At 37.9% G+C, this 112742-nt stretch overlaps 7 protein-coding genes and 1 long non-coding RNA gene across 14 annotated transcripts; 4 read left to right on the forward strand and 4 right to left on the reverse strand.

Annotated features, from left to right (window-relative positions):
• Window positions 1–12764: 12764 nt before the first annotated feature.
• On the forward strand, window positions 12765–18170 carry LOC130998995 (BTB/POZ and MATH domain-containing protein 2-like). The gene is made up of 4 exons (XM_057924463.1): window positions 12765–14469; window positions 15409–15757; window positions 16582–16858; window positions 17641–18170. Exons 1-4 carry the CDS (start codon window positions 14063–14065, stop codon window positions 17817–17819), a joined length of 1212 nt encoding a protein of 403 aa, XP_057780446.1. The 5' UTR covers window positions 12765–14062; the 3' UTR covers window positions 17820–18170.
• Window positions 18171–20608: 2438 nt separating this feature from the next.
• LOC130999005 (protein HUA2-LIKE 3-like) lies at window positions 20609–32582 on the forward strand. Of its 3 annotated transcripts, none has more exons than XM_057924476.1 (12): window positions 20609–21115; window positions 24166–24242; window positions 25554–27536; window positions 27634–28042; window positions 29193–29301; window positions 29405–29514; window positions 29621–29805; window positions 29885–30377; window positions 30489–30930; window positions 31019–31195; window positions 31986–32038; window positions 32125–32582. In XM_057924476.1, the coding sequence occupies exons 1-11, from the start codon at window positions 20996–20998 to the stop codon at window positions 32009–32011; spliced, it is 4131 nt and encodes a 1376-aa protein (XP_057780459.1). In that variant the 5' UTR covers window positions 20609–20995; the 3' UTR covers window positions 32012–32038; window positions 32125–32582. The 3 variants fall into 3 exon arrangements, with proteins under 3 accessions (XP_057780459.1, XP_057780468.1, XP_057780454.1); XM_057924485.1 differs by having other exon boundaries at window positions 20624–21115; window positions 32120–32582; XM_057924471.1 differs by having other exon boundaries at window positions 20625–21115; window positions 31986–32582.
• An 8716-nt stretch (window positions 32583–41298) lies between these two features.
• Window positions 41299–41775, reverse strand: LOC131010764 (uncharacterized). The gene has a single exon (XM_057938433.1). The coding sequence runs from the start codon at window positions 41773–41775 to the stop codon at window positions 41299–41301; it is 477 nt and encodes a 158-aa protein (XP_057794416.1).
• Window positions 41776–45181: 3406 nt separating this feature from the next.
• LOC130999022 (uncharacterized) lies at window positions 45182–50929 on the forward strand. The gene is made up of 9 exons (XM_057924497.1): window positions 45182–45534; window positions 45972–46041; window positions 46181–46340; window positions 46484–47265; window positions 47515–47688; window positions 47800–47916; window positions 49062–49241; window positions 50019–50065; window positions 50515–50929. The coding sequence occupies exons 2-9, from the start codon at window positions 45994–45996 to the stop codon at window positions 50798–50800; spliced, it is 1794 nt and encodes a 597-aa protein (XP_057780480.1). The 5' UTR covers window positions 45182–45534; window positions 45972–45993; the 3' UTR covers window positions 50801–50929.
• An 8010-nt stretch (window positions 50930–58939) lies between these two features.
• LOC130999032 (probable calcium-binding protein CML36) lies at window positions 58940–59836 on the forward strand. The gene has a single exon (XM_057924502.1). It carries the CDS (start codon window positions 59005–59007, stop codon window positions 59620–59622), a length of 618 nt encoding a protein of 205 aa, XP_057780485.1. The 5' UTR covers window positions 58940–59004; the 3' UTR covers window positions 59623–59836.
• A 10256-nt stretch (window positions 59837–70092) lies between these two features.
• On the reverse strand, window positions 70093–83398 carry LOC130999041 (uncharacterized). 3 transcript variants are annotated; one of them, XR_009093385.1, is made up of 6 exons: window positions 83108–83398; window positions 82292–82423; window positions 81801–81901; window positions 81195–81282; window positions 80883–80971; window positions 70093–76321 (listed from the first exon to the last, which is right to left on the reverse strand). It is a non-coding gene; the product is annotated as an uncharacterized LOC130999041 (long non-coding RNA). The 3 variants fall into 3 exon arrangements; XR_009093392.1 differs by having other exon boundaries at window positions 70093–70301; window positions 83108–83397; XR_009093384.1 differs by having other exon boundaries at window positions 70093–70658; window positions 83108–83396.
• Window positions 83399–97843: 14445 nt separating this feature from the next.
• LOC130999055 (probable glutathione peroxidase 5) lies at window positions 97844–99047 on the reverse strand. Of its 2 annotated transcripts, XM_057924528.1 has the most exons (6): window positions 98882–99047; window positions 98709–98785; window positions 98558–98619; window positions 98357–98475; window positions 98105–98272; window positions 97844–98022 (listed from the first exon to the last, which is right to left on the reverse strand). In XM_057924528.1, the coding sequence occupies exons 1-6, from the start codon at window positions 98936–98938 to the stop codon at window positions 97984–97986; spliced, it is 522 nt and encodes a 173-aa protein (XP_057780511.1). In that variant the 5' UTR covers window positions 98939–99047; the 3' UTR covers window positions 97844–97983. The 2 variants fall into 2 exon arrangements, with proteins under 2 accessions (XP_057780511.1, XP_057780502.1); XM_057924519.1 differs by having other exon boundaries at window positions 97844–98272.
• A 517-nt stretch (window positions 99048–99564) lies between these two features.
• LOC130999066 (DNA-directed RNA polymerases IV and V subunit 2-like) lies at window positions 99565–106789 on the reverse strand. Of its 2 annotated transcripts, none has more exons than XM_057924548.1 (8): window positions 106590–106789; window positions 105469–105990; window positions 105069–105296; window positions 103832–104712; window positions 103315–103612; window positions 101792–102739; window positions 100780–101051; window positions 99565–100214 (listed from the first exon to the last, which is right to left on the reverse strand). In XM_057924548.1, exons 2-8 carry the CDS (start codon window positions 105988–105990, stop codon window positions 99713–99715), a joined length of 3651 nt encoding a protein of 1216 aa, XP_057780531.1. In that variant the 5' UTR covers window positions 106590–106789; the 3' UTR covers window positions 99565–99712. The 2 variants fall into 2 exon arrangements, with proteins under 2 accessions (XP_057780531.1, XP_057780524.1); XM_057924541.1 differs by having other exon boundaries at window positions 106619–106774.
• Between the last annotated feature and the right edge of the window lie 5953 nt (window positions 106790–112742).

The following is a 112742-nucleotide window of genomic DNA, read 5'->3' on the forward strand; positions in this document are numbered from 1 at the left end:
GCGGGCTACTGGGCGTATTGCGCAGGCCGCTCGTTTTGCTCCGTTCTCCCTCGTCCGGACTCGGATTTGGTCGCCGTTTGCGCTCACGGATTCCTCTCGAGACGTACTTCAATCTCATATCTTCAAAATCCTCCAATTAATCATTGATGGTTCCTGAAATTACTCCAAAACTACACCAAGATATCAAATCTTCATAAAACTAAATATTCGGGCACAAACAAGCATTCACAAGCAAAACATGAAGGGAAATGACAACAAAACATGTGGAATTGAGGTACGAAAACCATGTTTGTCAGAGAGCCGTTTCCACACAGACAAGGAACCTCGAAGATTGAAGCCTCGGCCCAAATTCGAATTGCTCTCCAAAGGAAGAAATCTTGAGGACGATTTACGCCAACGGATCTATTCAAGAGTTCTCCTACAAATAGCGCTCGAGGATCACTTCAATCTTCACCGATTCAACGACATAAGCTGAAGCTCTGCCGAAATAGCTACTCAGCCTAAAGCTTAAACCGCCCAAAGCTTGAATCGAAGAAGAGAATTCCAAAGCCAAAATCAGTCACTGCTGATTACATACATTCTCTTAGACCCTAGGCATATATTCTGTGTACCCAGAAGCCAAAGGTCAAACTTGCTTCAAAGAACTCGTTATTTGTAAGTATAGTTGGCACTCGTTTAAACCTCTCCCCCATAAGAGTGTTTGAGTGACTCGGAGTTTCAGAAGGTGTTCTGAACTCTGATAGGGAAGTCTGAGCACGAGGTGTGCTTAGCAAGGAAATCCTGCGCGAGCTGTGTAGGTGCTGAAATCCTGCGCGAGGTGTGTAGGTAGGGAAACCCTACGCGAGGTGTGTAGGTGCTGAAGAGAGAGTTTATCTTCAGTTCACGGTTTGCAGTGCACCAGGGAAGCACTTGCGGAGTGGATTGTTGGTCTGATCAACCAGCCGTGGATGTAGGAAAGAGTTTTTCCGAACCACGTAAAAGTCTCTATGTTATTTACAGCTTTCAGTTTTACATTCATAACTGTGTTATTTCAATTGATAAAACTGAATGCTGACTAACTGAAAAGAGAAACCTTAATCCAACTATCTGCTCCACCGAGGCTATTCGAAACTAAGTTTAATTTCCGCTGCGTATGATATCAATCTGACTCACTATCCTCTGATAGTAAGGAAGAGAGATATCATCTTCATCTTTGCAAACACGACTGAAGCCCTTACGTGGATCAGTTAAGTTCCAGTGACTTAACTGATAACTCTTTACTGAAGAGCTTTCAGTATCAGTCTTCAACCCTGTTGGTCAACACTTATTTCGGTTAAACAGGTGTCTTGTTTGCGTGTAAAGTTTCGCTTCTATCTCTGACTGAGATCCCTCTGATTGAGGTTTGTAGATAGTCACAAAAATAGCCTATAGGTGTATTCCCCCCTCCCCCATACACCTATTCGAGACCCCCCGGACCTAACAATTGGTATCAGAGCAGGTTGTTCGCAAGAACTATCTGTCTCTGACTAGTTCTACTTGAACTAGATCCTTATTAAAGGTCTCGAAAAAGTTTTACTCTTTCTTATTGTTTTGTGCTTGCTACTTGCTTTATCTGCTGTTACCTGTTCTCTCTTTTTTGATGGAGACTAACCACAGCAGATTATCTTCTCTACCTATGTTTTGTATTGAAAAATACGACATATGGAAGTTTCGGCTTGAAAACTTCCTCATTGCCCAACATTGTAGAATGTGGGAAGTCATCACCAGCGGTCCAATCATTATCACCGAAACTGTAAAAAGGTTTCCTACTGACATCCGTCAGGAACCTTACGATGAGGACCAACCCAAGTCAAAGGCAGACTTCACCACAGAAGAAAGGAAGCAAGATGAGCTAGACAACCTCGCCAAAAGCATCATCTCCGGCACCGTTCCTGACAAGTATGTCATGAAGATCATCAAGTGCAGGACAGCAAAGGAGATGTGGGATATTCTGGAAAGAATGTGCGTAGGTTCTGAGGAGATCAAGGAGAATAAGCTTTCCATAGCTTGTCAGAAATTCGACTCCTTCTTCATGCTCAAGAATGAATCTGTCGAGGAAATGGAACAAAGATTCAATCTCATATTGAATGAAGTTCAATCCATTTCCAAAGACAAATACACTCAACGAGAAATCAACTTGAAGATTCTTCGAGCACTGCCACGAGGAGAATGGCAGATCTACTCAGTCGCTCATCAGCATAAGCCAGGATTCAGTCAGCTCCCGACAAACAAGCTTTTCTCCGATCTCATGGCAAATGAGTTCGATCTTCTGAGAAATCTTGGTAACAAGAAGGCTGGAGGATCAGACGAAGATGGTCCATCAACCTCAAGAGGAGTTGCACTGAAGGCCTCAACCAGAGAAGGCAAGAAGCAGCTCAAGGAGCCAACGGAACTCAACCCTGAGGACTTCTTCAGTCAATATGCCTTGTTGACTGACAGATTCAACAAGATGGAGTCCAAGTTCCGGAAGTACAGAAGGTTCCACAAGCAGCACTACAAGGGAAAAGAAAGAGAAAGGGACTCCAGACATTCCACAGATCGAAGCGGAGAAAGGAAGTCAGCCGCTTACGACATCAAAGAATTGGAATGTTATGGATGTAGAAAGAAATGACACTTTAAGCATGAATGTCCTGATCTGACTCCAGCTGAGCGCAGGGAACTGAAAGCAAAGAAAGATCGCAGATCTTTGAAGAAGAAAGCGATGGTTGCTGATGATGCTGACTCTTCCAAAGACACATCAGAATCATCCGACTTCGACAGTTCCAGCTCAGATGATGAGAGCCGAGCCCTGATGGCCAACGAATCAGAAAGTGTAGCTGACAACAGCTACGACAATGGAATGAATGGCCCAGAGGTAAAATCTCTCACGAAAACTCCATATACTGATAACTTCCTGATGCTTTCAGGAGACCACTCAGAATCTGGAGATAGCTCATCCGTTGAAACTGACGAGTTTGATCAGCTCCTGACTGATCACTGTCAGCTGAGGAAAATGTTCGAAGATCTCCTCAAGCAGAATCAGAAAAAGGACAAGGAGATCGATGATGAACGAGCTAAACATCAGACAATCATCTACTTTCCGGATGAAACATGTCTTGATCAGCTAATCATAGAGAACAGCCGACTGGAAGAAGAGCTTAGAATCTCCAACTCAGAATGTGAAAGAGCTTCTCATGAAATCAAAAGGCTTAATCACAAGCTGGAAGAAACAGTCAAGAACTGCATGATGCAGTCTCCCATGATGAGCAACTTTCCATCGAAAGGACTGGTCAACAGCACCGGAGGAAAGGTTGCAGCTGCCAAAGGAAAGGATATCATGATCATCTCTAAGAATGATCCTTCTGAAATCACAACCTCAGAAGAATCAAGAGATCATGATATGGATGAAGTTCACAAGCGCAGACTGATGGCCAGATCCAATGTTCCACCTCCACGAAGCTACAGACGAGCTAAGGAGGCTCCCAACCAGATCATCATATTGAAAAGGCTGGAAAGCAGATTTCAGTCAAAGATCCGGGAAGGAACATCAGGAGCCAAGAAGAATCTTTCTCATCAACCCAGGGGGAAGAAAGGCCACATCAGTCAGAAACTGACATCCTCAGTTCAGTTTCAGAAAGAACAACATCCATGGAGATCAAGCAATGCTGAGTCCAGTCGAGCCATGCCACTTCCTCGACGACAAGCCACTGGACGTCAGACAAATCTCCATAAGTCTGCAAAGACCAAAGTATCTCACGGAAGATACTTCAGCAAGCAAAGAAGACCTCAATCACTCACCAGACAGAACTGCTACAAGAGTGAGGCCTTCAAAATGATTTCTCAACGGAAAAATGCTCATATGCCACCTGAAGCGCCAACGACACCGATCAGACATCCAACAATGCGCAAGAAATCAGCCAGACCAATTCTGAAGCAGATTTGGGTTCCAAAGGGAACTCGAACTAACATTGAAGGACCCAAAGCTTGATTGGGTGCCTGAAGCAACTCTTTCTTGCAGGTCAATGTCAGGAAACATAAAAAGAAGGAAGATGCCAAAGCTTCAATCAGAACGTGGTATCTGGACAGTGGCTGCTCAAAGCATATGACGGGCTACAAAGAATATCTATCCTAGTATGTTGAGAAAGCTGGATCCAAAGTTGCATTCGGAGACAACTCGATTGGAGAAACAAAAGGCTATGGTGTGCTCAACATGGGTAACGCCAGTATCAGTAATGTTAGCTTTGTTTCTGGTCTTTAACATAATCTGTTGTCTGTGAGTCAATTTTGTGACAGTGGTTTCACAGTGAAAATCAAAAAGGATGAATTCACTGTTAGAAACAATCAGAAGAAGGTGGTTCTGAAGGGATTCAGACAAGGAAGTCTCTACGTCGTTTCTTGGGAAGACAGCCCACCAGAAACGTGCCTCATCAGTAAAAGCAGCTCAGAGCTCAATTGGCTATGGCACAAGAGACTCAACCATCTCAACTTCAAGACGATCAACAAACTTGCTAAACATCAACTGGTAGAAGGACTCCCTTCTATTGTATTCCAGAAGAAGCAAGAATGTGAAGCATGCCTCAGAGGAAAGCAGACGCGGACATCATTCAAGTCAAAGACAGGACACTCCTCTGAAAGGATTCTGCATCTACTTCACATGGATCTGTTTGGCCCGATCACTCCAAGAAGCTACAACGGTAGGAAGTACACCTTGGTAGTTGTGGATGATTATTCACGATATACCTGGGTTATCTTTCTTTTCAAAAAGAAGGAGACACTGGAGGAACTGCCAAAGCTGTTGAAGAGACTGAGCGTTGAAAAGGAAGTCAACATCATCAGCATCAGATCAGATCGTGGGACTGAGTTCCTCAATACTGTCATTCGTGAGTATTGTGATAAACAAGGAATCAGTCATCAAACTTCTGCAGCAAGAACTCCACAGCAGAATGGAGTTGCAGAGAGAAGAAACCGGTCTCTAAAGGAAGCAGCAAGGATAATGCTAGCCGAGTCAAAACTCCCCTTGAAGTTTTGGGCCGAAGCAGTCAACAACGCATGCTACATGCAGAATCGCTCATTCCTCACTCAGAAACATGGAAGAACTCCATACGAGTTATGGAAGAACATAAAGCCATCGATTGCCCATTTTCATGCTTTCGGTTCTAAGTGTTTCATACACAACAACGATAAGAAGAGGTTGAACACCTTCGATTGCAAGGCTGATCCAGGAGTCTTCCTTGGATACTCCGGAACAGAACGTTCAAGCAAAGCCTATCGAGTGTTCAATACTCAAACTCTATGTGTAGAAGAAACACCTCATGTGATCCTTGATGAGTCTACAGATGGTTTCAGGGAACAAGATGCTGAAAAGAATGTTCAGATCACTGAAGGTTCCAAAGCTGAAATCCATACTGACGAGCCCTCTACTGTCTTGGTATGGGGACCTGGTAAGGATGAAGATACTGAGATGATTCAGTATCAGAAGATCAACCAACGGTCTGAAGTTCAAACTGGAGCCAATACAGATGGCAATAGTCAAGGGGGAACTCCAGTTGCTGAAGTTCAAGTTGAACGCGCAGAAGCCGCCCCAGCTCAACTCTCCCCTGCTCCAGAAAGTGCTCAACATCCCAGAGCTATTCTAACTGAAGAAGCTCCACCATCTCCTGAAGAAATCAAGAAATATCGAAGATGGTTCGAACTCCACTCTAAGGAGAACATCATTGGAGAACCATCAGATGGCGTCAAGACTCGGAGATCTATGTGCAACCTCATCTTCGACATCAATCAGAACTGCATCAACGAAGATAAGAATTTCAGCTGTTTCTTATCAACTACAGAGCCGAAGGATATTGAAGAAGCTCTGAAGTCCACAGAATGGGTCATCGCAATGCTAGAAGAACTCAATGAATTCAACCGGAATTCTGTTTGGGAGCTTGTGGATCGACCAGACGATGCAAAGGTGATTGGCTTGAAATGGATTTTCAAGAACAAGAAAGACGAAGAAGGAAACGTTGTGAGAAACAAAGCAAGGCTTGTGGCTAAAGGATATAGTCAAGAAGAAGGAATCGACTACGACGAGACATTTGCCCCAGTTGCCAGATTGGAAGCAGTCAGACTCTTCTTAGCTTTTGCAGCTCACAAAGGTTTCAAGGTACACCAAATGGATGTCAAGTGTGCATTTCTCAATGGAGTGCTCACAGATGAAGTCTATGTAGAACAACCTCCAGGATTTGAGGCTGCTGGACCAGAAAAGGTGTACAAGCTGAAGAAAGCGCTCTATGGGTTGAAGCAAGCACCAAGAGCGTGGTATGATACTCTCTCGGAGTATCTAGTTGAACAAGGCTTCAAAAAGGGATCTGTGGACAGAACGTTGTTCACTCTCAAAGAAGGAGAAGATCTCTTGCTTGTTCAAATTTATGTCGATAACATAATCTTCGGATCCAAATCCGAACACATGTGCAATAAGTTTGCTGACATCATGAAGAACAAATTCCAAATGTCCATGATGGGAGAAATGAATTTCTTTCTCGGATTGCAAGTCAAGCAGACCAAAGAAGGAATACTGATCAGCCAGTCCAAGTATGCCAAGGAGCTGATAGCTAAGTTCGGTATTCAGCACATGAAGTCAGTCAAGATCCCAATGAACACAAACTGGAAAGTTGATCCAGGTTCAGAAGGAAGCTCTGTCTCTTCGAAGAAGTACAGAGAAATCATTGGATCTTTGCTGTATTTGACTGCGAGCAGACCAGATATCGCATTTGCAGTCGGGGTTTGTGCAAGATATCAATCAGATCCTAAGGAAGCTCATTTAGATGCAGCTAAGCGGATTCTGAGATATCTCAAGGGCACACCCAATTTAGGATTGTGGTACCCAGCAGAGGACGACATCAAGCTCACCGGATTTTCAGACTCCGACTTCGGTGGATGCAAGCTTGATCGCAAATCAACCTCCGGAACATGTCAATTCCTAGGCAACAAGCTCATCTCTTGGTTTTCTAAGAAACAGACTTCAGTCGCCACCTCTACAACTGAAGCTGAATGTGTTGCTGCCGGAAGCTGCTGCTCACAAATCCTGTGGTTAGTCCATCAACTAAAGGACTATGGGATCGAGGAAAAGGAAGTTCCTATCTATTGCGACAGCTCCAGTGCTATTGCAATCTCCCAGAATCTAGTTCATCACACCAGAGTCAAACATATTGAGATTCGACATCACTTCATTCGTGATCATGTCGAAAAGAAGAATGTCTCTGTGGAATGGATTTCCACTGCTATTCAGAGAGCGGACCTGCTGACCAAGGCTCTTCCAGAAGAGAGGTTCAACGATCTTTGTGCAAAGATTGGCCTCATCAACCCTGAAGAGTGATGCTGTGTTTGAAGATTTTCTCAAACAGTCATGCTGACTGGTGGTCAACCAACTGCTGCTTCTACGATCGTCGACGTAAAAAGCAATGAAGTCCAAGTGCTCATCTGAAGAGGAAGTCATCCTGATGAATCATCCAGGATCACGTGGTATCAACTGACTACTATGTTCAGTTGATCAGTAAGTATTTTAAAATGCTTACCTTTTCAAAATCAGTTATTTCAGTTTAGAGCTTTAAGTTTTTAGTTCAAAATCTTTTCTCTAACTGATCAGTTTCTTTCAAAAACTTTAACTGATTATTGGAATTGTAGGAATTGGAATATCCGAAATAGGACAAGATTTTTATAAAGTGAAAATCTATTTTGATTGAACTTGTCCTGATCTTTTTGCCAAAAATCCTTCCAACCTTTTTGCCTCTGCAATAAAATTTCTTGAAATGCTCATTGACATGACATATGTAATGATGCCTTTTGAAGTCCCTCGCAGTGACGGCGGACGCGAATTTTTTTTCTTCAATTGCATTTAAGGCACAGTTTTCGAAAAACCTTTTCATCTTCTACATGGTTCACATCTTGTCTATTTATACCATGTTGTCTTCATAGTATTTCTGCATCAACTAACAACTCTCCACAGCTTTCACTGTGAGAAAAAGTTTCAATTGTTTCCAAAGTTGCAGAAAAATTATTCCGACTAAAGGAGAAATCTATGACTGCAAAGTCATGGATTGGAAGAATGACGCTCATAGTCTTGGTCTTCACCGGACCCTTCCACTGGATCACAACGTCTCTCCGGCGTCAAAGTTTGCTCTACCCTCACTTGTATCCAGCGAAGCGAGCGTCTTCGATCCTCATGCCCGGCACATGGATTGGAAGTTCCTGTCTAGAATATGGACAGACTTCACCTGTTTCTCAGGAAACTTCTTTCCTTTTGGTGAAGACTCCATGTGGTGCAACAGCAATGCGCAAAAGCTCATTGCCATCCGGCGCAAAATCGACAGTGCTAGTCCTCACGACTGTCACTGATTCGATTCTCCATCTTCACATCTTCTTCTCCCCCATGTATGACGAAAGCATGTTCTGATCCAATTCTTTCATGAACGCCTCGTCATATATTTCCTTCGTTTCTCCTTCCCTCCTCTGGCACTTCTAATTCATCTCTTCTCGTCTGTCTCCTCGCTCTTCGGATAGTATGTATAGTTGCATCTCATGATTATCTCTAACGATACTATGCATACTTTCCTTTCCTTCACACTGCTTTCCATCATTCATCTGTCTCCCCGCCTTCTCCGTCATTCTTTTTCTTTCTTCTCCACCCACTCCTGACGTCCTTCTCCTTCTGCATTCTCGGGACCTCTCCTCTTCTCAAGACGTTTTCACAACTTGAGAATTGGAGTTGTTGTCTCATTTGATTTTCAGCTTCCATGGTCATCTCTCTCTTTTTAATGTTGCCAAAAAGGGGGAAAGTTGGGAAAGTAAGAGTCAGTGAGTAATCTGTTTGAGAAGATTACTCCTGTCCCTATTTCTTGACTGTAGATGGGATAGCTATGGATCACCAGAAGGATGACGTTTCAGAAGAGACCACAATTCAACGGAAAACAAGTGAGAGTGGAACAAGCTTAGGAACATTGAAGACACGAAGACAGAAGATGAAGATCAAGAAGTTCAAGGCGCAGCCAAGCAGACTGCTGGAGTCCATGGTTTATCCATGATGTTTTTGTTTTACTTTTTACTCCAATGTAAGTCTTGCTCTGTACCTAGACTGATGGCTTATCAGTCCGTTTAATGAAATGAACTTCTTATTGATCTCACCCTGAAGACAATGACTCTTTGTCCAGGCTCTGATTTATGGTTATTTTTCTGTCTTCTTGTTGTTCTGTGTTTAGAACTGTTTTCGTTCTTGCTCTGAGTACAAGTTATTTAGGTTCTGTTGTTAAGGGGGAACAGCTTTCACCCCTTGTCTAGAACTTGTACTGTGAGCTCAGTCTTTTTGCTGTCTAGAACTGCTGTGTGGTTTTGGCATCATCAAAAAGGGGGAAATTGTTGGGAACCTTGTGGAATATCCTAACCCTTGTTTTGATGATACCAAAATTCATAGGACTTAAATGTAATAGACTAGAATCGTTTTTGAACTCAAGTGTTAGAGTTCGTTTCTAGTTTAGTTGCGGTGTCAAAGACTGAAGACTGAAGACTGAAGAACGAAGGCTGAAGACCGAAGACTGAAGACTGCAGTTACCAACTGAAGTATCAGTTGAAGACTGATTATTTAATGCGCGCCATGGACTGATACTAAAGTCAAGTATCAGTTGAACATTCCTCCTAGGACTGATCTTCCAACGTTCAGAGGAAGCCACGTACGCTCAAGTACAGCCGCATTAAATACAGAGATATCTCAATATCTTATCTCTGCAGAGGTCATTCCTATCTGGTGGTTACTTTTCAGAGATGTCACATCTCCTGTCCATCAAAGAGAGCCGTTTCCACACAGACAAGGAACCTCGAAGATTGAAGCCTCAGCCCAAATTCGAATTGCTCTCCAACGGAAGAAATCTTGAGGACGATTTACGCCAACGGATCTATTCAAGAGTTCTCCTACAAATAGCGCTCGAGGATCACTTCAATCTTCACCGATTCAACGACATAAGCTGAAGCTCTGCCGAAATAGCTACTCAGCCTAAAGCTTAAACCGCCCAAAGCTTGAATCGAAGAAGAGAATTCCAAAGCCAAAATCAGTCACTGCTGATTACATACATTCTCTTAGATCCTAGGCATATATTCTGTGTACCCAGAAGCCAAAGGTCAAACTTGCTTCAAAGAACTCGTTCTTTGTAAGTATAGTTGGCACTCGTTTAAACCTCTCCCCCATAAGAGTGTTTGAGTGACTCGGAGTTTCAGAAGGTGTTCTGAACTCTGATAGGGAAGTCTGAGCACGAGGTGTGCTTAGCAAGGAAATCCTGCGCGAGCTGTGTAGGTGCTGAAATCCTGCGCGAGGTGTGTAGGTAGGGAAACCCTACGCGAGGTGTGTAGGTGCTGAAGAGAGAGTTTATCTCCAGTTCACGGTTTGCAGTGCACCAGGGAAGCACTTGCGGAGTGGATTGTTGGTCTGATCAACCAGCCGTGGATGTAGGAAAGAGTTTTTCCGAACCACGTAAAAGTCTCTGTGTTATTTACAGCTTTCAGTTTTACATTCATAACTGTGTTATTTCAATTGATAAAACTGAATGCTGACTAACTGAAAAGAGAAACCTTAATCCAACTATCTGCTCCACCGAGGCTATTCGAAACTGAGTTTAATTTCCGCTGCGTATGATATCAATCTGACTCACTATCCTCTGATAGTAAGGAAGAGAGATATCATCTTCATCTTTGCAAACACGACTGAAGCCCTTACGTGGATCAGTTAAGTTCCAGTGACTTAACTGATAACTCTTTACTGAAGAGCTTTCAGTATCAGTCGTCAACCCTGTTGGTCAACACTTATTTCGGTTAAACAGGTGTCTTGTTTGCGTGTAAAGTTTCGCTTCTATCTCTGACTGAGATCCCTCTGATTGAGGTTTGTAGATAGTCACAAAAATAGCCTATAGGTGTATTCCCCTCCCCCATACACCTATTCGAGACCCCCCGGACCTAACACATGATTTTACCGGTCGGACACATGATCTAGCCACTCACCAATCATATGTACTATTGATTGAGAGTTGTGCCCAAAAGAAATGGAACACTACTAATGAAACGGAGAGAGTACATTTTTAGCATATGCACGTTTCAATCAAATTTTAATAAAATATCACAAAGTCTATACTCCCTTCGACACAGATTTGTATAATCTATTTCGACACAGATTGTAATGATAAGTTATTTAAAATATTGATAATGAAAAAATAATTTTATATTAAAGGTATTATTAAGTAAATTATGGATAAATAATACTCCCTTCGTCCTCATAAAATATATTCAATTTATTATTTTTGTTCGTTTTCATAAAATGTACTCAGTTTATTTTTGGTAAACTCCCCACTCATAATAAAATGTAACCTTAATCCATCCATAACACATTCAATCATTTTATTAAAATATGTATTATTTAAAAATAGATATATTTTTTAAGAAAGGAGAAAATATAATTTATAAAGATAAAATTATAAAAATTATGAATAAATAATATTAATAAAATATGCATAAATTTAAGAAAGGTGCCAAAAAGTAAATACTAGTATATGCATATTAGGGGAATCTATATAGTACTCCATCCGTCCACGAATTAAAGCCCCATTTGAGGGTGGGCACGGAGACTAAGAAAGCTGAAAAAGGTGTTGTGGATGAAATATAAGGGTAGTTGACTAAAGTGATAAAGTAGTTGACTAAAGTGTTAAAGGTGTTGTGTGGTGGGTCCACTAGTGATAAAGTGTAATAAATATAGAATATAAAAATGATAAAGTTGTTGTAAGGTGGGTCCATTAGTGGCAAATGGTAGTAAATATAGGAAAAGAAGAAGAGTAAAAAGATACATAAAGCACAATATGACTTTAATTGGTGGACAAAAATTTAAGTGCAAGTAGGGCTTTAATTCGTGGACGGAGGGAGTAGTATATAAACAAGGTGACGTTTATAGCAAAAGGTTAAGACTGAAAGTACTTCCATTCAGTGGCGGATCCGCGGGGGGGGGGGGGGGGGGGGGGGGGGCTAGGGGGGGCTTCAGCCCCCTCCCAATTTTTAAGTTTTTTTATTTATTTATTTATTTATTTTATTTTTATTTTTAATATAGATATATATATATATATATATATATATATATTCTTATTATTTTGTTTTATATCTATATATGTGTATATAAATAGAAAAATACAAGAAAAAATATAGTAATACATTATTTATAGTATCCAACTATCCATATTAATTGCTCAACACATTGAGTTATTTATAGTATCCAACTATCCATATTATTTTTATCATTTTTTCTTTCTTAGTTAATTTTTAATGTTAAATTTGAGTCAATTCTAAAGATAAAAGTAAAATTACTAATTACTAACAATGAAAATTAGTTTATTTGTTTAGAAGATGAAACAATTTTTTTTTAAGAAAAATGAATAAAAGTACGTCTTTATATGCTTTCAATCTACTTGATGTTGAATTAATTGAATTGCGAACAATTATCTTATTATATTAAGTGATTGTTGAAAAAATGCATGAAAATGAAGTGTACGGAATGCTCAAAAAAATTTGCTTCGGGGGCTCCCGCCCCCAAACCCCCGTGTAAATATTTTCAAGCACCGTAGTCCAATAGATTCAGCCCCCCCTAACATTGAATCCTGGATCCGCCCCTGCTTCCATTGTCCCATATTATTCATGGTATGTAGTCTTTTTGGCATGTATTCTTAATTAAATTCTATTTAAACTTAAATCCTATTTATTCTTATTTTCACACACACACACACTCTCTCAATTGCCTCGCCTCCACCATCCACCGCCTCTCCTCCACCCTCCAGCCGCCGCTCGTATATTAAGGGGTGGCGCGGCCCCTCCCCTGACCTTCTCTCTCTACCGGAAGCCCTAGGTCCTCAATTTACAGCCTCCTCCTCGACGATTCCCGGCGACTGCACTGCCGGAAGGCCGCCGCCACCAAGCTCAGCTCTAGGTTCTCTTCCGACGCCAATCCTCTCTCTGTCCAAATCGCCACCGCACCTATTCCGCCTTCCACCGCGCCTCCTCCGCCGTTGATACTCACGGCTATGCTTCGGTCTCGCCGCCCCCTCCATCTCAACACCTTCGCGCTGCCTACACCGCCTCATCCTAGAGCCGCCTCCACCCTCTCAGTGAAATCCTAGCTTTTTTGTTTCTGATTTTTTTGGGGTCGGCTTTAACTTGAAGCATTTTTACTTTCCCAGAATTGTGATTTGTTTTGGGATTTTACTTGGTTTTGGGATTGTTACTTGAGATTTTTTTTGAAATTTTACTTGAAGGATTTTTACTTTCCCAGAATTACTAATTTTTTTGGGGACTTTTACTTGAAATTTGTTTAGGGATTTTACTTGAAGGATTCTTACTATCCCAGAATTGCGATTTTTTTTTGGGAATCTTGGAATTTTAATTATTTTGAGGAGTTAGTCTTCTTCGCTGAGCAGGCTACTTCATTTCGCCGGACTTGGTTGGGTGTGTAAAGGTGGAGGGAAATGACGGAGCAGACTTGGCAAAAGTTTTGAGGAAGAAATGATTATTCAGTTAATAAACATGTGGATCATTTACATTAGAAGTCAGTAATGGCAACCCATTCAGCTTGCGCCAAGTGGACAATCAAGATTCTCATTTCACAGCCGAGCACGTTAGCATTTCTCAGTTTAATTACTTGCGACAGCGCAACTATATATACTTCGGCGTGAGCTCATGCTACCGCTCTGATAAATCTTCTCTCTCTCTCTCTAACAAAGCTCCCCTTTAATTTCCCCCGAAAGGCCGAAATCCTATCCGACCTGTCTCAAGTGTCAAATTCCAATTCAATTCAAACGAAAAAGACGCTAGATTCACTCGCAATTGCTTTCCCCTCAGAAACCCTTATCCATATCCACCAATTCTGTATAAATCCTCTGATTTTTTCTCCCAGATCTGTCCTCAATTCCCTAAATTGCTTATTCGTTTTTTCTTTGACAATTTTTATTCAACCCAAAAGTTCCCCGATTAGTTCATTCTTCTTGCGTATATTCAAGCGTGTGCGGTTGGAATGGGAAGGTTTAATCGGGAGATATCGAAACGGTCGTCTTCGTCAGAGCCGGCGGTGACGACGTCAACGTCGAGAACTGAAACCGTTAACGGTTCCCACGAGTTCAAGATCGCGGGGTACTCGTTGTCGAAGGGAATTGGGATTGGGAAGTACATAGCGTCGGATACGTTTATGGTTGGCGGGTACGATTGGGCGATTTATTTCTACCCTGATGGGAAAAGCACGGAGGACAATTCCACCTACATCTCGCTTTTCATTGCATTGGCGAGTGAGGGAACAGATGTTAGGGCGCTTTTTGAGCTAACTCTGCTCGATCAGAGTGGAAGAGAGAGACACAAGGTGCATAGCCATTTTAGCAGGGCTTTGGAGAGCGGGCCTTACACACTTAAATATCGAGGCAGCATGTGGTGGGTTTTCTTTCTTGTCTTTTGTGACTTCTCGTGTTGAGTTTATATGCATTGCCTTAATCATGTTTTTCACGCTGGGAGGAGGTTTGGGTGTTGTAGTCCTACTGATGTTAGTTTAGGCTGTTAGAAATGAAAAACATCAGTTCTCTGCAGGTCAATTTGGTTTGCTTGTGCTAATATTAATGGTCCACTGACAATAGCAATAGGTGTTCGATGTTACTTCTTCGTTTATACCCTGATGTTAATGTTATGATGGTTGTTGGTTTATTTTCAAATGTTTCTATTTCTGGGTGTCAATTTGTTTTCTTGTAAAAGGTCTTGCCTTGGAGGAAAATGTCAAACACGTGTCCCCTCGTTGATGGTGGGGCGGGCAGCAACATGTTAAGGTTTTTCTTTTAAGGCCTTTTACTGAAATATTAATCTTTATGGTGCAAGTTGCATTGAGATAGATTCAGGAGGCTGTTTTAATCTAGCAGTTAGCACTTGGCACTTAAGAGTTCTGGGCAGAATATACCTTAGACACAGTTGCTTAGTGTATGGTTCTGTCTGAATTATTTGTGAAATGGTAATTGAGGGATGCAAGGTTCAATATTTGAGCTTCAACATTCTTTGCTGTTATGTCTTTGCTTTCAATCTTAGTGAAGATAAAATAGTCACCTATGTTTCTGTTGTTGGTTTATTTTAGCATAGTCTTACTTGTTTAGTTCATTTTATTTTGTATTTACTTTGCTCAAGCTGTTGGTCGCAGCTATGGGGCATTCCTGGAGAAGAGTCCTAAGTTGTCTGATTTGGTTTTCTCTCAGACAAGCATCTTCTAGTGAAGTATCTTATGCGAAGCTGTAATTGACTTCCCTTCTCTTGCATATTTTCTTTGGTATATATATAATCTTTTTTGTTCTAAAATCCCACATTGAATTGTAATGAGTTAGATGGCTGCAGGGGTTACAAGCGTTTTTTCAAAAGAACTGCTCTGGAAACCTCCGACTACCTAAAAGATGATTGTCTTCAAGTTCGTTGCTGTGTTGGTGTTGTCAAGTCTCACACAGAGGGACCTAAGATCTACTCTATACCGTTACCCCCATCCGACATTGGTCAGCAATTCGGGAAGCTGCTTAAAAGTGGAAAAGGAACTGATGTAAATTTTGAAGTTGATGGAGAAACTTTTTCTGCTCATAAATTGGTACTTGCAGGTCGGTCTCCAGTATTCAGGGCTCAATTATATGGTCCAATGAAGGATCATAACACAAGATGTATAAAAGTTGAGGATATGGAGACACCAGTGTTTAAGGTAGTTTGCATATTTTTTGTGTTTACATATGTTTGTCTTTGTGTTAATGTGTTTACATATTTGTTTATACGTTTGTTTAAGGATCATAACACAAGATGTTTGTCTACTTATTTTCTAAAGTCTTCAAATACTAATTCTACGTTGTAGCTATTAACTAGAGTTATCTATTTGTTTATACGTTTGTACTCATCTTGATTTGAGGTACTGCAGAGTCTGCAGTTCTTCTACTTAAATGCACTCCCCCCCCCCCAAAAAAAAAAAAAATTCCTTGGGCAGATTTATGTGTGTTCTAATATTATTTATTCTGGTTAGAAATTTGTTTGAGTACCTTAATAATTTTATTTTGGAAACAATGTACTCTTAAATTATTTGATTGAGTAAGAAGGAAATATGACACCCATATGGAGTTTCCATTATGCAGTTTATAGCTGTTAACTTTATAGATTTGCAGAATCTGTGACATTAACTTATCTTTCTTTTCACACCTATGAAACTCTTTCATATGCAAATTGCATCAATATGCTTTTGCGAGGCAGTTGCTGACTTGCTGTAATGGGTAAATTATTTCATTGGCTTCTGTTTGACCTAAAAGAATTGTTAACTTATGAAGCAAGTAAGTAAAAAAGTTTGAACGTCAAAGGATGCTTGTGGATGGTGTGTCTGATTAACATGATTTTCTTGGGTATTTCCCCTCGTATTTCCCACGTGTGCTTGAAAATGAACTTTATTAATTGTCATTTGAGCTGGGTGATTTCATTTTGCATTTCTCATCCATATTGTTAATTTTCCTTACATTTTAACTCCAATGTTTTTCTACCTTGCAGGCGTTACTTCATTTTATATACTGGGATTCACTACCTGATATGGAAGAGCTTACTGGAATGAACTCGAAATGGGCTTCAACCTTGATGTCTCAGCACCTGCTTGCTGCTGCTGATCGGTATGGTTTAGATAGGCTCAGGGTGCTCTGCGAGGCTAACCTCTGTGATGACGTAGCTATTAATACTGTTGCAACAACATTGGCACTGGCAGAACAGCACCATTGTTTCCAGCTAAAAGCTGTCTGTCTCAAATTTGTAGCATTGCCTGAAAATCTTAGAGGTATATATCTCTCATGCCTTTGCTTTTAGTTTTATACTTGAGTAAAAATGATTATTTGTACTAGTTTGTGTGGAGTCTAAAGAAGTGCATGCTAGTTTCCTAGATGAACTAATGCAAGAAGATTGCTAATATGATATAATGGCACCAATTGCTGACGATCGTCTTCTTCTGGAATTCTGGCATCAATTTTTAATTGCTTTACCTTATTGTTGTACTCTGAACATGCGAGTCTTTGATTATGAAGCAAATTTAGCTGTATGATTATTTTGAGTCAGGAACAGTTATTATTTTGAGGTCTTGGCCCTTGTGAATATCCTATATTTGTGGTTACACTACAAGTGCTTGTAGGAAAGAAAGGGTTGGAACTTGTGGAATGGAGAGAGAAGATATTATTCCTTTTTGGCTAAGTTCTATAATCATTTGTCACTACATAGTTTCAGGGGAAAAAAAGTTAAGATCCGCTGTTTATCAACACATTGGGAAGTCATAATAGAGAACTTAATATAGAAGTTATTTGAAAATGCAAATGTTCCTCCTCATGAAAACTTAATAGAGAAGTCTTCAGGTTCCACTTCCTTATTCACCTAAACATAAATAGTCTTCGAAGCAATTGAGATTGGATATGGTGTGCACAAAATGACATGCCTCATTTTGTTGGGTGGTTAAAGCTCTTATATGCATAGTTATTTATGAAGATATTTAAATTATTACTGCTGTGTGCTTTAGTTGAGTTTGGCTATTCCATATCATGTAACTAATGGGTTGAAGTTCCTTCAATGCAGCCGTAATGCAGACTGATGGGTTTGAATACCTGAAAGAAAGCTGTCCTAATGTTCTGACTGAATTATTGGAGTATGTTGCAAGGATCAACGAACACTCTATAGCCACCGGCAAGCAAGGAATTGAAGGTATCCTGGACGGCAGCGATGCCAATGGCAGACGCGTGAAGCAAAGACTATAACATAAGTTGCTATTGACTGGTACCTTCAAATAGCTCAGATGAGAGAGAAATTAATTAGCATAGGTTCATTAGGGTTAAGTAGCATCTGTCTTCATGCTGAATCTAGTTTGATGCAAGCTGTAAATGTTGCTGTGATCTGATCTCTTCTCCCTTCTGTCATTCTTGTGGTTATAGGGTCTTGTATCTGTTTGTAGTTTGTGCATTGTTCCATTTAATTAAAGAAGGTGAGGCATTAACTAATTGTGTTTGTAATTGAGCAGCAAGAAACTTTGTCACCTTTTGTATGTAATTCATCATTGTGTTGTGTATAAAGAATTGTAGGCTAGGATATGCTGACTTCTTTCTTTCAAATATATTTCTTAGAAAATATGTGATTGTCCAAAATTTGCCTTGCACGATCTTTGAGTTTGTTTGCGCTGATTAAATTGGTATTGGCCTTTGAAACATAGTTTAGGTGCATTTTTTCTTTCCAAACCACAAATTCAAAATGAATACTCAACAAACAAAACATATTTCATGTTCCAAATCTGTAACATTTGAATTCATTCATCATGCATACTTTTATTGCACTATTTGACAAAATGAATTACACAAAAGAGTGTTTACTATTGAGTATTGGATAAAAATAGTAAGGTTAATCCCTTGTTTATTAAGATAGATTAAAACTTATGCGATCATTGTAGCTCAATGATATTGTTGGGGTATCGCCTCACCATCGATTCACCGTTCATGCGCAAGAGTCTATTTTTAATATGTTCCCGATGCTCAGTCACACACCGAGCTTTTGTGTAGACATGCTCTTTGATTTCAAACTTCAAGCTTTTGCACAAAGAAAAAACTAAGTAGAAGGAGTTAGTGTGTGTAGCTATTGAAGGGAGAGAGAGAGAGAGAGCAAAAATGGGGGCAGCAAGGTGGCTGCCTGGAGACGACGCGGAAGCACAACTTCATCAACTGTGGTTTAGAGGCAACGGAGTTGCAACAACTTCTCGGCTCAAATCTCGGTCTCTCACAAATCCAAGGGTAGTCCACCTCTGGCAACTCCACTGTCAAGTTCATCATCAACCTCGCTCTAGCTAACCACGAATAGATAGCAAAGATCGGACCAAGAAGACACACAAGCACTAAGCTTGTTCACGCTACGACCAAGACGGAGAAGACAAGAGTGAGGTGAAGATACGAGCACAACTTCTCTCTTTCACTCAGGAACATAGAGAAAAATGATAAGGATCAAGAAGGAAGGTGGCAATAAGGGTTCCAAATTCGTCTCAAGGAATGCATAAACTGGGACTTCAATTTAAGCTAATAGATGGACTGTCACAACTCACAAGTGAAGGAGGATAATGGGCCTTAGTTTGGGCCAACATTTCAACATGTATTCCTCTCTTTTATAAGGATGAGTGGTCGGGATATAGATCTCAATACCCTATTCTTCAACTTAAAGAAAATGGATTGAAACTTTGAAGACAAACAAATTAGTGTTTTTTCTTTTTTCAAGAATGCATATGTAAAAAAATTACGTGTAAAAAACAAAATACAAGACTAAAGAATTGGTATTAGACAAATCTACGTGGTACGCCGAATATAATGGGAGGACAAATAATGTTAGGAATAGTGACATTGTTAAAAGTTATGTCACATTGGCAATAAATAGTCATTTTGTTTAGACAAAGATAAATAGCAGCCACAATTTCAAAATATATAAACCAATAATTATGAAAAACGATTTTACAAATGGGTTAGTTGCCTATAAAATACTGAACTTTCGTCCAATTCTGATTTTGCACACAAACTTTAAAATGTAGCGTGAAAATTACTAAACTTTAGATTTTGTCTAATTTTGCTACTAATCCAAATTCCGGCCAAATACCAAACTAATATGACGTGACGTATCTATTGTTAATTTCTTATTAATAAAAAAAGAACACAAAGCAAATAACCCAAATTGTCAATAACTTAATATATCAAATCAAATAATAGTATTTTTTTTTTAAATTCTCAAGTTTACATCAATTTTTTTTCTAGTTCACTATTACACAACTGATTACTCCAATATATAAAATAGAAGTCATTCAAATAGTATAAATATATATAGTTTATAAAAAAAATCTTTAGATAATGAAAATTTAATAAACTTTATTACTTAGTTAAATAAATTTTTTATATATTAAGTTATTGATAATTAAAATGTTCTTTGGTTGACACACCTAAATTCGAATAATCCCCATACTATTATTGAATTTATTCAATTAATTAATTCAACTAAAAAAAATACTATTATTTGATTTGATATATTAAATTATTGACAATTTGAGTTATTTGCTCTGAGTTCTTTTTTATTGATAAGAAATTAAATAAAAAATATTATTTTGTCAACTAATTGTCACGCAAGAATAAATACGCCACGTCAAAATTGGCACACCATATTATATATTAGCTTGGTATTTGGTCGGAATTTGGATTAGTAGCAAAATCAGATAAAATCAAAAGTTTAGTAATTATCACACCACAGTTCAAAGTTTATGTGCAAAACCAGAATTGAATGAAAGTTCAGTATTTTATGGACAATTAACCTTTACAAGTCAATGATATCAAATATTTTAGAACACATTCATTCCACACAACAATTCGTTTACCAGTTTTTGTGGAATCATAGGTTCGGTTTAGGTTTTCATTTTCGCGTGAAATGTTGGAATCACTACGATAGGCCTACAAATCACTTTTTGCAGTTTCCATCGTATATCAAAATAGGCCCATATTACGGCCTACTCTTGAAACGGGCCCTTTGGAGAAACTAATGCGGGCCACGTGCTGCCCGCGCTCATGTCCTCTCTTTCTATCCTGCACCCCACCTGCGCCGTTTAGCAATACGCGCCGCTCCCTTCCAGAAACAAACCAAATTCTGATTTTCTCCATTTCTTTTGCCAAACTCTTTCCTACCACAGCAGTCACTCACTCCCACCATTTCCCCCCACCCGCAAATTTCGATTTTCAATAAGGTTTAGGATTAGGGTTTTGTCCCCACTCTCAATCGAACTTATATGCAGTTCGCGTAATCGAGTATCTGTTTCTGGGGGTGTGTTGTGCTGATAATTTTGGGAAATTAGGGTTATTCTTTGTGATATTCTCCTGACTTGATTCTCCAATGCTTTGGCGTAGCTAGTTTGTGTAGCATTTATATGGCTCCGAGCCGGAGAAAAGGTGCGAGTAAGGCGGCGGCAGCGGCGGCTCGGCGGAAGTGGGAAGTCGGCGATCTCGTGCTCGCTAAAGTCAAGGGCTTTCCGGCCTGGCCTGCCACTGTATGTTTGTTAGTTTTTTATTGTGTTCTCTGGGAACCTTTTTTTTTTGTTTTTCGAGGAGAGTTAGGGTTTCGTGTTGCATGCTAGTTTTGTTGCGTCTACTGTTTGGTTTCTTAATATGTGCCTTTTATAGTTTGTTAACTTTGGATCTGGGTGAGCGCTGTAGTTTGGGTTGGATTTTGCCTGTTGAAGCTGTATATGTGGGTGCTGTTTAAGTTGAGTTTAAATGAAATAGTATTATGCTTCCAACGAACATCAGTGCAGGTGTTATTTTGTTGGTTACAGTGTGTAGATTCTATGAATGGATATAACTATGCTTGTAGATACTTTTGAGTATAGCTAGCTGAAGTAAGGGCAATCAAGGAATATATAGCGATGACATTGCTGCTGTAGTGTCTTATATGAATTGGTAAATATCACTGATTTGGTATTTGTGTTGATGTCTATACTCTGGTTTATCTGTGTAGCTTGCCATGAGCCTTGTTGAAATTTGGGTGCTCTTTTTCTTTAGGAAGTCATAAGAAGTACAAAAACTGTGCTATTTGTAAGTGGAAGTAATCTGTAGATGAGATACTGATGAGCAATATTGATTAGTTCGTTGTTGTCAAAAGCACTTGTCTGTTTGTCCTGGTGCACCAGGTGCAGTTCTGAAGAGCTTCTGCACATGCATGTATTTCTCTGCAGCTTAATTGATAGAAGAACTGGTCCTTTGGGCTTTTCGGTTTAAGACAAATAATGATAATGATTAAGCTTATTCATGGGTTTGTCATAAATCCTATTCGTAGAGCACACCATTGGTTAAAAGATATCTGATGAATCGGATTTTACTATCACGCTTTTTCTGTTTTCCAGAAGCACTGTTTATTCTTGGGTATAATAGAAAAAACCATCTATTAAACTTTTAGATGTTAATACCTCTTACAATGGAAGATTTTTGTTAAATTCCAGATCCTTGATGGCACTTACAACTTACTAATCTTCCATCATCCAGAATTTGATTTATTTCACCAGAATACCGAATCTATAGAAAATTCTTTAAGAATGGTGCACACGGCTTCCCTCAATTGCTCACTTTTTTTGCACCTTGAGCATCAGGTGACCTGGGGGCGTTTGTGGTATATATTTTCAGTTAAGTAGAAATTTGATTCTTGGGTAACAGTTTCTCGTAAATCCATGTAAATTTTTGCTATTCCTTGGTGGTGTAGGAGCTTTTTTCTCCACATATGGATGTCTAGAGAATGCAGATATGCATCTGCATTGTCATTGTTACTAGAATAGATTGATTCTGCTTAGACATGCAAAATGTGTATCAGTTTTTTCCTGTATCCATTTGCTTGTTTCTTATATATTGATCTCTGTCTTGCAAGTAGCTTTATGCATTAAGTGGTGAAGAGATCTGAAAGTAAATGTGAGGTATTATAATCATTTTTGTAATTTTACATCACTGGATTGCTCATCAGTTATTGTATGATGCTAGTGTTTCTGTGGTGGAATCAATTTTAAATTTATCCTCTTGCAACAAAATTTGTTTGGAGGGTCTTTAGATTATGCGAAAGAGACCATTAGTTGAGCAAATCTCAGTGCACCTAAAAGTCGTTCATTTTGTTTTTGGAAAAAGTGCTCCAAGTGTTGTAAGATCAGTGCACATGTAGAATGTGGTATTGGAGGTCTACCTACATGAATTAAGTTTGTGGAAATCAGGAAAAGTATGATTAAATGGGGAAATACAAGAAATTATTCATGAATACCCGTTAAGCTCTGCGGTGTTGTAAAATTATGGTTTGATGATGAGCTAGTCTGGAAAAAGATGTTTGGAATGACCAATTGCATGTTCGATAAAGTTGTTGCATGATCTATTACTTTTCAGGGTAAGGAACTTTTTCTAGAACTGTTTAAACATCATGCTTTGAGGAACTGGAGCTGGTTGAATAGACAAATATTATCGGAATATGATATCATCATATACTCTTGCATATGATGTAAAACTAGGGTGTTCACAATTTAGCTGGCTGAGGTGAACTGAAGTTTTGGCTTGGCTTTCAAGTTTTTTGCATGATTTTACAGAAGTTTGATTCACTCTTTGGTTTTCGTAATCGGTCTCAGTATGTGAACCAAACTGAACTGAATACTGTGATTTTTGTTTTGCTCATTTTTTATTATTATAAGGTGTCAAATGGTAAAGGTATGTTGTTGGTCCATTTCCTAATTTTATGGCAGTGAAATCTTGGAATAAGCATACCAACAAGCAACTCCGGAAAATCTGAAAGATAGTAAACTTCATAGAAGCTGTCATACTGTCCATTGAAGTAAAGAGTTGAGGCTCACAGCCATGACCATCTCACCATACTTCATTTCATAGATAGCTGTTCAATTCCAATCCAGTAATGATAAAACTCAATTTCACTATTCTTGTCGAGTTTGAATTAAGGAGACAATAATGAGGGAGAAGGAGTTCTGAACTTCTTTATTATTAATTTTATTCTACTTTGGGTTCAGTCTATGAAAATCAATTTTTAGAATTTCATGAGTTCGACCTGTCACTAATAAGCAAGGTCTGATATGTCACAAAATTCCCAGTTAAGTATTTTGTTAAGCTGAAAAATAAATTGAGATTTGGTCCTAATTGGATTGATTTTTGACTAAGAATTCTGATTTGCATTGATTAGCTGTAACTGAATGAACTATGCTTAACAAGTGAAGTTTTGGGATTCTTGGTGTTTGCAACATCTTTCTTTGTTTTTTGAGTTAAGTTATTTTTCAAAGAATTAAGTGACTGCCAGGAATGTGCAGAAAGATGTCTGCAAGCACACATAATTATTTTTTGGGCACTGACTGCATTAGTGATGTGTCATAGTTGCAAACACTTATATGGTTGTGTATTTGATTGATTAAGGTGTTGGTGGGTTTATGTGGATTTGTAGGCATTAGTTGGATGTATGACATTCCTTTATAGGTTGTTTTCCTGCTTTAGTAGCCTTTTCCCATAACTGTTCTGTTCCCTTCTCATTGAAGTGGCTGTTTTGACTATTGTTTCTTTATTTTCATGGCAGGTGAGCGAGCCACAGAAGTGGGGTTACCCTACTGATCTGAAGAAAGTACTTGTTCACTTTTTTGGGACTCAACAAATGTAAGTTCTATTTTATTTTTTCCACACATAATTTATGCTTAGATTTTATTGGTTGTCCAATTGGTTTGCTTTGGAAAAGTAAATGAGGTTGCCTTTCGAGCTGAAGTTCTTATTTTCACTGATATGTCTCGAGTGTCCTTATTAGTTTGTTGATGCTAGATTAAGTTGAGAACCTGTTAAACTGGCTTTATCGACTGCAAAGTTTCATTGTGCTTGATTAACTGCTCACTCTAAGTCAATGATGTTACTGGTATATTATCTGATGCGTACTTGGTATATTTGTGCTTATAGATGAGCTTTTACTCTTACTTTTGTTGCAGTTAGAGATCTTATTCTTATTTCCTTGCCAATCTTTTGATAATCCAAAGCTATCCTATCTATGGCTGATGCAAGTTACTTGTGAATTAGTTTTAGTGTTTTGTTTAGATTAGGAGTTATTTGTCAAATATTTGATTAGAATTATGGTATAAGTTTCTTTGCTTTTAACATAACTTATTTAGTCGATTTGCAATATCTTTGACTCTACTAAAAATAATAAGGTGAACATACTATTCCCTCCGTCCATGATAAGTGTGGTCTTTTTACCATTTTCGTCCGTTCACAATAAGTGTGGTCTTTCCATTTTAGGACATATACCTTTATACTTTTACCCCATTCACACACAATATTTACAAAAAACTCATCTCACATACCATTTATTAATTAACTAACAATTCAACTTTGGTGTGTCCCCATTCTCTACTTTATACACATCTCCCACTATTTTCTTAAAACTCGTGCCCTCCCATCCACACCACACTTATCGTGGATGGAGGGAGTAATATTTATTCAAAGGTTTTCTTCTTATTTTTGCATGTTGTTAGCTTTCCTGTGAATCAACATCAACATAACAATCACAAGTTCCATTTGAAGGATATTTTTAGTGAACTGGTGTAAATTAAACTCTACCTAGTTATAAAACCAGCTTAAGGAAACAACTCAGAATAATAGACAAAAAGTAAAAACATGGATTAATCATTCAACTAATTTTTCATCTCCATCACACTTCAGATAAAAAATTTAGGGCTTTAAAACCTTCTGCCAGCGCATTCTGTCTTCTGAACCAACATTTTTGTTTGAGTTATTATATTGTTGGCACACTTGGGTTGCATCAGTATGTTGACAACTGAGGAGCTGGAACTTGATGGTAATGTACACACTGCATTATGTTTTCATGTAAAAAAGTGTATCCATATAATTGGTAGTATTATTAAAAAACGTTTATTGTAGTCTTGATTTCTGAATTCTACTAAGATTTGTTCTCTTGTACAGTGCTTTCTGTAATCATGCTGATGTTGAAGAGTTCACGGAAGAGAAAAAAGTATCTCTGCTAGGTAAACGCCATGGCAAAGGTTCTGATTTTGCTCGTGCATTAAGAGAGATAGTTGATTGCTTTGAGAAGCTGAAGAAACAGGACCTGGTTAGTGATAATCTCACTGAGGAAACTGTTACCACCAATGAAAACAACTCAGATGAGTCCTTGACTAGATCTGTGAACGATGAAGCTGCCGTGACTACAGTTAAAGAACTTTTTGGTGGATCTACTAATGATTTGAACTCGCTAACTGAAGCTGCTGTAGCTGCAGCAGCTGAAGATGCTCTGCATGATGAGGAGATGCGACTGGAGGAGGCACATTCAAATTCTGGGTTTACTGAAATACATGTGTATTCAACAAGAAGCAAAACAGATGCCTCTCATTCACGAAGTATTGGTAAGCAGAGGAGGTTATCTGCTAGAAAATTGAGAAGTTTTTCAAGGGTGGATGTGGGTAGACTGCAGAAGCTAACATTGCCTCCTACCGACAACCATAGGAGCTCTAGGCGGTTGGGTGCTAATGCCCAGGATAGATCTCTCAGAAGAAGTAGAAGGATCATTAAATCATCTGATGATTATGAGGGGAACAATGCCAACTCACCTCCTTTTCCGTCTAATGGTAGCGTGGAAGAGAATGATTCTGAGATTATGACAGCCGACTCCGATTCAGATAGTCTCAATGATGGCAGCTCTGTAGACTCAGGATGTAAACCTGTAGAGGAGGAGCCTTTCACCGAAAGGAGCGAAGGAGCAACAGAGTTGAGTGACAGGCTCGACTTTCAAACTAATGCTAATATTATCAAGAAGAAAAGGAAGCCTAATCGAAAAAGACATAGAAGTGATATGGTGGCTAAATTGGATGAGGTTGTTTCAGAGACTGAAATTCTCAAGACTGACTGCCTTTCACCTAGTAATAATGAAAAAGTGGCTGAAAAATGTCTGAAAGAAGACGGGGATGAGCATCTACCCTTAAGCAAAAGGGCTAGAGTTCGTTTGGGTAAATCATCACCTGTTGGGGATGAAGATTCCAAATTAGCTCATGAAGCAGTAAAAACTCTGAAAGTTCCTGAAACTTCTATACAGTCTGATGGGGTCTTGAATATTAAGGTGCATGTTCCTCCTGATACGGAAGCAATCCCCATCAAAGAAGATTCAGATATTTCACCTATATCGCATGACAGTGCTGATAGAAAGCCTCAGTATTGGGAAACTAGAAAGAATCTTGTGGATGGTGAAGCTGCTTTACCTCCATCAAAGCGTCTACATCGTGCTTTGGAGGCAATGTCTGCTAATGAAGCTGAGCTTAGTCAGAGAACTTCTAGTTGTTCACCGAAGGTGGATACTCCTAATGAAGGCTGTTCTTCTGTGAAATGCTTTGAGCTGTCCACAGAAGAAAAAGCTGTTGGTGAATTGGGATTAGGATCGGTGGGGGATCTTAGTACTGGAGCTCCTCTGTCAAGTGCTTCTGGGTCCTGTCCTGGGTTAAATGTGGAAGTCCAAGAAAATAATGGGAAAACCGTTGAGGTGGTGTTAGATTGTTGTAAATCTTCTGGTGTTGGTAGCTCAAATCTAGAATCATGCAAGGATTCATTTCGACATGCTGAAGGTGTTGAGTGCTCGAATGAGTGCCCTGATTCTGTGCATCAACATTTGAATCCGGATTTACAGAACACTCTCAGTTTGTCTCATTTAGACTGCAGCAGGCCATGCTCGATTTCATCTCCCTATGGTTGCAAAACCGAACCTTTAGGGTTTAAGGAGACAGATAAGAGAACTGATGCCAAGATTTCCCCAATGGACTCAGATTCTCTCTTGGTGGAAGAGATTACTGATGTTTCACTTGATATTGAGAAATGTAAACATATAGATAGTGCAGATTGTGGTGATGAACTACAAAAGACAACAAGCCTTTCTTTATCTGAGAACCAAGATAGCCAGAGGTAAAATTCTGGTTTTCTGTACTTTACTCTCTTTTTCTTAGTCCCATTTAATCCGTCTGCCTACAACTTACTCTCTTTGGGCTTAATGTATTTCTAGGTCTGGATTTATCAGAGAAGCAAGACTATCATGTGCAGATTCTAATGTTGTGCCTTCAGTTAGTCCCTTGAAAGTTTTGAGTAGCAGTCATCTAGAAGATGGAGTTGTCTCAGTTGCTCAGTCTTCTACACATGTAACCGATCGGACAGAATCTGTTACAAAATCATCTCCTCCCAGTTCTTCCTTATGCTACATTTCATCATCTGATAGTTATGTTGAAAAGAGAGGCTCTTGCGGTAATGCTCAATTGCATCCTGAAAAAGCTAAACTTGGGGTCAAGTCAAGCAATAAGGTGGAGCTTTTGTCATCACTTGAAGCTGTCATCAGATCTTTGACGAGGACAAAGGAGAGCATTGGTCGGGCAACACGGATTGCTATTGACTGTGCTAAACTTGGTTTTGCATCTAAGGTAGCCTTCTCCAGTGTAAACCATTGGTTTATATAATCTTTCTTCTATGTGGTAAAATATTATGTACTCCCTCCGTCCCACTATTGTTGTCCCAAAACTTTTGGGCGCAGTTATTGAAAAGGTGTAAATTGGTAAAAAGTGATAGGACCCACACTTTTTGAAGGGTTAATTATTTCCTTTTATGGAAATGGGACAATAATAGGACAACCCAAACTGGTAAGTGGGACAACAATAGTGGGACGGAGGGATTATTTTTGTGTCCATTACTTGCTTGAAAGTCAACTATCATTTTCATGATTTTTTATAATTATCTGGCAGTAGATGTTTTATTTATTCAAATATGTCAATGATCATATAAATAGCTTTCCGGGCTTGCTGATTGCCCAGGGGAAAAGTAAATGGTGCATCTAGGGGTGGGAATTAGGGGATCGGTATACCCGATACCCGATCGGGTATAGGGTTATTGTTGTGACAAGATTTTTTTTTAAAGCAATGGTTTTTTGTGCACTAACCTGTACGTTTCCAAAGTTTTGAGTTTTGATTCAAAACCACTTGTGAAAAGATGATGCTCTTTGATTTGATTTGAATCAAAGTTTGTTCAATTCATTTTTAATACAGGGACGAACATAGAGAATAATTTTGATCGGGTAATTTCGGGTACCCGAATACCCGAGTCGGGTATTAGGGTACCCGATTCTAAAATTGGGTTCGGGATTGGGTATAATTTTTATGAAATTTCGGATTTCGGGTACCCGATTTTTTTCGGGTAGGGTACCTGAACCCGACCCGATTCCCACCCCTAGCCAGGTGCATCTATTGTGCATCTCAATTTCTGATGTGAGTATTTCATTACTACTGATTAAAATACTTGGAAACTCTTGCTCCTGTGGGTTCTGTTTGTTATTGGTCCTCTCTTTTGTGTCCTCTATTCTAGAGAATGTTAATGGCAATGAAGATGTTTAGAATCATATATAGTGGTGTAAATGACCTGGAACTTCTCTGACTTGAAACATTTATGAGCATTGGAGATTGATTTCTACTGACTAGTTAAACCCACATCAATTCTTACTTTAGTTTATTTTATCTTCTTTCATTCCCTTTCTTGTTTCTGCATGATCTCTTCAATGCACTGACATTTTATTTTCCTTAGGTGGTTGAATTACTGGCCCATAATTTGGAAAGTGAATCAAGTCCACACAAAAAGGTTGACTTGTTTTTCCTTGTTGACTCAATCGCGCAGTGCTCTGGCAGCATGAAAGGTAGGTTCTATGCTTGTTCTGTTATATATACCTATGCTATTGCATACTTTGTTAATTGTATTGGATTCTTTTCTATGTTGACTTATATAATTTACCTGTTCAGGTGATGCTGGTGTATATCCCTCAGCAATTCAGGCAGTCTTGTCACGTTTACTATTGGCTGCTGCTCCTTCTGGTACTGGTTATTGTGACAATCATAGGCAGTGCTTAAAAGTGAGTTAAGCCTCTCTTCTAATGTATTCTTATTGGTTCCTCTCACATTTATTGCATATTTTGCAGTAACATGTTGGTTATGTTCTATTTACTATCTGCTGGATAGGTTTTGAGAGTGTGGCTAGAGAGGAAGATCCTTCCAGAGACCTTAGTTCGTCACCACATTCGAGAACTTGATGCTCTTTATCGTTCACATGTTAGTGGTGGCTCTCGGAGATCTTGTAGATTTGAAAGGCCTTTTGATGATCCCATCAGAGAAATGGAAGGCATGTTGGTTGATGAGTATGGAAGGTAATTTTCTCTCCATGTTTCCTTAGGTTTAAGCATGTTTTTTATACTGTGACTAACAAGCTTTATATTATCAATTTAGCAACTCAAGCATCCAGCTTCCTGGTTTCCGTATGCCTCCTATGTTGAGGGATTCTGATGGAGGAAGTGATTCTGATGGAGAGAACTTTGAGGCTGTCACTCCTGAGCATAATATGGAAAATGTACATGTTGATGGAGAATCAACTGTGACTGCTGCAGTTGAAAAGCGTAGCCATATCTTGGAAGATGTTGATGGTGAGCTTGAAATGGAAGATGTGGCTCCAAGCTGTGACGCTGAAGTTACTTCTACCAGTAATATTGCTGATAGCCATTATGGAGCGCCATTTGCTGCTCAACAACACGAGGATGCGCATCTGATATCTACACGTTTTGCGGGGTCTGCCCCACCTCCCCCTCTGCCTCCACCTCATTCTCCCCTTCCGCCACCACCACCTCCACCTCCACCTGCGCCTCCAGCTCATCCACTACCCCGATCGGGTTTTCCTCCTGCTTTGCTTGATTCTGTTCCCAAGTTTTCTCATTCAAATTCTCAGGTTTTTATCTGCCCCGTCTTTCTTACATTCTTATTCCTTTGATCATTGCCTGATGGATATCTTCTATTTTCTTTGTCCATGTGCCCTCATAATTGAAAATTTTCTGTTCAGGAACCCAATGCAAGGCGATCTCCTTCACCAAGAATCAAGCCAAGAACCTTGGACATGGTGCATCATCGTCATTACGACAACAGAGACTCTGAAGCCCAATTGCCAAGACAGATGCCTTACTGCAGTAATAATCGTCCTTGCAATGACCAGCCTACCCCCCATTTCTCTGGTAGATCATCAAATGGCTTCCATCCAGCAGATGGGGCTTTCAGCAAGGGTTTTCATCTGCCCCCACCTCACCCTGCTCCTTCAGATCATTTTTCATATGTCCAAGAGCCACGAGTCCAATCACGAAGGGATATTCCACCCCCTTCTCATCCCAACAGATTCCCATCGCGTAGCGCAGAAAATGGAAACTTTTACAGGGATCGAGACAGATATAAGTCTGGTCAACGGGATAATATTGGAGAGCACTGGAGGCCACGGTTGCCGTCCGTCTCTGGTGACTAAAGCGTTCTCTGTTTACTTTTTTCTTTGGCTAACATTCATTTTTTGTTCTGATCATGTGAATAATGTCATCTGTTTCTCAGGTCCATACCATTGTGATGGTTCCAGAATGGCTCATGCACCAATGCCATACTCTGGCCCAGTCCGTGAGACAGAATTTTCCAATAATAGGTGGAATTACCCTCCACGTTCCATGAACCACAGACAATTGAATCCTTATGGACCACCTTCTGACGGCCCTATTCCGGTGGCAAATAAAGGTTTGTCATCTCTCTATCTTATGAAAGAAGTAATTATCTTGCCTCTGTTTCTGTCGAAGTGCTCAAAAGGTCATTTGATTTGTAACTATTGAAGGAAAAGCAGGTGGCTGGGTTTTGATTAGTTTTTAACTTCCCTGTAGGAATTTCTGTTCCTTTTGGGGTTCTCTAACGTCTTAAGTTGATAGTTTTTAACTTCAAACTAAGTTGTGGAAAATTGGCTTTGAATCTTTAGCAATCCTATACGATATATGACCACTTGAAGATCTGTACTGTTCATCTCCTGGATATGCTTATTTCAGCAATTCTGTTTACAAAACTGGTTGAAACTTGAACATTTGCAATATTTATGCAATCCAGCCTAATACAGACCTAGCTTCTTGAGGAAAGCTGAATGATTGATCTAATCTTGCCTATTGAAGATAAGGGTATTAGCTAGGACTGAATATAACTCGGCATGTGGCTAACAATATTTTCTTTAAGAGAATTGGTATTATAGCATGTGCAAGAAGGTTGAATGAATATCGTAATGTCTAATATTTGATACCATCCATCTCGAGTATTGGAAGATTCCTCAGTTTCTTCATCATCAACTCAAGTATAACCTGACAATTTGATACATTGCGAGTTTATTAGTGTTAAACTTATGCTTATTTTCTGTTCTAACACAATGATTTCCATGAGGTGCATATTCTCATTATGACAGATATTGATTAGTAATAGATGGGACCCCAAATTCTGTTTTTGAATTACTTAGCTGCTAAATATTTATATTCTCCTTTTTGTTTCTCAGGTCCTAACTTTTGGAAACCGAGATAACTTGTTTGCATCAGCTACATCAAACTGGTAATTTGACACGTGACCACATCCTACGAAAATGTTCTTGCATGTATTCCTGTTTGCTGATTCTGCAATCTATATGGTTAGCTCAGTCTTTCAACGGAGAGATAACTCTTCCGGGACTGTAGAGGGATACTGATTTCACCATCAAAGAAGAAATGATGTGCTCCTCTGGTGGTTGTACATACATATGTTGTGAATCTGTCCGTGGCTGCCCTGTGAACAGAGAATGAGAGGCTGTTTGGTAAGTGGGAGATGTAATATTATCCCTAGGCCGCTAAATTATGATTGCATATGTTGAATCTATAAGATTTTGGAGCAACAATATAGGATCTGCCTTCAACATCAAGATGATGATTTGTATCGTCTGCCCCATTCTCTTTGTTTCTAATTAGGTGGCTGTCGTTGTATAATTATTACGGTTACCCTGTACATTTTGAGTTGTTCGACTTCCTCAGCCGATCACAATTATTCTAGCTCAAGGTTACATGTCATTAACCAAATTTTCCTCTATAATGGCAATATATTGCGTATTGCATCTTGGCTCTAATTGCTCACATTTTGCGCTCTACACTTTTTATTCATGATATGACTTCAGTAAGTAGGTTTTCTATCAATGTAGTTAACTAGAATTCTGTCTTACCAATCTGCCTAGCTTTATTTCTATTCTACGCTTAGTAGGTGGGAGGACCGGAAATTGTCAAAAAAAATGTCAAATTTTGTTGTCTAGTTTTCATATGGTTATTTTCTGCTGATGAGACATCAAATTGTCTGTTTCATTCGGTCTTAACAATTGATATCAATGTCTATACAAAAAAAAACAATTGATATCAATGAATTTTGTTTCATGTTATTTCTAAGGGTGTTATAGTTTTTCGTTTTGTTAGGTATACCTTTGAGGGTGTGTTTACTTTGAAGGAAAAGGAGAGAAAAAATATATTTTCATTTATTTTTGATAATTTTCACATATTTATTATGATGAAAAATTTTCTTCGGGCATGTGGAAAATTTTCTCGGGCAGCTTTTTTTCACTCATTTTCTCTCAAATGTTGAATAATACTCATTTCGTCTACTAATTTGTGTCCTAATTTGTCATTTTGACTCGTCCACCATTGTGTCATTGTTTTTAGTAATTATTTCTTTAATTACTACTCTTATATTTTACACTTATTTATACATATGTCAATGAGGGATTCGCCATCTTAAAAAATATCATTAATCAAGTATACTTACTAATTGTGGGTTGCCTTCTCCACTCAACAAATAAATAATACCCCATTCGTTCCGCCCAAGGTGTTACATATTCCTTTTTGGGCCGTTCCAATGAAGATGATATATTTTTATATTTGGCAAAAATAAGAAATTTTAAACAATTAATTAAAACTAATTAAGTATTTCTTTATTACCTTCTCTCTTCTACTTTATCACTTTATTACCTTCTCTTTCTTATTTTATCACTTTATTACTTTCTCTTTCTTACTTTATCACTTTATTATTACACACTTACATTACTAATCTACAACTCCTTAAATCTCGTGCTGAAAAACAAATGTATCGTCTTGGTCGGGACGGAGGGAGTATATTTTTTAAAAAATTCGTGCCCCCCCCTCCTAGGACGCGAATTGGTGGACGAAGGGAGTATTATTCTAAGGTAGGGGTGTGAAAATATTTTCTAACATTTTTTCATTTTTTCATCTCTAATAAATATATAATAAAAATGAGTAAAAAATTATAGCCCCTCCGTCCCAAACGAAATGTCATGTTTTCCTTTTTGGGTTGTCCCAAACGAAATGTCTTGTTTCCTTTTTTGGCAATACACTATCTCTCTATACTTAATATTTAAATAATTTCCACCAACCCACTTTATAAACTTTATACACATTTCTTAATCTCCGTGCCGAAAAAAAATAGAACATTTCGTTTGGGACGGAGGGAATAATTTTTTATTTTTTCATCCATCATTTTTCAATAAAAATTTACAATCAAAGTAAAGGCACCTTAAATTAAGAAAGTGTATGAACCTAAGTTTATTTGAGTTATGTGAAACGCTTGAATCTATTATTTAAATATTGTAGTATTTCCTTTTCTTGATTTTTTTTTCCCAAAATTATGGAGTAGTTGGGATTAGTTAATTTTGTTTCTATAGTATGAACCTAGGTTTATTTGAGTTAAGTGAAACGCTTGAATCTATTATTTAAATATTGTATTTCCTTTTCTTGATTTTTTTTTCTTCTAAAATTATGGAGTAGTTGGGATTAGTTAATTTTGTTTCTTAAGTTTATATTTAGAATTTTACTGACTAGATCAAGACTGTTTGGGACTGTCTATTTGTTTTTAGCATAAGACTGACTCTATTTAGTGTACAACAAAATGGTATTCATCCGAAAACTATTTTCTTCATTAATATATAATCAAATTAAATATTAAATAACATTATATTCTTTTATAATCTCCATTATTTGGGGTATTAGCTTGTAAATACACATTTTTTTTCACTTTCTGAAATTTAATGATTTTTATTTTATGTTCACAAATATATGAACTTAGCGACTTTTATGATTCTTGATACCGACAAGGAAAAACTCTAATCTACTGTTGACGTGGAGGCCGAAAATACATGACGTGGACTAATCGGCCAATAGAATAAACGATGTTATTTTGCACAAAACTAAACGACGTCATTTCAATCTTAAATTGAAATTAAAATTTAAGACATACAAATTTTCGCAGAAATCATTCTCTTCTCCAAGTTTAGGGTTATTCTCTATCTCTCTCATTTCGAACGTTGGTGTTGTCCTTTCCTTGCTGCTCTTATGGCCCAACGTTTGTGCAGGTGCGGTTTGCAAGCTGAGTTGAGGACATCTCGAATGGACAACAATTCTACAATGCGTTTCTTTCATTGTTTGAAAGATGTTAATGTTGTAGTTGTTTCTTGTTCTGTTTCGATGTTGGTTTCCTAATTTATACTTAATTTTTGAAGAATAAAGAATCAAGAAGAGGGACCTATTTGTTTCCCGTTATAATAGCAGAAATTTAGACCACCATGAGCTTTAAACGATGCGCCATACAATAAAGCTCTACTTCCAATTAACAAATTAGCATGCTTTTCTCACGTGCGATAACACGGTGACTTAACCACTGGAAGAATGCTTGAGAAAGAAAACACAATTAGTTTGTTGGAACGAATGTTTGAGGAAGAAAACAACACCTAATTTTTTGATTTTTCTTCAAACATCGTCGTACATGGTTTTGTAAATGACGTCGTTTCGGATTTAAACAAACTAATTTAAAAAATGCAAGCAAGTTTGTCATATCAGCAAAATAAATAGACATACACGTCGTATGTAAGTCCTCGAATTCTTTATCGATGTTAAAAAAAAAAATATTTATTTACATGCGAATACCCCCATTGCTTTGATTGGGGAGCTTTGAATACTGGAATTGCATTCTCTGCCGTTACATTGTTATGTCATGTTTTATGAGTGTGTGTGTTGTTGGTTATTTTGGTTTTATTTGTTTATGGTAAGGCCTTTCAAGTTATGTTCGTTTGAAGCGCTAGATTGTTAGGAAATTAGACGCAACTAATTCCGCCCGGGATCAAGTGTGACTCAATATTGTGGATATCGACCGATATGAAACGAGAAGAAAAAAAAAATTACACCGATATTTTTAACGTGGTTCGGCCAAACTGCCTACGTCCACGGACCCACACCAATATATTAGAGAATCTCAAAAGGAGGAGTACAACAAAAATACCACACTGTATTTTGTATATGCCTACGCAGAGGCTATCTCTCAACTCACTTTTATCACTCGTGTATAACTTCCACACTGAAGTTTTCTCTCACAAGATTTTTCTCTCTCTATTTCTCTCTCTATCTTTCTTAGCTGAAAGCTTTGTTTGATAGTTGTTTGGTGTGTTGTGTTGCTGCTGCGAGGAAGGATTTTATAGGGGATGAGAGGTGGTAGGTGGCAGATGGTGGTAGGTGGCAAAGAGTGGGAGGTGGTAGGTGGCTTACCTACTTCCATTTTTTACTAACAATCTCCCACTTGAAGACTGATTTCAATCTGTCTTCACACCTCGATCAACGCAACAGCCTTTCTGTCTTTGTCATTCTAGCAAACCAATTGAAGCTGAGCACAACTTCAATTTATCAATGGTTACTGCCTTTGTAAGCATGTCGGCTGGATTTTGAGCTCCTTGGATCTTTTCAAGTATTAACACCTCATCCTCCAACAGAGATCTGATGAAATGATAACGAAGTCCAATATGCTTCGTTCTAGAATGAAATGTTGAATTCTTTGCCAGATGTATCGCACTCTGACTATCGCTGTGCAAGACATTCTTCGTCTGATCAAAACCCAATTCTGCCAACAACCCTTGTAACCAGATCATTTCTTTGCTAGCCTCGGTGATTGCCACGTACTCTGCTTCTGTAGTGGATAAAGCAACAATCTTTTGTATCTGCGAGATCCAACTAACAGCAGTCGTGCCAACAGTAAAGACATAACCGGTAGTGCTTCTCCTGCGATCTACCTCACCGGCAAAATCTGCATCTACAAAACCTTGTAGTGCTACATCACCTCGTCGAAAGCATAAGCATCTATCAGTAGATCCACGTAGATATCTCAATATCCATTTTACTGCTTCCCAATGCTGCTTTCCTGGATTTGCCATAAATCTGCTCACAACTCCCACTGCATGAGCGATATCTGGTCTAGTACAGACCATGGCATACATCAGACTTCCAATGGCTGAGGCGTAAGGAATTTTAGCCATGAAGTCTCTTTCCTCCTTAGTCTTTGGAGAGTGCTCTTTGGATAGGCGGAAATGGTTAGCTAATGCTGAGCTAACCGGCTTAGCACTGCTCATGTTGAATCTTTGCAAGATTCGATTGACGTAGTTGGCTTGAGACAACTGCAAAACACCTTTTTGCTTGTCTCTGTAAATTCTCATCCCGAGAATTTGCTTTGCTTCTCCTAAGTCCTTCATCTCGAACTCCGCTGAAAGCTGTCTTTTCAACTTCTTGATTTCGTTCAAGTCTGAGCCGGCTACTAACATGTCATCAACATAAAGTAGCAAGATGATATAGCTGGACTCGAACCTCTTGAAGTAACAACAATGGTCAGCATTGCACTTCATGTAGCCATTTTTCTGCATGAATCCATCAAACTTCTTGTACCATTGCTTTGGAGCTTGCTTCAAGCCATACAGGCTCTTTTTCAACTTGCACACCAGCTTCTCCTTTCATTTGACAGAGAATCCATCTGGTTGTTGCATGTATATTTCCTCCTCTAAGTCACCATTGAGGAAAGCAGTTTTCACATCTAACTGCTCTAGATGCAAGTCCTCCGTTGCGACAATACTCAGGACCGACCGGATTGTTGTCAACTTTACAACCGGAGCAAAGATATCTGTGTAGTCAATTCCTTCTTCCTGTTGGAAACCTTTGACTACCAATCTTGCCTTATATCGCTTTGAACCATCATGCTCTTCTTTGATTCTGTACACCCATTTGTTGTGTAGAGCTTTCTTTCCTTTGGGCAACTCAACTAGTTCCCACGTCATATTAGAGATAAGAGATTTTATCTCTTCTTTCATTGCAAGCTCCCACTTGACAGAATCTCCGACTTGACATGCTTCTTCATAGAATTCAGGTTCACCAGCATCGGTCAGTAACATTTGATTCATGTACTTCCTGTTTGGAACATGAGGTCGAGATGACCTCCTGGGTATAGGAGTTGGAGCTGGAACTGGAGACTGTGGTGGATCAGCCTCAGAGTTGGGCTCCTCCGTCTGCAAACCTTCACCTGTTTGCTTTGATGTACTGCACTCTGCAGTATCATCTGGATCAACGTATGTTGGATCGTCACTTGTTGTGTCGGTGGACTGCACTGCATTCCTGTCCTTGTACATCACATTCTCATTGAATATGACATTCCTGCTTCGAATGACCTTCCTGTTTTTGTCATCCCAAAAACGGTACCCGAACTCATCTCCACCATATCCAATGAAAGTACATTTTAGTGATTTGGAGTCGAGCTTACTCCTGGCATTATCACTAATGTGTACATACGCGACACAACCAAATACTTTCAAGTGAGAAAGTTTAATTTCTTTGCCGCTCCAAACTTCCTCAGGTATTCTGTACTCCAATGGTACAGATGGCCCATGGTTAACGAGATATGCCGCTGTGTTGACAGCTTCTGCCCAAAATTGTGTTGGCAGTCCTGCATGTATCCTCATGCTCCTAGCTCTTTCTGTCAACGTCCGGTTCATGCGTTCTGCAACTCCATTTTGTTGTGGTGTCCCTGGCAACGTCCTTTCTAACTTGATGCCATCCTGGTAACAAAATTTCTTGAACGCCATATCTTCGTATTCTCCACCATTATCGGATCTCAACTTCTTTATCCGTAAGCCAGTTTCATTTTCCACCATGGCCTTCCACTTCTTGAACGCCTCGAACACCTCTGACTTGTGTCTCAAGAAGTAAACCCACACCTTTCTCGAGTGGTCATCGATGAAAGTCACAAAGTAAGACTTTCCGCCATTGGATGAAACTGCTGCTGGGCCCCAAACATCTGTGTGGACTAACTCAAGCTTTACTTGCTTCGGAGTTCTACCACTGGTATTGAAACTCACCCTCTTCTGCTTCCCGTAGATACAACTTTCGCAAAAGTCTATATCAACAGACTGAAGCTCTGGTAGTTTCCCTTTCGAATGCATATACTTGAGCCCTTTCTGGCTCATGTGCCCAAGTCTTTGGTGCCACAAATTTGCATTCTTCTTGCTATCAGCAACTGCAATTGTCACACACGCATTCATCGTTGTGTATAGGCTTCCAGTATCCTTGCCACGTGCAAGAATCATTGCGCCCTTAGTGATTTTCCAATAATCACCTGAGAAGTGTGTATCACATCCTTCTCTTGACAATTGCTTGACGGAGATCAAGTTCTTCCTCAACTCTGGAATGTGTCTCACGTCTTTCAATTTCCATACAGATCCATTGAGTTTGATCTGTACTTCTCCTATGCCCACCACGCTGCATGGGTGATCATCTCCGAGATATACTTCTCCGAAATTTCCCGACATGTAATTTATGAAGGAATTTCGATTCGAGGTGGCATGGAAAGATGCTCCAGAGTCTATGACCCAATACTCGGCCCTTTTCTCCATGGAACATATCAAGGCATCGCCTTCTTCTTCAGCCACAACATTGGCTTCGGTCTTTGTCTCGTTTCCCTTTGAAGGTACTTTACACTGCGTTCTGTAGTGTCCGACCTGACCACAGTTCCAACATTCAACAGACTTTGATTTGTTGGAATTCTTGTGGATCCTGGAGCTCTGCCTGCCATTCCTTGACTTGCTCCGTCCACGCCCTTGACTTCTGTTTGAGTTTCTGCCTCTGCTTTCTGCATTTAAAGCGGCACCTGAAGTGGAGACTACATCTGACTGCCTCCGGATCTCCTCGGTTAAGATCATGCTCACGACATCATCGAACTTCATTTTGGACTTACCGGCAGAGCTGCTAATGGCCGTGACTGTGCCATTCCAGCTCTCAGGTAACTGCCCAAGAATTAACAAAGCCCGGACCTCATCATCGAATTTGATGTCCACCGTGGTAAGTTGGTCCGTCACTTCGTTGAACTCGTTCAAATGTTCTCCAAATCTTCCGCTCTCCGTCATTTTCATATTGAACAATTTCTTGATCAAATGAACTTTATTTGCTGCAGACGGCTGCTCGTACATGCTGGATAAAGCTTTCATGAGAGACGCTGTTGTCTTCTCATGCTTTATGTTGAAGGCGACTGACTTTGACAAGGTCAGTCTGATTGCGCCGAGTGCTTTTCGATCAAGCACCTCCCACTCGTCGTCCTTCATATCCACTGGCTTTTCCTTCAAGGGCTTATACAGGTCCTTCTGGTACAAGTAATCCTCCATTTGCATTTTCCAAAATCCAAAATTCACACCATTGAATTTCTCTATTTTGGAAATTTTATCGTCTGTCGACATTGCTCCCACTCGATCAAAAAACACGATAATTTTCTCAAAAAATTCGTTTCTGATGTGGAGGTTCAGTTTACACTGCAACCACAGAGCATACTAAGAATTTTAAAAGAATAATTACCGTTGCGCACGAAACACTGTTCGCAAAAATTTACTATTCACGAATTCACTATTCACGTGAATAGTACCAGCGCAAGAAAAAAAAATTTCGCCACCAACGTGGCTCTGATACCAGTTGTTAGGAAATTAGACGCAACTAATTCCGCCCGGGATCAAGTGTGACTCAATATTGTGGATATCGACCGATATGAAACGAGAAGAAAAAAAAAATTACACCGATATTTTTAACGTGGTTCGGCCAAACTGCCTACGTCCACGGACCCACACCAATATATTAGAGAATCTCAAAAGGAGGAGTACAACAAAAATACCACACTGTATTTTGTATATGCCTACGCAGAGGCTATCTCTCAACTCACTTTTATCACTCGTGTATAACTTCCACACTGAAGTTTTCTCTCACAAGATTTTTCTCTCTCTATTTCTCTCTCTATCTTTCTTAGCTGAAAGCTTTGTTTGATAGTTGTTTGGTGTGTTGTGTTGCTGCTGCGAGGAAGGATTTTATAGGGGATGAGAGGTGGTAGGTGGCAGATGGTGGTAGGTGGCAAAGAGTGGGAGGTGGTAGGTGGCTTACCTACTTCCATTTTTTACTAACATAGATGTAGGCAAGGATTATCATATGTAAATTTTGATTTTGAACTCACTGTTAATTATATATGATTAGATTTGATTTATTATATGTATTTTTATTTTTATTTTCATGATAAATGTGAGTATTAAAATATCAAATTTAATTGTGAAACATAAAAATTTGGGACATAGACTCCTAGTTAATATGCTGTTTTATCTTTGAACAATATTATTATGTGCATGTTGAATGTATGTCATCAAATAAACGAGACATTTATAGACGATACGAAATAAGAGACACGATGCGATCTAAAATAGGGAACATTTCATGTCCTAAGAGGCTAAGACACACTATATTGCAACATGGCACGAGACGAGACACGCAACATTACATACTCCTATTAAATACTTAAAAACATTACATCCATATATAGTATTAAAACAACAAACCCTTTCCTTCAACACACCACACGTGCAATGCAACTCAATAAATTATTATTAAAAAAAAAAAAAAAACATGCATGCAAGAAACTCTGCAGACGCTCATATCTTCCCCAACGCCGGCGGGTCAGAACTTGACCAACCTGGAGGCGCAGCCGAAGCTGACCTCACAGCTGTCGTCGACGACCACCTTGTACTCGTGGACCGGCCTCGTCATAAACGGCGGCAGATGCACCAGCAGATCACACACACACACGGTGTCCACCTCCTTCAGCCACCGGCAGCACTCCTCCTCCGCCGCCGTCTCCACGTACCCTTCCCTCCGCGCCGCGTGGTGGTGGTGGTGGCCGCCTTCGCCGGCGGGAGGCGACGGCGGGGACGGTGGGGACGGTGGAGGGACTCGTGCATACGGCAGACGTCCGCACGCGCGGTTCACCAATGCGAGCTGGGATACGCAGAGTGGCCTTGGAGAATCCGGCAGCGGTAGCGGCAGTGGCAGCGGATGCGGCGGCGGCAGGTGGGGGAGCCATTGGGCTTGTGGGGTGGTGGGGTAGAGCCAGAGGGTGAGGATCAGAATGGCGGCTGCTTCTAATTTGAGGGCCATTTTTTTTGCAAGTGTTTGTTGAAATAATTGGTGTTATCTTTGTGTGTATTTATAGGGAGATGTGGTGATTGAATGTTGGTTCACAAGGATCTCATGGTTCTTGAATCATGATTAATTATATTAAAGATCAAGAAAATATGGTTCTTGGTTATAGTTAAAGATCAAGAAAATGAGGGTTGAATGAGGATTTTAATATATTTTTAGTGATGATCATTTTAATTAGGGTACGTTTATGAAATTACTTTTGAGATGTGAGTTTCTTTTACTTGTTATAAGTAGTCAGTTTGGTATGGAGAATCAATGCATCGACGCATTTGAATTGAAATTAAATCCGCGAAAACAGTTTAATTAATTAAATTACTTTTATAAGTTAATGTTATTATGAAAACTAGATCATTTTAATATTGATTTCGATGCATTTGAGATCTTAGCATAATTTGATATTTAATTTCATGCAAACTATGATTTCATAGTCCACAACTTATCCAATCAAACAAAAAAGGAAGAAAAAAAAAAAACATGCTCCCTCCGTCCCAACGAAGATGCTACATATTCCTTTTTGGATCGTCCCAACGAAAATGCTATATTTCTAAATATGGAAAAAAATAAGGGATTTTAATTACATAATTATAATTAATTAATCACTCCCTTATTACTTTTTCTCTCATACTTTATTAAGTACTTTATTAGCTTCTCTCTCCTATTTTATCACTTTTATATTACACACTTAAAAACACAAATCTACAACTTCTTAAATTTCGTGTCGAAAAAAAAATGTATCATCTTAGCTAGGATGGAGGGAGTAGTACAATTAAATCTTAAAGTAACAAGAAATTTGAGTTAGCTAGGATTGTATCCCTATCTATGCTGATCCAATTTTGACGACCTCGTATTTTAGCTAGGTGTCTAGACTTTAAAAAATATTTTTGTAGCTAATCTAATATTAATCCAAATGAATAGTGTATTAGCTTAATTAATCCGATTCACTAAAAACTAAGATATACAACGGTCTGAATTTCCAATTGTGCATCTCGTATCTCGTTATTATCAATATATGCGATTAATGATATTATGTAATTAAAGTTATTTTGTACACATTATATATATAGTATAGGGGAGTATATAGGTCAAAGTTCAATTAAGAAGGCCTATATGTAATTGAAAAAAGAGAAGTAATCTTGGCCCTCCATCTAACTTAATCTAACTGCTTCTAATTTATTTAGTAGATTCTCTATAATTAAACTAAACCAAATATATATATAGATGAATTTGATCAGTAACAGAGAATCTTGTGGCCATTGACGATCGAGGAACCAATCCACAAAGCAAGAATTTTTGTTCAACCCTGGCAAATAAATATATATGGGAGGAATATAATTTACATTTGAGCTAATAATAATAATAATAATAATAATAATAATAATAATAATAATAATAATAATAATAATAATAATAATAATAATAATAATAATAATAAATCGGCAAAAAACAAAAAACATGATACAATTAATCATGGTCGATGAATAAAAAAGAAATTAATTAAAAATATCTTGAGAAATGAAAAGATCATCAGTCAAACTACAGTCCAACTATACACACACTCGTGTATATGGTGCATCCATTCTAATTAAATTTTAAGTGAAAATTAATAAGTTTTGATTAAATTAACTAAATTAATTAATGATGCCGCACATGAGTTTCACACCCCCCGTTTTCTTTCCTTACAAATAATCTTAATAACTTCGGTTAAGAGCCTTCAGAGTGCAATGACTTGATAGCTTACTTGATAGAAATGAGGGATCCCAATGAATAAGGAGGCCCCAATGGGATAACTTGATCTCTTATTTGATTTTTTTAATTTTTTTTATTTAAATTTAATTGTACAAATTTAAATAATACCATTATATCAAATTAAAGTTGCATTAATTAAAAAAAACCTACAAATTGCATTAAAAAAAATTATACTTAGCTTAATGAGAAAATGAGTGGGCCGGCAGCCCAATAAATCCATTTCCATCACTTACGAAATTTAATAATTTTTATCAATTTTATACTTTATTAACTACACACTTTAAAACACTAATTTATAATTTATTAATTCTCGTGCCGAAATCAAACGTGTCAAGATTCGTGGGACGGAGGGAGTATAAGAAAAAGAAAAAATGTACATCCAAATGAAAATATGGAAAAATTAACATTTTTTAATGTAAATGTACAATTATACCCTTAATACAATTACATATTTTTTCGCAGAAATGTGTAATAACGTAAAAGCGTGTAACAATGTAAAATACACTGTCTCATATTTTTCAAAAATCGTATAATAATCGCAAAAATAGTATAATAGGAGTAGTATATTTTACACTGTTACACATTTTTTTCACAAAAATGTGTAATAATGTAAAAATGTGTGATTGCGAAAAAGTATGTGACAGTGTAAAAATACACTGTCACATACTTTTTCGCTTATAAAAAATATGTAATACTAATATATTTTATACTGTTACACATTAAAAGAGTATTTTAATCAAAAATATTATTATTTATATATTTTTATTTGTATGTCTAGAATTTCCTATTGTCCCAAATCAACTACACAGATTCTCAACATGAGAGGAAAAGAAAAGGAATTACTGGATATGACTAAAAGCATAACCGATCACCTACCCACCGTGGGCAAGCATAATGTGCCCACCATTGATGTGGCAATTTTAATTAGGAAAGATAACTAATAAATCTTACTCTAATTAAAATTATCTTACTATAATTACAATTGTCACATCATGGTGGGACACATTATGCATGCCCACGGTGGGTAGGTGATCGGTTCTGTGACTAAAAGTACGGAGTACTAACCTAAAAAAACTACTCCAGTTTTATATTATCATTGGCGCATAAGTTACCGTGTCCGTGATTATCTAAGCATGTGAGATATTTTCATATAAATTTAGGCTAAATCCGTAATTTTTTACAACTATTTTGCTGACTATTTGATTTTTCGTTTTCCTTTCTCTATTTTCTATCCCAATATTTGTATATCTCACTTTCCACTATTAAATTCGTAAATTTAATAATATTTAATATATTAAATTCTAATTAATATTGATTAACATTTAAAAATTGATGCTTAGAAAGTTATATCCGTAATCATGAAATAATCAATCGTTATAATCAATTACACTACTAACTAAAAATTTGGAATTAAGTTTTTCAAAAAATATTTGTATAATCGACCCTATTTAACAATGACAATACTAAAGTAAAACACAAAAAATAATTAGATTACAGAAGTATGTGGAAAAAAAAATTAGACACCAAAAGATAAGATAGAGATTCTAAACGATTTTTCTTAGTTTCCTCTTTATTCTCTTATTTATTCAAACCACCAAACTTGCATCCACAGTTTTCACGCGAAATGACTAAAATATCCAATTTCTTAGCGCCATAACTTCTCCCTCATGCCAAGTTGCCGACTCTAAAATCAGCTTACCCAATCCTCCTCTTCATCATGTTGTACCGTCAAGTTAAAACTATGACTATTAAGATCGCAGTCAACTTATACTAAATGTACAATCATCTCAAGCCCAAAATTGAAATTGATAAAATAAATCGAAAAACCATTTTCAATGATGATCACTACGTACAAGTTTCCATCCTGTTTCGCCGTTTACCTTACATATATGTGTGTGTATATACTGTAAAAGCAAACTCACAATATCGAACTCACTTTGCTCCGGCGAAGAAATTGGGCGCAATTTTGTAAGATTTCAGCTTCTAATTTTGTTCAGTCTTGGGGTTTTGTATTTGATTTCCCCTCTTTGTTTGCTTCTGTTTCTCTGCATTGATTTCTGTGTTCAATTTAGCGCTCGTGCTGACTACGAGTAGAAACTAGAAATTCTCTCTCTCTCTCTCTCTCTCTCTCACACACACACACACACACACACGCACACACAAAGGCTGAAAGAAGACGAAAGTTGTTTTTGTTGTTGTGATTACGGGAATTACTTTTTTCGCTTTTTGAGTTTTTGGGTTAACTGTCGTTTTTCATGTAAAGGTGGTTGGGTGTTAGGGTTCTAAAAGTTATTTACACGTTTCCTGTATTTTGGTTCGACTGCATGCCGTAGTGAATTGATGAGCTTATGGAGTTTGAATATCTCAGTATGATCGTGTAAATTGAAGTTTTTGGTTATTTGCAGAGTTGATTTCTAGAATTCGGTGATGGGATTCAATAAAGTTTACAAGTCATTGCAGGAAATTTTCCCACAGGTAAGTTTAGGCGTTTTCAATTTTAAAATTGTTTGTTAGTCTGATTGTTTCCGGGTGGTGCTTTTAGGGTATTTTAAATTGAGTTCTTTTTCTAAGAAAAAAATGTGACTTTTGCGGCTACTTCATTTTTTGGCAACAGATTGATGCTCGAGCTCTTAGAGCTGTAGCTATTGAGCATAGCAAGGATGCTGATGCAGCTGTTGAAGCTGTGCTTGTGGAGATTATACCTTTCTTTTCTGAACGGTCTAGACCAAGTACCCCTTCGACTGGGAGCATTGCTGTTGGAGAACCATCAGGAGGTATCAAGCTGTCAACTTTATCTGATTATGATACTCAAACTGTCATTTGGTCGTTTTTATTAATATGCTTACTTGCCTATTGAGTTCTAGTGGATGAGCCCTGTTCCGGTGGTTCTATTTCTTGATCCCAACTGCTCTTGCAGGTGCTATTGCCACAGTTCAAACTGCGGATTGCACATCTATGAATGGTGCAGCAGGCTCAACTAATGCCCAAAACGGTTATATTGCGAATGTTGGGTATCAACAGTCCTTTAGAGATGTTAATGATGGCCATATGGAAAACTTATCTGATACAAATGTTGGACATCGTGAAGGAGAGGGCGTTCTGGCTGAATTGACATTGTCTGGAAGCATACATGATAACAACATTCAATTGAAGACTGATATTTTCTCTCATGATGAAGTTGTTCATTTGACTAATAAGGATGGGGCAAATGCTCTTCAAATCGAAGCGTCAGTAGAACCCAAAACAGATAACACAACTTCAGATAGCAGCATCAAACTTGCATCTGATGATGCATGTCATACAGTGGGAACCTCGCAAGGAAAGGATGCGGGAAGCATTCAAGATGTGAATATCTTAGGAGATGGGTCAAACTCGAGGTGCTTGGAGACTGAGTTCGATAAACCTACCAATAACGAATGTGATCAGGGAAAGCCTTATGGAGATGACAAGATTTGTGCGATTGGACCTGTTTCATTTATTGTTCATGATCTAACAGTAAGCCTTCCAGAAAAGCCTGGAAATAATTCTGAGGTATTAGATGTGAAGTTGCCTTGTAATAGTGATACCAAGATGGAATCTGCTAGCAACATTGTAGACTCTGATTATGAGTCTACCTTGAATGGCTCCATGTCTCAATCTAGCCAAATCCATATGATTGATGCTCTTGCAAATATTATAGCTGATGCAAGAAATAATAAGGTATCAGTAGTGTCTCATTCTTTTTAGTTTTATCTCGCAAAGAATCTAATGTTTGAAATGGTTATCGTTTCTTTTTGGATCGATTTACCCTACGATGTTGTATCATTATGCCCTCAAAATCATGTTACATTTAGACATATATTTTCAGCTTCCAAGTGTTATCATTTTAATCTGTGATGTCCTGATTTACCAATGTCCCAATTCTCCAGATTTCTACTCAATTGATCAGATGTCTGATAAATGTTGCAGAAAATGTTGTTCTCAGCAATGGACTCTGCTATAAGTTTGATGAGGGAAGTTGAGCTTAAAGAGAAAGCTGCAGAACAAGCCAAAGTGGAAGCTGCTATGGGCAGAACAGATATACTGATTAAATCTGAAGAGCTCAAACAAATGGTGAAACTGGCAGAGGAAACAAATTCAATGGTTGTATTACTATTACTGATCTTAGCACATTAATGTACAATTATTTAAAGCCCCTTGTCCTGTCCAAATAAGTAAATGAATGTTTGTGGCTTAATATATTTCCTCTTTCAGCATGCTGGGGAAGTGTATGGCGAGAAGGCCATCCTAGCAACTGAGTTGAGAGAGCTTCAGTCTCGGGCACTCTCATTGTCAGTTGAAAGAGACAAATATCTTGCTGTTCTTGATGAGGTGCTTTTAAGCTTTACTTTCCTTTCAGTGCTAACGCTTCAAATATTTATTGCATATAGTATCTGTAGTCCTCGTGGTTGTAGGTCTACATGTTCAAATGTTGCAGATTTGTCACATTGTTATTCTTCATTGATCTAGCTCAATTGTTTGAAAATAGAGACTTCTTTTGACGTTTTCAAGCTACTTGGCACCTTCCTTCCTTAATAATATATGTTTTGCAAACTAATTAATATAGGGAGATGTGATAGTAGGTGTAAAGACAGTTTTTCTCTAAAAGAAAGAAACTCTTTTGCTTGGATTGGAATACTTCTATTTGGTTCTCTGATAATCTTACTGGAGTTTTTCTTGGGTAACATTGTGGCCTCATTCATCTTGCAGTGTTATGCACCATGTAGTCTTTTTTCAAGTGTTACTAATTTGGATTATGTTCAAGTCAAAGTTTCTTCTTTACCTCTTTTGAGTTAAAAATAAAATGAATGGCTACATGAAGTTCTCGAGGATTTTCCTGAGTGACCTCTTGCTCTTACCTCAGGTTATCCTGAACTGAAGTGCTAGTTATTTTAAAATCTTACCACGATACCATCAACACAACTTAAGTCCTGTAATGCTTGAATTCATTTCTGAAGAGGTAGCCGTGTCCTCTAATATGGAACCTTCCTACGTCCACCTTGAAAGTGGATCATTTTTTTTTCTTCTCGTGGTGAAATGCATAATGTAGCAATCATGGCTCATTTGAGGGACTTGTGACTTTTTGAGAACTATTTTGCATATTGCTTGCTTGTTTAGCTCTATTTTGATGAACTTATAAATTATATGATGACATCAGACAATTTATTAATTTTATGTGTGTATATTTGTATCTCAACATCTGTGTCCTAACTTTGGTTCCTTTTTAGCTGTATTCATCCATGTAGCTTAGGCTTTAAAACTGAAATTAGACTCTAGATATATACATGTACCATATACCCATACTTTTTTCCTACGTATATATTAGCTTAGATCTGATCCAGCTAGCCAACAAGCTGAAGAGAAGTTGCGCCTGTATAAATATAATCATATAAATAACCACATCGAGAATCATATAGGTTTATCCAAATGGTTGAGCATTGTCAGTTTGTCACAGTTGTTTATGTTTTCTACTGCAGATGCAACAAACCTTGGAGGTGCGATTAACTGAGGCTCAGAATGTAATAAAATCTGCCGAGCTAGAAAAAACAGAAAAGGAAAATGCTGCAATGAAAGCCCTTACTGAGCAAGAATTGATTATGGAGAAAGTGTTGCAAGAGTCAAAGATCCTAAACCAACAGGCAGAAAATAATGCCAAGGTAAAGTGCTTCATCTCGTATTCGTTACTTAAAAGGTGATTGGTATGTTCATTCATGTTCCTAATTTCCTATTGATTGAAATGTCTTGAGATTGGTAATTAGTAATTACCTTTTCCCTATTGAATCACCATTCTTATTGAGTCAAAACAACTAAATTTATGATACTTTTACCTAAAATCATGTTATATAATAGTAGTAGTATTTTAACATATTTGGAAAAATAGTTTGACAACTAGTTTAAATAATTTATTACTATTGGTATTAGTGTTATATATTACTCATTACTTTTTACTGAATAATAATAAAATATATATTTTAATTAATTTTTTTTGTTTTATTGAAGAAACATGAAAGTATTACCAAAGTAAATATAAAGTATACATATATATGCCTATTATTAAAATCTAACCAAACGAAAAACTAAAACCATAATTAACTTTTTATAGTAAAAAGAATTATTAAGTTAAAAATTATTATATAGTTTTTTATTAATTTAAATTTTTTATCGGCGTTCATAGTAGGAAAAAACTATAATTTGCTAAAACAAAATTAGGAAAAAACTGTTATTCATTTATTTATCTTTCTAAAAGTAGTGATATTTATTTGATTCCAATGTAAATTGATTTTGATATAGGATCAAATCCATTGTTTAATGATTTTTTTATAAACTGTATAAAATTTACGGAAATAACCTTCCAGACATATCTAATTTCATTCCTTCATACCAATCACTCCACTGTTTCTTGAACTACATATCTTGTTTATGTTTTGTTACAGTTGCGGGAATTTCTTGTGGACCGTGGCCGTGCCGTAGATACGTTGCAGTAAGTTCATATGCTCTTGACAAATCTTCTTTCCCTTATCTGCTAGAACTATACCAGGTTGCTTGACCACCCTTATTTCCTCTGGAAATGTTATCCTGCTGCTGGATATTCGATCGTGGTATTATTGAGTATTTTTCTGTTTATCGAAACATTAACTTAATAAGGAATTGTAATTTTGCGAGCCCAAAAAAAGTGGTCTTTTTTTCTTTTTCTTTTTGAGAGAGAAAATAGGTGGTAATTGTGATTGTTGGAGTTGGAGTGAGTTGTCTGTTTTGTTGATGTAGCATGATCCCACCAGAGGGGAATTTGATATTCTTGGTGGGCATGGTTGTTGGCAATGCCCTAGTAGTTTCAGAATGTTTCGCAATTGAAGTTGCTCGATTTCTTTTGGATGTGCGTAGCGTTTAATATTGCCACCCTCTTGTTTTTTGTTGCTTCCTTTGTTCCAGAGGAGAAATATCTGTTATATGTCATGATGTTCGGATGCTAAAGGAAACGTTGGATGAGCATATTCCATTTAGCAAGTCGCTCTCATCGAGCCAGACGAGTTGCATCTTAGCTTCGTCTGCTTCATCTTCAAAAAGTTCGACTCCGGAGCAGATGGAAGGAGCTGATCCACTGGACAAGAAAGGTACGACTTCTGAAAGCACATCTCAAGATGAAGCTGCTGGGAATGATCACAAGGCACTTTCAGACGACGAGTGGGAAATGTTTGATCCTGATATGCTTTCTTGAGTTTGCATATCTTCTTGTTAATTAGCTTTTAAGATTATGTGGAACCTTAAACGCCGGGAAATTAGGCGATTGTGCCTACACTTTGTTCGTATATAATATATGATGATAAAACGAAAATGTTATGTCAAAGGCTAGATGGGCTCTAATCAATTGCATATTTTGATGCTGGGTAATTTTAAACACAACCCCCAATTTTCTCCATATAACCCCCTTATTTAAAAATAATTATGATTGTACTATTTTACCCTTATAGGCCTTAGATTAAATTTTTAATATATAATAATTATCAGAACAGCCTCTAAATCTGAAAGAAGAACGCAGAGGAAATAGAGTTTGCAAGAAAAGAATAAAGAGAAGAAAAATTCATAGAATTAACTTCTTTTGTTGAACAATCATCAAGTTCAAAGAAGATAAAACATATTCTAGATGGGAAATTCAAATGCACATCTCCTCGAAATTAAAGGAAATCAATCCAAGGCATGAATATGATTATAATTTGTATGCTTCAAAAGGGTAAACCAATAGCATATTACATGAAATAACCATATTTCAAAACCAGGATGACTATAAATGTAAAGGCATAAATGAAAGCTTTGGAAGAGACACTTGTAGCTTGCAACGGAGAAGCTCTACAAAAATGCCAAGATTTTCTTCATATTCCAGCTCATTAACTCTGACAAGTCCTTGAGCACAGATAATGAAGGAACAATGCTGTTCTCCATAAGAGATTATCTGCAACATACAAGACCATGCCTATTTTTGAGGATTTTCTGCAACTAAGCCATCCAAATTCTAATTCAAAATCTCCCTTTTTGGAATGAATTTTGATCGTTTAGTTTGCTCCTCTCATTGGCAACACCATTGTGTTCGCTTCATCGAGGAAGACCGTGGATTTCGAGCCCTACAAGGGCGCGAGTTATCGATGTCATCACCATCCTATATATATGCGTCAATTTTTTTATTTTTATTTGAAATACTAGTAATAATTTTTAGGTCTTGCATTTCCATTTCCATTTGAACTAGATCACTGTAATGAAATTAAGTTGTTCTTGTATTTGCGTTGCCACTTTTCGTCAAATTCTTAAATTCCTAATATCTGCAAGTCAGCTCGAGCTATCATGCGACTCAGCTAAGCAAAAGAAAACTACTAAACTGGAAGATATCACTTGGATAGTGAAGACGTTATGTCAAAATTCTAACATATTCAAACAAAATATTCCGAATTCTACTACAAGCCTAGATTTAATCATGTCAAACAAGGCATCAAACTGGTCAAAATAACAGTAGGCAGACATGATAAAATAAAATATCCTGAAAAGCCAAAAGGTTGTTTGTAGATGTAAATAAGCATGATACCCAATAAATCCCTCAAATAACTCATCATCTTAAAATCTGCTTATTGTTCAAAGAGAAGGCCAATTTTCAAGAATTTTTAAAGTTCTCAGCCGTGACTCGTACCTCTTCTCGAAGCTCGCACATGAGTGATCTTGGGATATCAGCAACGCCTGAGTATCAAACTTTGCAGTTGCAAGCAGAGAGCCTCCTTTATCTTCTTCATCTTCCATCAAACCTCAATGGTGCCTTCCAAAACATGCTCAATAAAAACCCCAAATTCGGAGGGCTTGCAACTCGAGCTTCCCACCTCATTGCTCAATATAGCAATAAGATACATGAAAGATTGGAAGCTTGAATTGAGCTTATGCCTTCATAAGGAAACTGCCACAGAGGGCCATCTGAATGCACTCCATAGATATGCCACAGCTCTTCAAGAATTCAACTTTAGGCACCAAGGTTTGTTCCATGGATAAAACGATTAAGGATCTATTTGGACGTTAGATTCCAAGAGATGGATACAATTATAGTAAAACAAATCACAACGGAAACTTATGACTTATTTTCCTTATCACATGAATTCAACAACCTAACCTATTGTAGACAATTAAATTTGTCGTCGAATTAAATCGTGCCACGTGTAAATTCATGAATTAAATATTCAATTATATTTTCTATTTTATGAAATGGGATTTTATTCCTAAATTAAAATAGATATATGATTAATATTTAATAAAATGAATTAATGGGCTTATTGGCCATTTAAGGCCCTAAGGCCCATACATGGAGGCCCAAAGCCCATAAAGCCCATGAAGCCCATCTCTAAAATCTATAAATAGAGGTGTTGGGAGCTCATAACGGACAAACTCGAAGGAGTGGAAGATCGAAGAGCACAAAGAATTCTCTCTAGTATCACAAGTAGAAGAGGCGGAGAATTGGAGAGTTCAAGTATTCTTCCAAGTATTCAAGTATCTTGAAGAATTCTATCTAACGTTCAAGTATCCTTCGAATCTTCAAGTATTTGAGCATTCAAATCTTCAAGTATCCTTCAAAATCTTCAAGTATTCAAGTATCTTCAAGTGATCAAACCTTCAAATCTTCAAGTGATCAAGGCGTTCTTACAAATTCCAAGAACGATCTTCCTCAAATCAAATCAACCAAGTCCCAAAGCTTCAAGGCGTTCTTACAAAATTCTAAGGACGTTCTTCTCAAATCAAATCAACCAAGTCCCAAAGCTTCAAGGCGTTCTTACAAATTCTAAGGACGTTCTTCAAATCAAATCAAATCAAGTTCGAAAGCTTCAAGGCGTTCTTACAAAATTCTAAGGACGTTCTTCTCAAATCAAATCAAGTTCAACGTTCAATCCAAAATCACGACTTAAGTCCCTTGGATTGGCGTCATCAAATCAAGTATTTCAAGAACCTTCGAGCTTGTTCAAGAATCAAATGGAAGAGAAGAATCAGAGGATTAACTAGAGATTGCAACCCGCATAAATCTATCTTCAAATCTATCAAATTATCTTTGTAACGCGTTTTTGTATTTTATCAAATTGAAATACAAAAAATTTGTGTTTACAAATTTTGGCACGCCCAGTGGGACATCTCTACCTCTCATCTCTACTCTTCACCAAAAATCTTGAACAATGTCTATTCAACCAAATGCAACTGCTCAAACTTCATCTAAAGGTTCTTCGGAAGGCATCGGTATGATCACGCGAAGCAAAGCAAAATTGATGCAAGAGGTGTCCAAGTCGACCTCCCGTCTTCCATCTATCCATGAAGAAGATGACAACTTTGAGAGAAGCTTCACATTCCCCACTGAAAATTATCAACTCCATGCAAGTGTCATGATGACAAACACTTCCACCATGGAGGAACAACTCTTGAACTTGACAAAGATGGTTGAATCTCTAACCAAGCACATCCAAGAGCAAGATGCCCAGATTGCAAAGCTCAAAGGAGAAAAGAGAGAAAAAGGAGATTCAAGCCACGCCAACAACGATAGGGAAGACGAAGAAAGCGAAGAAGATGGAGAGAATAACGATGACGAAGCCTCCAAGGACAAATCAAAGAGTGATGGAAAAAGGCCTTCAGGAAAAGACACTCTCTTCTCATCTGGTGGCCTCATTCCCATTGACCAACTCAAAGAGTTCATCGAAGCAACAATGAAGAATAACTCCGGTGGAAGCTCCAAGTCATCGTTAACTTACTCCAAGCCATATACTCGGCGAATTGACAGCATGAGGATGCCTCTTGGTTATCAACCACCAAAATTTCAACAATTTGACGGCAAAGGAAATCCAAGATAACATGTGGCTCACTTCGTTGAAACATGCAACAACGCTGGTACTTATGGAGATCACCTAGCTAAGCAGTTTGTTCGCTCATTGAAAGGTAATGCCTTTGATTGGTACACCGACTTGGAGCCAAACTCGATTGACAGTTGGGAGCAATTGGAATATGAATTCCTCAACCGTTTCTACAGTACTAGAAGAACTGTCAGCATGGTGGAGCTCACAAGTTCGCGTCAATTCAAAGAAGAGCCAGTCATTGACTACATCAACCGATGGAGAAACCTTTGTCTCAACTGCAAGGACCGATTGTCTGAATCATCTGCCATCGAAATGTGTATTCAAGGGATGCATTGGGGTTTGCAATACATCTTGCGAGGAATCCAGCCTAGAACATTCGAAGAACTTGCTACAAGAGCGCATGACATGGAGTTGAGCATGATGGCAAGCGGGATCGAAGGACCACCCATCCGAGAACCTCGCAAATTCAAGCCAGAATTCAAGAAAGGAAGCAAATCATCTGATGAAGCACCAAATAAGGAATCCATGGCGATTAAGGCAACTTCGGTGAAATTCTTAAAGAGAGAAGCTGGACAAGAAGGCAACCAGAACACTCCACGAGACAATCAGAACTCTTCCCGGGACTTGGGGCAAAGAAGATCTACCTTGAAAGAAATGCAACAAAAGCAATACCCTTTCTTAGACTCTGATGTTTCAGGAATTTTTGATGACCTGCTCAAAGAAAAGCTTATCGAGTTGCCAGAAATGAAGCGACCAAATGAAGCAGGGAGGACAGATGATCCAAGTTACTGCAAATACCATCGTCTGGTTGGGCACCCCATACATGATTGCTTCATCTTTAAAGACAGGGTCATGCGTTTAGCTCGAGAAGGGAAAATATCTCTTGAAGAAGACGCTACTGCTGTAAATATGGTCTCCACCGACTTGAATGACATAATAGAAGGTATTGGAGCTCTGTATGATACATCCAATCAAGTAGATGAAGAACCTGAGCTAAATTTGGATGAAGATGATGATGCATTGGCAATCACATTCTCCAATGAAGACTTGCAGCTTGGATCTGAACCTCATAACAAGCCATTGTTCGTGAGTTGTTATACACAGGAACAGAAAGTCAATCGAATTCTCATCGATGGAGGCTTAGCGGTCAATATTTTACCACTAAGGACTTTGAAGCAATTGGGAATCCAAGTAGATGAGCTGTCAAAAAGTCGATTGATGATCCAAGGTTTCAATCATGAAGGGCAAAGAGCTCTTGGAACTATAAGGTTGCGATTGCTGATGCATGACATGGATTCGATGGCGTTGCTTCATGTTATCGATGCCAAGACGACCTACAATATGCTTCTGGGTCGACCATGGCTTCATGAAAATGGTGTTGTTCCTTCTACATTGCACCAATGCTTCAAGTACTATCAAAATGGCGCCGTAAGAAAAGTGGTTGGTGATCAAAAGCCGTTTACGGAAGCAGAATCACATTTTGCTGATGCTAAGTTCTATTTGGAAAGAACCAAAGTCTCAATGGTGAAAGATGATACATCACATGACGAGTTGAGATCTTGCCAGGAGAAAAAGAAGGAAGAATCTTTTCTAAAGATGGAAGGATTCACCATGCCTTTAACGAAGATTGATGCCAAGAAGCCAATTCTCCAACCATTTGAAGGGTTTGTCCGACCAAAGCAAAGTGGCGTCACAGATCATGAAGATCTCTCAAACAAAGAACTCTCAAAGCACTTTGGTCCGAAGGCATATAAACTCCTCGTGAATGCTGGATACAATCCTCAAGAAAGCTCTATGTCAAAGTCTCATTTGGAAAAGACTGATAACGCGGGCCAAAACTCCAAAGCAGGTTTGGGATATACAGCGCAGAGTCCCGTTCGTATCGCCATCAAAAGAGCTGCCACTAACTATGTTAGCACCCAACAAACCCTGGAATCGTCAAACATTCAAAGGGTTCCTGTTTTCAGAATGATGGGTAGAAGAGAAGCTCAACGAGTATCTGTCTTTAAAAGACTTGGCAAAGGCAAATCATGGAAACGAAGCAAGACAAAATGGAGTGATGAACTACACATAACAGAGAAATGGAGAAGTTTGATCCCTCCTCGAATGAAAAGATACACCACTTTGCTTATGCCATGTGGGAAAGAAATGAAAGCTCAAATAAAGACCACCATCTTCACACGAGATGCCATAGATGAAGAAGATAGAGAGAGTATGGCTTCCTCTTACTACACTACTAATAGTGCTAGTAATCCAGTTCCTCATACTACTCAAAGTCAAGAGCCCCGTGAAATTGCAAGTCTCGTTAGAAGTGGCGTTATCACAACAAGCGTTGCAGAGAATATAGCCTTCATACGCCAGAGAAATGAAAGCATAAAGACGTGTTTTGATTGCAAAGATCCTCGCCGAAAAGATGAAGACGTTGTCACAGTAAACCATATCACCTCCTGCGAGAAAATGGTCGTTGGAGAAGAGAATTCACACTTGAGCCCCAATGAACTGAAAACTCCGGATGAAGAGAGATTAGAAGTCCAACAAAACTGGAATACTATCAAGCTCTTCCTTCAAGATCCTTCAACAAAGCAGTGCGAGCGCCCCCTTTTCAAATTGGAGACATGGCCCTCGCTGCAAGGAGGCCAATTGTTATCACTCTCAAAGGAAAGTTCTTGAAGTACTACTATCCTTGAAGGGTGGTAGAAGTTGAAGCATGTACATATGTATATAGTTCATTTAAAAAAAAAAAAAAATAGAAAAGCCAAAAAAAAATGGAAAGCATAAAAAGCAAAAAAAAAAAAAATAGAAAAACAGAAAAGCCAAAAAGATGAGTCAGATGAAAAACCAGAAATGGAGAAAAGCAAACAAAATGGAGTGTATGAAGATAGCTCCTTGACGCACGAGCCTAAACTGCATGTTACTCCTGGCCCGCATGAGTATAAACTGTGCACGGCACCCAATCTCAAACACCCGTTGATCCTATGAACTACGTTTTGACTTGATCCCTTTCAAAAGGGTACGTAGGCAGCTTAGATAATTTCTAGGTTCAGTCATGAATTGTGTTTGACTCTTTTCAATTTATATCATCAAAGTTATGATTTAAGTTGATTATGTGAAGCCGAATATGTCTCAAATTGGGAAGAAAATCAAGCCATCAAAAGAAGCATAAGTATTTGGAGAAGATGTCAAAATATCCATCACAAACCAAATAAGAATCATCAAGAGAGAAATGATAGAAACTGCGGTTTGCACCAATACTAAGCAAATGGGTCTTGATCCTCCAAAGTTATCTGAGCAGAGATCAAAAGTGACTCTGAAGTCTTCAAAATTCCGCAGCATTTCCTCATCAATAGGTGCAGCTTTATATTTGTCAAACTCTCTTTTGAATTCTTGGATTGCACCTCGGACGGTATGAAAGGAGGCACTATCTTGCTTGAAGGACGACAACATCTTCGTCTCCCAACAGCTCTATCATAGCAAGCTCTTCCTTGATCAAAGCAATTCAGACGATGGCTTCATTCTCCTTGGCTTAAGCATCAAGAAGAGAAGACTCAATCTTCTCGAGTCGCTGTGCAGAATTCTCCCAACTTCGTGAGATGCCAAACATAACAACAACCTCACTCTAACCAGATTCAAACAATCCCAGGCCTGAGCGCACCCAAGACCTGTCAAAGAATTGAGTCATCTGGCGTTGAGGTCAGCTATGCATCGCCAGCTTCACTTCTCTCCAAGCTAAGGTTGAAACTATTTGTGGAGTAGGAATACACGTTCACACCTTTGAGTCATCTAGCCTGCTCAAATGCGCGCAAAGAGAAGATGTAACCAGCAATCTTCAAAGGTTGGACTCACAATGGCCCAGATCCGAGCGCACCCGAAATCTGATTAAAAGCCAATTGAACCACCTGAAGTGCAAAGTAAACATCACTCAAATAAGGTCTTAGATGGGCTGCTGCCAGATTTTTTGGATGAACTCTCTGAGGATGGTCTTTAGTCGGGCCGATGGAGATGTCAAGACTGAAAGAAAAATGACAATAGATTCCAAACTTTGCAAATACTCAAAGCATCTCGTTTGGGGCAAAATCTATCATGAAGTTGGTTGATGAGACTACGCCAATCCTGAACATAACCCTCCAAGATTGTATCACCAAGCTTTCGCTGCTGCCAACTGCAAAAAAAAAAAAAAAAAAAAAAAAAAAAAATTCATATTGAGAATTTACTTTTATCAAATTAAAAAAAATGTGAATTTTGAGTTATTGAATTGCAATAAAGGAGACTTAAAAAGGAAATTCTAAAAAAAAAAAAAAAAAAAAGGGAGAAAAACGAAATCAGCTTCTTTGGGCTTTCAGAGAAGAATTCTATGATTTTGGGCCAAGTCTTATTGGTGAATGATAGATTTAAAAAAAAAAAAAAAATCAGCATGCTTCTTTTCTCTCTAAAAAAAAAAAAGGGCCCTTGATCCACAGCCCATCAGCCGCCCATTTCCTCCTCACATCCAAACCCTCTCTCTCCTCTCCCTTCGCTTTTGGGGTGAATTCGCACCTGCTAATTTCACACTCCAAATTCCATCATGAAGCTCGCCAAGATTGTTCCCGCCAAGCTCTTCAGATCGAAGAAATCGCGCTCGGTTTCCAGATCCGAGGCCGAGCCGTCGTCCTTCAGCTCCCATACGACGTCCTCCTCCTCCTCCTCTGAGGACGGCGGCCTCAAGAGACCGGCCGGCCTTTCTACGCCGACCAGCGTCCTCCCATCGACCTCCGCCGGCATGTCGACGGAGGAGTGGACAGAGATATCCGCCGCCGTCTACTTCGAGCTGAAGCAGGCGTTCGAGATGATCGACCGCGATGGCGACGGGAAGATCACCAAGGAGGAGCTCGAGTCGCTCCTGAGCCGGCTCGGCGCCGAACCTCCGAGCAAGGAGGAGCTGCGGCAGATGCTCAGCGAAGTCGACCGCGACGGAGACGGCTGCATCACGCTGGAGGAGTTCCACGCGATCGGATCGGCTTTCGCGCCGTCGACCGACAGCTCGGAGCTGAGGCACACGTTCGATTTCTTTGACTCCGACCGCGACGGGAGGATCACGGCGGAGGAGCTCTTCAGCGTATTCAAGACGATCGGCGACGCGCGGTGCACGTTAGAGGACTGCCGGCGCATGATAAGAGGCGTAGATAGAAACGGGGACGGATAAAAGGAGAGAACAGGCGGCTCCGTTGCTCGCCGAAGAGAAGCAGCACTGCAGCAGTGGTCACAGCCATCTGGAGATGCCGAGGAGCCTAAAATCACCAAGAAACAGAGATCGATTTCCGGCTATTTCCCCGGCCAACTCGAAGAAAAATAGCAAGACTCAAGCCAACAAAACTTTCCCCAGCTGCATCGGTGAAGCAGCTGTATATTTTAAAGATAAGAAAAATAAAAGAAAGAGATGAAGGAAAGGAGTATTTGCTGCTGCTAAAAAGAAGGAAGAGTTACTCTATTTATAAGCAAACTTCTCACCAAATCTCTAAACTTAGCTATTCTTCCAGCGCCGAAGAGTGGAGTTCCAGCTATGAAAGGCCCTTCAAAACAAGCTGTTAAAGCTTAACAGGGACTACATTTAATACAATGAAGGACTTTGTTTGCGTTGGCACGCATAAGATGGCTGAAAAAAAAAAAAAATGCTTTCATGAGGAAAAGAAAATGGCGCAAGTTGGCTAAAAGTAGAACTCCAGCAAATTCTCATATTAAAGCTAATAAAGAGAACACAAGCACATGTATGAGAATGAAGCTAAAAGTGGAACGAGCCAGCCTAAATCAGTCTTGATATCTGAAAAGTGAAAATAAATGCAGCTTCTGGTACATGCAGAAAAGGAGTTCTCAACAAGTTAAAAATGTCGAGCTGTAAGTCTTGGAATTGGATTTGGAATTGGCAGCATACTTTTGATATATGGGTGTCCATATTTTAGGCCCATTTATCTCATTTGATGAACTTATAGTCCACGTTCTTGTCCATTTCATTTTTTTTAATTAGTGGACTTGAGGGACATGGCCCAAGTGGAGCATTAATTTGCAAGCCCAAGTCTAGATTGTATTAGTGCCTCCGGTTGCTTTGAAGAACTCCTAAATACGAGTATAAACTATTTAAAATTTCAAAATCAAATGAAGAACTCCTGAATACGAGTATAAACTATTTACAAGGTCAAAGTGAAATCCAAAGAAATTCAAGAACTCCTAAATACGAGTATAAACTATTTAAAATTCCAAAATCAAATGAAGAACTCCTAAATACGAGTATAAACTATTTATAAATCCAAAGAAATTCAAGAACTCCTCGATAAGAGTTTAAATTATCAAAAAAATAAATTTCGAGACTCGTCTATTACCAAAGGCATTTCGTCCATAAACAAGTCTCGATGGGGCAATTTGTAGACAATTAAATTTGTCGTCGAATTAAATCGTGCCACGTGTAAATTCATGAATTAAATATTCAATTATATTTTCTATTTTATGAAATGGGATTTTATTCCTAAATTAAAATAGATATATGATTAATATTTAATAAAATGAATTAATGGGCTTATTGGCCATTTAAGGCCCTAAGGCCCATACATGGAGGCCCAAAGCCCATAAAGCCCATGAAGCCCATCTCTAAAATCTATAAATAGAGGTGTTGGGAGCTCATAACGGACGAACTCGAAGGAGTGGAAGATCGAAGAGCACAAAGAATTCTCTCTAGTATCACAAGTAGAAGAGGCGGAGAATTGGAGAGTTCAAGTATTCTTCCAAGTATTCAAGTATCTTGAAGAATTCTATCTAACGTTCAAGTATCCTTCGAATCTTCAAGTATTTGAGCATTCAAATCTTCAAGTATCCTTCAAAATCTTCAAGTATTCAAGTATCTTCAAGTGATCAAACCTTCAAATCTTCAAGTGATCAAGGCGTTCTTACAAATTCCAAGAACGATCTTCCTCAAATCAAATCAACCAAGTCCCAAAGCTTCAAGGCGTTCTTACAAAATTCTAAGGACGTTCTTCTCAAATCAAATCAACCAAGTCCCAAAGCTTCAAGGCGTTCTTACAAATTCTAAGGACGTTCTTCAAATCAAATCAAATCAAGTTCGAAAGCTTCAAGGCGTTCTTACAAAATTCTAAGGACGTTCTTCTCAAATCAAATCAAGTTCAACGTTCAATCCAAAATCACGACTTAAGTCCCTTGGATTGGCGTCATCAAATCAAGTATTTCAAGAACCTTCGAGCTTGTTCAAGAATCAAATGGAAGAGAAGAATCAGAGGATTAACTAGAGATTGCAACCCGCATAAATCTATCTTCAAATCTATCAAATTATCTTTGTAACGCGTTTTTGTATTTTATCAAATTGAAATACAAAAAATTTGTGTTTACACCTATGCATAAAACATCTTAGAAATGGTTCATTCAGCAGAAACAACAATAACATACGTGTAGTATAACCATATTTTGAAGCCAGCCTACACCTATCAATATAGATGGAAATGAGCAAAGCAAAAAATCTTTCTTCAGTTGCTTCATCACTAAATGCATCTTGAATTCACACAAAACGACCAACACTCATCCTACTGCTTGATTAAACTTTCATATGTTCCTTGTAAACACCACCAACTTCATTTATATACGGGTGGACAAATCTCTCATAAAACTTGGCCTCCGAGGTAGAGGAGGCCAATTCTCAATGAGGTTCCTACTTTCAAGAATCCTTAAAATTGCTATCCGCAGCTTGTACCTCTTCTCGAAGCTGTACATAAGTCCACAATGCCTGGCAACCAAAACCTCATTTATCTTCTTCATCTTCTCAACGGATACTACAAGCGCTCGAGGCTCCTTCCTAAACATGCTCAATACGTCAATCTCTGAAAACCCCATATCCCGGAAAGCTTGCAACTTGAGCTCCCAGCCCTCCTTCTTCATTGAAGTAACAGTTTGAATGGCATAAATGAAAGGTTTGGAAGCCCCCATTTCTTTGATCTTCTCTACAGACAGCTTGTGGGCATTGACATAAAGCAGCTGGCGCGCTATTGAGGACGATTCGAATTCGTTGCATGGATACGCCACAGCTCTTTAAGAATTGGACATTAGCCAGCACAATTTTTTTCATGTTAATGTCTCACAACTCTGACGACTGCAGTATTGGATTCCAACAAGCCCTTGAGCACAGATAATGAAGTGATTCTTCAAACTCGACTGAGGGGCAACTTGAGATTATCTTGGAAATCTCGGCGGAAGAAAAGCCCTCGTCTTGGAAGAAATTGATTTTGGGTTTAACGTTGCGTTCGAGGCTGTAACGGAGAAATCTAGCCTATATCCGACGATGAGCGGTCGAAAATCCACTCGATTTCAAGAATGAGAGCATCGAATCCACTGTTTGACACAAGGGAAATGGTGTTTACGCACCAAAATGTCAAGAACAATAGGATTGATATCGAGCTGGGTCCGCGTCCGAGTAGAGAAGAAATGGAGCGAAACAGGGGATATAGCCGAATGAACATTCGTATTTGAAGCATGCTTGAAAATCAAAAAGGTCAGCAGCCATTTTTGAAGAGAATGGATAATTGAAGATGGGTTTATTAAGGAACTCACTTCACTTCCAAATCGAAGCCAACGCAGACAAACTTCAGCAGGTACGGTTATTAGGTTAAGCTTGGAAAAAAAAGTCAAAATTCAACTCTTTATGTTTTTTTTTTTTTTTTTTTATCGAACTGAATTTACAAAATATACTTATATCCCAAGCAATTACTCCCCAAATTCCATGCCCATTTTGTAATCTTAGCATTATCACCTAATTTTTTAATTATTAGCCCACCCAATTTTTTAATTGTTAATTTGTTTAATTATATAATTATATATTTTGAAATATAAATAAAAAAATTAAAAATAAATTCATGTTCAAATTTCACTCTTATGGTAGCTTATTAATTGAGAAATTTTAACTTTTGAACTAAATATAAAAAATATTACTCCCTCCGTCCCCAAAACAAGTTCCTCTTTGGGGACGGCACGAGTTTTAAGAAAAAGTGGTAAAGTGTATTGATTGTGGAGAAAAATATGTTATAATTAGTATTGAGAGTGGTGAAAATGTGAAAAAGTGTTATAATTAGTATTGAGAGTGGTGAAAAGTGAAAAGTAAGAATAAATAAAGTATTATTAGTGGTGGGGTAGTTGTCCAAAAATGGAAAGAAAGAAAGATGAACTTATTTGGGGGACGTCCCAAAAAGGAAAAAGATGAACTTATTTTAGGGACGGAGGGAGTATATCTTGAATTGAATGAGGTACGAGTTAATTAAATATGGATATACATACATACATACATACATAGCATGTATTTAAATTATTTATTTTGTGAACTCCTTCATGATATAATGTGTATTACCATTTTTCTATGACTTTGCCATAATTGTTAATTTGTCCCTTTTTGTAATAAACTTTAATTGGTGTAGTATGGAATGAGAAGATATGTTTTACTAATTTTGTAGTTCAAAATGAGTGATTTCCAGATTTGGATATATATTTATTAATTTTGAATTTGCTTAATTTTACAGCAATTAATTCAACTTAAATAATTAACTTATTTTATTTTTCATCATTTTGTAAAATGAAATAGGATTTAAGGAAAAAAAAATCACTGGGTCTGCATGAAGCTGGGATGGGCTTAAGAAATTGCAGCGTGGTTGATTTTCAGGTCGGCCCAACCTGACTCGATATGTTCCAAAAGCCGATAGATTAGGCCGGGCTGGCCTAACCCGCGGCCCACCCATTCTGTCACCTCTACACACAATCACATAAAAGTTGAGATTCTCATTTCACTTTAATCATCAACACTTTCATAAAAGTAAGATCATATTCTACTCATACCATAGTCAATTATTTTATTAAAACTCGTGTCATTCTCAAAAGATGATGAAATTGGAAGAAGAAGAAGAGAGTTTTTTTTTTCTTTTTTTCTTTCTTGTAGGCCCAATTGATTAAAAGTTAACTAGTGTTAATTATAAGTTCGACAAAAATATCCAAAAATAAAAGTTATTTTTAAAGGCTAAAAGCAATAACTTCAAAGAGTATTTACTTGAAAGGAAAGCTATTAACTTAAAATTTAATAATTAAGTTAACTTAAAATTAATAATTTTAATATAGATGGATAAGAGACTAACTTTTTCTAATCTATTATGAGCACTTCTAAATTGTGGTTGAATGTTTTATTTTTTCGTAAATTGTATCAATGCATTGTGCATATTTAAATTTAAATTTAGGTTCAAAAGCAATATCTGAACAAAGTTTATTTATCTTAGTTGATGTTTTTCTATCGGTATTTCAGTTGCCCATATAACCAACCCGTATAATCCCATACCCAACTTGTTCATCGCCCTTACTGAATAGTATTATAAGATTTTTAAAAATTTAAGACTTGTTTTTTTATTAATTGAAAATGATGAAATTCTAATTTAAAAATAAACAAACAAGTTATGAGTTAAATAAATAACTTGATGATAAAATAATCCATAGATCAAAATATAGAGAGAGAGTGATGTATGAAAGATGAGTGTAAAGACTTTGAGGAGTTTAACAATAGGGTTGTGGTTAGCATACTTACAGTACTAATCAACTGAGTTTATTGCCAGCTGCGTCTCCTGCTGCTGACAATCATCTCGGCGTCTCTTGGGCGGCATTCATTTTTTTTTATTTTTTTTCCTAGTATGTGTTGATTTTTGCTGTTGTATTCGTAGTCTAGATATTTGGAGCTTGTACTAAATTGATATTGTTCTCAAACATATTTCATATGGCTTTGCATTTGATGTTTTTTGCTTCATTTGATAGTTGGTAAGATGCCTATGATGATTTATGCGAAAATGTTGATGCCCTATTGTTCTTGATATTTTGAATATAATTTGAGCCGATTTGCATGATTGATGAGTAATTTTTGCCTTGGCTTTTGACATTGAACAAACTTGTGAGGATTTTAGCTATAACTGTCCATTATTCACAGTTTGTTCTTTGTTTTGAGTGTTGTCGTGTATGTAGTGAACTTCTAGAACTTGCCATGATTCTTAGTCGAGATTGTTGTTGTGCCCAGGATTTTGAGATGATTTTAGACCCTCTTTTGTAAGCCACATCATACCACGAACACTGTCCTTTAAACATTATCCTTTGCTATCCATTTTTGAACTTAATTAGCCTTTATTCTCTAGCCGGATTATACGGGGTGATAAAGTTTACAGGGATCCTTGTGTGGTGAATGTTTGTGGGTTGTAGATAGAAGAGATGAAAATGAGTACTATTCACTCTTATAAACTCTAGATAAAGTTATAAAGAAAAGAAAAGAAAAAGGAAAATGAATTGTAAAAGTCGAGTGTTTATTGAAAAAATCATGGAAAATCGACTTTGTGGGTTAGAAAAAAATTTTGCAGAGCATAAAAGATTGTCTAGTCCTGAATTGTTATGACTATATCTGTTGGTTGGTGTTGTTTATGGAGGCATAGTAGGTGGAAGATGAAATTTATTCCATACTCGATTGATGTAGTCATAAGGTTGGTGTTCTTGAGTTACTTGAGTCACTTAACCTAAATTTTCCTACCTTAATCAATGTCCCTACATTATAACTCGATTAAAAGACCTATTTGATCTTAGTCCTGGCACACTGTTAGCAATGGAGATTGTAGACGATTGACAAGCTTATTGTAAGTGATCTGCAGTGCATTGAATTTCGATGAGAGATACACGTCCTATTCCAATTAAATTGAGAGTGGAGTGATACACATTTTCTTGAGAGTCAATTATTAGAATGTCAATGTTTATTTTGTTATTGGTTGTATTTATTGGTGATTGTTGTGTTCACATGTTGAGGATTTGAGGGGATCTTTTGATTTATTTTTCTGAGGCATCGATGATCCAATCTTCTTAACCATTCGTGTTTATTGTCTTGTTCTTCTCGTTATTCGAGAACAAACAACATCTTAAGTTTGGGAGAGTTGATAAACACTCATTTGGCATAATTTTTATGGCCTATATTCTATGAATTATGTCAAAATTGTGCTCATTGTGTTATCGTTTAGAGTTTATTTCACATCATTTCATGATTTCATGTTTGGGTATAGTTTTAACTAATTTGATGCATGAATGAGTGTTTCTTGGAGTATTATGAATGAGGAATGTGTCTAAGGGAAGAGATGGAAGAGAAGCGGGCTCGAATATCGAGAAAAGACGAAGAAAATAAGAGAATTCCGTCTGATAAGCCAAAACGGCGACCTAGGGCTTCAATCGCCGAGTTCGGGCATTTTTAAGAGAGAAATCGCCGAGCAAAACGACAGGCGTCGTTCCGCCCGGTGAAGTCCCTTTTTGGTTTTAACGCTTTGAGCTTGAAGAACGGTGACCGCCGTTTTCAAAGGTCTTGGAGAAGGATTTCGGCGACTTGATCGGTGGTCGCCGATCGAGCTGCCGTTATCCCCGCATTTTTCAGTTTTCACGATTTTATCAATTACTTTTTATTTTTGTACTGGGTTTTTCCCTAAAACTATATATAGGCCTTTAATTTGACCTATCTAGGGTTCCAGACTTTATATTCCAATTTCATAGCCTTAGATTTTCATTGATTTCCAATTTTTAGAGCTTGAATTGAATTTCTGTAAGGATTGAAAATTCAAGATTGTTACATTGATTTTATTACGGATTTTTATATAATTCAATTTTCACAATTATTGTCTTTTTAATTATGTTTATGTTTTATTTTTATATGTTTATGTTTTATATTGGTGTGTGACCTACTCCCTCCGTCCGTCAAAAGTAGACCACTTTGGTTGGGCACGAGATTTAATAAAATTGATGATGATTTTGATGTAGTGAAGAAAGGGTCCCACCACTTTATGAGATGTGTGGTTGAGATTGAATTTGAGGTAGTTTTTTTGTAAATAAAGAGTGTTTGTAAGGATAAAAGATTAAAGTGGGTGGTGGGACCATTTCCATAAAAGGAAAGTGGTCTACTCTTTGCGGACGCCCAATATAGTAAAAGTGGTCTACTTTTGGCGGACGGAGGGAGTAATTATTACTAGAGTTTTCTTTAGAGTTAATTAGAGTAATTTTCGTTTACCAGTCCTCGTGGATACGATACTCTCCTTGCATATATATATACATATAGGGCAAAGTTATATAGAAACGCAAATATATGCAGAGAAATGAGACGAAATCTCAACCGTTGATCTTGTTTACTCTAACTGTCAGCGTTCGTTCATTCAACGCGAAATTTTGTTGAACATGAACAGCCATTGAACCCTCCATAAGTTCAACAAATTATTTGTATATTCAACAGTACCAACTACCATGTTCATTGTTTCTGCATAAGCTTTGTTTCTGTAGAAAGCAACTCACTCTCTCTCTATATATAATGTAATTATTCATACAAAAAGTTATACTCCCTCCATCCACAAAGTATTGCCCCATTTACTGTTCGGCACAAGTTTTAAGTGGTTGTGAGTGAAATATAAGGGTAATTGACTAAGTGATAAAGTAGTTGGCTAAAGTGTTAAAGGTGTTGTGTGGTGGATCCACTAGTAATAAAGTGTAATAAAATACTAGAATATAAAAATGAAATAAGTTGTTGTATGGTGGGATCCATTAGTGGCAATTGATGGTAAATAAATGAAAGAAAAAAGGGTGTAGTGGTACAAAAAGCAGAGTAGTGCATTACTTTGTGGACAAGGAAAAATGGGTAAATAGGGCAATATTTCATGGACGGAGGGAGTATAAAATTAACACAAACATTTGTTTTTAAAAAAGAATTATAAAATGAATCAATATATTTACCTACACCTTTATTACATTCTAAACTTAAAAAATATGTAAAACAATAAACAAGGTATCTACTTATTTACCCAAAGAGAAAATAGAAAAAGAAATAAAATTAATATAGTAGGAAAAAGAGTAAACATATAATTAAGGGGAAAAAAACATTAAAGAAAGTGGGGATGAAAGAGAAAAAAAAAAAATATTTTAAAGCATTAATTACCAATTTACCATGCCTTATTCATTCGAAATTTGGTTTTTATGTTTTAAAATTAAAGATTTCTAAAATGAATCAATAAAATTTTAAATAAAAATTTAAAATATAATTCAAATAAAAAATTTAAATTAAAATTTATTGTATATAAAGAAAAAGTTTATTATGAAACTTTAAATAATCATAGATTATTCATTCTAAATTTACGTCATAATCTTTAATTTGAATTGAATATTTTTTCATAAATCAAATTTCAAAAAAATTTAGAAGTAAATGATAAAAGAAGATTATTTTGGGAGATGATCTTTTTATTTGTATGATATTTATTCACGAACCACATTATTTTGAAAGAAAAATGTGTTTTGAAGTACCAAAATATCGAAAACAAACATTATAAAGTAAAAATAAAGATAATTAAATAAAAAATAGTGTATAAAATGAAATATAGAAAATAAAATATAGCTAAAAATAAACAATTATATGCAACAATAATAAGAGATAAAAAATAATTAGTGACTTCTAACTTTATGCCATTTTTATTTTATATTCATTTTTAGTATGTATATTCAATATTTTCTTATTAGTTAAATTATACTAAGATTTTTAGAGAGGAAAAGAGGTCCAGGAGAAATAGGCAAACTTGCACTTAAAAAATAGAAAAAAAAAACATGCATATAAAAAGTAAAAAGGAAAAAGAAAAAAAAAGGTAAACCTGCATATAATATAAGAAGGAAAAAAGAAAAAGATAATAGTCAAACTATACATGAAAAAACTGCACGATTCTACTTATTGAATATGCGGTGGAATTTAGCGGGAAGAAAAAAAGACAAACTTGCAATTTAAAAAAAAAATGCCGGGATATTAGTTTGTTAAAAACTGTGTTTTAATATATATATATATATAAACAAGTCACTATAATGAGAGAGTTAGCTCTTAAAAAGAAGAGAAGAGAAACTGAGGGTGCAGAGAATAAGGGAAACAGAGAGACATGAAATTGACAACAATCTGCTAAACTGCAAATGTCGTCTCTTTTAAACGATTGGGTGAAGAAATGAACCAATGGATATGCGAAGAAGAGTCGGTGAGTTGGTATTTGTGTGGGGTGGGGAGTGTAATGATAATCTGATAGTTGGTATTTTAATTTAAATTAAATATTTAAATATATTAACATCATATAAAATCGGTTATTGGGTACACCTGAAAACCAAACAACAAAAACAGCTCTTTCACACGCTCAAAAGCACGAGAGCTCTTTCATACGTTAACGGGACACGAGCTATTCCAAATCAACTCAATAGTATACGAAGACATGACAATAAAAACTAAAACACACAAGGAGCTCTTTCACAAGCACTATAATATATTTCACTAACATAGCGACATACACCATTTCACAATCACTAGGGAAAATAAGCCACAAGGACGGACAAAAGACCTCTTTCATATATACAAGGATAGACATATCAGCTTTTTCCTAAGCACAAACACATAAAAGTTTTAAGCTCTTTAATAAATAGTAGGGACATGTGAGCATCAAGCTTTGAGGGATACGTGAGCTAAAGCTCGTTTCATAAGCAACATGGATCCTTGACCACGATCTCTTTCATAAGCAACATGTGTCGCATGAGCATTATTAAGCGCTTTCATATCATAAACGACACACGGCCATTGAGCATATAACTCTTTTATAAGTAGGAGAGACACTTGAGCATATCGCTCGTTCATCAGCAATGGGGACACATGAGTATTAAACTCTTTCAAAAGCAATAGAACATCTGAGCTTGAAGCTCTTACATAAGCAAGAAGCAAAACATGAGTTTGAACTCTTTTGTAAACAGTAGGGAGAATTGAGCATTAACCAACGCATGAGCATTAACCTATTTCATAAGCAATAAGGACATGTGAGCAAGCTCTTTCATAAGCAACTGAAACATTTGAGAATTTAGCTCCTTCATGAACTTGAGGGACACGTAAGCATTAAACTCAAAAATAATCATCGACAAGTGAGAATTCACTCTTTTATAAGCAAGAGGGACACACAAGCATAAACCACATTCATAAACATTAGAGACACGTGAGCAGATTACTCTTTCATAAGCAATAAGGAAACAAGAGCATTAAGTTCTTCCAAAAGCAACAGGACGCATGAGCTGTAAGCACTTGTATAAGCAATGGGGGCATATGGGCTTCAAGCTCTTTTATAAGCGACAAGGACACGTGAGCTTAAGGGCTCTCTGTCATAAACAATAGAGAAATGTGAGCATTGAGATCTTTAAAAAGCAATGAAACATGTGAGATTTAAACTCTTTTATAAGCGATCAGGATATGTGAGCTCTAAACTATTTCGTTGGCAACATGAGCAAGTGGGATATGAGCTTTATGCTCTTTTCTAAGCAGCAGGGACTAGTGAGCTTTAAGCTCATTTATAAGTGATACGGACAAGCGAGCTTTAAGCTCTTTTATAAACCACTGGGACACATGAGCTTTTAGTTTTTTTATAAGCAATATGAACATGTGAGCATTAAGCTCTAAGGGATACATGAGCATTAAGCACTGTTCATGAACAACTAAGATGCTTGAGCAAGTTCTTTCATAAGCAACTTGGACGCATGAGCATTAAATGCTTTAATAGACGAGCATTGTGCTATTTCATAATCACTGGAAACAACTTAAGTTCAATTACAAGCAAGAAGGATACATGACTGTTAAGCTCTTTTACAAGCAAAAGAGACACATGAGCTTTAAGCTCCTTTATAAGCCAAAGGGACAAGTGGACTTTAAAGCCCTATAGAACAAGGAAACATGAACTTTAAGCTCTCTTTTAGAACAGACAAGGACAAGTTAGCTTTAAACTCTTTTATAAGCAGCAGAGACAATGAACTTTATGCTCGTTTATAAGCGGCACGGAAAAGTGAGCTTTAAGCTCGTTTATAAGTCAAAAGGACATAAGTTTTATGCTGTTTTTATAAGCGTAGGCCAAAAGGACATAAGTTTTATGCTGTTTTTATAAGCAGTAGGGACAAGTGAGCTTTAAGTTCTTATACAAGTGAGATGGATAAGTGAGCTTTAAGCTCTTCCATAAGCCACAAAGAAACATGAGTATTAAGTTTTTTTTTTTTTAAGCAGTAGGGATATCTGAGAATCATGCAGATACGTGACCATTAAGAGCTTTCACATATGAGCAGTGTGCTATTATTGGGACACATGAGCATTAAGCTCTTTTACTAGCAAAAGGGACACGTGAGCATTAAACTCTTTTATATGCAACAGGGAAGATTGAGAATCCAGCTCTTTCAAAAGTAACATGACATGTGAGCTCTTTTAAGTTCTTTTACAAGTGAGATGGACAAGTGAGCTTTAAGCTCTTCTATAAGCAACAAAGAAACATGAGAATTAAGTTTTTTTTCTAAGCAGCAGGGACACGTGAGCTATAAGCAATAGGAACATGTGAGCACCAAATTCTAGGAGAAACATGAGCATTAAGCTCTTTCATAAGAAAAGGGACGCTTGAGAAAGTTCTTTCATAAGCAACACAGACGCGTGAGCATTGAGCGCTTTCACATCAGAATCGTACTATTTTATAATCATTGGACACATGAGCACCAAGATCTTGTATAAGAAAGAGGGACATATGACCGTTAAATCTCTTTCATAAGCAGCAGGGACATGTGAGCTTTAACCTCTTTTATAAGACACTGACAAGTGAGCTCTAAACACTTTTATAATTGATAAGGACAAGTGAGCTTCATGCTATTTTATGCGAGCTTTAAGCTCTTTTATAAGCGATAGGGGCAAGTAAAGCTTTAAGCTCTTTTTTTAAGCAACAGGAACACATAAGTGTTGCGTTCTTTTATAAGAGACGGGTACAAGTGAGCTGTAAGCTCTTTTACAAGGCCCAGGGACACGTAAGCTTCATGGTCTTCTATAAGCAGCAGGGACACGTGAGATATAAGCACTTTCGTAAGTGATTCGGACAAGTGAGCTTTAAGCTCTTCTATAAACCATTGGGACAAGTGAGCTTTAAACCCTTTTATAAGCCAATAGGACACATGAGCTTTCAGCTTTAAGCCCTTTTATAAGCTACAGGGACAAGCAAACTTTAAGCTCTTTTATGAGCCACAGGCACGTGAGCCTCATACTCTTTTATAAGCAGCAGGACGAATGAGCTTCAAGCTCTTTTATAAGCGACAAGGACACGTGAGCTTTAAGCTCTTTAAGAAGCGATAAAGACATGAGGCCTTTATGCTCTTTTTTATAAACAAGAGGGACAAGTGAGCTTTAAGCTCTTTTCTCCGCCACAGGAAAATGTGATCTTCATGCTCTTTTATATACACAGACCCCAGAACTTGGAGCTCTTCTATAAGCTGCAGAGACAAGTGAGCTTTAAGTTCTTTTATAAGCGGGGGGGACAAGTGAGCTTTAGCTCTTTTGCAAGCGACAAGGACAAGTGAGCTTCATGCTCTTTTATGTGAGCTTTAAGTTGTTATAGTAGGGACATGGACAAGTTTATTTTAATCTCTTTTATAAGCAACAGGGACACATGAGCTTTAAACTCTTTTATAAGAGACATGTGACCGTTAAGCTCTTTTATAAACAATAGGGACACATGAGCCTTAAGCAATAGAGACACATGAGTTTTAAGCTCTTTTACAAGCATCAAGGACACATGAGCTATATGCTATTTTATAAACGACAGGGACATTTATAAATGGAGAGGGACAAGTAACTTTTAAGCTCTTTGATAAGCAACAGGGAGAAGTGAGCTTTAAGCTCTTTTATAGGCCACAGAAACATGTGCGCTTCATGCTCTTTTATAAGGGACAGGGACACATGAGCTTTGAGCTCTTTATAAGTGACATAGACAAGTGAGCTGAATGCTCTTTTATAAGTGACAGGGGGATGTGAGGTTTAAGCTCTTCTATAAAAGAGAGAGGGACAAGTCAGCTATAAGCTATTTTACAAGCAACCAGGACACGTGAGCTTTATGCTATTGTATAAGTGAGAGGGACAAGTGAGCTTTAACCTCTTTTATAAGACACTGACAAGTGAGCTTTAAACCCTTTTATAATTGATAAGGACAAGTGAGCTTCATGCTATTTTATGCGAGCTTTAAGCTCTTTTATAAGCGATAGGGGCAAGTAAAGCTTTAAGCTCTTTTTTTAAGCAACAGGAACACATAAGTGTTGCGTTCTTTTATAAGAGACGGGTACAATTTACAAGGCCCAGGGACACGTAAGCTTCATGGTCTTCTATAAGCAGCAGGGACACGTGAGATATAAGCACTTTCGTAAGTGATTCGGACAAGTGAGCTTTAAGCTCTTCTATAAACCATTGGGACAAGTGAGCTTTAAACCCTTTTATAAGCCAATAGGACACATGAGCTTTCAGCTTTAAGCCCTTTTATAAGCTACAGGGACAAGCAAACTTTAAGCTCTTTTATGAGCCACATGGACACGTGAGCTTCATACTCTTTTATAAGCAGCAGGACGAATGAGCTTCAAGCTCTTCTATAATCCATCAGCACACGTGAGTTTCATGCTCTTTTATGTGAGCTTTAAGTTGTTTTAGTAGAGACATGGACAAGTTTATTTTAATCTCTTTTATAAGCAACATGGACACATGAGCTTTAAACTCTTCTATAAGAGACAGGGACAAGCAACCTTTAAGCTTTTCCATAAGCCATAGGGACAAGTGGGCTTTATGCTCTTTAATAAGCAGCAGGGACAAGTGAGCGTTATGCTTTAAGCTCTTTAATTAATGATGGGAACAAGTGAGCGTTAAACTCTTTCATAAATGACAGGGACAAGTGAGCTTTACGCTCTTTTATGAGCAGCTGGAGCAAGTAAGCTTTATGGTCTTTTACGAGTGGCAGAGAAAAGTGAGCTTTAAGCTCTTATATTAAACAACAGGGGCACGTGAGCCTTACGCCCTTTTATAAGCGAGATGGACAAGTGACCTCTAAGCTTTTTCATAAATGGGCAGGAAACGCTGAGCTTTATGCTATTTTATAAGCGGGAGAGACAAGAGAGCTTTAAACTATTTTATATCCGCTCTATGCTCTTTTATGTGAGCTTTTAAGTTGTTCTATTAGGGACATCGACAAGATTATTTTAATCTCTTTTATAAGCAACAGGGAGCGTGAGCTTTAAACTCTTCTATAAGAGACTGGGACAAGTAACCTTTATGCTTTTCTATAAGCCATAGGGACACGCGAGCTTTATGCTCTTTAATATGCAGCAGGGACAAGTGAGCTTTATGCTTTAAGCTCTTTAATTACGATGAGGATAAGTGAGCTTTAAGTTCTTTTATAAATGACAGGGACAAGTGAGCTTTATGTTTTTCAATAAACAGCATGGGCAAGTGAGCTTCATGCTCTTTTTAAGTAACAAGGGCAAGTGAGCTTTAGGCTGTTTCATAAGCCACGCGATAAGTGAATTTTAATCTCTTTTATAAGCAGTAGGGACATGCGAGAATCAAGCGATGAGTGATACGTGAGCATTAAGTTCATTTATAAGCCAAAAGGACATAAGTTTTATGCTGTTTTTATATGCAGTAGGGACAAGTGAGCTTTAAGCTCTTATACAAGTGAGATGGATAAGTGAGCATTAAGCTCTTCTATAAGCCACAAAGAAACGTGAGTATTAAGTTTTTTTTCTATTTTTTAAGCAGTAGGGATATCTGAGCATCATGCAGATACGTGACCATTAAGAGCTTTCACATATGAGCAGTGTGCTATTATTGGGACACATGAGCATTAAGCTCTTTTAATAGCAAAAGGGATACGTGAGCATTAAACTCTTTTAGATGCAACAGGGACGATTGAGAATCCAACACTTTCAAACGTAACATGACACGTGAGCTCTTTTAAGTTCTTTTACAAGTGAGATGGACAAGTGAGCTTTAAGCTCTTCTATAAGCAACAAAGAAACATGAGAGTTAAGTTTTTTTTCTAAGCAGCAGGGACACGTGAGCTATAAGCAATAGGAACATGTGAGCACCAAATTCTAGGAGAAACATGAGCATTAAGCTCTTTTCACAAGAAAAGGGACGCTTGAGAAAGATCTTTCATAAGCAACACAGACGCGCGAGCATTGAGCGCTTTCACATGAGCATCGTACTATTTTATAATCATTGGACACATGAGCACCAAGGTCTTGTATAAGAAAGAGGGACATATGACCGTTAAATCTCTTTCATAAGCAGCAGGGACATGTGAGCTTCGAACTCTATCGTAACTCGTAAGCGATAGGGACAAGTGAGCTTCAAACTCTTATATAACCGACAGGAACAAGTAAGCTTTAAGCTCTTTTTTAAGCAAAAAGGACATGTAAAGCTTTAAGCTCTTTTGTAAGCAACAGGAACACATAAGCGCTGTGCTCTTTTATAAGAGACGGGTACAAGTGAGATGTAAGCTCTTTTACAAGGCACAGGGACACGTAAGCTTCATGGTCTTCTAGATGCAGAGCAGGGAGGCGTGAGATATAAGCACTTTCTTAAGTGATTCGGACAAGTGAGCTTTAAGCTCTTCTATAAACCACTGGGACAAGTGAGCTTTAAACTCTTTTATAAGCCAATAGGACACATGAGCTTTCAGCTTTAAGCCCTTTTATAAGCTACAGGGACAAGCAAACTTTAAGCTCTTTTATGAGCGACAGGCACGTGAGCTTCATACTTTTTTATAAGCAGCAAGACGAATGAGCTTCAAGCTCTTTTATAAGCCATAGGGATACGTGAGCTTTAAGCTCTTTAAGAAGCGATAAAGACATGTGGCCTTTATGCTCTTTTTTATAAACAAGAGGGACAAGTGAGCTTTAAGCTCTTTTCTACGCCATAGGAAAATGTGATCTTCATGCTCTTTTATATACACAGACCCAAGAACTTGGAGCTCTTCTATAAGCTGCAGAGACAAGTGAGCTTTAAGTTCTTTTATAAGCGGGGGGGACAAGTGAGCTTTAGCTCTTTTGCAAGCGACAAGGACAAGTGAGCTTCATGCTCTTTTATGTGAGCTTTAAGTTGTTTTAGTAGGGACATGGACAAGTTTATTTTAATCTCTTTTATAAGCAACAGGGACGCATGAGGTTTAAACTCTTTTATAAGAGACATGTGACCGTTAAGCACTTTTATAAACAATAGGGACACATGAGCTTTAAGCTCTTTTATAAGCGATAGACACGTGAGCTTTAAGCTCTTTTACAAGCATCAAGGACACATGAGCTATATGCTATTTTATAAACGACAGGGACATTTATAAATGGAGAGGGACAAGTAACTTTTAAGCTCTTTGATAAGCAACAGGGAGAAGTGAGCTTTAAGCTCTTTTATAGGCCATAGAGACACGTGCGCTTCATGCTCTTTTATAAGGGACAGGGACACATGAGCTTTGAGCTCTTTATAAGTGACATAGACAAGTGAGCTGACTGCTCTTTTATAAGTGACAGGGAGATGTGAGGTTTAAGCTCTTCTATAAAAGAGAGAGGGACAAGTCAGCTATAAGCTATTTTACAAGAAAACAGGACACGTGAGCTTTATGCTCTTGTATAAGTGGGAGGGACAAGTGAGCTTTAACCTCTTTTATCAGACACAAGTGAGCTCTAAACACATTTATAATTGATAAGGACAAGTAAGCTTCATGCTATTTTATGTGAGCTTTAAGCTCTTTTATAAGCGATAGGGGCAAGTAAAGCTTTAAGCTCTTTTTTAAGCAACAGGAACACATAAGTGTTGCGTTCTTTTATAAGAGACGGGTACAAGTGAGCTGTAAGCTCTTTTACAAGGCCCAGGGACACGTAAGCTTCATCTCTTCTATAAGCAGCAGGGACACGTGAGATATAAGCACTTTCGTAAGTGATTCGGACAAGTGAGCTTTAAGCTCTTCTATAAACCATTGGGACAAGTGAGCTTTAAACCCTTTTATAAGCCAATAGGACACATGAGCTTTCAGCTTTAAGCCCTTTTATAAGCTACAGGGACAAGCAAACTTTAAGCTCTTTTATGAGCCACATGGACACGTGAGCTTCAAGCTCTTTTATAATCCATCGGGACACGTGAGTTTCATGCTCTTTTCTGTGAGCTTTAAGTTGTTTTAGTAGGGACATGGACAAGTTTATTTTAATCTCTTTTATAAGCAACAGGGACACATGAGCTTTAAACTCTTCTATAAGAGACAGGGACAAGCAACCTTTAAGCTTTTCCATAAGCCATAGGGACAAATGGGCTTTATGCTCTTTAATAAGCAGCAGGGACAAGTGAGTGTTATGCTTAAAGCTCTTTAATTAATGATGGGAACAAGTGAGCGTTAAACTCTTTCATAAATGACAGGGACAAGTGAGCTTTAAACTCTTTGATAAGCAATAGGAACATGAGAGCACCAAATTCTAGGAGAAACATGAGTATTAAAGGGACGATTGAAAAAGTTCTTTCATAAGCAACACAGACGCGTGAGCATTGAGCGCTTTCACATGAGCATCATACTATTTTATAATCATTGGACACATGAGCACCAAGGTCTTGTATAAGAAAGAGGGACATATGACCGTTAAATCTCTTTCATAAGCAGCAGGGACATGTGAGCTTTGAACTCTATTGAAAGCGATAGGGACAAGTGAGCTTCAAACTCTTATATAACCGACAGCAACAAGTAAGCTTTAAGCTCTTTTTTAAGCAACAAGGACATGTAAAGCTTTAAGATCTTTTGTCAGCAACAGGAACACATAAGCGTTGCGCTCTTTTATAAGAGACGGGTACAAGTGAGCTGTAAGCTCTTTTACAAGGCCCAGGGACACGTAAGCTACATGGACTTTTAAAAGCAGCAGGGACGCGTGAGATATAAGCACTTTCTTAAGTGATTCGGACAAGTGAGCTTTAAACTCTTTTATAAGCCAATAGGACACATGAGCTTTCAGCTTTAAGCCCTTCTATAAGCTACAGGGACACGCAAACTTTAAGATCTTTTATGAGCCACAGGGACACGTGAGCTTCATACTCTTTTATAAGCAGCAGGACGAATGAGCTTCAAGCTCTTTTATAAGCCATAGGGATACGTGAGCTTTAAGCTGTTTAAGAAGCGATAAAGACATGTGACCTTTATATGCTCTTTTTTATAAACAAGAGGGACAACTGAGCTTTAAGCTCTTTTCTACGCCACAGGAAAATGTGATCTTCATGCTCTTTTATATACAGACCCCAGAACTTTGAGCTCTTCTATAAGCTGCAGAGACAAGTGAGGTTTAAGTTCTTTTATAAGCGGGGGGGACAAGTGAGCTTTAGCTCTTTTGCAAGGCGACAAGGACAAGTGAGCTTTAAGCTCTTTTATAATCCATCGGAACACGTGAGTTTCATGCTCTTTTATGTGAGCTTTAAGTTGTTTTAGTAGGGACATGGACAAGTTTATTTTAATCTTTTATAAGCAACAGGGACACATGAGCTTTAAACTCTTCTATAAGAGACATGTGACCGCTAAGCTCTTTTATAAACAATAGGGACATATGAGCCTTAAGCAATAGATACACATGAGCTTTAAGCTCTTTTACAAGCGATAGACACGTGAGCTTAAAGCTCTTTTACAAGCATCAAGGACACATGAGCTATATGCTATTTTATAAACGACTGGGACATTTATAAATGGGAAGGGACAAGTAACTTTTAAGCTCTTTGATAAGCAACAGGGAGAAGTGAGCTTTAGGCTCTTTTATAGGCCACAGAGACACGTGCGCTTAATGCTCTTTTATAAGGGACAGGGACACATGAGCTTTGAGCTCTTTATATGTGACATAGACAAGTGAGCTGAATGTTCTTTTATAAGTGACAGGGAGACGTAAGGTTTAAGCTCTTCTATAAGAGAGAGAGGGACAAGTCATCTATAAGCTATTTTACAAGCAACAGAGCTTTATGCTCTTGTATAAGTATGAGGGACAAGTGAGCTTTAACCTCTTTTATAAGGGACACCGACAAGTGAGCTCTAAACTCTTTTATAATTCACAAGGACAAGTGAGCTTCATGCTATTTTATGTGAGCTTTAAGCTCTTTATAAGTGATAGGGGCAAGTAAACTTTAAACTCTTTTATAAGCAACAGGGAACACGTAAGCTTTAGGCGCTTTAATAAGGAGTACGGACAAATGAGTTTTAACCTCTTTTATAATTGATACGGACAAGTGAGCTGTAAGCTCTTTCATATGCCACAGGGACACATGAGGGACGTGTGAGTATCAACTCTGCGTGCGCATTAAGCTCTTTTCATAAGCAGCTCTTTTGATATGCAACAGGGACATTCGAGAAAGTTTTTTGATAAGCAACAGAGACATTTGAGCATTAAGCGCTTTCACACATGATCATCAAGCTATATCATAATCATTGGGTTATGAGCATAAAACTCTTTTTTAAGCAAGGACACGTGAGTGTTAAGCACTTTTATAAGCAACCGGGACACATGAGCTTTAAGCTCTTTTATAAGCACCAGGGACATGTGAGCATTAAGCTCTTGCTTAGGAGTGACACATGAGCATTGTGCTCTTTTGTAAGTAAGAGGGACACATGGGCACTAAACTCTTTTATAAAGAGAAGGGACACGTGAGCATTAAGCCATTTCATCATCATTAGGAACACGTGAACACTAAGTTCTTTCACGAGCATCAAGGACAATTGAATAAAGCTCTTTCATAAGCAAAGGGGCAAGTGAGCATAAAGTTCTTTCATAAGCAAAGGGACACGTGAGCATTATGGTCTTGCATAAGGACACAAGAGCATTAACCTCTTGCATAAGGAAGCACGAGCATTAACCTCTTGCATTAGAGGGACGCGCAAGCATTAAGCTCTTGCATAAGAGGTTCGCGTGAGCATTAAGTTGTTGCATAAGAGGGACACGTGAGCATTCTCTTGCATAAGGGGGACCCGTGAGCATACCTCTTGCATAAGAGGGACCCATGAGCAATAAGTTCTTGCATAAGAGGGACACGTGAAGAATAAGGTGTTGCAAGAGAGGGAACATGAGCATTAAGCTCTTGCATAAAAGGGACACATAAGGAATTGAGGATTAAGGTGTTGCATAAGGACACATGAGGATTAAGGTGTTGCATAAGAGGGACTCGTGAGAATTATGCTTGTGATTAGAATGTTGAGATACTTTATAATGCAAATGTGTCTTTTATGCATGTTCCATTGCTAGCAATTCTTCTAAGGTTGAATTAGTTAATTGTGTATACATATTAAAGTTTGTGATTAAGTTTCTTTTATGCAGGAGTTGTGTGCGAAAAATTATATTGTTCTACAGTTCAAGAGATGTTCCGCTTCTTATTGATTGTGATTTGATTGAGCATCAAACTTGTGATTAGAATGATGAGATACTTCACCAAGTTAGACAAAAACTGTCATTCAACTGATCAAACAACTATTTAAAGCATCATAAAAGTTCCCAACAAATAATGACTAATTGTATACATGTCATAGTAGCTATGGAAGTTACCTTTTTCTTGCCAAGAACAAGTAGATAGGTTCAGCTCTTGTTAATTCACCACTTGGAACCTTGATAGGGCTTCCCAAGTAGATCAGTACCTGTGTTTCAAACAATAGCCAGAAACATCATTACATTGTAGAATATAAGTTAAAGATTAATATGTAGATGAGAAAGAATGATTCTTTCAAGATAAACAATGTTGCTGCGAAATGGATTGACACTAATTATTATCTCAAATAAGATTTAAAAACATGACCAGAATGAGTGACAAAATTTAATAAAATAAATTTAAAAATCTAATGTTATGAACAAAAAAAGTACCTGTGGCTCTGTAGCGCTATCATAGATAGTACCTTCTGGAGAATATGAGATGCCACTTACGGTCTATACAGCTACAACAATGATTCAACTGCAACAATGTATTCAGGTATAAGATTGGAACATCATTTTGCAAATTGAAGCACACATACACGTGCTAGAAAAGCAAGTATTATACTTACATTAGATCTTTAGGAAGACTGACACAATTAGCTTTTGATATATAAAATCACAATTGTTCTCACGAAAAGGGTGAACTCTTAGTGATCGAAAGTAACGACATTTGAATCAATTTTTACAGTAAAAATAGTTTTAAGAAAATGTGCAGCACGCGTATTGATGTGAATGGATTATGCATATACATGGACAAAATAATTGAAGCAGATAAGAATAAATAACAAATAATGAACAGGTATAGTATCAAACTATCTCATATTTCAACACATAATTCAAATTTTCACTAAGATATTCATACATTAAATATCCAACATTAAAAAATAAAAATCTTGCATCCATATCACAATACATAATACTACAAGTTTGGGTTAAGTTTGAATCCACCCTAAACTAATACAAACAAAAAAAGCTCAAAATAGTAGTCGTTAGAACCTCATATCCAAAACCAACGAATCTCTTCATCAACCAATATTATCCTTTCACGAGTGTATGAGAATGGCCAAACCACCAGCAGAGCATCCTGTGAGAAGGGCCTGTGAAGTTGGCATAAGCAATTGTAAAACCTAATACTTGCAATAAATTGATGATGGCAACAATATACATTCGATTCATCAAACAGATAAACATGTCATATTGTTTTGAATAATCAGGCTGGAGAGGAGAAAGACTCAGTATAGGCTTCATGTACTCAGCTTTTGATATCACTCAAGCATATCAAGAGAACTACAAGGAAAATTCAAACTTGAAAAGGCAATATTTGAGATGGAAAAAAAGTAGATTTATCAAACAGTTATACAAAACATATATTTGCACAGTTGTAACTTATATTAAACTCGACCATGATATTTAAAGAGCCATATGCAATGCAAAACTTAAACTTAAAATATATGCAATATATTTTAGGATCACAGTTAACATCATACGGGGATTCTGAACTTGATCATGGCTCAAGCTACCCGCCAAAACTGATCTTGTTTGGCCATATAAGTTGATGAACCTAATCTTGTTCTCTTCCGAGCCGAACAAGATGGCATATTGCTACACCATCCTCCACCCTACATAGCAACACAATACTCATATAAGTAGTTGACCACAACAATAAAAGTAGTTGATCCACAAAATAGATGTGCTCTTATGATATCAACATTAGTCTTCCTAGTGTTAGCACATCTTGCACAAGGACAAGATATTCTGCTAACATCAGTAGCATTTTGCAAGGCAAATTTCACGAAAGCTTCAACCCCATTCTCGTACTCGGACTATAATCTACTTATTGACATCCATGTCTTATCCATTTTATCAATAAAAAAGGAAATAAGGAATTTTATCTACACAAAGCCCCAACACCAAATGGCTTAATCCTCTTACAATAATGTCTCGAACCGAAATTCGAGACCAAACAGAGAGATTCAAATAGGCATCAACAAACTTAGAGAACGATAAATAAATCACTAAATACAACGAAGCCTTGTCTTTTACTATTCAAAAACATTAAAACCAAATGAGCACATAACAAAATATAAGAACACAGAATATATGTGAAAACTAAAATGGAACTAATTTCGTAAAATGGATGGGTGATTCGTAATACAGATATAAACAGTATAATAAGTCAAATCATTGAGTTTCATTTACGTGACTTGATTAAAGTTAGATGTATTTGACAAAAAATTAAAATAAAATAAAAAAAAAATCATTGACAATTGGAATTAGATTTCGGCTGTTGAACGCTAGCCTACCATTGTGACAGAGCGGCGGAAGTTTTCAGGTCGAGGAGCGGCGCTGGTGTCGGCGTTCGGTGCAGCGCGGAGGCAGAGATGGGGGTGGGGGGACGACGTTGCTGAGGTGATGCGAGAAGGAGGCAAAGTCGCGCCGTCGAAGGCGGTGGAATAGGGGAGGACGCGGCCACAGATGTCGGAAGGAGACAATCGGAGATGGCGTGCTGAGGCGGAAGACGGTGAAGTGCAAAATTAGGGTTATTCGCAGATTTAGGGTATAAATATATTTAGGGCGTGTTTGAATCTATCTATTATATGAGACGGGTTTGACCCGATCCGTGCGCAGTTTATATATATAATACAATTGTTAACAAAATTAGAAATGTGAGAGTTGGTGCAATGGTTAAAGCCGCATAGTTTCTCTCATACCTAAAGGGTCGTATGGTTCAAAACTCTTCACCCCCATTTTATACCCCCTTCTCTTTTAGGTTTTATTTTGCTGATTTTGTTTCTTTTCTTTTTACGTTTTTTTTTCTTTTCCTGTTTTTTGTTTTTTTTTTGCATTTTTTTATACATTTTCTTTTTTTTATTCTTTTGGTTCATTATTTTACTGTTTTTCTTATGCATTTTTTTATATATTTTGGTTTTTTTTTCCTTTCAGTATTTTCTTTATTTTTTGTTTGTTTTTTATTTATTATTCTTCTTTTAATTTTTTTAAATATTTTTGTGAAAAATGTAATACTTTTAAAATATTACATTTCTTCATAACAATAATTACTTTTTCTGACGTCAATAATTATTTGAGCAAATAACTAAAAGTATAAGTTATCGTGAGTAAAAATAACAATTATTATGAACAAATGTTTCAAAATTATTACATTTGTTTATGATAATTGTTACTTTTATTTATTAGAACTTGTACTTTCAATTATTTGATTAAGTAATTATTATAGTAAAAAAAAAAGTAATTGTTGATATGAATAAAAGTAGTGCTTATTTTTACTCATTCGAATTTATATTTTTAGTTATTTAATCAAGTAAAAATTGTCATAACAAAAAGGAACCATTGATATGATGAAAGGTAATGTTTTGAAAATATTACATTTCTTCACAATAATGTTTATTTTTATTCATAAGATCTTTTGCTTTTAATTATTTGCTCAAGTAATTATTTTTCTAAATAAAAGTAATAAATGATGTGAAGAAAAATAATGGTAATTTTCCTCGATATAACTTTTATTCTTAGCTATTTGGTTAAGTAATTATTGTCGTAATAAAAAGTAATTATTGTTAAAGGAAATGTAATATTTTTAAATTATTTCATTTGTTCACAATAATTGTTACTTTTATTCATGAGAATTTGTACTTTTAGTTATTTGATCAAATAATTATTATTGTAAGAAAAAGTAATCATTTATATGTATAAAAGTAATGTTATTCTTACTCATTAGAACTTATATTTTTATATATTTGGTCAAATAATCATTGTCGTAAGAAAAAGTAATTGTTGGTATGATGAAAAGTAATGTTTCAAAAATATCACATTTCTTCATGTCAATAATTACTTTTCATTATAATAATAATTACTTTGAATAACATGGAAATAAATAATATATAAAAAAAATAATTAAGTAATTATTCAAGTAATCATTGTCGTACAATAAAGTAACTATATATTGATATGATGAAAAGTAATGCTTCAAAAACATTACTTTTCTTTATGGCAATAATTAATTTAAAAATGAATTTAAAAAAAACAAACAAACAAAATAAAATTAAAAAACATTGTAAAAAAATCAGAAAAAAAAAGATAAAAAAACTGAAATAGAAATATAAATAAAACACTAAGAAATGAAACGAAAAAAAAATAAATAAAAAAACTCTATGAATTTACAATTAATTAACCCAAAATATTCTTAAGTGTATAAACACTAGGACCCAATTATACACAAAAGTTGGGCACGTATATGTTCCCGTACCCCCAGCCCGCATACCCACATGCCCAGCCCGTATACCCACGCCCCAACCCGTCTCATAGTATGAGGTTAACCTCACATAAGACCAACTCTCTACTAAAACAAAGTTGTGAAGCCAAAATTTCCCGCCTAAATTCTCTGTCTCTTCAACTTCTTCTATGTCTTTTCACTGCCTCTTCCAACTTTTTTCTTTGTCTTCTTTTAATTTGATATATCCCCAATTGTCTCTTCGAATTCTCTTGATGTATTCCCAATGTTTCTGCACTTTACTAGAATTCACAAACATTATATTCATTTCTCTATTTATACTCCATAAACAAGGTCATTTTTTTCATCTTTTGATTGAATTGGCAATATTCTTCTTGAGTTCTTGCATTTTTTATTTGCTACACAAACTGTGTTTTTCTTGCATTTCTTATTTGCTATATAAATTATCGTTGCATTTCTTATTCGCACTACAAGTAATAGATTTTTTTTTGTTAATCTTCAAGTAGATTTACCATCAATGTGTTGAAACTACATTTGGTAAAAAGAAATTCACGTACCTTTCAAGTATGTGTCAAAAATTACTTCACGATAGGCAAACTAAATGGCTCAAGTCCATCGAGAGGTTCCCAATGTAACTTTGTAAGGGATGAAGGTTTTTTGGCAGCAACACGAGGTAGATCGAAAACTAATTAATGAACTTGCAAGAAATAGAGGTTAACAAGTTTTATATACACAAATAAGTTTTTTTTGTACTTTTTTTTTGTGTCGGCACAATAGAAAATTACTCTTCTATTCAGAGGAGGAAGGCATATCGTGTGAAGAAGAATGTGCAACGCTATTTAAAAAAAAAAAGATTCAACGGCGCAACGATTTTAAAGTTTTAGGGTTGTTGTCTTTTATTTTGTACTACCAGAAAGAGCGTACATTGTATGCATTATTATTTTATTTGATAAAATAAAAAATATAAATATAATATATATTTATTATATTTAATTTTTCAATTAACAATTTAGTCTATTTAATTCTATTATTTCTTACAATAATTTTTTAGAAAATCTGTTAGTTCATTACTTCTACTAAATATAATTATTGGATAGATATATTTATTTATAAGCCTTATCAATAGCTATATATATACATATATATATATATATATATATATATCTGGTGAAACATGATTGAATGGATACGGATTTAATCGATGAATTATTGTAGAACTTCGAATTATACCTAGTGTTGCTTTGGAAACGAAAGAGAGAAGTAAGTAAGGTTGAGAGCACAAAAGCCGATTGTTGTCGTATTGCAAGTAAAGATAGCGTAGATTTACAAGGCACACGTTGGTAGCTATTTATAGATTACACGTAAAGGGTAAAATGGTAACTTCATTGCCGGAGCATGCGCCTTGCGTGGTTAGGGGCATAATAGTAAAATTGCCCTCAGGCGGGAGATTTTCCCGCTCTTCTGGTGGTTCCTCTGGCGAAGACCGTTGCTCTGGCGAGAATGGCTTCTCTGGTGTAGGTCGTTCCTCTGATAAGGCCCATCCCTCTGACTTTTCTGCGGGAGCCCGTTTCTCTGATGAAGCCCGCTCATCTGGCTTATACCATTTCTCTGCTCTGCACATATTACTCCTCATCAATTACTCCCCCCTCTGGTCTAACTAGTTCGCTCTGGAGCAGAGTAACCTAGTCAGAGTGATCACTATTTTTATAGCAACAATAACTGCAACTAAACAGTGTAATTGTAGTACGAAAACAGCAAGCAGAGTATCGTATCCACAGAGACTGTAAAACGAAATTACTATATCTATTTCCTAAACAGACTCTAACAGTATGCATGTAAAACAATTATGAAGGTGAATTACGAACTAAGATTAACTAAATAAAAACTAAAGAGCATGTAAACTATGATAATTAACTCAAATATAAGGAAAGCTCTGACCCTAGGGATGTATTTTCACCAATCAACTACATGCATTCAACCTATTGATTCAATTACAAATTTTAATCCAACCCTGATGAAAGATCACTATATTATTCACAAGCGTCTCTAACGACCACCTATGAACGTAGATTAATTAATCCCTTTTCACATTCAAGACTCCAAGGAATAAATTAACTCCAAATAGCACATAAAGAATAGCTTCCTATAGCTTCACCTATCGCATTCAAGACTCAAGGCTATAACTATATCATGCATTCCTGAATCGGCTGAACAATTATCGCATTCAAGACTCAAACTGAACAGCTAGACATGTAAATCATTGATCAGATAATTCACAAGAGAACAGGCACCAGGAATCATGAATCACAAGTTGGAGGGCAAATTGATATCAATAAATAAAAAATACATAATCAATCAGCTATATACAAACCCTAGGTTCAGATTAAAAGAACTAGCCAGGCATAATAAAATCAAACATAAACATAATTAAATTGAACGCAATTGTAAAAACAAATTGTATAAAAACCGAATTAAAACGATTGTAGCGGCTTGAATCTTCAATCTTGATCCAAGCCTTGAAAACTGGAAAGCTAAAATATTCTAAATCTATAAAACTGAAATATGAATGTTGGGAACCCTAGATAGGTCAAAAGAGGACCTATTTATAGTCTTAGGGTGAAAAACCAAGTTCTAAACCGAAAATAACTTGAAAAATCGTAAAAACGTGGAGAAAACGAAAACACGCCTAAAAACGGCGACCCGTTCGGCGATCGCCGAACTGGTCGCCGAATTCAGGTGATTTTCTTCATGAAAACGGCGACCGCCGTTTTTCCAGCTCCAGACCAAATTCTGATCAGGGTTTTCGGCGACCTGGCCGGCGATCGCCGTTCTGGTCGTCGTTTTTGTTCCTTTTTATGCCCAAATTCGGCGGTCAACGCCCTTTGACCTCCGAACTTCTCCTTTTTCGTCCCGACTCCAGAATCTTCGTCTTTTCTCGATTTTTGGGCTCGATTCTCTCAAAACTCTTCTCTTCAACATGTTCCTTACACTCCATGCTCCAATATCACTCAATTCTGTATCCAAACAGTCAAAACTACACCCAACCGTGAAATCACGAAATAATAGTAAATGAACTCCAAACTATAATGAAACGGGTGTAAAATCGACTTAAACTACAGAATATAAACCATAAAAACCATGCAAAATGAGTGTTTATCACTCCTCTGGCTTATATCATTTCTCTGCTCTGCACATATTACTCCTCATCAATTACTCCCCCCTCTGGTCTGACTAGTTCGCTCTGGAGCAGAGTAACCTAGTCAGAGTGTTCGCCCGCGTGGCTGACGTCATCCGCATTAAATGCCCGCCCTTTTTACAGTGTACTTTTCTATTTTTCGAGGTTACTTTTTAACCTTTGCGTCTTTTCATCTCTCCGTAGGAATCCTCGACCGTTGATTGTTTCCCCGATGCCACGTGTCATTCATCCCGCGTGTTGGTAGTTGCCCGCGTATGTTATACTTAGGCGGTTCAAACTTTTACTCTCCACTATTCATCTTCTCCCTTTTTACTCTTCGCGATTTTTCTCTCGATTTTCGGCGATCCTCTCCCTGTTCCGGCGTGTTCCTTGCGACCTTTCCGCTCCAATTCTTGCCTTAGGTAAATCGCGTATCCTCCTTCCCCGATACTTGTTTTTAGTGTATAGTGTTTTCTGGAATTATTGGTGTTCTGATTGAGCATGGAACCCTAACATTTGTTGTTTTTTTTTCCAAGCTTTTACGATTATGGCCTCTACCTCCGATGCCCAGCCTAACTTCTCCCCTTCCCCCTCTCCCTCTCCTGTAGCTTCTCTGACTAACTCTCCATCTCCTTCCAACCCTGGTTCCCCCCAGGATTCCCCAGCCTCATCCGAGCCTCAACCTTCCGCTCCAAAATCCCCCAAGACCATTCCTCCATCCCGCCTGAGTGTGGCGGCGATGCAGAAAATATTCGAAAGATGTAAGTGCCCAGAAGGCTTGACCCTCGAGCCTTATTCCAAGGCTTCGACGCCCTTTACCAAACTCAACATGAATAAAATCCCCCTCTTCCAAGCCCAGGTGGATGCTAGCCTTAGGCTTCCACCTCCTCCCCTACTATTACGAGTCTGCAACCATTTTTGCATCCCTTTTTTCCAAGTGGCCCCCTCCGCTCTTCGGAGGTTATTTGCATTTCATATTCTTTGCACGGCCCACGGTGTCCAAGACACTGCTGAATTGTTTCTTCAGACCCAAACCATTAGGTGGCAGGGTCACCCCTTATACAGTTTTGCCGCCCGCAAGACCTACCCCACCACCTTCCTTAGCTCCCTCAACTCTCACGATAAAGGCTTCATATCATTGTATTGCTATGTGAAAATCAACCAGGGCTCTTGGCATCAATACGATGTCCAAGAGCTACAATGGCATGAATCTCGGACTGCCTACAAGCCTCCTGCTATGGGGAAGCCTTCCGCTGTCAACTTGAGTATAATAGATTTCCTTAATTCCCTCAATAAAGATGCTCTTTTCCCCTGTAAGCAATTAACTGAAGATAACTCGGCCCTAGCTGCCACCGGCCTGTTTTCCCTGTTTCCTCCTGGATCTATAGGTAAAATTAGGTGTTAGTAAATATGTAAAAATTATTTATTACCTTGCCTTTGTTGATAAAGCCATATTTGTTTGCAGGGATGTCGTAGAGAAGCAAGTGCAGAGCCGATCTCGCAGCCGACCGTCCCTCTGGCGAAGAGGGGCAGGGCTCTGGGCAGCCCGTGGACCCCGGGGTAGACATCTCCCAGCTTATACCTATTGTCCCCGGGGAGACCACTCCAGCGCAGCGCTTCCCCCCTGGCAAGGGGAAGAATATGGAGGTGCTGACCATGTTCAGCCCGGATAGCCAGAGGTCAGGGGGCTCTGGCTCTGGCCAGACCAGAGGGCAATCCGCCATTCAAGTGGTGGATGTTGAGGACGATGTGCCCCTCTCCCAAGTACTCCACAACATCCCCACTCCCGATTCCCATTTAATCCAAATGAAAAGAAAGGCCGCCACGCTGGCCCTTGCAGAGAAACGGCGCAAGGAAAGCTTGCAGAAGGGCAGCAAATTTGTGGACCCCGAGGCTGGGTCGGCAGGTGAAGCGGAGGCGACCTCCGTGGATGCTGAAGGGGGCAAGGCATTGGCCTTGCCTGCAGGGAAGTCAGAGGCCTCAGGCTCCAGGCCGATCTCGTCCCTAAAGGGGCGTGATTTTGTCCACACCCTGCTCTCCCACATCCACCCCAAGGATAAGGAGGCCACGCAGAAGATAAAAAAGGCTGTGTTGGCTAACTCACTCAGCCGTTTGGTGCTTCAGGTGCCCTGCGTTATTTAACATGTTTGAATGATTTTATTACTAACCTCTCAGTTTCTCTGCCCTGACATTTTCCCCTCCTTTCTCTGCAGTTGGAGTCCCAGGTCGGGGAGGTGATCCAGTGCATCGACGACTATGGTGCACTGGAAAAGGATTTGGAGGCTGAGAAGCGGCGGACGGCAGAACGCGACGAGGAGGTCGCTGGTACCGTGGAGAGGTACAACAAGGCAGAGGCGGACGTGGCCGAGCTGCGTGTCCAACTAGCTCAGGCGGAGGTGGAGAAGGCCTCCTTGGCCTCCGAACTGGCGAGAGCCAAGAAAGAAGGCCATGAAAGCCTCGTCAAGTTCAAGGCGAGGTATGATGAGGAATACAAGGAGGCCAAGCGTGGCTGGAAGAGGGCCTGCACCAGTGCTCAGAATCGGGGCTACGTTTTGGGGGACCGGGATCAGCGTCTGGAGTTCTTCCTGTCTCTTCAAGGCCAACATTTCCTGGGTATGATGCTGGAGGGTACTTTGGCGGCCTTTCAGCGGACTCCAGATTACCTGGAAGGCTTCGGGTCCATCTTCGCCTATGTAATAAAAAAGACTGTTGTGAAGGCGTTGGAGATGGTGGGCGCGTCCCCGGAGCAGATCGCAGCCCTGGACATGACGGCCTTGATGGACAACATCAAGGATGAAGATCTGAACCGGCTGCTGGGGATCACTGCCGAGTCCCCAAAGAAGCCGGAGTGGTGGTATCCGGTTTTAGAGAAGGCCCTTCCCTATTTTGCTTTTGGGGTCGGCTCTGCATCGGTGCCTGCTGCTCCGGTATACCGGCCTCCCTTCTGCAACTCTTTGGTGGGCTTCGTGCACCAGCTGCGGGGTTCGGCTGATGGCAATTCCTTGGGGTTTTCCCAATTCAGCATGGAGCCTCCCCTGCCTTCCGGCTTTCAGGCCTCAGCCTTTGAAGATCATGTTTCTTCCTCTGCCGCGGTGGATCAACTCCTTGCCCTGTACCAAGATGAAACAAAATATGTGCAAGAGGCATTGCGTTTGCTAGACGTGGAAGCACGTATCCCCAAGGTGAAGGACTCCGACACATTGCCCGTGCTTGAGGCAGGAGGGTCCTCTGGCCAAGCCCCTGCAGTTGTTGTCCCTGCTCCGGTCCCCTCTACCCCTGCTCCGGACTCTCCTGTCCCTGCTCCAGATTCAGTTGTCCCTGCTCCTCCCTCCTGACTGCCCTGCTATCCCTTCTTCTGATTTACTCAATTTTTTTTTGTAATTTCTGGCATGTAAACATTTAGTACTTATTTTGGCTCTTGATGTATAATCTGCCGTTTTGGCATTATAAATGAAATTCCCTCATAACTTGTCTCTTCTTTTAATTTCTGTGCTAGCTCTGCCTTTATTCGTTCTTCATGTTGTTTTGTTGTTTGTTGTAGTCGATGTGAACTTGCATTCCAGGATCTTGAGCTGTGATGTATGTTTTGTTGAGTAGGGTAGAATTTTTGTTTTTTGTGTTGAGGTGTTTGTGATTCCTCTGGTCGACTTTCCTTTGAGCAGCTTCCCTGGCTATGCTTTCCGTTTGATGCTTTTGAATGATCCTTCTGAGTGATTCTTCTGATTTCCCCTTTCGAGAATGTTTCTGGTTCGCCCCTCTGTGGTTGCTCGGTCTCCGCTATCTGGCTGTTTCTCTGACTCCTCCCTCCGGGATTTCTCTGACTCCTGCTTGGAGGATTTCTCTGACTCCTGCTTTGAGGGTTTCTCTGACTCCTGCTTGGAGGGTTTCTCTGACTCCTGCTTTGAGGGTTTCTCTGACTCTTCCCTCTGGACCATCCCTTCGCTGCTCCTTTTGATGCTTTCCTTTGCTGCTTTCCCACGCTGCTTCCCTTTGCTGTTTCTTCTCGCTGCTTCCCTCTGTTGCTTCCCTTCTCGTTAGCTGGAACACTCTGCGCGGAGCATGGAAGACCCAGGGGGTACAACCAACTTTCGCGGCTTACGATTAAACAGTAACCCTCTGCGCGGAGCATGGAAGACCCGGGGGGTGCAACCAACTTTCGCGGCTTACGATTGAACAAACCCTCTGCGCGGAGCATGGAAGACCCGGGGGGTGCAACCAACTTTCGCGGCTTACGATTGAACAGTAACCCTCTGCGCGGAGCATGGAAGACCCTGGGGGTGCAACCAACTTTCGCGGCTTACGATTGAACAGTAACACTCAGCACGGAGCATGGAAGACCCTGGGGGTGCAACCAACTTTCGCGGCTTACGATTGAATAGTAACCCTCTGCGCGGAGCATGGAAGACCCGGGGGGTGCAACCAACTTTCGCGGCTTACGATTGAACAGACCCTCTGCGCGGAGCATGGAAGACCCTGGGGGTGCAACCAACTTTCGCGGCTTACGATTGAACAGTAACCCTCTGCGCGGAGCATGGAAGACCCGGGGGGTGCAACCAACTTTCGCGGCTTACGATTGAACAGACCCTCTGCGCGGAGCATGAAAGACCCGGGGGGTGCAACCAACTTTCGCGGCTTACGATTGAACAGTAACCCTCTGCGCGGAGCATGGAAGACCCTGGGGGTGCAACCAACTTTCGCGGCTTACGATTGAACAGTAACACTCTGCGCGGAGCATGGAAGACCCTGGGGGTGCAACCAACTTTCGCGGCTTACGATTGAACAGTAACACCCAGCACGGAGCATGGAAGACCCTGGGGGTGCAACCAACTTTCGTGGCTTACGGTTCAACAGTAACCCCCTGCACGGAGCATGGAAGACCCTGGGGGTGCAACCAACTTTCGTGGCTTACGGTTAAAATGATTCCTCTGATCTTCCCTTGATGTTTGCTTTTCCCTTGACTTGCTAAGAAGCAATTTTGCCTTTGTTTTCCCTTGACTTGCTAAGCAGCAATTTTGAATTTATAAATTGTGGACTATGGGTATACACCCTACTCCTTGGCTGACGTTGTTGACGCTGTCGACGCTACTTTATTTAATAATTCTCGATAATTTTTGCATTCTTAGCCAACGCTGGCCCTTTTCGTAATTTTGGGCTTCCCATCCAACGCCAATTCCCAACTCTTTAGTCAGTGTTGGCTTCGCTAAACGTTTTACCGAATTTTTCGCCAACATTGGCATCCTTAGGCAATTTATCGAAATTTTCGTCAACATTGGCTTTTTTTCGACTTTTCCCCTTTTTTGGGACTCATAGCTCCCTGGCCAATGTTGGCCCACTTTCACGATTTATAAGTAATTTTCGCATCATTTGCTTCATTAGAGATTTTTTTTTTTTAGCGTTGGTTTGCAATTTGCAATTTCCTGCGTCAGCCACAGGGTTTGGGACTTTGATGCCAACGTTGGCTTTCCTCTTCAACATTGCCGAATTCTTTTCTATTTTTTTCTTTTTTCGATTCTATGTATGAGAGTGTCACACTCTATTTTTGCCCGGCCCACATACCCCCCCCCACATATATATATAGGGAAGAGATCAATAAAGAATGCTAAATGTAGAAGGAAACAACGAAGGCTGAATAACGCAATACATTTACTGAATAAATCACACGAGCGCATGAACGAAAAATGTACGTGTTTATTCAGTAAAATAACTATTCGTGCGGTCGCGTGATTTATTCGGTAAATTTATTGACTTATTCAGAACGAAATATAGTTACTTCTTCATAGATCCCAACCCTATATATATATATATATATATATATATATACACACACATGTGGGTTATACTGAGAATGCTATCTTTCGTGAGAAATGAGAATGATTGCATAAGTCAATATATAATATTACATAAGTTGCAGTGTAATATTGCATGAATTTTTTACCTGGGTTCGAATCGTGAAGGGAGCAAAAATTTTATCTAATTAATTCTCCATTCTCACCACATTTGTCCATTCTCATTTGACATTCTCCTTATATACATATATAGGAATTGGTTCAATTGAGATTTCTAAATATTTTGAGATTTTGAGATAAATGAACATATAAGTACATTTTGATGAACTTGTCAATTTAATTTTTATGAACCCACATTGGTGTGGGGTTCAATCCCTGCAAGTGGCGTATTTTTTAATAAATTAAATAGATTCATATGTTTATCAGTTATATTGGTTACGTTCAAAGAATTTATTGCTATGTTCATTTATCTCAAAATATTTAAAATCTCAATAGAAGCTAACCATGGAACCCTTCTTCATGTGGAACACTAAGGGAGTGACATGTGGCAAGGAGCTTCCAAGGCCTTCTAAGGCAAAATATGCCGAGGGGTAAAATCAAAATATAATTTTTGAATATTTTTAAAAAAAGAACTTTTATATATATATAAACTGACATATTTTTCATGCATATTATTACACAAAAACATGCATAACTTTACAGACAAAAATGCCAACCCCACCAACCACCCCACACCCCCACCCCACCTCCGATCAACCCCCCCCCACCCCCACTCATTTTTTTTCTTATTTTTTTTTTATCGAAAAGTTTATTTTTTTGTTTTTTTCACGCTTCATTTAAACCAGATGCATATTCTGTTTTATAATATGCATTTTTCAATTTTGCAATATGCAGGGTTTACTGATACAATATACAGGGTTTGAATATTTATAAATAATAATAAAAAAAAATTCAAAATGACCATTTTACCCCTCCGTGTTTTTGGCTTTAGAAAGCATTGGAAGGCCTTGGGAGGCTGTTGACATGTGGCGCGCTCCTGGCAGCAGTGTGTGGAGGAGCGCTATATACTATATACTAGGATAAGGGGGTGGATCTATATGATCTATTCCCTATATATATATATATATAATATAATATAATATTTTAATTTTATAATATCTAACATTTAATATTTTTAAAATTTTTATAGTTTTTTTTTTGGGTTTTTTTGGAACTTTTTTCAGGGTTTTTTTTTAATTTTTTTATTTTTTCAATTTTTTCGGATTAATTCGATTTTTCGTTTCGGTTCGGTTTTAATTATAAAAATTTTGGTTAATTCGGTTCGGTTCGGTCTTTTTTTTCAAACCGAATAAAAATATGGTTTCGTTTGGTTTTAACAAAAATCGAACCATATAACCGAATGCACACCCCTAAGGGGAACGCTCCAATGAGACCCAGTGAGACCTGTGACACGATCTCGTGCGTTTATTTCATCAATCCTATGTCTGATATTGTATCTAGAGGGAGAATTTTTTTTTCTCAGGGTTCGAATCCTGGAGGGAGTGAAATATTTTAAATTTTGATATTTATCAATATATACTTCATTGTTTATCGGTATATATTGTCTTGTTCATCAGTTTATATGTCTTATTCATTATAATTTTTTTAAATTTCGTTATTCATCAGTATATACTGCCTTGTGGCCCTTGTTCATCAGTATATACGTCTTATTCATTGTACTCAGTGTCTCACGAAAAATAAGGGGTCTCATTGGAGCGTCTATATATATATATATATAAAGACAAAAACCCTAATCTAGCGGAACTTTCCATACTCTACTTCAATCCAAATGTCTTCTAACATGAGCATCCGCATTGAGGTTAAATGATAGCCTACATGATAGCTTACTTGATGAGAGGGGGACCACATTGTGTAAAGAGGCTGCATTGGGGTTACATGATAGCCTACACGATTTTTTTAGTTTTGATTTTTATGCTTTTCACTTAAATTTAATTGCTCAAATTTAAATAACACATTTTACTAATAATTAAAATTTCATTAAAATAAAAAACTTAAAAATTACATAAAAAAATTAAAAACATAATTAAAATTACATAAATTAAAATCCTAGTCTAGATAAGTCCACGACGCTTGAGCATTTCTTGGACCATGTGCTCGTGGGCCATCCTTTGTGCATCGCTCATATGCGTCGTATCCAAACTGAGGAGTTGCATATCGAGCTCGCTCTCCTTGAGCTCGTTCTTTTTGGCATACTCGGCGGTGATTTTTTTCAAGTTGTGGTCGGACCGCTCCAATGCCTCTTTGTACTCCGATGATTGCTCGGAGCTTGCCGCCTTCCCCTTCCCCTTCGCTTTCGCCGCCCTCGCCGCCGCCTTGTTCCCAATCGATCGGGCAGACGAGATCTCCTCGCCCGACGCCGAGGTGGTGAAGGCGCCCTCCTCTGTAGTCTTTCTCCTCTTGGAGGAATGCACGTCTCCCTCGAGGTACATCGACATGGACTTGTGATTGTGCCGGAGAATTTTCCACGCGTTCCAGTAGTTGAAGGAGGCGTTAGTTGCGCTCCGACTTCTGAAGAGGATTTGGGCCTTGTCCCGGAGCATATCGTCATAATGCCGAAAGGCCACCGGGTGCACGTCTCCACCCAAATACTCTCCCAGAGCTGCACCTCTTGGGCCACTCGGGTCCAGTGCCCTTGAATCTGGCGGTGTTTGAGGTTGGCACCGATGAGGGGGTTGACACGGGCGACAATCCTCTTCCAGTATTCGTACCCCTTTTGATTTATCCTACGGATGGCGTCGTTTGTCTCCTCCATCCAAATTTGGACGATGATGTCCGTCTCCTCAAGGGTGTAGGTATGACGGACAGTCTTTCCTCCGCCTCCGCCACCGGCGCCTGCCTGTCATGCCGGATCTTGTGGGCGACTTCCTTTCTCCGACTACCTTTCTTCGGTTTGGCGGCACTATGGGCTGCCGAAGGCATCTCCTCGCCGGATGGAGGAGCATCCCCCAAGTTACATCCTGACAAATCGGGATGATAGTTGTCGAATAGATCGGGGCACCAATTTAGGTCATAGTAATTTGGGTTGTGTGGATCCATGAAGGGTGTAGAGAGAGGAAGAAAGGAAGAAGCGAGGAAGATGAAGAAGGTGAAGGAAAAAAATGAGGAAGAAGAAGAAGAAGAAGAAAAAGAGAAGAAAAAGAAGATTAAAATTAGAATAAAAAAATAGTCAAAAAATCACGCAAATCGAGGCCATGATATTCAAAATTCGAATTTTATATTTTTTTTAAAAGGCGCGTGTACGATATTCAAAATTCGAATTTTTTATTTTTTTAAAAGGCGCGTGTAAAACACGCGCCTTTTTCAACGGTCGTTCAGGCTACACGATAGAACGTGTAGCCCTCGTGTAAGTGAGGGCTGCATCGGCTTACACGATAGCAGCCTTACACGAGTAGGCCGCTATCGTCCAAATCCCGTATAATGAGGACTACCATCTCAATCCATTGCCACGTCACCCTGCACATTATTAAATCAGCCTTGTCTTCAAGAGCCAAGCACATGGCCATCAGGCCCAACTTGCCATCTTAGCCTCACAAATCAAGATCTTAACCCAATAAGATCGTCATGTCATGTCAAGGCCCATTACATAAAACCATCCTTATCAACTCTTCTCGTTAGTCTAATAAAAATGTGAATCTAAACTAACCATTTCTAATAGACTAAAGGTGAGACCTACTACCCAAAAGTCATTATCAGACCAGTCTTGACACAAAAATAATTTGTGATTTTTCTTTCTGAAAATATGTATTTTTTTACCATTTTAATTAAATAAATATAATGAGTAAAACTAATTGTATTAACTAGCAAACAAAGAACAAAATTCATATATTTATATATTATCACAGTAGAAAAAAGATGAAGAAATGCAAAATGAAAAATGGTACACTTGTAGTGTGTCAAATTCAGCAACTCCTTTTAGGTCTCTTCCAATTCCAAAGCCTTTTTTATGTCACCCTGCAATGCAACACATAAACTGGCAGTGTGAATATATGAATAGGTGTGTATGAGAAATGAGAGGTGTGTGTGAGAAAGAGACTGCTATAGCCAATGGGGAGGTGGATGTTCCATAACGTTTGATGACATGTCCATCTCTGTCAACCAGAAACTTGGTGAAATTCCATTTGATGCTACTCCCACAATGTCCTTTTTTATTTGATTTCAGGAACTTATAAACTGGTGCTGCATTTGGTCCGTTCACTTTCACCTTAATTATGAGACATAACACAATTGTCAATACACACACATAAACAATTATATTGCAAACTTGGTGTTGTAGATTTTAGGTGACCTTGTGAAAGATGGGAAACTCAGCGTTGAATCTTGTGCATGCAAATTGCTCTGCTTCTTGGCTTGATCCAGGTTCCTGCTTCAAGAACTGGTTGCATGGAAATGCTAATATCTCGAAACCTAGAAATTATAAAATCCCATTTCTGAATCAATGTAAACACAAAAAGAATCAGATTATTATGAGGTAACTAGATTAACATACCCTTGTCCTTGAATTGAGCATAGAGCTCAGATAACTCTGTGTAATTCGAGTTTGTGTAGCCACTGTTTCATCCAATCAAGAACAAAGTCACAAAAAAACACACACAGTCACAAAAAAAAGAGAGAGAAAGAGAAGGGGACATTGACAGCACCATTGCGAGGCGACATTGACAACAAGCAACACCTTCCCCTTAAATATATCGAGGCTCACATCTTGATCTTTGGTGTCCTGCCACATAATCAGAAAAACCACACCAACTTTTACGTATCAAAAACATACGTATAATAGGAGATTATATATCAAGATTGGATGATAGAAACGAACCTTGACGACGAAATCGTGGATGGATCCCTCTGTGATTGATGAAGAAGAATTCCCCATTGATTGCTTATTTCTTTCTTGTTTCTCATACAAATGACATTATTGTTGGCAAGAGCCGAAAATTAATTTAAATAATCAATTTCCACTTTGCATGTCCTATCATTTTTGCTTACTTGTCCAACATATATACACACACATATACATGTGTGTGTGTGTGAATGTGCATTGATAACCCGTGATACACGGATATCGAAATCCAATAAATCTTCTATTTCGAAAAGAAAACACATTAATCTCTCATACTCGTAGGATTGTACGTACGCTAGGAAAATTTCTAAATATTTCTTCCTTCATAAATTTAATTTCAAATAGTATATTTTGATTCCGATATTAGAATGGGTTTGAAATCTTACTTCGACGTTTCACATCATTTTTCAAGTGCCCATAATTCGATATGATGTTATTAGTGTCATCGTGTCAAGGAAATAGAAGCATTAGTGCATTACCCTCAACGTAGCATCAAATATTGGTGATGATTTAGCTGAGAAAAATTCAGCAATTTCTGATTCTAAAGTTGAATTTCTTTGGCAAAAGAAATCACAGTTTTCCACAGCTACAAATAAACTGCAGCCATGACTTTGAAATCATTTTAACATATTTGGGAAGAAGAAAAAGACACATGAAGCTAAAAAAGACAAATGACCATATCAAAAGATACTAGCAGTTGCAATTAAGTTAGAAATGCTTACATACATCTATCAACATGCATAGCTAAGAACTAAAAAGCATAGTTATCTGAAGAAAGGAATTCATAATCACAATCATTACACAGAATCAGCACAATTCAGTCTCAAACTTGAGTGAAATCCCCATGCTGAAGAGTTCCTGGCAGAGCAACTTAGCCCCATAAGGCACATTCACCCTCACCACACCTTCCACGGACTCGCAGAATCGACAGTATGGACCACGGACCTTCCGACCACCAAGCACCGATCGCTGGATCACATTGGCCACGTTCTTGCACTTCCTGCATATGTGCATCTGAGACGAATCACTGAGGGTGAACAGACGCTCGTGCAGGTTGGCTGCTGCACCATGGGCTATAAGGCAATCTCGCTCCATCTCACCAAATTTGATTCCCCCAAAGCGTTTCCTGTCAGCCACGGGCTGACGAGTAAGAGGGTGGACCGGTCCTGTATTTCTGAACTTCACTTTGTCCTCAGCCATATGCGTGAGACGCTGGTAGAATGTTGGCCCCATAAAGATGAGAGACTCGACCTTTTCACCCGTGCGACCATCATAAACTCTTTCCCCTCCCCATCTGGAATATCCGAGCCTGACAGAACGCCACAGTCATATAAGTTGCAGAATATAGATAAGTTACAGCACTGTAAACGGATCGACCTTTTGTTCTATGAGAGAAGAAGCCAAAACAGATATCAAGGGAAAGGCAATTCAATATAGAAATCTTTTATTAAGCTGTCTGATTATGATTTAAGGGAAGTAAATCTTCATAATTCCACTAATTTAGTGCCAGGGGAGGTTGGGAGTGAATCTACAATCGACTTACTATCTATCAATGCTGTTCTAGAAAATGGAAAAGAGAAGACTAATAGAAATCTGAATTACTTATAATGAATCACTAAATAATTAACTTTTTGAACAGCAGTCCTAACTAATCAGCATAACTTTTTCGCCCTAAGATGATGTATTCAATTACCAACGATGAAACGCTAAAAATGGGAGTCGGATAAAATTATATTCATAAATAAGAATTAGGACAACATTTAAAGGTTTTTCAAGCCCACTAGTAGTTCCACTTTCATTTCCAACACTTGACCAAAGAATCTATTATGAAGTCAAAAATTAAAAATCTCCACCATTAATTGATAGACAAATACCTGTGAAGTTGGGCTGTTATATCTTCAACAGATGGAGTAGAAAATGGGGTTGCATATTTTAGTCCACCTCCAAGTGCAATCCCTTTGCCTAGGGCAGCCTCCAAAAGTTGTCCGGGTGTTTGACGTGAAGGAAATGCATGTGGGTTTATTACAATATCTGGAACTATTCCTTTTCTGGTAAAAGGAAAGTTCTCCTGAGACTCCAGAAACCCCAGAACACCCTTCTGCCCGTGCATGCTTGAAAACTTGTCCCCCAGGCATGGAGCCCGAACCTGGGCAGAGCCACAAGTGTACCCAGCATAAGACATGTGAAAATTAAGAAACTTAACGTACAGTGCATAAGAGATTTGGTCTTAGTCGGCTCGACCACAAACATGCATTCTATATCACAACATAAACAGCACTAGTAGTCCCTTAAAACAGTCACATGCATCTGAACATACTTTAATTTCAATGTACCTTCTGAGCTGGAAAGTGTATCAATCTATTTAGCATCTAATTTCATGAGTTACTGAAGCCAAGATTTCTATATTATGCTCCCAAAAGGAGCCAGCTTCTAAAGACTAACAGGGTCATAATATACAAATCTCAAAGAGCCATTCACTTTGTGACCCCACCATAGAATTTGTCAAAGGAAACTTTTTAGGTAGATAATTCCAATGTTTGTACGAATACATATTCCATAGTATGAAGCCAGAGGATCAGCAATAGAAGCAAACAAAGAATATCCAGATAGCAAGAAAGTCAAGGGAAATCACATTAACTAACACCAGGAGAAAACACAGTTACAAGGAGTAGATTTCAAGCTAAGTGTGAACTAGCAGAAATTGTGTGCAGAGAAGCAAACGTTTTTTTATGCCAGTTTAAGCAAGTACATGGACGGTAATTACATTCCCCACAAGTCATAACTGATGGACAGATCTAAAGCCCTTTTTTATTTTGTCCTCTGCTTCTTTTTTTATTACTTTTTTTTTAGAAAGAGAGAGAATAAAGTTCTAAAATATAAATTTACCTGTCTCAAAGATACAACTGCAAAGTTTTTTCCTTCATCATTGGCTGACAGCACAACCTTTTGAACCATGCCCCTTTCAGTATGCTTGAGCTTGATGCTATGATCAACCCCAGAAGCAGCATGCTTACCAATGACTATGTCACCAGTTTGGAGATTTGCTCCAATAAAGGGAAAGCCATCATCATCAAGACTGTCAACACGCCCAATCTTGCTTTGCAGCTTCCCGAAAGTAACAAGCTCATCAGTCTTGGGCCTTTTCCCCACCGCTTCTGAATTTTCAACTTCAGCCTTATAACTCCTTACATGTTCAGTTCTGAACATGCCACGCTCTAAAGAAGCACGGTTCATCACAAGGGAGTCTTCTTGATTGTACCCAAGATGGACATTGACAGCCACAATAGCACACTGGCCATTGAAGAAGTCAGGCCGTGGCATCATTCCTTTGTGGTGTCCAGAATACCTCGACTTCCCAAGGCAATCTGAAAGCATAGTTCGGAAAAGAGACCTCTGGGGATAGTATAGCTGATGGGAGTTTGTATCAACTCTAATGCTAGGATTGGTGGTTGAATACCCTATGGCTTGCTGGGAGTGCTTAGCAGACTGGTAAAGGACTCTCCTAGCGTGATCATGGTTGGCAAAAGGGATTATCCCACAGCTTATACCAAGCAGGAATGAACTATCAAACTCACAGTGGGTATACTTCACAGGGGGGTTATCTAGTTCGGCAGTGAACAGGTAGTCAATCCCCCATGCAGTTTGACAATCTTCTTCCTCTTCAGGTCCTATGAACTCGACTACGCCATTATCCAGTAGAGATTGAAACAAAAAATCTCCTTTCAAGTCTTTTATCTTCTTCAAGTTCTGGACTACAAAGAGAGGGCGCAGTATCCTTCCAGCATCAGCAAATATACGCACTTCACCCTGATGTTTGTCTCTTTTGATCTCAATCTGCAACAGGAAAAAAAAAATTAGTACACAAAAGAAATAACGTAATACAGACACATGTCCCTATTTAGAAGGGAATTGCTAGAAAGCGCAAGCTAACAGTACTGTGAAAGATGTGCCATGTTGAAACCTATAGACTTCCACAACTCGGAAACCTTTAATAAAGTAACAATAATACATCAAGAAATGTTATCATTATGTTTTGAGCTAACTTATTGTCCGGGGGTGAACGTGGATGCAGGATGCTTCAGATTACAAAGAGAGAATCATCTCAAGATAGAATCACAATGCTTTCAAGCATATCTAAAGTAGACAAAAGTGTATCATAAGAGAGTAAGAGACAGATGCAGATTAGACAACACTACAGATCAAAAAGTATGAGGAATTAAGTGAGATTAACATGATAAATAAAAAAGATCAACATATTTGAAAACCATAAGCCAAAGAAAGCAAGTCTAGACTTATTCTGGCCTTCCAGCATGATGAAACCTACTATGATTTTGGGACATGATACAAGTCAAGATATATCATTAACCACATAAATGCTAGCAGAGAAGATTATATGAGTTTAAGATAACCTGATGAGGTACTTCCATTTTGCGACGCTTGCGTCTCAGCTTAGCAACAAATGATGAAGAATCTTTGCACACTCCAACCCAATCTCCATCCAGAAAAACTTTGTGCTTTCCATCAAGTAAACAAGAACCATCATCAACCAAATTCTCCATTCCACACTCATAAAATTTTTTAAGAATGCCTTCATGTTCCAGGATATTAGTACTGACGAGACCCAGGCTAGCCAGATTCTTAACCAGACCACAATTTTCTCCATCTGGTGTAGAGAGAAAGCAGACCTTACCCCAATGAGATGGATGCCTGCAATAACCATTTTGACAATCATAAGATACTGATTCTTATACCAAAAATATACATGGACCTTATAATAAAATAAAACCAAGTATCACCACTTGCAATATATTCACATAAATGATAAATCACCTATCTTCAAGATATGACTCAAAACAGGTCCAGTTAGCATATTAGAGTTGGTAAGATTCGGCCTTAAAGAGAAAATGATATCAGCATTTCACTTACGGGTATCTAGCATCACCAACCCTGCCTGTGTATGAGACCTGCTGCCGAGTTTTCCTCATATCACATACTGCCTGCAATGGATTTGTCCGTCTGAGATTAGCAACTACACCAGAAATTCTTTCCATTCTCTTGTAAGGGTGCACCCAAGCTCCAGTTGAGAAGGCCCTGGAAAGACCATTAGTGATGATTGAGGCATCCAAGTAGTGGTCGATGGTCTGCACCTCCCTATCTTTGTAAAGGTCTCTCTGTATGGCTTTAACCATTCGCCTCTCCGCATGTTTAATATGAACCCTTAACTCTCGTTCTAGCAGTTCACCTGCCAACTCCACCCTTTTGTTTCTAAGATCATCTCTGTTGTCAACTTTGCGGCGCCCTCTGTAAGCCTCCAGCAAGCACTTGACCATATATGCAAGAAAAGCAGCCTTCTGCCGCCGGCTACTAAGATTGGGAAAGAAGTAGGTATCGATTAAATGATCCACTGTTTCTGTAGGTGGAAAGTTGCATTCCTGCATTAGTTTCTTGATATGCTCTCTTGCACTGCCTGCCTTACGGAAACCGTCAAATTTCTTATCAGCATCATATATCGACGGCACGAGAGTATTTGAGATTGCAGAGTCCTCGTCAGTGTCCAGACCAATCAGCTCGACCACGTCTCTATCATTTTGAACATCCAAAGCAAAGAACAGAAGCCAGACAGGAACCTCCGTGACATAGAAGTAGGCAGTAAGGATCTTGTCTCCAGCTATCAAATGCTCCACTTTTGGAACTAACTTTACATACACTCGTTTCCTTTTTGAGACTGGACGATATGCAATGGTCCAGGTAGGATCTTTAGCCACCCACAGCCTTTTAAGGCATATTTGCTCCTGAGCAATGAACGTCTACACCAATAGTTGAAGACACAATTAATCAATTGTTTGAAGTAACTTTAAGCCAACAGAAAATAGAAAGACCTTGGTACGACTTAAAATGTATAAGGTCTTTTTATAATAGAGTAGAGTGTAGTAGAATATTATGCCAACAACTTAGGCAACTAAGATCAACCAAATCATTGGCATATTAAGTGACAAAAAAGGAATTTCCAAGTTATTATTAAAGTTTGCCATCAGTTAGAATAAGAGACGGACGGAAACAATAAGATTAAGCAATACAAAAAATCATATTTCAATACTTTCTACTCACTATCCCAATTCCCGACTAATAAATTAATGAAACAGCGGGGCCTTATAAGTCTTACCTTCTCAGCACCCTTGATAACAAAATAACCTCCTTGATCAAATTCACAATCTCTTTTTTCTTCACCATTAGGCTCATGTCTACTCATCCAGCACAAGTCCGATTTCACCATGACAGGAAGTCTCCCAAAGTTAACATCAGTCTGATACTCATTCAACATTGTCTTCTCAACAACTTTATCTACACCAGTTTTGAATTTATCACTTCTGGAGAGACCTTCTGTGTACACCTGAAATGTTGAGATTATCAGAACAGATTGAAATCTGAAAGAACAGCACTAGCCACATTGAGTGGAGAATCAGTACTTAAATAAGACAACAACAAGATAAAACATATTTCAACTGATCTACACAACCACAGAGGATTATACTACAATGAAGAAGAAACAGACCACCTCTTACCTGAAGATGAGTCTGAACTTTGATCCTGGATGAATAGGTCATGTTTTGAAGATGAGCATGCCTGGGCAAAAGCTCCAAATACTCTTTAGCACCGTCAGCCAATGAAAATTTTTCACCAGTCCAGAATGTTGGGCGGTCAAGTGTAACTTTTCCAAACTTGAGAGTTGCACGCCTCCACTCACCATCTCCCCTTTTCGAAGGATCATATCCAGGTTCAATCATAATCTCCCCAACAGAGTCAAAGACTTGTTGGATCCCATACTTAACAAAGTCATTGTAAGAATTGATCTGGTGGCTAATTAAACCATATTGCTCAAAAAACGCTGTTGAAGCCTTCTTACAGAAACCTTTCAAGAAGCCTTTATCCACTTCTTGCAGGGCACAGTCCAACTCATCTTCAGAATCAGAATAGTTGAAGTCTATATCATCATCAAATTCCATTTGTCTCGAGCCATTAGAAAACTTCTCCTTGATGCTGCTAGTGCTAGGTCCTGCTTCTTCTATAAAATCCCACCCATCCATCTGTATGAGAATCAGATGAACAAATCAAATATCAGACTCAAGTTTTTTGTCCCCTATTTGGTATAAACAGGGTGCGGAATGGGAAATGTGTGTTCATGCTCCATCACCAAAGCAAGATAATCAAAGTTGAAAGGGGCAAAGAAATCAGCAACAGGACTCCATCAAATACCCCTCCCACCCACTTCCCATTTCACAGAAGTAGCAAAAAAATAGAGGAATTATGTGAATTCCTATTTTTTACAGATAATGAGGAAGATACAGGTTTTTGTGATGATTTTTATTAACATGAGCACCGAAAATTCCAGAACCACGCAAAGTTTATATTTCAAACAAAGCTACGCCCAGTCGCACAAACCATCCCGAAAATATACCAAAACCAAAAGTCGCCAAGAATTTTAACAACAATAACAAAAATAGGTCACATTTGCATCATCCTCGTGCAACAGAAGCAAAGAATGCCACATGCATTGCCATTCCGTAAACGCACATTTCTAACACAATCCTTTCGAAAATTTTCAAGCGGAAACATGCAACACCAACATAAAAAAACCCTTCAACGCGAGAAGATGCACAAAAAAGAAAAAAAAATGAAAGATCACCGAAAACAAGAAGATGGAGAGAAACCAGCCTCGAATTCCAGCCTACTTGCACCGATTGTTTTCACAATTTTGGTGCGTGTTTTTTTTTCTTTTCTTCCCCTTTCAAAACAATTATTTTCAGTTCTCTACTTTGGGCAGTGTGAGCAATTACTAGCACAGTAGCAGCTGTTACTCCTCAATTGTTCTTTTCTTTTACTCCCGTCCGTCCCACCATTTTAGTCCCTTATTCCATTTTGAGATGTCCCAAAAAGATAGTCCACTTTTCTAATTAATACTATATAAAAATATTATTTTTACTAAATTAACCTTATTTAATGCTTCACTTAAATGTGAAAAGGATGTGTGAAAATAATAAATAAGGATATAAAAGATAAAAATATAAAAATTAAATACATTTTCTTAATATGTGTGAAAAGTGGGAGGGGACTAAAATGGTGGGACGGAGGGAGTATCATTTTTATAAATCTCATTGGTTTATTTAAATTTTAGTAGTAACTAAGGAGTAGCAAAATCCGGAAATTGTGATTTAATTGGTTAAATATTAGAAATTGCTTGAAAATAAAAGGTGAAGTTAATAAAGGTGTTTTTTTTTAAAAAATAAAAGAGAAAAGAAGCAGATACTTAGGTGCTTGGAAAAAAAGAGAGATTCTCCACTAGCGAGCTATAATGAGTTTGCGATTCTATATAATTCTCTACACAAAACAATAAATATTCGACGAACCCTATATATGTGATTCTGGAGAGAAATATATTATTTATGAGAGCGTGATAATCATCAAATCTAATGTATTCACTGTAAAAATTATAATACATTTGTTGTTAAAATTAATGCACTAAAAAAATAAAAAAATTGCTCCCTTCAAGATTCGAACTCAAGTTCTGCATTCATCCAACAAGATGATGCAACCACCGTAGATTTTGATGATCGAATGACTGAAAATGATTCTCCGTTCTTTTTTTATTTAGCGGTTATTTCTTGAACCTCTCCCTATATATATACGGGATCAAGTGAGAACTACATCTTTTTGTGAGAATGGGAAACCAATCACAACCTTTATTTGGACATGAACAACGATTGTTCATGTGCGAACTGATGAACAAATGCATAAAATACATGAACAAATACATAAAATACATTAACATAAGCACATGAACATCGATGTTCATGACTTAATGTGGAACAATTGTTGTTCATGTTCAAATAAAGGGCTGTGATTGGTTCCCCATTCTCACAAAAATATGTAGTTCTCACTTGATCTCATCCCTATATATATGGTGAGTATCTATAGAGAAGGCCCTTAGATTAGAGAATAAAAAAAAGATCTAGTCCATTCATCTAGTCAAAATCAACGACTGCTATTCAACATAATAAGCGGTCAAATTAATTAGAAAATAACAAAAAAGAGTTGGATAATCAATTTAATACACGCTGAGGGGTAATTTTGAGATTGAAATTTCACTGAATAACCGCCTAAAATAACTACGCGGTAATTAAGGGATTTACTACCCCAACAACCCCACGACTGAAACCCTAGTGATACGAAGCGGCGACTCCATCCAATCTATAGTGCAGAGGCGATTTTCGCAGAAGCTTGAACGGAGAATCGATTGCTGTTTATCCCGGCGATGAAACTATATAAGAAGGTGAGTCTCGAAGCTTTTATTTAGTGAATAATAATAACTAGTTACGTGTTTCAAATTTCACTCTTTCGAAAACAACGACACATTCTTTAAGATTAGTTGAAGATTTGTGATTTTAAAATCGGAAATTTTGTTTCTTTAACGAATAATGATGTAGACTTCCGATTTAATTTACGTTACTGGCTAGGTTTTTTTAACCAAGAGTTTATTCGATTTGGTCATTACAAAATCATTTGACTTTGAATATTCATAGATTTGTGTACTTTTCGTGACTTATTATATGTAGAAATGGTCCCCCTTAAGATTCCATACTTTTTGCTATTTGTTCGAAAAAAATTCAGGGGATTGATTTTTATTTTTTTTTAATGTTTCGATCCTAGGAGAAATGACTGGCAAGGGTAAGAAGGTACAATGCTCAGGTAAGTTTATTGAAGTATGATTTTTTTCTATTTTTGGGTACTATCTGTTTTTTAAACCAATAATTCCAAAATGCAGATGTTGAGAGACTATGATGCACGGATTCTTAAAAAAATAGCACAATGCAGTATCGGATACGCGCAAGGTGCGGGTGCAGGTGCGATTCGCGTGGGATTCGCACGGGATTCGCCAGGTTGCGAATCCTCCAAAAAAAAAAGGGATTCGCAAATCGGGTGCATCGTGCGTGCACCTACGAATAGGGTGCGTTTTGGGCTCTTTTGCAATTTTTTCAATTATTTTTGGGCTCTTTTGTAATTTTTGAGTTATATTTGCATGCAATTTGAAACTTTTACATGCAATTTATTGAAATTTTTACTCTGACTTATATTTGCAATGCAATTTTTTTCATTATTTTTGGGCTCTTTTGCAATTTTTGAAGAACTTTATTATTGAAACTTTTACTTTAACTTATATTTGCAATACAATATTTAATTTATAAATGTTCTTTTCTTTTTTCAATTTGATTGGTCACATATAATAAAATATATATAAATATAACATACTTATCCTTCACGAATCGCACCCTATAATTTTTGAAAATCTGTATCCCCGCACGCTCCCGCACCCGCCCCCTCGCACCTGTGCAACATAGTTGAGAGACCATCGTCCCCACCATCAAAAAGTAAAAGAAGGAAGACTTCTGCTACAGTTGGTGTGTAACAAAATATTAAATTGAATTATGAGAATGCGACTTGAAATTGATATTTGATTTTTGTTTATCATGAATGCGATTTTATTTATGGGAATTGGAATTGGAATGCTTCTGGAATATACTTACATGGAAATGATATTAGTAATTGAAATTTGATTTATGAATATCATAGTTCTATGTTGATGTTATAGTTTATTTAGTAGGTTATATACTTTGTTCAGCTTAATTTCTAATTTATTGGATAATTCTTCATATTGGAGTATATTAAAGTAAAATTGTAGTTTATTTAGTTTAATATGATCTGTATTCATTATAATATTATGTTTTTAATGTATTTAAATGCTTCTGGAAAACATATAATTCAGAAAGTTATATAGTTTATTGAAGTATGATTTTGATCAATTTTTTGGGTATTATCTATTTTTTAAATCAATAATTCCCAAATGCAGATGTTGGGGGACCATCGTCCTCACACTCAACAAGTAAAAGGATAAAGACTTCTGCTACAGTTGGTATGTAACAAAATATTAAATTGATTTATGAGAATGCGACTTGAATTTGATATTTGATTTTTGTTTATTATGAATGCGATTGAATTTCTGTGAATTCGAATTCGCATGCTTCTGGAATATAATTACATAAGAATGATATTAGGAATTCAAATTTGATTTATGAATATCATAGTGCTATGTTGATGTTATAGTTTATTCAGTATGTTATGTCCTTTGCTCAGCTTAATTTCTAATTTATTCGATAATTCTTAATATTAGGGTGTATTCATGTAAATATGTAGTTATATGTTATTGTAAGATCATTATAATTCAGTAAGTTATATGTTTTTTGTATTGAATTAAGATTATATGCTTCTGGAAAATATAGAATTGAATAAGTTATATGTTTTTGTATATTCATTAAAATATTCACTAAAGTTAACAATGTGTTCATTAAAATATGTACTCTATTTACTATGATTCTTAATTTATTCAGTAAAATATGTAATCTAACAAATTGCTATTTTTTACTTCCGCAGCTAATTAAGTGTCATGCCAAAAGAATAATAACGACAGAGGAACAATCCGAAGGAATACAAATAAAACGACGCAGAAAAATAAGGAAACGGAAGGACGTGACATGCAAACGTCGAGGAGAGAAACAACTTCAGGAAACGGAACCGCCTCCAAAGTTCCCATCTCTTAATACCTGCACCACACCGGCATCGTTGCATGATATTCCGCCTCAGTTGAACATAGTAACGACCATAAGACATAAGATGAAAATTAATTTTGGCCTCACAATTAACCTTACACGATAATCTTTTGCGTTTCTTTTTTCGAGAGTTGTCGTCAGCCAACAATAACCTATCCGGACTGGGGGGTCACCTTCTCTATTACACACAAGATATCGTGACCAAATTGTGCCATCACGGGAAGCATTGATTGTACTCTTACGAGATACGAAACCACATGCTTTTGCATAAACCTTATAAAACTTCTCGGCTTTAACTAAATTATTGAATATCTGACCCACGAAAGGCTTCAAGTTGTCATCACATTCAGGGAAACATGGATTGCATGCCTCTACAACGCCGTTTGTGTCAGATTCTTCAATGAAATCTAAAAAATTACATATTTAATTAGTATTACCAACTAATAAAGCAGAATAATTTAATCGAACAAAATACTGAAAATGATTTATTTATGTTGACGTCGAATCATTCCAGAAGTGTTGTAAAAAACACTAAAATAGAAAAAAACTAAACGAGGAATTCACGTCGACACTAAATAAAATGATATATAGGGTTCATGATATGCAGTTTCCTAAACAAATATTCAGAATTGAATACGACATACAAATAGATATGCAGAACAATATTATAATTCTTCATAATATAGACGTAGTTGTTTAAAAACCTGAAAAACTCCATGGATTCTGACATGTTTAATTCAAACAGCGACTTCAATCCTTGAGAAAAGATGCTTCTTCTTAGAGACGTAAATGGCGTGTGAAAAAAAAATAGATATGAAGACGAAAATTCTGTGAGAATTATATTACGCATAAGATAGAAATATGGGATACACCAAATCTTTCCATCTTTTGAAATGATATTTTCGATTACTATAATATTGATAATGACTAATATCGCGTTTTCGAAATTATAATGGTAATTAAATCTGGAAAAGGCATGACCGCGTGATTGAGGTCAATGAACGGTTTACATCACTTCTCTCTTCTCTATAAAAGTTAGCTTCTCTACTGATCCTTTCTCTCTCTCTATATATATATAAAGTTTTTTTTTATCGTCGTATTTTTCCCTCCTCTTAATATTTGTCAGTTGTCACCAATTTTTTTTTTTCCTTTTTTTCTATTTTAATTCCTTTCAAACAAGTTTGGGATGAAATCAATCATAGGCTGCAATAACTAGTCCAACTTTGCAAATTAAGTCCATCTATTACCTTCTCAATCACAACATTATTAGACTCGCATAGTGTTTTAAATCCAGTAACTTTTGGAACAATTTCATGAGCTAGGCAACCTTATCATCTAAAAAGAGCCCTTCAAAATAGCATCATATGCCAAAATGGATCAACACAAACAAACAGCAAATTGAACTAATTGCAGAAGCAGCGAGGAAGTAAATCCCAACCTCTCTCTCCAAAAATCAAACTGCAACTGTCCACCAATCACAACCGACGTCCATTAATTATAGTGCTTTGCATATCTTTATTGTTTCAGTATTAATTGTTGGTTTAACCAGGGGACTTAGCCCACTGGCCACCGGGTACTCACTTAAGTGAAGTGACCCGGGTTCGATCCCTCTTAGGAGCGAATTGGAGATTGGAGATATAAGGTGGATTTGGTGAATGGAGAGATAAGGTGGTTCTTGGAGTGGATGGGGAACTAATTACTAACATCTAACATGACTTTGCCCGATCAAAAAAAAAAAAAATATTAATTGTTGGTTTGAGTTGGTGTCCCTTAATACATGTTTTTATTTATTGGGCTGTGACCCCTTTGTATATTTTTGGTGCTTTGTATGTTTTAATAATTTCAATATCAATTGTTGGCTTGAGTTGTGTCCCTTAATACTCGCGACTACTTTCACTATTAGTTTAAGTTATAGTAATAATTATTTTAAGAGGTGGTCTCCTGTGAAATCGGTTTCACAATGACACTACTTCAACATACAAATGATACTTTAAGTATCATTTGTATGTTGAAGTAATGTCATTGTGAAGCCAGTTTTACCATAAAATCGATTTCACATGAGTTTTTGTGTTATTTTAATATTAAGTGTTGGGTTGGGCTCTGTTGATTTATTGGACTGCGATCCCTTTGTGTTGTTTGTCATTCTCTCTGTTTAGGGGTGAGCAAAAATCGAGCCG

Source organism: Salvia miltiorrhiza, chromosome 1 (assembly GCF_028751815.1).
Source record: "Salvia miltiorrhiza cultivar Shanhuang (shh) chromosome 1, IMPLAD_Smil_shh, whole genome shotgun sequence".
In the NCBI taxonomy this organism is placed as follows: domain Eukaryota; kingdom Viridiplantae; phylum Streptophyta; class Magnoliopsida; order Lamiales; family Lamiaceae; genus Salvia; species Salvia miltiorrhiza.

Bases quoted from the DNA above. Each gene is read 5' to 3' on its own strand.
- LOC130998995 (XM_057924463.1), top strand. From the start codon at position 14,063: ATGGGAAGGTTTAATCGGGAGATATCGAAACGGTCGTCTTCGTCAGAG. The intron at 14,470-15,408 runs GTGGGTTTTCTT...AGATGGCTGCAG, and splicing joins AAATATCGAGGCAGCATGTG to GGGTTACAAGCGTTTTTTCA. The intron at 15,758-16,581 runs GTAGTTTGCATA...TCTACCTTGCAG, and splicing joins TGGAGACACCAGTGTTTAAG to GCGTTACTTCATTTTATATA.
- LOC130999005 (XM_057924476.1), top strand. From the start codon at position 20,996: ATGGCTCCGAGCCGGAGAAAAGGTGCGAGTAAGGCGGCGGCAGCGGCG. The intron at 24,243-25,553 runs GTAAGTTCTATT...TCTCTTGTACAG, and splicing joins TTTTTTGGGACTCAACAAAT to TGCTTTCTGTAATCATGCTG. The intron at 28,043-29,192 runs GTAGCCTTCTCC...TATTTTCCTTAG, and splicing joins AACTTGGTTTTGCATCTAAG to GTGGTTGAATTACTGGCCCA.
- LOC131010764 (XM_057938433.1), bottom strand. From the start codon at position 41,775: ATGGCCCTCAAATTAGAAGCAGCCGCCATTCTGATCCTCACCCTCTGG.
- LOC130999022 (XM_057924497.1), top strand. From the start codon at position 45,994: ATGGGATTCAATAAAGTTTACAAGTCATTGCAGGAAATTTTCCCACAG. The intron at 47,917-49,061 runs GTGCTTTTAAGC...TTTCTACTGCAG, and splicing joins ATCTTGCTGTTCTTGATGAG to ATGCAACAAACCTTGGAGGT. The intron at 49,242-50,018 runs GTAAAGTGCTTC...GTTTTGTTACAG, and splicing joins AGGCAGAAAATAATGCCAAG to TTGCGGGAATTTCTTGTGGA.
- LOC130999032 (XM_057924502.1), top strand. From the start codon at position 59,005: ATGAAGCTCGCCAAGATTGTTCCCGCCAAGCTCTTCAGATCGAAGAAA.
- LOC130999055 (XM_057924519.1), bottom strand. From the start codon at position 98,938: ATGGGGAATTCTTCTTCATCAATCACAGAGGGATCCATCCACGATTTC. The intron at 98,620-98,708 runs GTGCTGTCAATG...TGGATGAAACAG, and splicing joins GTCAATGTCGCCTCGCAATG to TGGCTACACAAACTCGAATT. The intron at 98,273-98,356 runs GTCACCTAAAAT...CTCATAATTAAG, and splicing joins AGTTTCCCATCTTTCACAAG to GTGAAAGTGAACGGACCAAA.
- LOC130999066 (XM_057924548.1), bottom strand. From the start codon at position 105,990: ATGGATGGGTGGGATTTTATAGAAGAAGCAGGACCTAGCACTAGCAGC. The intron at 104,713-105,068 runs GTAAGACTTATA...CTATTGGTGTAG, and splicing joins TTATCAAGGGTGCTGAGAAG to ACGTTCATTGCTCAGGAGCA. The intron at 101,052-101,791 runs GTAAATTTATAT...GGCTCTGCCCAG, and splicing joins CAGTTGTATCTTTGAGACAG to GTTCGGGCTCCATGCCTGGG.